The following is a 144,179-nucleotide window of genomic DNA, read 5'->3' as shown; positions in this document are numbered from 1 at the left end:
AATCTCAATATTAAATCATAATTATATTCTGGGGTTTTCTCTTTGTAAAACATGAGATGAATCTGTTTAAGAATGATATCTCTTTTTGGGCCTCTCCTTAATTGTTCCAGAATTTTGATATTTCATACTCAAAGTAAAGCAAGAATATTTAAATTTCTCTTTTGCTAAGTGTAACATTGGAACTTTCATGCTCTTAATTTAATTGGGTTCTGTGATGTCCGTTAGGTCAGATTAACACCACAGTTCTTCTTCTTCTTCTTCTTCTTCTTCTTCTTCTTCTTCTTCTTCTTCTTCTTCTTCTTCTTCTTCTTCTTCTTCTTTCCATGTCTCGCACACAGAAAGGCAACAAACTAACAATGCAACATAAGTCACCTGTCTGAAATTCACAAAATCAACGAGTGTATCGCCATGGCTCGTAATTTTACTGTAGCCTATACATAATTCTCTCTTTTAAATCTCTATTGTCTGTTGAAGTCACAGGAAATCAATGCAAAGCGCCATTGCCGCTCCAGAAAATATTAATGCAGACCCCCCCCCCATTCAATTGAAGACTGATTTATATCATAATTAGGCTACAGTGTGAGAATGTGTGTGTGTGTGTGTGTGTGTGTGTGTGTGTGTGTGTGTGTGTGTGTGTGTGTGTGTGTGTGTGTGGCACTGAGAAATAAAGGCAGAGCTAGAGGGAGAGAGAGAGAGAGAGAGAGAGAGAGAGAGAGAGAGAGAGAGAGAGAGAGAGAGAGAGAGAGAGAGAAGCTCATTATAATCAGGCAATTATGCTGGCAGAATTAGAAGCGTCCTTATTTTCTCTTGTGGCAGCCTGAGTGTGGAGACGGTTTTTAAAGTGACTGCAGACTAATCCATGGATATGAATGTCCTGTGCTAATATGGAGCATCTGTAGTCGTGTATGACAACAAGATTTGGAGGTGAAAGCCTGTGATTTTGGCATTTTGGAAAACCGGTGACTCAAGCAAGGCTCTCCAGGTTATGGGCTCTAATTTGCATTGATGAGGATTTCTTTCGGGTTTTTTTTTTTTTTTTTTTTTTGCGGTAGTGAGTGAGAAACGAGAGCAGTTATACACGCCTACAACTCAGGACCAGGGCTGTACACAATCAGTGCCTTCCAAACTGCGGTATATAATTATATTGCATGTTTTTTGGGAAAATTAATTCAATTTCTTGTGGCATACTGTAATATTTGCATTGCTGCTGTTGTAATGTTGTTAATGACAGTGACAAAGACTGTGTGTGTGTGTGTGTGTGTGTGTGTGTGTGTGTGTGTGTGTGTGTGTGTGTGAGACTGTGACTGTGACTGTGTATGCCTTATCCCCAAAACAAACAAATACATTTTCATTATTAATTAGAATGTCTTAAAGACATAAAAATTTTTTTTTTTAATAAATGGGGTATCAAAATGTTTTTGGGTTATGAAATATTGTGAAAATAATGTGATATGATTGATTTTTCTCATAAGATAAAAAGTGTGAAATAATTACAATAAAAGTCTCACCATATACATCTGTTTGTGGAAACTCTTAAATCCAAATAAATGCACTGTTGCAAGATTTAACACATATGTGATTGTGCACCAACGGCATGTTCAAGCTAAAGACTTTGACCTTAGGTCAAGGGTTTTTGACCCGCATTTGACTCTTGACTTCTACTACATGTCTTATCAATTGGCCTGTTAATGTGTATTGATCATCCCTCCCTGGAGACAGAAAGACTGAAATATATTATTTTCAGTCTTTTTGTAAAATGGGAGTAATTGTTTTTCTCAGTATAAATAGGCACTTGCAAAGACATAAAAAAAAGATTTCCCCCCATTCCTTTATGATTTAAAAAGTCCAGACATTGCAACAAAATAAACAATGCAACATTTTTCCATAAAGTAAGTTTGCTTGAATTGACAAAATATTACAGATATAAAGACATCGTTAATGTCCGTCTTAAGGACACAAACCAAACACCCCACACCTCCAACCCAATCTCCACTTGAATTGTGTTGAATTGTGCATGGAATTTGGCAATAGTGATTGTCTACATGTGTGTTGGAGAGAGGTGGGATGGGAGGTTAAGATGAAGTGGAATGACGACTCCCTGAAAGTTCTCAGGGAAGTGCTTGTGTCTGGCCATGGAGCAGGCAGCTGATTTGGGATAGGGTGTTAGCATAACAAAGGGCCTGAGCCTGTGAACTTGGGGCACCTTTCGACCCTGGCGCTGTGGGGATGAATAGTCTCTGGGCCTCCCCATAGAGCACCCCCATGGCTAGCCTGATCGTGGCTAAATTGCTAATCAGGGTAATTTAATGTAGTTTTCAATATGCCTCATCTCTCATTGGGAAAGCATTCACCGCCTTCTCGCCTTCCCGCCCAAAAAAAGTCCCCCCTATTCAACCAGGCGAGACAGGCAGCTGCAGGTCTTATAGCCTTCTCAATTGAAACGTTCAAACATCAACAACCGGGAGGCCTGAGCTCTGTGTTTGTGTTTACATGTGTGCATGAGCAAGTCTGGTTCTTCCAAACTTGAGCATAAAAGACGATTAATGCATAAATGTGTAAATCTGGACACACACACACACACACACACACACACACACACAAATTCACAGAATTAATGAATGACAGTGTGAGCGAAGGAGAAGACAAAGGGAGAGATAACAACTGTAATGCACAATTTTACAGTACAGATCCAAAACAACTGCGGCCTCACCCCCTTTGGTTTGACAAAATGCAATGCCACATATTTACTTTGACCTGTGCTCAGAAAATGATGAAATGAGGCAGTGTCTTTAAGCTCCAAGATGACAGACAATGTCCGCCACTCTCTAACCTGGATCAGAGTGCGGCCACTGCGTGCAGTAACTCTCGGTCTCAGGACAGGTGACGTCAGTTCTCCTGGTGCAAGCGTCCAGTAGCTGAGGTGAGTCATCGGACTCCGGTCCTAGTTTTAGGCAGTTTGAGTTAGAACACCCATCCAAACACACACACACATATACACAATCTCACACATGCACAAACACAGGGCCTGGGTCCTGACTCTACCGTCTATAAATACATACTGTAATCGAAAATGACTCAGACACTTCATGGCTCTCTGTGGGGAGGCAGAAGATGAAGTGGGGAGGACAAGGAGTCTGTAGGAATAATGGAAGAAAGCTAGCAAGACCCCGTGTTGCTGTTATCGTTGTGTACATTTTAGCTCCGATCCCTGCACTGGCATGGTGGCAGAAAATGGAGGACAAAGAACAGGAAGTAGGGTTTTCAGATGGCGTTTTAGTGGTACTCATTGATCAAGAATAAAACATCACCCACACAGATATATGATTTAAAATGCAGCCCTAAAGATGTTGCATAACATGAAGCCGGTTTTGCCCATTTATTGCAGCTTCGTGGTTATAAACTGCTATATTATGCTTCTTTGTTTTCTTTAATTCATTATCTGCTGATTATGCAGCATACTGTTCCGAGAGAGTCCCAGCCAACATGAGAAGGGTGCAAACTGCAGATAATACAACTATAGGGAATTCCATTAGATTTTGAATGATGACAGTGGCTGATTTATTTATGCACTGTTACCAAAATATCTCCCCTCTTTTCAAATTTTCTCACCTTTTCTGTTACTGATAATTCTTTTTGTCCACAACCCTGTCTTTTAAAACTCTTTGTTCCTGGTCAGATAATGAGTATTGAACAACGTATTGCTGGCAAAGTGCACACATGTATGTGCAAACACTAGCTAATTAGCATAGCACCTCGCCGTGAGCAGGCCGTGGTGAAAACAGACACTAGGAGTCTCAGGCCAGCAGACCGTGTTCCCATGTGGGCCATTGAATAGAAGTGGCCTGCTCTTATGTACTCTGTCTAAGGCTGTATGTTAATTTACACGGTGTGACTAGATGATAATTCATGTCTTAAATCACCAGACTGCACCCCCCACCCCTCACCCCCCCAAAAAAAATCCAGACATGAGTCTATGGGAACTGTGAGGACCCTAAGTCAACATAATACTAAACATATTCACATCACCCACACTAAGACAAATCCGTAAACCAAAGTAAAATAAACTGAAGCATTATATTAACCACAGATTGCTTTTTTCTTTAATATCACCACATATTGTCGTGAAATATCTCCAAATTGATTGCACACTAACTAAGCAGCATTTACTACGTGGTTTATTTAGTTGATTAATTGATTTTAATAAACTATAATTTTCTTAAACTACTGTTTATGTTTGGCATTGTCTCGGTAAAATACAGCCTCAATTTTGTTCTGCTCTAAAAGTCTAAGTCCCTTACTGCTATGTACATGGCTGTAGTCTAAGTTTCGAAGTTTGGATGTCACAGTGTTTGTTGTGTGGCTAGTACGACAGGAAATAGAATTTATCAACATGGAAACAAAGGTATTATAGGCCCCTGGGGGGACAGGGTCTAACTTGGGGTCAGGACTGTGGGGCCTTGTCTAGACGGCCTGCTATTGTGGTTGCATGGTTTCAGCCTCCATCTCACCCTTTCCAAAGGAGAACTTGACCCGTGTCTAGCTGCCGTGGGAGTCCGCAAAAAGGAGACAGGGAGAGAGGGACTTACGAGACAGCGGGATGGCAGTGAAAGAAGTTTTTGTCAATTGGGTAGTAGATAGGCTGACTTTTTAAATATTTTAAGGTAATTAAAGTATAAGAAATATATAGTATTTTGACTTTTGAACTCTCAAGTTACAATGTTTCACAGCCTGGGATTCACCACAAAATGGACCTGGTTGACTTACGCTCTTCCTTCAAGGCTTAACTTCTAAATGCATGCATGCATGTCTGGCTACGTCACTCCAAACAATAACTTATACAGAACAAATCTAGTCATAAGGAGTTACAACCAATGACAATACCAATATGCAGCAACACCAAACACCCATTAAACGCCAAATTCAAATCAATCCCTCCTACTCTCTTAGCTTGCGTCTCGGTGTGGAGGGTGCTGCTGCGGGGCATATTATAATTGAAAGGCTGAAGAAGAATACTGCTTGTTTAAACCAACCAGCAGGCAGCAAGGGCATGATGGGAAAACAAAGCCAGAGCCCCAGGAGTGAGTGACACGACATCACTAATCTCGGAGCAGAGAGGAACACTGCCACTGTTTTGTTAGTCCTTGTCCCAAGTAACAGCAGGTGGAAGATACTACACAGTACAATTTACAAATTATAATCTGAAGTTTGCAGATATATTGAGTTGGTTCACCAGGATCTAACATGGCTCTCATAGTGCTGGTTCCAGAGTTATTTTCTTTTGGTTGTGGAAAAATATTGTCAATCATCAGCGTAATTTAAAGAAATGAATATGTATTTTGTAGCTGTGATGTCTTTATAGATGTTGGTGTAAATTGCATTCCGTATTTTCACCTTTGACATAGTTTTTAGGCTGCCACAAATATATGATATAAGGGCAGAAGGAGCACTTATGGATTCATTTGCTACTGCGCGCAGAACAGAAACTTTTTATTTCCTCACTCTCTTCCATGTACAGTACATATATACTATAAATACACACAGCCGTGGAGAGTTAAGTGATAGGTGTGTGAAAAGATTGTGAGTGAGAGTGTGAATAAGCTATTCTATTTAAACAATATTGAAAATCTTCTCTGAGACCCTTCCATTTCACATCTGTTTTTTCTTTTCTTCCTATGGATGAGAGTTTGACACAGGCTATATCTCAGCAGTATAAGCTACAGCAGCTGTGAATTCCCTCAAAGCAAATCACCAGGCATGTCTGTCTCTTATTGACCCACATCAGGTATCCCCACCCACCACCTGCAAGACGGCGGCTCATTTTAGCCAGCAATAAATATCAATATTACATATCAATAAACCCATCAGAGAGGTTTGGAGATATAGAAGGGAGGAAAAAGAGTTAGATTGAAACAGGGATGGATGTATGTGGAGAATGAGAGAGGGCAAACATGGGAGAATGGGCTGAGAGAAGGAGAGATACTAAGAGACTGAGAGTAAGAAGAAAGAGAGAAAGAAGAAGAAAGTGATGCTTGTCTCTTTTGGCCCTGTGGTCCTGTGCCTCCTGGGATGGCGGAAACACTGTGTCAAGATTCTACACTTCAAAATCAATCACTCTCGACTGAGCACAAAGAGAAAGACACATTCAGACGCATGTGCACATTCACACACGCAAATAAATGTACATTCGCACAACATGTTACAGGCAATGTCCTTTGTCCTTGTCCAGCTTCAACAAGGCAGCCTCGGCATGTCACTGCAATGTGTGATGGTAGGCTGTTGTGAGGAGAGGAGAGGATGTCAGATCCCCAACTTTCTCATGCAGAGCTCAACTACGTGATTCCTAACCAGGGATACGGGTACCTCAGGGGGTATTTTTGCAGTTGCTACGTGGAAAGATTGTGGAGTAGCTCAACCTGAGGCAGATCTAAGGATGGGCCTGGATGTACGCATGTCCACCCAGATTAACAGCTGGGTCGGCACCGATCATATTCATTAAAAAGTAATAGTAGTTTTAAGTCATTGATAAGTAATTATCAATTATTGCTATAAATGTTTGATTGCTTTGTCTTGAGAAACTTTACAATTTAATATATGTAGCCTACTATAAAATAATAATATTAAGAACTTCTTCCCCTCTTACGTGACTGGTGTTAAGCACAATTAGAGCACTGCATGTGCGTAGTTCTGTAAATATGTGCCAGAAGGCACACACACATATATATATATATATATATATATATATATATATATATATAGATACAGTTTTGGGTAGCTAGCAGCTTGCAGCTTTTGCTAAATGTAACTATGGCTATCAACAGTTTTAGCTTACCTTATGTAGGCCTAGTAGCCAGAGGTAAGCAAGTGATGGGTTTTTATTCTGGCCCACCATGGCATGTTACGATTGAGGTTTCTGTGAAGAAGTTCTGAGTTGTAACACAATCGTAACAAGGGTTGTTATTATCATGTTATTATCTATTTTATGTATGTATAGGTAGCTACTCATTTGACTTGTTCATTGATAGGACTGTTGCATTTTGGTGACACATTGTAAGGTGATGTACATTCATAAATAATTTTTATTAGGCTGCCATAAGCCTATGCACAGAGCCTACTTGCTGTCCTGTACCTCTGGTTCTCTGTTAGTGAGTGTTTGAGCTAGTGGTGCACTGGATCAGTCGGGTATATAGGTGTTGACATGAGTACTAGGCATACTAATATTCACTACCGGTCCAACAGTTTTTCCCCATATAGTTTTTTTGTATATATCTTAGCTTTAAAAAATGTATGCCCATCCAGTTTCTTCTATGCCCAGCTATCGCATTTGGTATCTGCCACTCAGCTCAACTACCAATAATAAAACTAATGAATAAACAAGATACACATATTGAGTCAGCTGTAACATTTGAACACTGTGTTTTACAATTGAAGATGCCTGAAAAATGCAGTTACTGAGTGATTGTAGAAGTCTAAACGGTTAGCTAAAAGTAATGGAGAAAGGGGTAGTGGTACAACTGCAATTTGACCAAACTGTCCGACTGACCTTACTGACATCGACACTTCAATTGTATGAAAATTTTTTTGTTACGATATCCACTCCTATATAGGCTAGTTAATATGTGTTAAATGACATTCAGTTTAAAATCAATTCAAAAGACCACTCTTAGAACATGCTGGATGGTGTCAATGAAGGGCTGCTTGAGTTCATCTGACAGGGCCGTGGAGGTACATCAGGCAAAACAGGCGGGGAGCTGCTGATCAATAGTATCTATAATTTATTTTAGTTGATGTATCTGATGAGAACTGAAAAGTCAATCAAACACAATTAATTTGTGAGATTTACAGTAAAGCCCCTTTAACCCCCAACAACTTTCAATAATCCAATCAAACTCCAGTTTCCAGTACCAGATTTCAGTTGTGATTTTAAATAAGCTGCTTTTTAAAAATGTACACTCATCCTTGTATTGCATTTTATATCCCTGTAACACTATGCAGACGGCAGCCTCTTTGGTTTCCAGATCTTCTTAGGGAAAAACCAGAGAGTTAAACACACACCAAAGGTAGTTTCAGTAAGACCTCATTTTTCTCACTGTGAAGTTTCAGACTTGGAGTTCTGTATCTTGTCGTCTGTTGGGATCATGAGGTGGATAGTACTTGTGAATCTTCTCCCAAACAAAATAAGATAACACAAAGTCCTGCTATCTGTAGATAAAAGTGAAACACTGTGCCGTCTGGTGGAAAAAGGAGCAGGGAGACAAAGAAAGGAGCAAAAACTTCTATCACATAATGGAGTTAAGAAGTTTTATTCTTTACTTTTCCTTTGCTAGCATCTTCCAAGGTCATGTTTCTGGGCCAAAGAACACCTTAATGTAAAAAAGACATTATTTTCTTCAACGCTCTGCATCAATAGTAGAATTCATGCATTTATTTTTTACTGCCTTCAGGAGATCAATCCTGAGTAAGTGCCATCTGAGATCTTTGTGGTTCCCAAATGCTCTCGGCACAATTCAATTGTACTGAAAGATGTAGACAGCTGCATTATGATTCCAGGAAGACCAATTTAAACTGGGATACATGTCTTCCACGTGTTTAAATCTGTCTCTATTGGATTTCACTACACATTCATCTACCAGCCAGTGTGATACAATATGATATGTGGTGATTGGATAAAGCCAGGTTATTGACAAAGTATTCATCAAGATACAAAATCATGTTGTGTGTATGTACAGTATATTTAACACCCAATGATTGGTTTTGCATGTTTTCCAGCCCGGAAGCTAAATATGAAATGTATTTTTATGCTAGAATCCTGGCTCATTACGTAAAACATATTAATATTCTTGTCATGTCAGGAGAAAACAGAAAAAGGAAACAAAAGAATGAAAGAAAGCATGATCTTAACAATTTCTAGCTGCTTAGAAAACCTAAAAAATTACAGTAATTATAATAATTAATCATTATGTAAGCCTACATTTCGAAAACTTGACTAATAGCTTGTAATGTGTGGATTATTTGTTTGAAACGAAAAACCAAAAGAGAACAGGCCTGTAACATATATTGTGTCCTGATTCCTTGAGTCCTTGTGTTCACCAACAAATGTTGCACATGAAAATATTTTTTTGTATACTATTCCTGTTCTACAGTAAAATAAGCATTTAAGCAAAAAGCAGGGCTCCATTCAGCTTTGTTGTGGTGTAGATCACATTTAGATAGAAATAAAATTCAGACCACTGCATTCTGTTTACATTACAAAAAATAATTCCTATCTACATTGGCGCACACTGTGATCAGGATTTACTCATGACGTTTGATCTTTATTAAGACTTTAGACCCTCATAGTGACACAGTATTTGTAGTGTATACACAACATAGAACGTTGTTTCTCCATAAACATCTGTGTGCTTCAGGGACATCTCGTAAAACAAGATTCTGTAAACACCAACAATGGGATAAACCATCTAAAATTCTGAATCTACTCTAGACTTTAGGCTCCACTATATACACAAATGAGGATTTTTTTTCTTTACTTACAATAGTTTCTTTATTGGGAAAGGGATAGTTTAACCTCTTAAGTCTTCCAAAAAACTGCTCACAACTTACACACATAAAACAGTGTCAAAAAATGTTGGAAACCCACAGATGTGCTACAATAGATGAAGGCTTGATAAGCCATGTGATCACCTTCATCCTATGGTGAAGCATTTCTGCGGCTAAAAATAGTCCATTATCCACACCTAAACTGTGATACAAGAACCAATGTGAATGAACTTTTTCTGCATGTGCTCAAATAATTATTTCAATATCCAAATATGTAGTGCAAACATTTGCCTATTCATAACTCATTATAAGATGCATGATCATTATAAGACGTAATGCGCTGGAAATGACAACATGCTAATACAACTTATTTGCCAGAAATTACATTTGTTTGGAATTTGAGAAAAAGGGAAAAGTAAAATAAGATTGTGCAGCTGTGTGACACCAGTCAATTGGGGTTCCATTTTATGCTGCACTTTGTAGATAGGAACATGAACACAATATAAGCCAGAGAGCCATGGCAGTTTATTTCATTATATGGCCAATTGTCACGTTGTATTTTTTGAAGCATTTTCTGCCAGCAGCAGGAATGACTGGATATCTTTCAGAAGATTCCGTGTTGCATCCTTCAAGTTGATGCCAAGACATGTTGGAGCTATTTTAACACTCCTGGGACACTTTTTGTTGATGTTTCCTTTATTTAGCTAGTTACCTGTAGACACTGCTGGCTCCAGGGCATCCTTTGTCCCATCACAAAAGCCACTAGCAGTTGATACAAACATCAGTGGACACTCTTGGAATACACACCACCTCACCTGTCACACTGTACCAATCACATCGAAGACGATGCAAACATGGAGTCAAAGAAATGTACACATACACAGCTATCAGCTTGGATTGCTGTCCCATACGACCACTGATGTGTGTGTGTGTGTGTGTGTGTGTGTATGTGTTTGTGTGAGTCTGCAGTATATGTGAGTGTCTGTCTGTCTGTTAGGGGATAGGTGGAGGCCATCTTTCATCTCTTGCTGTGATCAGATATTCTGCATGATATGATATGATGATACAGGCCCAATTAAGGGATGGGTTTGTGTAAAAAATGTGATGACAGGGCAAGCGGAAGAGTAGACTGTGATCTGACATCTGAGAGGGAGAGAAAGACAAAGGAGGGAGAGAGAGAAAGAGAGGAAATGGTAGCAAGAGTATGGGTAAGGGTGGGGGAAGACGAGGGGCTACAGACGGGATCTGAAAGACGGTTGTAGGAAAGAAGGGAAGAGTGATGCTGGTAAAGGAAATGAAGATGGGGTAAGCGTGAGAAAAATAGTGAGGATGAATGTTAAGTAGGGAAGGACAGACAGAATTAATATGATTATGAAGAAGATGGGAAAATGGAGAGGCACATAAAGATAAATGAGAGGGATGAAATATAGAAAAGGGAGGAAAAATGAGGCTTCTTTCCCATAAGAAACAATTTTATGGATCCTACTTTTTTATCCATCTTGTTGTAGCGTGAATAGAATTGTAGGGAAACTGTAGCAGGGATACCAAAGTCAGATATTTTTCTTTCAAAAATATAAACCTGACGTGCAGCACGGAGAGGAAAAGGCAACAAAAGTAGGTGTAGATAAAACACATTGAATCATTATAATCTTTAATTGTTGCTTCATATTTTGCACATAGAGGTACATTTGATTTGACAGACATAGTCGTACGCAAAAAAACAGCACACAATGTGAAATGGAGCTGTTATTAAACAGGGAAGCTTCTTGGTACCGTCTGAACCTGTTTCCTCACATTTCGTTAGTCTGTCTGGATCATCTACAACTGTGTCAGGTGTATGATTTTGATCAGGACACGTGGTGCTTTGATCACCCTGCCAACTTTTATCAGCATGCATGCTCTTTTCATAACCAAATAGGACCCAATTATGTCAAGCACATTGTTCTTTACCTGGAGTGCCAAAGCACTACACAGAAAGAAGGAAATAACTCACACTAAAACATCACTTTAAGGGGGGAAAAATGCCTTTTATTTAGCTGTCAAAATGTAGACTTGTTAGAATCAATCAATTACATGAAATAAAGTTTCAATGTGAAGAATATTTTCATCATATTTTCTTATTAAGTATTCTTCCATATAAAAAATAATAAATCTATATAAATACCGTTGTATATTAGTGCAAGGTCACAGTCTTAGTCAACTTGGCCAATAATCGTATATAACCAGTTGACACAAATTCAGAAATAAAGGAGTACAGTGCAGGTCCTAGTGTTATAAAGAGTAATGTGAAGCTCATGGACATCTTGAAGCTCATCTTAATGAAATGCAGGCTCCGTGGTGGATCAGGACCTCATCAACCTAAAAAAAAGAGAAATGGGAATTTCAGATACATTCCAGAAATCTCAGTTGACCTTATATTACATGTTATTAAATCAAGGCACCAAGGCATGAACTTTTGGGGAATTTTCACCACATCCTGGGTAACACAACACAGCAAATACACAATTTGGGCAAAAAACACAAGCAAATTTCCTCTTAGCAACTATTAGCGAGACTAAATCATCATTCCCAGCCAGAGGGGATCTTACAGAAACCTATTAGTTACAGTTTATGTGCAACAAATGCGTAACCTCTGTGTGTACACTTTGCCATTGCTAATGCATGAGTGACAGCACTTGTTGGAGAGTTTCATCACATCCCAAAGCAAGATCCTTGAATGAAAGGAGTTCAGTGAGCTGTGAGTTCCCGGTGTACTTGACAATCACAAAGGCCTCAACAATAGCCGCTGACATTAGTCCCCCTCATATCACACTGCACTTTTCTCCCATTGTTCCCACTGCACTTCTCACATGTATTGTCTTACGTGATATCCTTAGAACCTGATAAGACGCCCGGTGAAAGTTTTTGTAGCTCAGGACACAGGCCTGGGAGTGTCTCAGGGTTACAGCTGCTTATTATTCTTTCATAGAGGAGACTGGGAGACTGTAGGGTCTGGGGAGCGCCTTATCTGATCCCCTTAACACCCAGCCTAACCTGGGTTACCTGCACCTCCAGCTCTTCCTCCATTTCTCTTGCCATACCTGACACTCCCTTCCTCCAGAAAGACGTATTACATTCCCCTGGAACTATAGAGCTTGATGACAAGCATGAAATGCATTCTGGGGCCTAATATGAATGTATAGGCTTCAGAACATGTCATTTTTGAGATACCAACAGAGGTGTCTTCTTAAGGATTACTCTAAATTTATTTGCTGATTTATCTTGTCAGACACTGTAAATCTCTTTAAAGTCAGCAACTCCTCTTGTGTTTTTTTCCAGGAATTCAGAAAGTACAAAAGTACTATTTTGGCCACACTGTCTCCCTCAACAAATTTCTCTGATGTTTGGCTGACAGTATAGAACAGTTTGGGGTTGGCAGAGGGTCCCTGGGCCATCAACAGACAAACTCAGCCCAACTGCAAAAGATGAAGGGAGGTGGATTCAGACAGCTCAAGCACACCACCCTGCCTGCACAGAGCACCTCAAGGGCACCCGCCGCCTTCCTGGCCTGCCTGTCTGTCTGTGGCAGCTGATCTTAGTTAAAGCTACATGTGCCTCTCTCTGCATCCTCCTCATCTTCTCTGCTGACACTGCAGTTTAATGCCTATATATAAAGATGATGTCCGCAGTGTGTGTGTGTGTGTGTGTGTGTGTGTGTGTGTGTGTGTGTGTGTGTGTGTGTGTGTGTGTGCGTGCGTGTGCGTGTGTGTGTGTCCAGGACTTTGCTGATGGTTGTCAGTATGTCTGATAATTTGGTTACACCAAACAAAACATTTGACAGGTTTAGAGCGTTGAAATAGCTGCACAAGAAAAATCTGTGCAAACAACGCTATACATGATAAACAACAGTTGCAAAGTGGGTACTTTCTCGAAATTCATTCAAATACAGAATCAATATATTCTGCTCTCAAACTGCTTTATATATACCAACAGAGCACTGCACTATGTCTGTTATAGGTTTGACTAAATCAAGCTTTTTGTTATCGGTGGTTCAAAATAGTCTAATCATCCATTTTTGCATTGCTCCATACACTCTGTGTCTAGCGATGTTATTGTCCTGGGGCCTTTTCAATTGGGAAGGATTTATGCTAATGTGTTAGCCAGTGTAGGAACAATAGCCAAAATATGGAAAGTGAAAATGAAGTGATATTTCTGAAAGTGTATTGGTTTTCAACACAATTTTTGTAGCTCACTAAGTAACATCTAGAATAAAAAAAAAAACTATATATTTTTTCATTCTAATTTTGGGGATTTTTCAATGACAGTACACCAAGATTTTACCAGACCACGTCCGCAAACATGGATGGTTGTCATGTTCTCCATCACAATGCGCATTTATGCGTAAAAATACAGGATTTTTTTTGGGAGTGGTCTCCCCTCATCCACAAAAAAGGATTTCATGTCAAAGTGTCCCCCGGGAAATTGACAAAGGCAGAAAGTAGTGCCTGGTGTTGTCCCAAGTCTGATAACAGCGTGGAGGAGTTGTATGCCTTGCTCTCCTGCTAACTACTCCCAGTAGACTGCAGTCAGATGCCTCCACTCTCCATGAGGAGGCAACTGATCCTGCTGCTGATCTGCAGAAAATGACTTGAGAAAGACTCGACTGAAGCCTATTAGAACTGGAAGAGACTACTGATACAGACTCAGTGCAGGAGAAACATGATGCATACACAAGGTACAATCATGTGCATGCACTATGTGTACAACAACTTTATTTACATTATATAATCTAGGACTGGGGTAGGTTTGGACACATACTGTTGTGCATACAGAAACCAACAAACTGGGGACACACATGTACACAAATGCACATACTGTACATTAAAACCAAACATGCATAAAGATATGACTTAGACACACACAAACACATTTCTCCACCATCCTATTCTATCCCTCTCCTTTCTGTATATATCTCTGTCCATGCTTCTGAACCTTAGGGAGACATATTCTTTTTCATCTGTCAGTATGGATGGAAACAGACATGTTCAAAACACACAACAATGGCCTCGTCTGCACCGAGGAGGTTCTATGTTTTGTATGCTTGAAGCACTGCATTATCTCCTAAGTGTCTAGCAACCCCAGTATAGTAAATAATGGATGCACCTCTTCCTTCTGAAAAAAACCTTTTTCACTTCAGGGACAAGTCATAGTTTACCTGTTCAAATGCCCTTTCTGTGTCTTTGGAGAAATGGATAGCACTAAAGGATGTGGGTCAGACAATTTCATTAGCACAGCATTTCTGTCTTTGTCTCCTTCAATCAACCGTTTGACAGAAGGAATGTCACTCAAAATGTCTTACAGACACTTTCATATAGAATTCACTGAGAAAAAGGATGCAGAGACTGCTGATCCATAGCAGGGAATTTGTAAAATATAGCCCATATAACAAGATGGCAGACACCATGATGCTTGAAAGGAGAGAGTGCAGTCACCTCTGAGATCAGCTGAATATCCTTGACATCTTTAGCCTGGAGACTCCAGTCATCTTGCCATTTGTTTCTGGGTCATGATCTACGAGGTCTCCATTCCAACCTAGAAACACAAGATAGGCGTAATTTTTAGTGCTGTGGATGTACATTTACACTTAAACTAGCACACATACAAGCAAAGTATCCATACCATTTTACAGATGCTGCATGGCAACAGACTTCCTTAGATGACGAGAGTTCTATATGACGTATTAGGTATTGCTTTTTGACCTAGTTCTTTCTTTTTAAACACGAAACAAAACACGAAGCAAGATTGGACAGGACTATTGTGTGCCACTACATAGCTAAGTCTCTTTGGTCTCCCTCCCCCATTCATTGTGAGGTTACATCGAAAGAGTTTTAGCTATTGTGAATTATTTACTTCACTCCCCATTTGGCCCCTTTAACCCCTCAGCAAATGCACAGGCAGTCGGGGTTAAAAGTACACTCCCACAGGATCAGAGTTTGACTCTACATGCATGTGCATGTGAGCATGTGTGTGGTTGTGCATGTGTGTGGGGGATTTAACAAAACACACACACACACACACACACACACACACACACACACACACAGGAACTCATCAGAGCATCATTATGTGGGTACTTTCTGAGTGAGAATCCAGGCTGTCCCAAATGGGATTATTATAACACAGCTTGATCTGTGCTAGAGCTACGAGTGTGCTTGTGTGAGAGAGTGTGTCAGTGTGTGTGCATGTTTGTTAGAGAGTAAGTCCTGACCTGTGCTTCATGACCTGAGTGAATGTAAGGGTGCACCTCTCTGTTTCTGTGAAAGTATAAAATATATAGTGCAAGCATAAAACTGTGCCATGCTGAATCATTAGGAAAGGAGGTGCTTTCCTTGACAACACTGTCTCAAAACTACAACAACTGGCTTTCATTCACTTACAAGAGAGTAGTTGTAGTAGTAGTGTCTGTGATACATGCCAGTCAAACAGCAAACTGATTGAGGCTGCAGCAGCTTCCCTGTCTGTCTGAGTGAATATTAATGTCACCGAGATATGTGGACCTTAATGGGTCTGCACACACACACACACACACACACACACACACACACACACACACACACACACACACACACACACACACACACACAACACAAACTCTACTCGGCCATGTTGCCGTGGTATGTCCCTGGCATGCAGCAGTGTTGTCATGGATACTCCCAGACACATCCGCCATCCCATAAGCGGGGGGGATGCTGAGCGCTTCAGAGGGGCTGGCGCCGAGGCTTCCCCCATTATCCCCCAAACCCTCAACCCCCCATTTTTTTTATCCCCTTCCCCCAAAACTGAATCCCTGTCCCTCATTCTCCCCAAAAACCGGCTCAGCCTCAAAAAGGCTCTCTGCTTGTTAGCTGAGTAGGCCTGGAAGCACACTGCTGATATCTTGTCCCAGTGTTGGGGCCTCCATTGCTCTTAACTGGAGTGGGTTGTAATGTAACTGGAACATGGAGGGAACAATGAGATATAGACAGAGAATACATAGTACGCTACCTAAATCTTGTCTGAGAAAACCTAAAAAAGATGTTGAACAGGGGAAAAAAATAGTGTTTTGCGTGTTTGTGTGTGTGTGTGTGTGTGTGTGTGTTAGCCCTCAGGGCTATGGTTAAGCCTGTACTTTATCCTGAACTGATCCTTTTCATTAGCCATTATCAATAATTCAACATTGCACTTGCTTTAATGGTTTAATGTGGGCAAACCCTCAGTCCGCACACATCCACACTGACGCACACAAACACTCGCACACTCTACTTAATAGCACTCACTCTCTTGGCCTCTTGCGCCAAATGCCACTGAGGTGAATACAGACGTGTAAACGTGCACATAACACAGTCAGCGCACCTAAAGCGTTCAAAAGTAAATACCTATCAATCACAAAAAAACATTTACACCACGAGGCAGTCATAGGATCCTTTCAGCTAAAGAAGGAATCAATTATTATATCCCTACAAATGTCTGTTTTATTGTATATCAAGTTATATTTGCAATAAAAAGGAACATTAAATCTTCTACTCTGAGATAAGGATATGAAAGGGTTAATCTTTTATGACACGTCCCCTCCCATCCGTGCTCTCTTTTGCCCTCCCTTTCATATTCTCCAGTATGGCAGTGCTCAATGCCTGCACATATGCTGGAGAAAAGAATCCTCTTTGATTGGAAGGCTAATTTGAAGTGTCAATTATTCTTATGCAAATTAAGGTACAGTTTCTCACGTCTGAAATGGGTTGGGGGCACAGATGGGTGTGTGTCTGTGTGTGGGTGCCCGCACAAATCTCCCTCCAAAAACATACAGCGCCATTCCATCCCCCCTCCAACTCTTCATCTATACCTCTAAGGGAAGAAAGCTGACGTACAAAGACAGCCGGTATAATGGCGCTAGGATATTTGCATGAACATTGTCCACACTGAACGCCAAATGGTTCAAAATTGGGAATACAATGACAAAACAGTAACAAAGACGCAGAAGTGCAAGTAAGCATCCAAAATTTGACAATAAAGGCGGCGTGGTTGCATGTTGTAATGTAAATAATGAGATGATGTCGGGTAAAAAGGAACACAACAACAGCTGGTATCATGGCAAGTATTGTGGGCAAACAAAACAATTTACTACTGCTTTTGTCATTTAAACACTTTCCAGTAACATTCTCTTTCACTGTTGCCATACTAGAGGTGCAAGCGAGAAATATAATCCCAGTGTCCGTACAGAGAGGTACAACAAGATCCTGTTTAAAGATAAAGGGAGAGAGAACGAGGGAGAAATCAAGAGCGTGCCTTAAAGCATACGTTCATGTCTAAGTGCAATATGTTAACGAGTGCACGCTCCTCTTTATGGTAATTAAAGCTTCAAACTCAGACCTCAATCTGGATGAGAGATTTAGACTGACAAAGAGAAGCAAAGTGAGGGGAAAAAAGGAGAAAGAAAAAAAAACACAGACAGACAGAGGACTCTACAAATAGCGTCTGTTGTCTGAACCTCTCAGCTGATGTGGTTGTTCATAAAAAAAGAAAAAAAAGCTTTTCAGGCCCAAAACAGGATCAAACAACCTGCTGTGGAGTCCGGTTACACCATAACAATGGCTTACATTCACTCTCAGCCTCAACACATAAGCTTTTACCTCAAAGGGAGTAAGTCTGGTTTGTAGGGTGGGTCCGGGTATGGAGGGGGGTATAGCGATATCTTAGACGATAATGGTGTTCAACAGATTAGATGGTATCAGCCTACCATGTTTGTTTTCAACTGTTGGCTTCTGCAGCTACACTGAGATCTACGGACAACCCCAGAGGCAATCTCAATCTCAAGGAAACTTTTAGATATTGCCGGAGAAAGTGAAGTACTCTGATATACATCATGGAAAACTCTTTGATAAAGACAACAGGTGAAGGCAGAGCAGCTGAGGAGAGATCTTTGCCTATAAAGTGAAATACAGAGACGCCATTGTCAAAATCAGTTATTGTCTGGCTGATCGCATTGAACATTTGATGGACTTTTAATTGACTGGTGAATGAATGAGTCGTTTTTTTTTTACACTTCCCTTGATTAGCTCAGGATTTTAAACTCAGGCGTATTGACGGATACCTAAAGCTATCATATAGCCTACTACAACAGCCGTCCCTGTAAGCTTCTCTGTCCACAGCAGACAATCTGATTAATTACAGACACACAATAGGCAGCTACTTTCTGCTAACCTCCTAAGACCCTGCCTCTCAAGCAATGAAGAGCAGCCCTGGCAATTTGTATTTGTTTTACATTGGTTCAGTAGTTCTGGGGAAATTAGTATGCAGTCAGGGATGGGAGAACTTGTCAAGATCAGGGGGAAATCTCTACCCACCCACCGGGTGGATCTACATTCATGAACAAGGTTGACAAGAAAGCTGACAAGTGTAAAGACAAGGAGCAAATAAAATGGCAGAGAACACCATAAATATTCTTTTTCATATGAGTGCACTGAGAACACCTTCATAGACAGGCCCTTTCTCTATCTGTCTGTCTCGTATGTCTCACTCACTTACTTACTCACTCACTCACTCTCTCTTTTTCTTCCTCACACCCTCTCTAGACGGTCTTCTCTTTTCCAAAACTATGTGTCATGCACGTCGAAATTAAAAAAGGCCCGTCCTTTTTGATGGTGTTCTGCTGGACCATAGAGCAGATAAACATCCATGTCAGGAGAAAGCGATCTGGGGCGCTTTTCTCACTGAGTCCGAGCTCTCCTGGGAAACACACAGCTCATACAATGGATAGAGGAGGCCTTTTGTTGAGTATGTGGGAGCTGCAGGGCTAGCTCTGGATCAAACAGGGGTGTGTGTACATTTCCGCATTTTGCACACACACACACACACACACACACACACACACACACACACACACACACACACACACACACACACACATACAAGAGCAAACCACACTGACACGCGAGAGTGAACACACTCACACCTTCACCCACACACACACACACACACACACAGAATCACAGACCTTCCTCATCTCCCTAAACTGAGTGTGACTAAGTAAACTTCTTCACCCTTTTGCAGTAGTTACTGAGGGCAGTAAGATGAATTTGAAATAGCCAGCAGAAGAAGAGAGAAGAGACAAAGGGTAGAATTGTGACGTAAATCAGTGTTGGACTGATTTAGACTGGTTTAGTGTCAGTCTAAAGCGGCTTTCTCTTGTACTATATACAAATCACAGTTCAAAGACTGTGACTCTGCTCCCTCCTGGGGTCCAAGGCAGGGAAATCCTGCAGGGAGGTGTCTAATACTTGTGGGTAGCCTGTGTGTGTGGCACAGTTATTTATTACATAGGCTTGAGACATTTCTCAAAAATATGATCTGATATTGGCATGGGATATTGGGGGAGCTGCTGCACAGAACGGCAACGCAGGAGGAGAACCAGTATTAAATTGAAAATGTTGTACTCTCTACAAAAAAATGTAACAAAAGAAACCTTAGGGCAGCAGATGAGTGAGTGCACACTAGATGCACATTAGTAACATTCTGTATGTAGCACTATCAGCTAGTTATGTCAACATCTAACGAACTGTGTTTATAATGGCTGAATAGTGTTATCAAATGTGGTGGCAATACAGACTAGAATACAAAACTGCTAAAATGTATGCACTCTTCCCAGAATGCATTTTAATAAATTTCCATTCAAGCCACTGCCTTGCTTCTGGCCGTCTGCCCCTTATGTAGGATCTGTGGGAATTCTCCTCACTGAAATGAACTCACACCGTCTGACCCTATTCATCCCTAAGACTGCACTTTCTCTAGGACTCCCCCTTTTCCAGTCCCCCGGTTTCCCACAGACCCCCTCTTTCCTCTCTCCCTCTCTCTCTTTGCATCCTCCCCTTCTTTCTCCCTACCTTCCCACTGCCCCCCTCCCCTTCCAAGTATCTGCCTTGCTTTCAACTCCAATTTTGGGCACAATGAAGTTGTTCTGGCTGACAGTTTGGCCAGTAGAATAAGTGTTGTTTGAGCCTGCTGTGTGGCCCTGTAGTGGGCCCATTCTCCCCCTCGCCGGCTCAGTTACCGAGAGCCTTGTTGGTGGGACACGGAAGCCATCCGTCCCCACGCTCCCACCCTGACCCAAACAATTAGCCTCAAACCGCACTCAGGCTCACCTGCTCCTCCTCTTTACATACTTTACATTTACTATGTAATCCTCCACTTCTCAGCAAGTAAATAGCACTTTTGCAACATGATATTTTAAAGTGTACAAAGGTCGTCAAACTTGTTTCTTCAGTTTCTTGTCTGTCATGAGTTCGTCAAAGTATCCTGTGGTTATCCTCCATATTGCATCTGTTATGGTGCAGTCCCTGCTAAACCACAACCAGGTTGGCCTGATTTACTCAGTTACTCCATGTCTTGTAGGACGTGTCAGAAAGGATTCTGTATTGGGGTCAGCTGGAAAGACAAAGCCTCCAGCCCTCTCTCCTCTGTCGCTTTCACTAAGCATCAACCAGCATCAACCAGTATACCTCCCCCCTCCCCCCCCATTACTCCCTTTTTTTTTTCCAGTTCTCTGTTTCTCTGTTCCAATGAGTTATCAAACAAGTATAAACATTCACATTATAAATATTCTTCTTGTGTGTAACCACTCTGACACATACTAACACAAAAGCGCACGCGCGCACACACACACACACACACACACACACACACACACACACACACACACACAGACAGACAGAAGCCAGGACATGAGAAAGTGTCTGGGAGAGGCCCTGATGAGGGGACCATATGTCCAGGCGTTGTATATCAGTCGGCTCGCCCTCAGCACTCTGCCAGACCACCATAACTTAGTTTGTCTTCAGCACAAAGTTTGGTCCAAGCTTGGCTGGGTTCATTAGGAACCTATTCTCTGGAGCCAACGAAGCTCAACAGACCTCCAACAAAGGAGCTAATCACACCCACTGCTCACTCTCCCCCTCACCTGTACTCTGTCTTTAAAAACTCTATCTCCACTATTTCCGCATATTGTCACTCCTTTACTAAATAGAAACCAAATATAAATGATCAGTTGTTAAAATAATGGTAACTGTCAACCAAAGATTTCAACAATACAGCACAATCTGTAGACTGTGGAGCATGAAGAATAAACAATCACAGCAGAATAGCTAAATGATGACAGAAAATAACAATTTTCCAATAGTCATACCTTCCATTGTTGTGTGTCTAGACAGTCTATGGTAGAGAAACAAAACCGGATAATTTTGTTTCCATTGAAGATTCACACCTGCGACTGTGTATGTGCATGTGAGTGGACTTACGAAGTGTCATGTTCTCACCTGACAGACACTTTGCTGTCTCGGATGCAGGCGTTAGTGAGATGCAGTGTGTAGAATGTACGCCTACCAACAATGTGTTTGTGCGTGTATTTGAGTGCATGTGTGTTGTGATGCACTGACAATGGAGAGCCCCAGGCTGCTGAATACTTGAAATGACCTTGAACCTCAGCATTCTCCATTCCCATGGCTGCAGGGACGGTGAGCATGTCTGTGTGTTTCAGCGTGTGTGTTTGAGAAGAAGAACAATGAGGCTTTGCATTGTGTCTGACTCTGGGCACATAATAGCTCTTCCCAAATTCTGTATCACAGTCAGGGTCAAAATATTTCTAAAGAATCTATAGTGAATGGTAAGTATAGGTGAGATTAAATGGCCGTTAAATTATGAAAAAATTAGTGTTGCTCTCTATAAAAGCGGACATTTTTGGAACATTTTATAAAAACAAAGACATGACAGATTTATCAGGTTTTTGTCCTGATTAGGATAGGCTATACCTCATGTGTTTGTACTATCTTATCACATCATGAATCTTAATCCTACATCCTTGACTATATACCTGTCCTCTACACATTCTATATATCCTGAAATTATGCATATCCATATAGCCTCTTTTTTTCTAGTTATATGTGTTATTTGTTTCTGTATTTATTGTTTGTTTATTTCATATTAATGTTTGATATGTTTATATGCACCAACAAGCAGGGCAAATTCCTCACAAGTGCTACTTACTTGGCAATAAATCCCTTTCTGAAATCCTTTTCTGATGAGCTAGCCACTTTCATGTGTGCTCCACCAACTCCCTGCCTGCAGTGACTGTATTTGCTCACCCTCCATCCAGCAGAGAAAGAGGCTTGCTCCATACCATGTCCCCTACTGTGCACACATGCTACAGGCAAGCATGAACGGGCTGATCTGGACATGGCTTAACCACACAGACACTGTACACACAGGATGGTCCCAAAGCACAAACAGACATACATTCATGTGTACGCGGATGAAGAGGACTTGGCGGGTTAAGAATGGCGGTAGGGGGTAAGGATGGCGAAGGGAGACCCAGCAAGGGGTGGTAAAGGCCATGTCACTGGGCCCTGCTTGGACACAAATGTCAGCAGCATGACTACCTGTACATGAAGACCCGGCGGTGAGAGAGCCCAGGAGACAATCAAGAAGAAACAGATGAAGAGGAGAGGAAAAGACATTGCTGCCCAAAACAAACAGGGGTAAATAAGGTAGAGAAATGTTTAACATTGTAAAGGACATCTTTTGAGACCAGGCTTTAAGAAAATTGTTTCACCTTAATCCCAAAATGATTCATTTAAAGAAAATTTAACACAAGCTGCCTTTTAATCTTTCATGTTTAGTGTGGTTTCAGAATGAAATGATTTCAATAAGGGAGAAAGAGTGGTCAAAACATGACATGGCAAACTCTTTCCATGAAACGGCTATATGACTTTACTAATTAAACATCAACACATGAGGTATTTTTCTAAGACCTCACCCTGCAGAGATGCATGACTCAAACCAGATGCATTACTGTGTGCTTCCCTCCATCTCATGCCCTGTTACCATTCCTGCTCCCCATCCATTAGATGTTGAACATTTCTACTTTAAAAGTGAAGAGAGAGAACACAATGCCCTCTGCAGCCTAGAATCACTGAATACATTATAAGCATTTTGCACGTGAATATTCAAACAGGTACAAACAAACCTGCATGCATACCGTATACACTGAGAAAAATTCAATGCTCCCCCGCCCCTCTCTTTTAAAGGTCAAAACACAACCCTGCACCATTCTGTGGCACTTTGAAGGCCAAGAAAACACTTCTCTGCATGCACTCAGTGTTAAAAGAGATAAAATCCACTCTACAGATCATCAGTAACAACAGAAGTACATTGTAATGCATTTTCTATTAATCTATGGATTAGTGAAGAAGTTCCTCAAGACAGTTCAAGTGGAATATATGCAGGAACCTTGTATTTCATGTACAATGTAATCATGTTTTTTTTTGTATATTTACAAATAGCATAGGTGTAGTGGGATTTACACCTAAAAATTGGACAACCAAATACACATGTGAACACAAAGACACACAAACACAAGGTTAAACACAGCCAAACAGACACAATGGTAGCAATGCAAGCTCAGATCCCAGTGGACAATAAATGGGCACAATCAATTCTTATACATGAAATAATTTATTTTAATTTTATTTTACTCTACAGAGGAGACATTTTGTTATGATGAGGCTGCTAATTGGAAATACAGGGTGTGTTCAATCTGATGGTTGTAGAAGTTTCATTGAGCCGTTTGCTTCTAAGTACCACGACAAAAGTAGTAAATGATAGATGTTTTATCCGAACAGCACAAGATACTTAAGTTACAGTCATGCTGCTTTTCTTGTTGCTAGCTTGCCTGGATTTCAAAATAAAATAGCATGTGTATTGTAGAACACATGTTCCTCATAAAAAGGCCATTCATTGGACAATAAATGGGCACAATCGATTCTTATTCATGAAATAATTTCTATTCAATTTCATTGTTTATAAGTTGGAAAAAAAAACAGAATTCTTTTTTCTTAAGATGGCACGATTGATTGTTCAACACTAGATAGCGCAACGCATGTTGCATTGCATGAAGGGAAATGTGACTGAAACGCATGCATGCACACACACACACACACACACACACACACACACACACACACACACACACACACACTCCAGATGGCCATAGAGTGTAAAAGCTCTGCGAAACACAGAAACAACAGATTCACTAAACCCAAACCCGAGGCCATCTTCAAAAAAAGGTCCTACATTCTGACTCCTCTCTCCCCTTTTCCTTTATTTCCTTTTGTTTCCTCCATTTCCAACCTCTGCCTGGAATCACAGCAAAGTTCCTCAGTGAAAGCAGTGTGTTCTACTCATCAACGACACTTTTACAGATCCCCAGCCAGACAGTGGTGATTTGTGCCTGTGTTAAGGCAGAACTACTCCTTGCCTCTTTCACAATATAGATTGCTGCCATTATCTGGAGCTATTCCTCTAGCTGACACAAAAAAAGAAGAAAACATGGGGGGGAAAAGGATGAAGGAATTTCACCCAACCGCTGTATGAAATGCTGATGGGACCTGAGTGACAATTTGGTATGCAATTGTCAGTGTCAGTCACAGAGACATTGTCATGCCTGATTCCCATCTTGTGGAGCCAAGCTTTAGTGGGAACAGTGTGTTGTCAGAGGACAGTTTTCCATTGAGGAAGTCCAATCAACATCACAACACTTTTATTGGTACAGCTGCGTCTAAATAGGGTTTGGGGATTTATTTTGGTTAAGATATATGCTATAACCTACACATTCAAACACATAGATTTTTCATTGAGCCAAGACCTTTGACTGTAGCGAAACCTGACTTATATTTCAACTAATGTGGAGTGAATGCGTCGGAAATGCAAATTCAATGCTGTCCCCTTTCACATTGGAGAATGAAATCAAATCTTTTGTGGCTGGTGGGCATTGAGGGTGGGAAAAACAGCGAGGCAAGGGGGTTCCTTGGACCATTCATTTGGGCAGTGAATGAGCCAGTTCCCAAGCGGGAAAGATGGTGTGCCAGTGGTGTGCTCTCTGCTAATTGATTGCCTCTACTAACAAGAGCATAATATATTCTATTGTGATCATCCTTTGCCCATGTTCATTAAGCACGGAAGCAGCGTGATCTTTTCTTTTTGTCTCGCTCCTGCCCCTTTTCTCTCGCCTGCTCCTCTCATCCCCCCTCCCAATACTTTTTTTCTCTCTCGCCTCTTCGTCTCTCTGCCCCTCTCTCTCTCTTTCTCTCCCGCGCCGGATGGTAAAGGTGATGCAAAGGTGGTATGACAGGCAAAGCATCCCTCGCCATTCCAAGTGCATAAAATGAAGAGGAACAAAGGACAGATGGAAGGAATAGAGTAGGCGGCTGGTAGGATGATGCTGGAAGGAAGTGTGGATGAAAGGATGAGAGAAAAAGACAAGGACAAGAGATGATGGCTGAGAAGATAGAAGGGTGCGAAAACAAGAGGAAGATGATGGGAAACGAAGACACAATGCAAGTGTGAAGAAAAAAAAATCAAGATCAGAGGAGCACCTCTTGCCATCTCCCTCCATCCATCTCTTTTTCTCCACATCCCCCTCCCACCACATCCTCTGTTCAGGTTCCCACTCGATCCTGCTGTGCCCCACACCTCTTCTTTTTACTCCCCTTTTCCGCTTTTGCCCCTTTTACACCCACCTCCCTTCCCTGCTTCTGCTCTTCACCCCATCTCTGCTTTGCCTCTTAATAAGAGCTGGCGGGACAATAGTACCATTGTTGCCCGTGTTTGGGAACCCTGGACTGAAACAATCGCTGTTTACCCAAGCAGTGACACAGCCTGGACCCTCTTCTTCATTACAGCGGGCCAAGTCTGATTAAGTCTTTTCTGCAAGTGCTACAATAAGCCACTGAGCCAGCCTCCACGACTAATCACTCTCCTCTGTCTTCTCGCTCTCCCCTCCATCTCTTTCTCCAACACTTCCTCCCCTGTCTTTCCTCTACAGTCAACTTTATTTGGATTTCCTCATTCTGTATGTGCTGGCCCCTGCTTCCAGTTGCTACGATTGTTGCCCCCTGATTTACATATTATTCATTACCAGTGACCAGGAAAATCACATTTACCAGAGGAGGAGTGAAGTAAACACACAGAGAAAAAAGAAATAGAGCAGAGATGGAGGATAAATGACAAAGTATTTCAAAAACCATTGGTTAAATCTGTACTATTTTCAAAATGACCTTCATAATCTAGGACAAAGCTAATTTCTTTATTAAAAATTCCCACAAGGTTTGAACATGCTGCAGGCAGTGGCAATATGACTGACTGCAAGAAATAAGAGAAAACTCTCTTTCCATAATGGTCTCAGATCATAAAAAAAAAAAATTGGCATGGAGGTAACGTTATCAAGCTGATGCTTGTGGCGGAGACACACTGAATCAGTGGATTGAAAGCCTTTTCACTCAACCACATCCCTCAGCTCTGTGGCTTGTAACAGAAGTATGCTACCAGCACTATGCAAAACAGCATCATGAATATGCGTAATTAGGTGGGACTGGTGTAATTTTTCTGGGTTATGGGATGTGACATTTGTGGGGCAGGAGCATACATCAGTGTAAGCACGACTGACAAATGCATAATCCCTTTCTCTCCAATAATGCATTTTACACTTTGCAATACAAAATATACATTTTGCCTTCATAAACTTAACAGCCGCCTGCAAAAATGTTCTCATTCAGATAAACATACACACACAGGCACGCATCCGTACAGTCACACATGCATATACAGTAAATGCACAGTTGGACATATATGCAGTAAACTGGAAAAAAGCTATGTGCACATGGCACTAAAGTAAATCTGTACATTTGAACACAAATATAAACTCTATCCCCATCACATTCCATTTTTTTTTTAAATTAACTAACACAACAACAGAGAGAAAGATAGCCAGAGTAAATTTGTCTTTACTGTAGTAAAAGTAAAAAATAAAGGTTGTGTTGTGTCTATCATCATGAGAGATGAGGATATCAGAGGGGCACAATTATTCAATGGTGATGGAGGTAAACTGAAATACATTATAAATCATATAAAATATGGCCTAGCCTTGGAAGGCAGGACACAAAGACTGCTATTGTCAAGCAACAAGGTTAAAAGAGGATTGACACTCATGGATGTTTAACATAATATGCTACTAGATATTATTTGATAATAAGCTTTAGACATTGTTGTTAGCAACCAGGAAATGCAGCACCGCTGATGAGAAAGTCCAAGCTAATTACTCTCCACACTTAACTATGTTGTTGAGAAATGCCGCAAAATCTAGGAAGATTTTCTGCTTTTTTTACTACAACGGTGAATTACAAAGCATCTTTAATACGGTATGTTTTGTTCTTCTTTTTTTCTGCGTTGGTAGTCGATTGTAGATGAACATTCAAAAGAACTGAACATGTGAATTCACAAATAAGGACAGGCACATGGGCATAGGTACACTGACAAAAGCATCTATTAATAATTGGATCATATTTTTACACAACCAGACACACACACACACACACACACACACACACATACATATGCATACACACTTTCAACACACCTCTCTGGCTCTTCAGAGAGAGCCAATTTATAGATACTGTACTGAACCCCCCTCACCACCTCTCGTCTCTCTCTTTGCCTTGCCAAGCTCCTTTCCCTTTCCCCATCCACCCATACAAACCCCCCCCACACACACACACACACACACACACACACAGACACACACCGGCATGCACAGCTCCCTGCCACAATCCACCGCCCTGCCACACATAGCGAAGGGGAGGACACATCCCTCATAGCACCCAGGAAATTAACTTGACATTTGATGCAGACAGAAAAAATATATTTCGGTGGGGGGAGGGAAAAAAAACAAAGTGTACTAAAGCAGAGATAGCATAAACCCATCCCAGGTTCACCCTTCCCCACCCCATCCTCCTTTAAGCCCAGGGACGCATGCGAAGGGGATTTCAGCGATCTGCAATGCAGACGCCACTGGGTGCCCATGGAAAAATGAGCTTCATCTTTTGCCTGTCCTTCTCAGTGTATGCTGTCTGTCCCTCTTTGTTTCCATCTTTTATGATGCCGGCGCTCCATTTTCATATCCACTCCCCCCCCCCTTCGAGTTTGTGTCTTTCTATTTGGGAGGAAGTTGTAAAACATTTGTATAACAGTATTGCAGGATCACTTGATAGTGCATGCATTTGAAATTAAGGCACACCCTTTAAGCCACTATTTGTGAATACAAATATTCATTAAGTTAGGATGAGGATGTTTTAATTTGTTGTTGCCATGCCATTCCTTTAAATTTAGCATGTATCTTCTCCTGCCCCTGCTTCACACTATATGTCTGTGCTGAGTTGTTATATTTAAACAGCTTTGTACATCTGGGTTAATCCCTCCAAAATTAACCATCATTTGGGGAAAAAAATAAACAGCATGAATATGTCCACTGTTCTCAATTTTGTACAAAGTGATAACAGCAGTCGCTGTCGTTACACAGATTAACGTGCACCTGATTTCATGAAAGCAGACTAGAAAATAAAGTGCAGCGTGATCTTGCATATGTTTGATAAGATTAACAATCAAAGTCTGCATAGTAACCTCGGCAAGGAGCCCGAACACCACGAGCAAGAGCAGGCCACAATTAATACGTCATTATGCACCGCTACCGTTTATAGCCGTGAACATGCACAATACACAGCAAGACTGCCGACCAGCTAGTGTCGGTCTCAATATCCCCTGTATTAGACATGCAGGAATGTTAACATCATTATGCACAATTGTGAATGTCTGTCTCTGCCCTCCCCCTTTTACTCTCCTACCATATTGTGTCTGCGGGTTAGTCAGTGTGTGTGTGTGTGTGTGTGTGTGTGTGTGTGTGTGTGTGTGTGTGTGTGTGTGTGTGTGTGTGTGTGTGTGTGTGTGTGTGTGTGTGTGTGTGTGTGCTGTCTGAAAGAGGGCAGCTTTATTTAAATATGTTTTGTGTATGCAAGTTGAAGCAAATTAGTGATTGTTGTACGGCTAAGAGAACCTCTGAATGCAATATTGTGAAACCATGTCAATATTAATATCAGCATTTTGTCGAGAAAAGTAGATGCTACAGGAATTAATTTCATAAAAAGATACATGCTTTGCAAAATAATTCACTTTTTGTATTTCATTACGCAATTCTGGGTTTTATAAATTAGGATTGGATCAGAACATGTCATTAATTTGTGATGAAACACACACTGGCATATTTTACACCACAAACAAACACTTTGAACACTCAGCAATGCTGTGTTTTATTACGAATTATAAAAATGATGATATATAATTTAGGATGAAAGCAAATAGATTTTTTTTGTTTTGTACGTTATATGTGCCGGATATATGTTATATTGTCCTGATGCGGTATATAGGAATCTACTAGTGTTTTAAATATTCTTGGTGAGAACCAAATCTAATATCCAGGGAAATAAATATGAACATATTTTTCTTTTCGTGGCTAAAGGAAAATGGAGACTAAGTCAGTTCATCATTACCTAATCCCCCCAGTTAGATAACGCACTAATTAAAATATGTCACATGTTTGATAAGGTTTAAGTATTTACTGGGAGGACGAGGAGGCAAGAAGGAGGACTTTCATTAGCGATGATGTTAGTAATATTTGTTCTGCATTTCTCTGAGGCGATACAGTCGAAATATTGCATCATTTCAACACACACACACACACACACACGTACTGCAAGGTTGTTTGCAGCCATTGCATTGTGTTTTAGAACAGCGTCTTGAGTGGACACTATGCATTTTGTTGCAGCATGAAGACAAACAAAACAATTTCGAGCAAAAAAGAAAAAAATACAAAGCTACATATTGTTTAGGCATTGCCAAAAACATCTATTTATTAAGAGAAGAGGAAACTCAAAGTCTCAAAGTCAAACTCTTGTTTTATTGTGCAGAAGAGATTTCGGAATTCAAACCAATATATTTTTAGTTATCTGCCATAACTTAAAGGAAGATTGTCTGGCAAGTAGTGTATACAAAGTCCTTGGCATCCCTCTGCTTATAAAAACTCCCCTCCTGCCACCTTGCTATTCCTTGCTGCCAGTGATTTGCATTAATTTGCATGATTTTACGATGTGCATATCCTTTGTTCTGACTGTACTGTATGATGATGCAGAATAAACCCTCCCTACGCAGCGCTATTACACAGCCCGCTGAAAGCTACTTGGATATTAAATGGAAGAAAAAAAACTGTAGTTTTATGTTTTAATTATAAATTGATAAAACAAGATTTCCTCAAATTCCAGACTCATCCCGCAGTACACCACTGATAATGTAGTGCATCGGAATGAGGGAAAAAAGATGAGTAGTTTGGTGGAATTTTTGAACAACCATGGAAAGGACATATTGTGCTATCGCTAAGAGGCATGAACATCTGCAATATATAGCACGGAGAGGGGATTGCATCCAAGCATGAAATATGGAATTACTTGACAAATAGGGAAAAAGAAAATTATAGATGGAAACTAATCCATTGAAAGAAAAATATCTTTCACATATTTTACAATATTTCCATAAATAATGTATTATTTTCTCCCTCTTTTGCCTTCCCGGTTTAAGTCATCATTTATAATTGTTTGCTACTGTATTACCTTATCATAAAGAATTAAGCCTTTGTATTTACTACGCTATCTTTACTGGGCAAAATTGTTCATTTTGATGTTTTTTAATGAACCTACTGCAAAGCCTTCCTGTATTCTGGCGTCTTTTGTTCTCTGTTGCTGTTGTTTTATCTAAGACAACATGCACACACTCACACACGCTGACGCTTTAGCACTCCTTAATCTTGCAGACAAATGCAGACGACTTCATTAATCTCGGTGGGCTTGCACTGATGATACAGAAGCCGGCCTACAAGACTGGAGGGTTTATATCCACGAATGTGGCGCCACATTATAAATACTTACCCCCGCTGGCACCGTAATAGTAAGCAGCTGTACTCCAAATATGCATGTCTGATAGATGATTATGAGTATAGCATAGGAAATGAGGTGATGCAATGTAAACAAACTATACTCTATAGTAAACATGCTGTGTTTTCATTAGGTGCTTATCTTATATAATAATTATAATATTCAGCAAATGGTACTAAGGTACATTTTACAGTGTGAATGAATGTTTTTTTTATTGTCTGAGTTTTGCGAAAATCATAGAGAGAGAGAGAGTAAAAAAGAGAAATGCAACTCTCCAAAAAAGTCTTTATCCTTATTTCAAGTGGTAACGTATCCTGATATTGTCAAAGTGCATCTGTATCTGCAACGATGAAAAGCTGTCCTTGTTTCTTGTTCTGGCTACTGGCTTTAACCCATGGCCCTGCTATATTCTGCACACAGGTAATAGCTGATGGGGGGGGGGGGGAGGGGTGTAACATGTTACTCATAGAAAAAGCCTACCTCTAACTAAATAATGCAAAGTCAGATATAGGGGTCCTGAATCACTTTTAGCTAGGCTTTCAGCAGAGGGAGTGAGGTCTATCTAAGATAAAATGTTGGCACAGTCAAAATGCTCCACAGATTGCGTTTACTGTATCTTATTGGATCATCTGCAGAAAGCCATTGAAACTGAATTCAAATATCAGCTGTTTAGTGCTGTTCAGCAAAGTGTTCGATATTTGAAGCTGTTGACCCAACTTTATTATGCAGTGACACAATTCTGAAGTCTCAGTTAACAACTTTAACCTCTCTCACAAAAAGCTAATGATTTGGTCAACCTGATTAACACCATCATCAATGATCGTGGCTACACTCAATGTGACCTATTACAAAAAAGCAGCATTCCTGAATGCTAAGATAAAGTTATGCTGGAATAACAATATGTATACAGTACATACAGAAATATACCAATTTTGAAGTCATAAGATATTTCCTTTGAAATGGTGCTATGGTGGCAAAAGTGTTAATTTTATACAAAAATGTAAATTGTGAAAATGTACTGAAGAGTTTGCTTTAAGACTCCATCTCTCTGTGGTATAGTCGAGATGACTTGAGCACTGACTTTTCCTACCCAGTGACTTGCCCTGCCCTTCTAATTGGCCCTTTTGAGCAGTCCACCAAATGTGTGTGAGTATTGGGAGTAATTAGGACGAGTAACACCACCGCACACTGGGCCCATGGGCGCTGACATACCACATCTTCTCTTCAGCCGCTTTTTTTTTTTAGCATCACCAAGAAATAAACTTTTGAACTCTGAGAACTCTCAACACAGAACATCTCTGAGTCACCGGGGTATTTTCATCTGGTTACAATTTTTCATACCAAAGTGCCACTGTGTGGTATTGTCCTACCATCAAGAGCATAAGCCTAGCATCGGTACCAAGTGCTATTGTATATTTTCTGCTGACAGTGACAGGTGTCAATCATTTCAGCTAGTGGCGCACAATGTGTACCACTAATATCCAAACACTTTGCACCACCTCAACCTCTGCAGATGTCACCTACTTGCAAGAAAAATGGGGTCAAAGTAGAAATAAAGACAGCATAGATGGTAATCAGCTGCTGCAGCCAGCTAATATGATAAATATTTCTTTGTCACGAGAGAGAGCTCAGCTCATTAAAATGTTTGTCTCTCTTCAATATATCCAAATGTCATGTGTTATAATGGCTGAGATCTAATTGATAGAGCAAGATGTCCTGCACGCAATGCAAACATGGCCAGGGACGGAGGGCAATTACTGTTACGGCATGGATTTCAATGTCCAGAGGAGATTTTTGAAATCACTTCCTTGTTGTAGCTACTGTTGGTGTGTTGTGTTGTGTAGTGTTGCGTTGTGATGATGAACAGTGAACAATAACCTATTTTTCCCCTGTGCTTTTTGTCTTTGGTATGGACCACAGGGCAAAGAATGGGTCATGGGATTTGATATTGCCCACATCGCCTGAGCTCCCTTCAAACCACTGTTATTCTGTTTGCTGTGTCCTCTGGACCACTACTAACATATATGCCTTCATCCAACACACACATGGGCTAACTTTGCTGCAGGCAAACAGACACACACGGACACAGACTCACACATCAGCAAAGATAGGCAGAGAGGGGAAAGACAAAACCCTTGCCAACAAAAAAATGTGGCTGTTTTTGTCAGTGTTCAACAATAACAATACATTTCTCAGATAAATATCAAAATCAAGTATCCCGTAAACAACAAGTGATTTGTGAATTTGAAAAAAAAATGAAATTCTTAGATGGATGTTTTTTTTCTTGAATTACCAGAGCTAACAGTAAAGCCACAAATATGGAACAATAGAGTTTAGGTGTAATTCCTGATGTTTCTGCCATATATAAAAATGCATAGCAGACAAATACGCAAAAATTAAATGTTGTCATGGTATTGCACATGTCTACACATTTATGCCATATTGGCTATTACGCAAACACACACACATTTTGGTTTAACACAAGCTCACCTCATGTGGTTCCAGTAGAGAGCAAAATCCCAGACATCTTGTTTTGACCTCTACTTCCTGTTGCCTGTAATTCTCCACAGCTCCCTTTCTCCATCACTGTAGCAATGAAAGACACACACACACACACACACACACACACACACACACACACACACAGGCAGGGAATGAATACGTATGCCAAGAGTTAACCTTTACATGTTGAATAACTCCTCTTGAGCAAATCGCAATTAACATATTCTCCACTAAAAAGAGAGGAGGGGAAAGCAAACGCAGAGTTATATGGTAGAAGAAGGAAACAGAGGTAGCATTTACCATCGCTACGTTGACTTGCAGGTATTCAGAATGGCAATAACTTTGTGCAAATGTCTGCTCAACCTTTACACTTTGCCACAAATAGCAAGTCAAACATGGTACCTTCATGGCAACTGAGCAGATGCTTTGCAGATCATTTGAAGGTTATTGGAGGTATGTTTTTTCATACTTGAAAATATTAATATGAAACTTTGTTTAAATGTTAAGGTCAAGGTCCAAAGTTCTATTACTGATGTATAGATACTTAAATATATCATGGAAAAAGACCATTTTGGTCTAAATTGCAAAGTTTTCCGGGCTAATTCTGGTGTATGCTAAAGCAGTTTCAGCAGCCATGTTGTTGATCCTGGGTTGTAAGCCCATGGTTAGTTTTTTTGACCTCACACAGCAACATGCTGATGAACTTGAATACATCCTTAAACAATGGGGGGAATGTAGATGTAGATGTAACTGCTGACATTCTCCTGAACCATGTAAAAAAAACAGGTCACATGTCAAATACACTGTAGTTGAACAAGAATGACAAAAAAGTGCACTTTTGACGTTACAAAGAATTAAAAAAAATTGCTTTGGTTTTTATCCAAAGCCTATACCAGCTAATTTTATTTCAATGTGGTGATTATGACACAGTAGGAGCATATATATATATATATATATACACACACAGTGTACATAGTTTCTGTCTTCTGGATTTCTTTCCTGCTGTGTTCCCAAGTGATTATGAGGCTCTTCTGGCATGTCACTATCAAACTGACATATGCCACATTTTATTAGAGCTCCATATCAAAGTGCACACACACACACAAACACACACACACACACACACACACACACACACACACACACATACATAACCTCACACTCGCACACTGTCAGGCTGCTGCATGGCACCAATCAATAATAAAACCACACAAGATTCTTATGATTTAGTTCTCAATTTTATTTGTTTTTGTTTCATCAAATACAAACTCCAAAAATAACTTAAAATCAAGGATCCTGGGGAAAAAAAACATTTACGTCAGATAACCATAACCTTTAAATTGAATTACTGTAACACTTCAGGAGTAATAGGAAAAACCAATAAGAACAATTAGGATATCTTTTATAGGGCATATCCTCATACTCCCCATTGCAATGTTCTACACTGTTCTGGGTGTGTTTTGCGGTTGTGTGTCAACTCAGTGTGTGTGTGTGTGTGTGTGTGTGTGTGTGTGTGTGTGTGTGTGTGTGTGTGTGTGTGTTTAGCCCTACAGCAGGGTGTAGGGTAACTATACAGCACTCCCCCCCATCACCTTCACCCTGTTCCCTTTGCGGCTTGTGTGGCTTGTCTCATCCCATCTCCCTCCTGCTCCTCTATCTCCCTCCTCTGCTCCGCTCCCCCCTCTCCCCACCACTACTCTGCTTACATGTGGGTGGGGGGTAGGTGGGCTACACTGGCTACGACAGTGCCAAGAATCATCTCCTGCTTTCTCTAAAGCAGCAGTGTGGTGATGCAGAAGATGCTAAATCTAGTGCAAATTGCATATGTATAACTATCACACACAGTCACACACAGGCAATATGAGGAACATACAGATCATAGACCTACAAGATTTCTTTTTATAGAGTGGAAAAATAAAATTATGTTTAAGTGAGCTGCACCAATTTGAAACAGTGTAAGAAATTTAAAATTTGAAAAACTGTATATATATATATATATATATATATATATATATATATATCTTGACTTAAGTGATGCAGAACGCCTTTCTCGCACTGTGACTCCTCACCAATTGCACCTTCCTATATGACAAAAAGAACAAAAGCATTTCCTTTATGAGAGGTGTGTCTACTCTCCACCCCGGTGGCTTTCAGTGTTTCATTATCCAAAGTCGAGGTCTGCTTTGCCACCCAGCTCCCCTGTGCTGCCTGTCTCATTTCCTCCCGGTAACAATCCATTAGCCAAGGCCAGGCTCAAACATGCAGCCGCTTAATTATTCTCACTTCTTTGGCAGCACGCCGCGGCTTACCACTCATCAGAGAAAACAGGGGAACAGCTGATATTATATACTTTATGCATGTAAAAAGGGACCACAGGCTGACTATGACAAGGACACACAGCACACATAGACGTAATATCCACGTACACACTTCTAGTATATAAACGTGATGACTTCCAGATGCACACACAGCAATATACACATATCTACAGAAGCAAATTGTAAAAACTCTAATTGTAACAATAGTCAAATACCTTGGATAAAATATTATCTGGTGAACGTGTGTGTATGTGTGGGTCTGTGTCTTTGTGTGAGTGTGTGTGTGTGTGTGTGTGTGTGTGTGTGTGTGTGTGTGTGTGTGTGTGTGTGTGTCTGTGTCGATGCCCGAAAAATGGGGATGATGTGTGGTCTAATTCATCTTGAATAATTTCCTGCACATTCTTCCTCATGCTATGCCTCAGGAGCACTTCAGGATGAAAGGGAATGCTAATGTTGTGTCTGTATCTTTCTGAACAATGTGTGTGTGTGTGTGTGTGTGTGTGTGTGTGTGTGTGTGTGTGTGTGTGTGTGTGTGTGTGTGTGTGTGTGTGTGTGTGTGTGTGTGTGTGTGTGTGCCCGTGTGTGTGCCCATGTGTGTATGCTGCCTCACTAAGCACATTTATGATAATTAACAGATAGCGGAGGTCAGCTACAGTGTGTGTATGTGACAGTGATAGTGAGTAAGAGAGAAGGAGACAGAAAATGATATAGCGCTGATTTATATAACTTGGCAATATTGTCACCTACTTCCTTTCTTTGCTCTAAAGCATTTGTATTGTCAGTTTTTATGTAACCGTTTGAATAAATATTCTCACAAAAAGAACACGTTTTATCAATAAATGTTCAAAAAATGTAAAATACTGCACCTTTATCCTTAAGACTGAGGTAAGTACACTGATAGATGTGTGACATATACAATATGTTTTTATATGTTATTTCTATGATGTGTGGCACTTTAAGGGGGCACGCTCTGGTTGAAGATTACGGCAATCAAATAATTGAATGAACTCTTTGCACTAAATAAACATTATTAGCCTATGTGTAACTTAAATTATTTTCAAATAGATTTGTGTGTCCCATTACAATGTTTTGTCAAACTGAAAGAAATAAATTTGTTTCTTGGGCTGAAAATACATAGAAATTGTTAAATTAAGATTCTTAAAATATTAGTAAATACCAGGTTAGTTCTGATGACGGTGCTGGTATTAGCGCTCGTACCCTATAAACGGCGTGCAATAGAAAGCTAAAAGCTAAACAATCTCGTAAGTGACAGTAATCGAGGGAATTAATACATGCAAATGAAACGCTCAGCATGCAGAGCTGCCGATGGCAGTAATTGAATAATCGACTTTCAGAGCTCCGTGTTCCTGTCCACATGCCACACAGAAATGTGTATTCGTTAATGTGTATGCGTGCGTGTCTATGCCAGCGGACATTTTAGGTCTACCCTCCTCACACTCTCACTACTGCCAAACGCCTTAAGATGGTGGCACCTTGAGGCAGAGAGAGACACTCATAGAGAAAGCCAACCTCCTCCTCCCTTTCCCCCTTCTTCCACCTCGGGTCCTCATGACAACACAGGACAGACCCCCCCCTTCTTAACCCTTAGCCCCCCTAATAAATATTTCACTCACCCCTCTTTAATAAGGATATTAGGCGAGTACACCCCAGCCCTAGCGTATATGCATGAGTCCTTTCTCATCAAATTTACATAAAAGGGCCAGATGCTAATGCGAGCGTAGCAGCTACTGCTCACTATTCTATATTCGCTTGTCCTGGCTCTCTAGTCCGAGAGCCCATATAATTTAATTGCCGAACTGCATTTTTTTTTTTTTAAATGGTTCCCTGTATTCAGATTGCATCTAGGGCTCAATACCATATGCTTTACAAAGAGCGCAAAGATGGGCATATTTTAATTGTAGTGGCAGCACGACTACAGTATTTATGCTTAGTTAATTTTTTCTGAAGCCCCTCCTCTTCTATGAAATGATAATGCAGACGTGCTTATGCATAATGTGAAAAAGAAAAATCGGGATGTGCAGACAATACATACGGGTATGTTGGGTTTTTACTGAGTCAGAGCTTAATTTATTAATTAATTACCATTTCAACAATAAAAGCCATTTAAGGTTTAGAAACTGCATTATGCTAATATTGATTACTAATGTGACATTGAGAGTGAATACAGTAAGAGACAATTATACTTATAATTTACAAACAAGTACCTTGAGACTGACAGATCGTGGACATACGTACGGTATACTGTGTATAAAAAACTACATGCAGTCCGCTTAAATGTAGAGTATAGCATATAGCACGGTGAGATTGAGGGCCCCGATGATTGTAATTAATAGAGGATGAATAATGCAGTAACACAAAATATATTATTTACACCCTTTCATCTTCGAGGAAGATTCAAAGCATATTTCAGATGCAATTATACTAATTTATTTATAGTGCATAGTATTTGCATAATAAAAAGCCAGCGAAGCACAGATATCCTAGGAGACAGGCTGACAGCCAGCTTTAGACCTGTAGTGCCAAAGTAACATTTGTGTATACAGCCTTATTGTGCATTACTGCTGCCACAGTACTAATATCTAATCATGCAGCTACATAACTAAGAGTATAATGTATTAGTTGTTAGCAGTATTATCATAGGGACAAAGTGTAAAATGTGGCATGTTGCATCCTATTCTCTCCTACAACTTTAGCAATATTACATTTTGATGTGATTGCAAAAAATCATTATCAGCTCACACAGTATTGCTTGCATTACACATTGTGATTCGACAAAATTATCTTGACAACAATGTTACGGGTGTTAGAGAAAAACTGAGACAAGATAACCACTATCCTATCTTAATAATGTCTACATATGATTGTAATTATGTATGTTGCAAAAGAATAAAAAGGACAGTTATTCTACTTAAATCAAAACAGTTACACAAATGTATGGTTTGACTTATCTCAAAATCTCCTTTTCTGTTTTCTTTTCTTGCCTCTAGATTGAGTCTTATTGCAGTGATCAGTTCTGTGGTCCTAAATATACTTATATAGGGAAATGTAGGGATTGGTGTGGCAGACTAGCAAGCATACTGATGGAGATTTTAGATTAATAAGGCAGGTTTGGGCAAAATATAGACTAAGATGTTGGAACAACATTTTGGTTTAACTTTGGTTGTAACTGTCAACTTGACAGACAATTAAGGGAATAAACACAAGCTCACAATTTAAAATAGGCTGACTATAATTATAGATAATCACAACATTTGCTTTAGAGCATCTGTGTCATGAAAGTGGTGTTTCACTGACACATTTTCTAGGACTCACTTTTAGTTCTCAAGTTTCACTTGTAGCGGAAACTGTAAAAAGTTTGTATAGATGCATATTATTCTGCGTCATAACTACCAAATAGATCGTTTGAATACCACAAGAGCTGAATAATCTCATCATGTCAGACAACAACAAACCCACACCATACAGACAACACAACTCTATCACTTTCAAACACAATCACATTATGTTACGTATGGAATACATCTTTGTCGGCCATGCACATCCATGCAGTTAGCTGATGGGAGGGCCATACAGCGTGGCAGAGCACAGCATGCCCGCTGCTCCCCACAAGACGCTCAAGTGGCCATGCATGATGTCATTAAAATGGACCTAACCATAACATTCCTCAGTGGATTATTGGCAAGTTATGGCTGGCTAGTTTGTTATGGAGAGAGGACCATCAGATCCCTGTAAATCGGCATTGACACCATTAATGAAGCCGATGGCGCCTTTTGAGCGTTTGTGTGTGTCAGTATGTGTGTAAAGACAAATTTACAATCTCAGACTTTGTTTTGCCTCACACACAAATCACAACCTCAGACTCTCCCAATTCATTCAGCAGTTTAATTAACATTATGACTTCAATTCATGGAGAAAACTAGAGAAACTTAATCTAAATCAATCAACCAATGCATGCGCGGTTACGTGACAGGAAACTCATTTGAACACTATAATGTGTCTACATTGAGCCATTGAGGGAGGGAGTGGGTGGCATTATGGTTTTTTACACAGAGCACTCTACACACACACACACACACACACACACACACACACACACACACACACACACACACACACACACACACACACACACACACACACACACACACACACACACACACACACACACACACAGAAACCAAGAATCTGTCCTGCATTGGCAGGGGCTGATGCTGCCATGCGCACGGTGATCTCACCTACCGTTGCCGTGGCGACACCAACCAGAGGGAAAAGCCTTATTGTGTGTGCGCATGCGTGTGTTCGCGTGCGCTTGTGATTGTGACAGAAGCTTGAGCTGGAGGAAGAGAAGGAGGAGGAGGTGGAGGAGAAGGAGGGCCTGCAGGAATTCACATTGTGCCTGGCTTGTTTAAGGTTTATGCCTCATTCACTTACTACCCTTTATCAGGGGGGATACTGAACCGGCCCTTTCAATTATCAAGGCAATAAATTCAGCATGGCTGTGTCGTTAAAATAGCAGGCCAGTGCTTTAATGGGGAAAGGGCCAGTATATGGGAAGGGAAAGAGTGTATGTCAATTAATTTGCAAGAGCTATATAGTGAGACAAAGATAAACAGGAGGGAAAACATGCAGGGCTTCATGCAGACATGTTTAACCACTGACAAGCATACAAACGCAGGCAAGCACGCACACTGACTGCACACATGCATGTAAACTCTGCTACTGCTGGCACACCACTACTCTTATTTCTCTTTAGGCAAACAGCCAAAATAAACTCCCCTACTACCAGCTGGTATTGTTGAATTCTATTAGTGATGAAGAGCTAACTCAGACTATAGGGGTCATCTGCTCATCAATAGGTGGCAGTGGCCTGGCTTGCTCTACAGCCATGAATGCACTGAATTCATTACCCCTGGTGCACAGATGGCGTCTGGCTGCCTGTCTCAAGTTCAAGTTCATGTCCAGGAGACACACACACACACACACACACAGAGAAAGAGAGAGACATGGCCAAAGCCAGACAGACAGACGTTGTTGACTGAGACACAGCTATTGTTCCCTTTCATCAACATGATGTAGTAGCCTGAATAGCTATCCGAGACGCCTGGGTCCGTTAATCACAGAGACAAACGCACAGGAAAACATACACACATGCAAACACAGACATACATACATAAATGCAAATGGAGCCTCTCTCAGCACGAATATAGTCATGCATTTCTGCTCAGTTAACCTGGACAAAATCATTTTGACTGTAGCTAATATGGCGCATGATGCTTCATGGTAGCTCGGAATATGACAACTTTTCCTATAGATAAATAACTAACCACTTTGTTATTGCAAAACATCTGGGAGTAGGCCGCAATTAGTAACAAAAAAATACAGCCATGCAACACATATACACAAATGGCACCCATATGACGACAATACAGTATTCATATCCTTTGTCTGGCACAGGAATTACCCTGGGCCGATACACATTATGAACCTAATACTGCACCTGCCATACACAGAGCTGATGCACAGAGGAAGCACATATAAACCCCGGGCACGCTCACATAAAATATGCTGATTGCCCATCCAATGAATATGAAAACACCTTCCATGGTCGCCATGGTTTTGTTACTTAACAAATCACGTGACAACAATGGCTGCGGTGCACTGTGTGTGTGAGCGTGGAAGGAGGGCACAGCCAAGCGCGTAGCCCCTATTTACTGAGGAGAAGGAAAGGGGACCGTCAACACCCATTTCAACACGCATAGTCAAATCACACGGCTATGTTTATATATATGAAAATATGGGGTGCTGTGAAATGAATGGCAGGGCCTTTCTTTCTCACCAGCATGCTTGAATGGCGGAAACACTTCTATAAATAATATAAAAGCATACCTCACACACTAGAAGACACAATTCAGCCTCATTTCTAAAGACACAGGGAACGGTGGAAGTGCACCTTTACACTATCAGGTACATTTGAAATTTAGATATGGAGTCCACCTCATCATCACTGATAGAGAATACTGTACAGTTCATTATTTCTAAGAACTCAAGGCAGCAGTGGCTGTCAGTGTTCATAAAAAGCACTAATGTGAACCATTGGTGAGATTTACTCAATCTCCAGAGACAGGCAGTAAAGACCTGCAAACTGCTGCCAAACCATACTGCATCTCTCCTCCATGCAGCCCAGGAGTACTTAAGGTGGAAGGGAGATGCATGCAAGTGTGTTTTGCAGCTGTTTGAGACATGTGATGCTGCTCTCTTCTGCTAACAGTACATGTCAGTATTGCATTGCATTTCCTGTGGACTGTGTATGGTCCTTTTTTTTTAAATTGATGCTTTGAAGGATGGACCTACAGGTCAGTGTTGGGGATGAATCCAGCCAGTTTATCTTGTGCATACTGACTTATGCCTCTTTAACCTCTATAAAAATACAGTGCATCTGATGAACATATGCTTAAATATAAATAAACAAGAGTGTATTTACTCAATGTCTTGTTTGAGTGAAGAACTATTGTAAGAAAAGAAAAATAGAAAAACTGTACAGGTTTTGTGAGAGAAGCACACGTGCTGTTGTAGAAAATGTAGTGAATGATATGAGATGGCTTAGTTACAGATACTATGTTTTTTTTTTTTTTTTTTTTTTCTACTGGGTTGACATTTAGTGTGGCCCCCAGACTTGAAAACAGCGTTCCCTTTCATACAGCTAGACGACTAATTCAATCGACTTAACCGAGGACAATAAGACTTGTTTTATTCAGTGCTGCTCAAACCAAATTGTGTTCTCAAATTTTCTTTCGGGTAAACGACCTGGTATTGTATGCCGTCTTTGACAGGGGTCGGAAACAAGAGACACTAGTTTTGTCTGACGGTGTGAGAAAGTCGGCAAGAGACCTTTTCAGCGAAGGCGGTATTGAATTCAGCCACTGTGGCTCTGTTTAACACTGCACTTGAATCCTCACTCTATTGCAAAAAAAACAACAAATAAAACAGCCTCCAAGATTTCTGAACATAGGCCTTCGCTGAACTTGAACTATGATTTAATCAGATATTTTCAAAAGACATAGGCTACACACTCTCTAGGGTCTAATGAATGAAGATACAAGTGCATTCTTAAATTGTCAAAACACGTCAATAAAACGATCAAGCCTGTTTTAAACACGTGGTCTATGCAGGAAACAGCCTACCATCTGACAGATGCAGCAATCGTCAAGAGCGTAACAGTCACATCAAGTGTGCATGAAACTACATCACTTATTTATAATAAAATAAGTGCAACCTCAGCAACAAGAGCCATATCTCGCGTTAATGAAAGTCTACATCCTTTATAGCCTACCATATAGCCTATTTTTTATTATTATTATTATTTTATTGAGAAGGGCCATGTGTTCTTTGACCTAATACAATATGTGTCATTATTGTAAGAGTTGAGTTTATCCTTAAACAACTCAACTACCAATATTGCACTTATATCCCCCATAAATATTATAAGTATGTTGTTAAATAATATGCTCCTAACTAATCCTATCCGTTCATTGTCAAGTTCAAATATACACAATTCCCATAAATGTCAACTATTCAACTGCCCCAGACTTCTTTATGCAACATTATCTGCACTGTTCCTAATTCTCAGGAGAAATCCAACACCTGGTTTCGCGCGCCGGAGTGGGGGCCATGCAGGATTACAGAGTAGCAGCACATCCCTTTTCAAATTCATAAACCCGCATAGTTTTAAGATAATGACCCAAAGTCCTCATTATCAGTACAATTGGCGAGACATTACGCATTCAAAACCGTTACTACTCCAAGTTTAGGAGCGCCGCGTCGGCTGGGGCTGGGAAACGTCGCCTCTTTCTTTGGGGATGCAGATGAGTCTGGTGCACTTGACGTCTTTTCATGACCCATGTCGGCCCCCATCCCCCATCCCAGCCCCTCCAGGCCCTCACGGCGCTGTCTGTCATATTGGGCCCGGGCATGGCATTGCCACTTGCCCCACCGAGCGTGGGAATGGGATCGTCCAGTCGTTCACATCTCCTGCACTGCGGTTAACGGAATCAATTAAGCAGGCCCGACCCCCCCACCCACATTTCCCCAATCCCCTTACTCCCTCCCTCCTGTCCTCTCTCTTCTGCCACCTCCCTCCTTCTCCTAACCCCACTCCCCACCTCTCTCTCTCTCTCTCTCTCTCTTTCTCTCTCTCTTTCTCTCTCTCCATTTTTGTCAGTTCAGTATCCATCCTAATTATTACTGTTTGGGATGCCAGCGCCGTTTCCTGGCCGGACTCGATCATGCTGAAATAAGAAGCACGGAGGCGCACACGTGGGTTTCTACATAAGCCCCAAATGTCACTCTTTCATTTCCATGAAATGCTCAAGATGAGGCAAGTTGAAATTTCATTCTAATTAAATAATATTCAAAACCATACCTCATGTTACGATAAAATATGCTATAAATATTAACATGCAATACCAGGCCTGAAGGGAAGTTTAGTGTGTTTAGTGTGTTTAGTGTGTGTGTGTGTGTGTGTGTGTGTGTGTGTGTGTGTGTGTGTGTGTGTGTGTGTGTGTGTGAGATTTAATATGGATGGGTGGACGTGTGTACAACAATAATGTACATTATGGTCTCTGAAAAAGTGAATCACAAAGATTAAAGAAAGCTGTCCCCTCCTGGTGACAATCTCAAACTTAGCCCATCAACTCGAATATGTACATTGTGGGGAAACAAGACAAAATCAATCATAATAATATAAAAGTAAAATCACTTATATGAATAGCATCTACAATCTCTGGTCCGTGGGAAAATTGAGTAATATGTCATGAGTCCTCCACAAGTCCTCGACGAGTCTGGAAGTAGTTTTTACTTTCGGTTATCTAGCTTTATGACGAGCAGAACACTCATACAGCTAGATAACCAAAGATAACAACCCACTTCCCAATCTTCAGCAATAATCCACGTGTACATTTCCTCTTCTGGTCTCCTTGCAAGTTGTCATCTCTCCGAATATAAATAGCCTATATTAAGCAAAAGTCATCAGTGTCCTTTTTCAAGTCACAATGTGCATTATATTCCTTATATTCCCTTTTTGCCATTGAGGGCCACTATTGCACAGCCCAAACTGTTATACACCCGGCGTAAAAAGGTGGCAATTCTTCGAAAAATGATATATAATCCCAATGTTAATGTCATATTCACTTGACATCACCCAATATTACAGACTTGAAGTAGGCCTTGAAAATCGCGGGTAAGGTGCAGTCATCCTTGCACAGGGGCCCTAATTTGCAATGCAAATAGCTCCAATCCCACAAAAGGCTCTTTCGCCTCTATTAAGTCGTTGTGGCAGTAGCAATAGATATCCTGTGAGGCCGGCGGAGAAGAAACACGGCAGAGAAGGGGAAAATCCGGTTTCCTGTGGAAAGTGCAATAACGGAACAGGGAATTACGACGCAAATGTTTCGGATTATGAAGACAGGAGCTTGTTTTTTGGCCAAAGAGAGTGTCAAGTTGTCCGTTCACATCCAGCATGTACGTAAGGAGAGATAAAGCCGATGACTCTGAGCCAAAGGGTCCGTTCTGCAGGCTGCATGGTCGGTCGGTCTGAAAAGAGTGGGGGAATAAGGGCCATCCCCAAACGATAGGGGGGCTGGGGGTGGCCAAAATATGGACCAACCCCGGTGAGGTCAAAGGCCTCGGACCACGACAATGTAACTGCGGTGATGTCATGAAAAAAAAATCGCAAATGCACCCTCCTATCCATGCACAATCTCCATCCATTACACTGAGACGCGCTGGAATAAGTCCGCCTTGCATCGACCAGTCTGCACACAGGGATGGGAATGGATGGCAGGGAATCCATGTGTTTTTTTTTACACAGAAAGAGAGCGATCTAACTGCTTTTAAGAGACGATGCGATCGCATTTAATTTAAACAATAAAAATGAAACAAGAGAGCATCCTGGAGCAGCCGGAGCGCCAGCGTCTGCTGTCTATCCAATGTAGGCTACATTTCCTATTCGCAGTAACACGCTACTCGCTCGCTCATTGCTCTCCTTCTCATATATGCGGTACCACCGTATGAGTTAAATTGCTCTCACGTACTTGATTTCGCGTCGAATTCCTTACTATTGTAGCCCCGCGTTTGTAATGCCATGGTCGCATTCGAAGGGTATAGACTACAAAGGTATTCATGTAGGCTCGCGGTGTCGCCTCATGCGAAATATAGCCCAAGCGCTTCGCCGTGTACGCGTGTCAACCCCACAGAACTGTAAGTAGTTAACCGATAGTTTAGCACAAATGGGTTACAATATAGCCTAGGCTCTTTGGAAGTGGGTCAACAATAACAAACAGTGGAACATGTGATGGATCATGGGCAGGCGCATGCAACTGCAGGCTACTGAGTCCGTTTATGGTACTACCTTGTGCACAACTTTGATTCTGTTCGGACCATAATACACTCGCAGTTGAGGAGAAAAAGTTAGCCTTTGACAGCAATCGACTCAATTCATGTGTGTCTGCATATGAGTGAGACCTTGTGAGTGTGTGTGTGTGTGTGTGTGTGTGCGCGCGTGTGCGTGTGACAGGAGACGTGAACTATCAGGGGATGACAAATTAACACCGTATTATTTGTAACTGGCATCATCAGCTTTTTTTTTTCTTCAGGTGTCCCATTTACTTGCTACAGTTTTAGATCTGGCTCTCAAGTTTACTCTCGTTTCGTCGGTGGGAGGGGCAAAGCAGAGGTGTTTTAATGAGCAATCATGAGTCACAAGGCCTGTGCATTTCAATAAGGGATTACTTACTGAACAGCACTTTGTCCCTCAAATGTTCAGCCAATCTACTGCATTCTTATTTCGATGTTTAAGTCGCCCCTTTTATACCATATTCCACCTGCAACATATGACACAAGAATGTGTCCAAATGGCACTTGTGTAAGAGGAAATACTCCAAATTCACTAATTTACGCATACATTGTTCATCTCTTATTTCTTGCATGCCAATTGTCACCCATCCACAATCATTCAATCCCCCTGATGTGGAGCTGATGAGTAGTAAACCGTAAGGCTAACCTGATATCATTAAGCTCAACATTATAAAGCACACCTCATTAGGGTAAAGGAGGCTTCAGAATAGGCCTCCCACACAGAGGCCATGATTTAATCACTGCACACCATTTTTCAAACTTACAACCTGCTGATCCTCTTGAAATAGGTAATAAGGTGTATTTCAGTGAGGGTTAATGACACAGTGCTCTATTCGTATTATTAGCTATATAATTTGAACAAACGAGGCTTTCGTGCGCAATAACACATGGATAAACATACATTGTGTGACGATTTTGGTCTTTGGACCTCATTCATTCAACGTAAACCGAAATGTCTACTTTTGTTTCATCACATTTCAACTCGTTTTCTGTAGAAAAAAAATTATCTCGCAATTTGTATGTGATTTGCTGATGTGTTTCTGCACGTAAATGAGTCTGTCCATTTTTTTTTAATCCTTTCTCTGAAATAGCCTTATCTCAAACACATCTCTCCCGAAATGACATTTCTAACACGGTATCGAGTCCACACTAATAATAACACAGACAGTGTCTTCACTTGTATATAGGCCTAATAATAATGATAATTTCTGGCAATACAGTTCTTATCAATATGTTCGGGGTTTTTTAAACTAGAGGAACAAAAGCAGATAACCAGAGACTGCTTTAGAAATACTGCCGAATAAAGTCTAAAGTGAACTTAATTGCAGAAGGCAGGATACAAGTAGAGAAGCCGGCCATAAAGTGCACAATATTAAAGTCGTCATTATATCACATACATGAGACAGACTTTACTAAGTTACCGGTCAGTTGGAGTATATACAGTTGCCTTTTAAAGGTTCCAAAAAGTCTAATCAGTGCGCCCTAATTCCAAACTGCGAGGAAACATTCACAAACTTCACATTTCATTCTAAGTACGTGGAATCTCACCACGAGTACTGATTCCTTGTCAACTCTTAATACAACAATCACTGTATATTTCATATCGATAGCCTTATATTTAACTTTTGCGCACATGAGAAACCTTTACGCACACGATTGCATCCACGCAGCCTATTAAAAGAGGCACAAAAGTTGCACTTACTTCCTAAAGGTGAGTCAAATCACTGCAAACAACCAGAAAGCGTCCCAAGCAGGAAAAGAACAGCGGTGTTCAGTTGGGTCCGTGTGTACCGTGATGTGGTATATGTTCCCCTCAAATATCCCAGCCGTATTATTTGGTGGGGGTGGTGGGGGGGCATCACTTTAAAATTGCCGCTAACACACAGTAGCCTGCATTTAGGCGTGCTTCGGCTGCTCTGTGCAAAGCATGAGCATATCCCAAGCACATGATAGACGAAGACAAGGGGAGGAGGAGGAGGAGGAGGAGGAGAAGGAGAAGGGAAGGAGGGAGGGAGGGATGGGGAGAGAGATCTAGAGAGAGAGACAACTTTCCCATAACGTCTACAAGCACCAAATAGAAAAGTGCATGCACAGTTGAGCTCTCGTGTGCAAGTCGTCCTTCCCCCCCACATTACCCCCACCCACACTCCCCGTTGGTGGTGCGGTGGGATGAGGAGGGAGGAGGTGATGATGAGGAGGTGGTGGGGGGTAGGAGGGGATATAAAGTCCATCCTTCTGTGTGAAGAGAGGACGTGCTCTGAAATTCAAACAAGTTCCCTCGGTTCTTTTGTTGCACGCCCGAACTGAGGCAGCATTGTCCGTGGTTTGGCGTGGACCTCTCCCTCCTTCTCCCTGACCAGGTTACGAAGTGAGCCCCGCAGTTGGGTGGTAATGAATTTGCTGCAGGCGCTTCGCTAAGACGCTTTGACAAACGGAACGAATTTACCGGTTTTCAGACAGAGGGGAAATGATTTGCTACATGCAATTCCCAAACTAAGTCTCGAATGAGGTCTATCATTCATAAAAAGAAAACGGGAAACACGGCTCTTTAAACTTCATTCAAAATGTTTGATTTGGGCTGTGTGTACAGTATAGGCCTGCTGGACCTATAAATGTAACCTTGCTCCCACTATCCTAATAAGAGGTAATCTTGTAAGACTCTCACACAAGCGCGCGTGCCCCCTCCCAAAGTGGACACACAGACACACACACACACACACACACACACACACCCCTAGAGAGAGAAGGGAAAAGAAAGATAAGAGAAATCTTTCACACAGAAAAGTTAGAATGAGGTGACCTACTTGTCAGTAGCCTATAGCCCGTGTCTTTTCTTGGTGATGACATACTTTTTTTTGGTTGTTTTTGTTAATATATTATAAAGCTCGACTTTTCAGCGAAATGTCTTGGAGCGCTTTTCACTCTGCAAGAATACCACTTCTCTCTGTCTCTGGCGCAAAAGCGTCAGGTCACAGTTTTCAGATATTAGAAAAATCCAATTTTTTTTCAAAATGTTATTTTTCTGAATGTCTTATAAGAAAATTGCAAATGTCAAAAAATCATAATGTGACTGAAAAGACAGCAAACTGGGAACGCAGAGCATCCTCTCTCCTATTACTCCCCCCACGCTCCCTCCCTCTTAATTGCAGGCGTATCCATTTGAATCAACTGAATTCACGTTTTAGTTTAACAGCGAGGGCACGTTCAATGACGTAGACAAGCATTTCAGCTACGTGCAGCCATATTTAAATACATCAAGGCAATTAGCGCATCAAAATATGCAAATCCCGCTTACTACATAGTCCGCCCGGCCGCAGTCGGAGTAATTCCCCCCCAGCCAGTTCTTGGGTCTTTGATTGCCGTTTTGAAAGCCAGCCTTGTTTGTTTTTCCAAGAGGCTTCGTTAATGTGAACGGGACAGAAGGGAGAGATGAAGAGAAGGGGAACCATGGCTCCTGCGTGGAAAACCGCCCATGCGTAATGAGACGACCCGCTCCGCCATTCTCAATTCTCCGACGCCGTTGGTTCTGGTGTGCGTATTATTTTTAATATTGATGCATATTCAGTGGACAGATTTGCATTGCATACCTATCGCTCAGTGTTTATTTTTACACGATTCTGCGTTTAGATCGATGTAAAGCCATTGTTTATAGCCTGTTATGGCGATTTCATTTTATACCTAAAATCTCAGACTTCGGTTAATGTGATGTTGACTACAATGGCACGATATCGGCGGCATTTTGGTTTTAATGGTTTAACGATTTTCTCTAATCTGAATTATGTAAATCGGCGAAAGCCTTTGAATATACAGCAGGCATGAACAAAGAGCTCTCTGGTGGGCGAACAATAGAGGAGATTCAGAGGTAATACTGAAGAGGTGATACTTTAAGATCGACACGGCTGGCTCATAACAAGAGAATGACTCGGGCTGTGCGAAAACTAATAACCAAAAAGTCTCCTGCGCAGTTTGTAAGAAATCCAGTGACGCAGCGCTGACATTTAGGCTTTACAATGGCTCAGGCTGTCTCTTCTGCGTCCGTGCGCGCGTGCATAGTGGTGCCAGGGACGAGCGTGCGCATGCAAGTGCAGTGCGTTTAGAAAACAATAATACCACATAATATAACATAGAATACAGACATTTCCATTCAACTATCTTTACTTCGATTTTTTTTTCTTCTCTTTTACAAAATTGCACTTACTCCACAGTGAAGTCCTAAATCAAACTTTTTTTTTTTTAATCTTACCTCCAATTAACCAAATCCAACGGTGCTGCTGCTGCTGTGATTCGGTGCTTGGTTTCGTGTGACGTTTCTATCAAGTTGTTGGGACGTTTTTTTTTTTTTTCCAGGAGGGCAAACTTTCTGGTATCGGCCAAAGCAGATGCAGTCCCTATGGGCTGCTCCTCTCGCCATTCAACCTGGCTCTTTAAACTGCTCGTGGCTCAACATCAGTGGTCAGGCTGGCTCACGTACAGATATTCGAAGCCACAGGGGACCGTTACCCCACTCACATTTTACTCATTACTGAAATATTAGAGTATTTCGTTACTCAAATCTGGCTACCTGGGAAGCTTAAATTGTCAACCCATCATCCTCTGTTGTATCGCCCACGTTTCCATCACCACCTTAGAAGAGCGCAAACACCTTCGTTACCTTCAAAAATGAAAATAACCAAGTTCACGACGACTTTCTAGTGTTTCACGCTTCGGCTATGGATACAATCAAACTATAGGCATATCTTTTCCCATTACAATGTAGATATATTTGTTCTTAATGACGCGAGAGGAGTTCTATAGGAAGGGATCGAGAAAGGGGATGCTTGATGATTTAACAAAACTAATATAGCCTAGGCTGCTTATTCTTTCGATTGGTGCGTCTCATCTTCTCACTAAAAATAATAATTTCGTTAACATTACTTCTTTCTGGGAGATGTGGACCTTCAAAATTTGCAAGGCTTATCACATGAGTTCTTTACTTACCTTTATACACTATATAGTCTACCATGGACTACAGGTCTGTGTCTAATGGGAGTTAGAGAGTGACTCATATTGTATGCCTATAGCAGAGACACAATTTATCGACACCGGGACACTCTCTGTTCCCGTTGATTAAACGACTTGGTTGCATTTAATACAACGCCGATTTATGCCAATAAAGCCACCAGGCCGCGTGAAGGGAGTCAAAGAAAACCAGCAGTCTTGCAGATTCCAAACAGACGAGTTGTTGTGGTTGAAAACAGGGACAAACTAAATAGGACAGTTTTTTGTATTTACAGTTCTATATTAAAATGCTCTTATATGGCGATGTAATGTCAACCAATAATTCGGCTAAATGTTTCATTTAAAGCAAGGCAAACGAAATAAGCGTGGGCGGCCATTTACTTTCCAGATATCACCAGTGAGGAGTATTAAAATACATTAAACAAAAACAAAATTGTCTTCCAGTTTGTGGCCAAACTTATAGCTTATGATGCCGTTTATAACAGGAACAGGCGAGCCTGGTGTGGCACAGGAAACTGTGTTTTCCAAATTAGAGTAATAAAACACCTCCAGGTTAAAGAATCAGCCATGCTTTTTATTTCAAAAGCATACATGCAGTTGTGAAGGAGGTGCCTCGTGCAATAATGAACCCTTTTCCCCTTTTAGTAATAGGCTATACAAACAGAAGTCCATAGCTGTTTAGCCTCTCTGTAGTAGTAGTAGTAATAATAATAATAATAATAATAATAATAATAATAATAATAATAATAATAATAATAATAATAATAATAACAGTTATAATTACGTCGCAGTTGTTTTTACTTCATATTGCATATTCTTCTTTTTAAAATCGGATGTGTAGATTGAAATGATCAGGCATGGATATTCTACATCTCTCACTAAACAGTGTTCGTGGAGCAGTTAGTGGAGAGGGCTTATTTATGTGTGGTCGATCTTCATGAAGTCTTTGGAGACTAAAGGACCGAAGGAAAGACTTAAGAGGATGAGGAGGGTTAAGGGGGCTTTGACTAGACGACTAAATGGTGACATCTAGCGGTGATTTGAGAGAATGTTGATGAAAATGTGGACCAGCCTTCACGGGCACAGAAGTAGACCACATGTAGGCTACACCTGCTGGCGCCAAATAAATGCGTGTGAAATAGTGCATGCACGTGCACAGTCTTAAAAAAGCAGAAGTAGCCTGTTTTTGTTGAAGGTATCAATTGGCACAGCTCAGTCAGATAAGATAATACACCTGATTGACGTCTAAATATCCTGCAAAATGCGGCACTTGTAGCATAAACTGGGACACATTGTCAACAGTTTAGGTTTCTGCAGTGTTAAAACATTATTTAGGCCTACTTTTTTTTTTAGTTAATTTGAATATGCTGAGTTTTTTATTTTTTTTTAATAAAATGTTATTTAGATTGAGACTTTAATGTGCTTGTTCTTTCATATTCTCTGACCTTACTCTTGGTTTTTATTTGCCTCGCATCTGCAGCGTTTTAACATCTGAGCATCCTGTTTGCCAGTTCAAACGGTGACGTGTTTTGCATCAGTCTGACCTTTTAGGAAACAGTGAGAACTGTTGTCACAATCGATTATTTCAGACAGATGATAAATTGTATTGTGCCTCCAGCGACTTTATCAGCCTTCTTCCTCTCAGGCTCCTGGAAGTAACCCTTCGAATTCACCAAAAGCTTAATGCAATAAAGCAGTGGAGGGACTTCATGGAGAGCGGCCTAATTAAAATCTGCGAAAACGCATTATAGTAACCTGCCAAGACAGTTTACAAGATTCCATATATACTGCAGGAATGTTGTCGAGATAAAAAAAAAAAAAAACTATAAACTCTAAAACCATAAAACTCGCTTTTCAGCATATACACACATATCCCTATCGGAAGATTGCAGTAATACAGCAAATACAATGAAAATATACCGTTACAGGCATGTCATATAAACTAACTCTTGAGTACCGTAAATCATAGTATTATAGCGCGTTTTTTAAGAGTATACTTTTTTTCGATTGCAGCATGCCTGTAGACTGTGGAGAGATTTTACTGCATCTATGATTTCGTTATCTTCGATTTTGTGCAAAATTGTTAGGATAAAGGTACGTGTTTGTGTCTTTAGTTACATTTTTTTTGTGAGATAAAAGAAAAATCCAAATTGTGTTGGATCTGTTTCTTTGAGGCAACGTTTTAACACAACGTTATACCGTTTTATAACGTTTTTATTTCTGTTCGTTTGCGTGTTTAAAACAAGAAAATAATCAGCTTCAATGTATATGATAGGATACTGAAAATATATCTTTTACTATTAACTTCTTTTTAGATGGAAAATCGAACTCCCTCATTAATACAATAATGGGAAGCGACGCAAACACACACACACACATTTTTAAAAATGTAATGGGCTTATTACGAAAAAAATGTGTTGATTTTACAATCAAAATGTTAAATGAATAATTGATGATGAAACAAAAAGGGTTTACATGTAGGCTTCACCTGCAGGTAGGCCTACAGTTACATGTACTGTCTGTAAACGCATCCTAACCCACTTTTAAAATCATTTAAAGTAGGCTAATTGATGGGACTGATTCAATTAAAGAATACACCCCGAGTTTCTACACACGTTTTCCGAAACGGAATAGATGTAAAAGATGAACGGAGCCTCATACTTCTTCATAAGTTTGTCTTCTGAGAAGTCAGCCTGACAGGATCAAGACTGGATTTGAATCGCATCTTTTAATGACGTGGGCCTGGTCTTTCAAAAACACTATTACGCATCCAAGACTAACGAAAAACGAAACCAAACAATAATCCCATAAAAAAATACTAATACTAGCCTATATAAAAAAAAGAGTAGTGCAATAGTGATGGGGAAACAGAAAAGGTCCGAAAAGCTCGCTTTCAAAATTCAAATACACTTGGTGGGAGGGGTTCTATATGAAAACATTTGATTTGATTTGATTGTTTTTATCTGTATCCACAACAGTCTAAGTGATAGGCTAAATAAAAAAAAAGAAACACTTGAAGATTTCTAGGTAAAGAGAAAATCTAAATATCAAAACGCGGGCCATGTAGCGGAGAGGAAAGCTGGGAGCAAATGGGTCTACATTTTATAACGAGTGTTTACGTGTTGACAGGGGATGCCTACTGCAAACACACCGTCGTCTCTTAATAAAGAACTGCTTCAGAAGCCAGCTATGCGTCATCCACTGGCGTTATTCGAAGCTCCATAGCGTCAGATACACACGCTGTAACACGATTGTTACAGGGTAACAAGAAAAAGAAAAAAAAATGGAAATCACTGGTTTTATTGAATTTATTTCTTCTTCTTCTTCTTCTTCTTCTTCTTCTTCTTCTTCTTCTTCTTCTTCTTCTTCTTTTATTCAGGAATGTAAGATAGTCCTGGAGTAGGCCCAGACCATTTCAATGTTGTGTTAAGGGAATTATTCCACATCTCTTTGATAGCAGATCACTGTGTTTGCATTGTTTATGAACATGTGTGTTTTTATTATTTTTTTTCCCCTGTGAATGTAATGTCCACTTGTAATTGTCTAAGCCTAAGGCCTAATGTATCACTGAGAGAGGGAGCAACTGTAATGTTACTGTAAGTAAGATAAACCTTGGCTTTAAATGTCAAATAAATGTCTTCAGCATGAATGTATGTCAGAATGCCTTCTTAAATGGAAATGGAAAGAAACGTGAAAATGATGCTGTTGTCATTATTTCAATGTCATGCAATGTATCTTAAAGTCAAGCTGCTATGTGGCACCGTGCACCAACTTCCATTCAGGGAAGGATTTCACATGTTTTGAGTCTGCACAGTGTGACATTAGCCACCGTTTGGAGATGCATGCAGAAACAAGTCAAACACAATGAAATCACACCAAGTCACATCAGGATAACTAAGAAAGCCAGTAACTTTACTGAAATCTCTGCAAAATACAAATAGCCATTACCTCCAGCAGAGGAGACTTTTATTTCATCCCTATACGTTTTCACTACATACAGCTGAATCAAGTCCCTTGAGTTACAGAGATGTGGATTTAATTTAATACCATTTTAGACTCAAGTGGCGACAAAGGCCAGCTTATGCCGCTGAAAGCCGCTCTTGCGTTCCAGAAAACATTAGTTCCAAACTTCCCTCATTTTCAGGTTTATACAAGCTACATTGGATACTACACACTGACTTTTTAAGCATTTTAACACATTACTCTTTAACAAAAACAAAAAAAAAGCTTTTGAGTACAACTTAAATAAACCACAAACACGGTGGAGCAACAAGGAATCCCATTTGAATGTAGGGACCTTTAGCAATGGTATTACATGGTTATTACACATGGCTGTACAGGTGTATGGTCTCCCCTTTACACTGCAAGTGACTTATCAAAACATCAGCTGAGGTAACTGCTTGGGTCAATTTTGAGGTACCAACATTTAGTCTATTATAATAATGACAGAACAACTGATCAACAGGTGATGAAAAAGAACGCCTTGAAATGTACTATCACATGAGAAGAAAAAAAACAAAGATATATGTATATATATATATATATATTCTCTCTGTGTCTTTGGTTCAAATTTTTGTCAAAACTACAGCACTTTAATCAGCCATCAGGACATGTTGGCATTATTTCAATCAGTTATTAAGAAGCCTGATAATTAATGTATGGTGTTTGATCAAGTGGACAATAAGCACACATTGCACATGATCAAGCCTGAATGATTCTGTCGATTCTGAGCAAACTGTAAATACAAAATACCTTTGTGAGTATAACCTTTTCAATGCACAGGGAAACAAATGAGCGACAAAACAGGTAGAGTACTGTGGTTGGTATTGTTACTGAAGCTACATTTGACTGACTCAGATTGAAATGTGAAACCAATTGTACATTTGAGCAAATTCTTTTATTCTCTTGTTTCAATGCTTGCAAAAAACCATAAATGAATGTGAAAATAAAAGTTGAGTTTACAACACAGAAATGCCACTGGCTTTGGTTTCTCCACACTTACGCTGCCTGAAACATCATGTTTATTTTTTTTCTCAACCTTTTTGTATTGAATAAAATAAAAAAAAGAGAAGAACACCATTATAGAGGCTCTGCCCCTGTTTGACTACACAGACTGTATACAGTAACAACATAGTGAACCTGCATGAAATATGCACATAAAAATATTATAACACTTAAGTGACAGCAGATACGGGAGTGGGAGGCAGAGAGATATGTGGCTAGTTTCATCGTTTAAAAAAGAGAAAATCAAAACAGCTATTTATTTAAAATAAACAATTGTGCTTCTTTCATACCAGCATGATCAATATGTCCTTGTGTATCTGACACTGAACCGTCATGATGTGACGTGTGTTAAATGACGCAGAACCCCGGTTTGAAGAGTGGAACATAAAGAGACACAGGACGACGTCGAGTCAAATTAGGTTTGCAAAATCATCAGGGATAATTAATCGTAACGCACTTGCAGAATGATATCACATAAATATGATTCAGAAGAAAAATAGTATGGATCGGGTCTGGGCTTGTGGTGAAGATTTGAAATGGAACAGAACACCGCTAATGTCAAAACAACATGTTTTATGAGATTAACTTTATTAAATTAGATAGTTAAGGTAAAGAATGAAATATCGGATGCATTTGAATGCACCTAGACATGAATTGAGGGTCAGCCACGTTTCCTCATCTGTATGACAATCATGTACATCATGTGTCAACATGTATTTCGGTGTCAGCCCGAGTTCCAGTCTCATGACATTTTCCACTAACAGGTTTGTGTTTCAGCAATGAGGCCTGTCTCTCCTCCGTCACACAAACCCTGGCAATGCTCTCCAGCTGGTTTTTAAGGTTAGACTAAATACACGCCTGAACAGCACTGTTCAGGGCTCAAATCAAACAAACCAGACAACATGTGCAACTGCACATAGAAACTCCACTAAGAAACCAAGAAAAAAAAAAAAAAAAAGAAATCATTAGTATATATATTCATATATTAGAAAGCTATACACAAGCATGTTAATTTCACAGATTGTTTTTTTTTTTTAAAGAATCTTAATATTACCATTATTATATATAATTAGAAATACACGTTTAAAAACAAACCTCTACAAAGATAAAACAGTTCAGCAAAGCATTGGATCTCGGGTCGGTTTTTTCATGGCTTAGGGCTGCAGAGCCCTGTCATTTCCCCTCTGGGTGAACTATCCATCTCTTATTAGCAAAGCTATCAAAAACACATTCTGGCTTATATAAACTACAAAAAGCCACAAAAATGCTTTGCATTGTATTCCTTTCATATGAAAATATAAGCAAGTGTATCGTACAATTGTTTTTTATTTTTTCCTTTTTTGTTTGTTTATTAATACTGAATATTAATACTAGATCCAGAGTTTTCTTGATTACACTAACGTAGCTCTCAGATCAAAGGGTGGTCCTCGCTCAGCTCCAGTTCTTTAAGGGGAGCGCTAAAAAATCAAAGGTTCCACATATCTAGCGTTGGGTCTGCCTGTTTACCTGTACAATCCTTCAAATGTTGCATAATAGCTTTTCATTTCGTGAGTAAATAAATCTTGTAATGTCTGGCAACTTTTTGACCCCTGCCCTTCCCCCCTTCACCCACTATTTACATAAATACGTTGAACCTGCAACATGACATCATCTAATGTTAACACACATTTTTGCAAGGGAGAACTGCAGAGAAGGTATATAGCAATGAAACCGACACTGTACACATGTATTGTTTGCCCAACTCAAGTGCTAAAGTGTTTTCCATTGGACACACTCACTCTCATGTTATTTTTATTTTTTTTTTCATTTATTTTTTTCTAGTCACTGATATATCGCTGAGGCAAAGTGTAAGTACGTTTTATGAAACAGAGTACCTGACTATTTTTTTTTGATTATTTGTTGATATGCATATATGTACACATACACACACGTGTAAAGATATATGCATACGTGATTCTTTTTATCCACACACAATACAATTTATGCATAGTTCCCCAACAAAAATACCCCCAGATCCTGTCCCAACCAACACCCACCCTCCCAAACCCCCATTACAACACCCCACTGGTTTATATAATGTCAATATGTATAGCACACACACTCAGCAAAAAGAAAAGAAAAAAGAAAAGAAATTACAAACATATTTTTGAAAAAGGGGCTGTCCCTTTTCTTTCCTTCAGCGTTACAGAGATAAAAGGAGAGAGGCCATGGGGTTGGGTGGTGAGTGACTCGTGATATCGAGTGAGAGGAGGAAGAGGAGGGAGCTGACTTTGGGGGCATCGTAACGCTGCGTTGTCGGGGGGGAGGGGGGGGTCTCAGGGCAACTCGGAGGGGGGCACTGCCGGGGAGTGGACAGAGCTATCATGTGGCCCATCCTTCTGACAGGCGCACCCGTTTGATGGAGGGGCTCTCGCGCTCGTCCATGGCGGGCCGGGCCAGTCCCAGAGGCGAGTGGAACTCATTCCTGTGCTCGTCGCGGTCGCTGCCCTCATGGGAGCTGCTACAACTGCTCAGGCTATCAACAGGGGAGCGTCCCGAGTCCTGGCGGGACGAGGGGTTCTGAGGAGGTGGTACCCCACCGTAGCCCCCCGTGCTGCTGGTGCGATCTCTAGGAGGAGAAACAGGTTCGGACTTGATGTGCAGGCTTTGAGCAGAGGGCAGGGAGAGATTTGAACCCTGACATAAGTGAGAGCTAGAGCAATTTCTGTAGGAAGGAAAGGAAACGCAAAGGGGTTACAGAGTTACAGAGCAAGAAACAAAGTGATTTTTTAAAAAGTGTGTGTAACACACAAACATGCATGCAAGCAGAAACACACAAAACACACACACACACATATTTATGAAAAAAGGGGGGGAGGGATATTTGTGTTGGACCTTGCAAGTGAAAGTTGAAAAAAGTGAAGGACTCTCGAGGTATCAAAAAATAATCACTAACGATTTATGTGTTACATCATGCATTTCATAACAACACTTCATATTAAGTTCAATGCGCTCACCCTAGCTGGCCGAGGGCTGAATGCTGCATGTTCTGAAGGTGTTGCTGTTGCCACCCGCTCATTGAGCCGAGGTGAAGGGAGCTGCCGCTGTTGAAGCCAGACAGGGAGGACAGGTCTGCGCTATTCAGGGAATACTCTGTGTACAAACACACGGGAGAAAGGAAGAGGCGGATTAAGATTATAGGTTGTCCAAAGAAGTTCAAGCTAAATTGCAAAGAGAACGCAGCTCAGGTGAAAATGCTGCCGTGATGTAACGTGAATGTGTTCTGTGTTAGTTGGTGGGGCAATAGCACCATCTGCTGTTGGATTCATGTATGACGCTTTACATTTGGGAAGGAGGTTTCAAAAGAAACGCACACTTGAAATGAGTCAAATTGTATATTTTTTACACATCTAAAACAAAACGTTGGGATATGTGGGTATAGTACAGGGTAACTGAAACTATATCACATTATCTAAAACATTTAAAAGGTTATTGCAGAGAATGTGTCAATGGACAAATGGCAATAGGAATTTTACAGTATAGATAAATGGGAATTTGATGTGTAAATATGACACAGTACATACCGGTACCATAAGAAGTAGAGATGGCAGATGGGTAACCGCCCATGCCTTGTCCTGGTAGAGTGGGAGTTGCTACTGATACCACTGGGGTTGCCAATGACTGAGCAGACTGGGAGTTGTTTATTCTCTGGTTCTGTGACAGAGGAAGGGAAGACAGAGACAGAGAGCAGGAGAGATGGGAGAGGCTTGAGAACATGAAACCAACTCCCAGACAAAACAAACAAAACACTGCAATAAACTAAGAAAGTTTTTTTTTTCTTCTTCCATTTCTTTCTTTCACTCAACAGATGCTGAGAGAATAAATGTGATGCCAACTTCTGGGGAAATTAATCACTTGACATGCGGCACGGCTGAACCCTGCCAACCCTATCATTTACCACCCTTTCCGAGGGCCCACTGTCGCTATAGTAACACCATCGGTCTCCAAGGCAACGCAGGGTAGCGACGGCGAGGGAGAGGCACACAGAGGGGAGGGTCTGGCAGAAAATAATGGAGGTTTGATGCAAAAATGAAAGAGTAATCTTTTGTTGCGTTTCATTTCTACATTCTGAGTAATAAAAGCTGTGAGCTGTACTTGTGCGGCGCGAGACTCTATACGCAGGCAAAAAGATAAAAGGAAGGAAGGGAGGAGTAGATATACGAAAGGGCTGAGGCAGAAAAGAGGCCAGGCTGCTTTTACTCTGACACACCACTGGATGGCACTATGTGCCCTCACAAAATGTCACAAGAGGTGACATTGGAGCCTTCAGCAGAGTCAGCAACAATAAAGGTGAAAGTTACTCTAGAGTCGGGACGGATTTTTTCAAAAACTTGCTGTATCTAGCTGTACTAATCTCAACGGTGATGGCGAAAATATAATGCAAATTAAGACGTAGGACATACATGTACATGTGAATATTTATCACTTTCTTTCAAAAGTCCAGGTCAGTGTTACAGGTGACTGCAACACTCTCAGCTCTACAAGGCACATTATGCTCTCGAGAACTATCTTAACCAGTCTCTCATTAGAAAACCTTTTAAGTTTCAGATTCTTAAGTTTTGTTTTGATTTCTAAATCTGAGTGGCAGTCTGACTTACCAATAGCAGATCAACATCCTCAGACTGACGGCATTAAAAGGGGAGGGTAATACATTCAAATTAGTGAATGCAAGTTAGAATATAGAAGTGGTGGCTAAGTGTGGATCTAGGCATGAAGCTGTTGTAAGGATTGAGACAACGGACACAAAATGAATGTGAAAAGAAGACGCTAAGAACTATCTATACTAACATAACACACCTTATTAGAAAGAGAGGAGAAAGAAACATCAGGGCCTAATGCATAAGTGCCCTCTAACGCACACAGACACAGCAGAGGAAATACATCTGACAGTATATCAGACTTGGGCCAAAAGTACATTTTTAAGAAGCTGCCAAGGCACATGGGAAAAAAAAGTCAAGTTTATCACAAACATAACCTCATCAACCCAAGTCTGATATGAAGAGATGAAAGCAGCAGCGGGGACATGAAAGGAAATCAATAATAGCAACAACAAAAAACCCTAAAGACCCACATAGAAATAAAGATAAGTAGGGAAATGAAAAGGGGGATAGAAAGATTACTCACGATGGAGGGCATGTTGTTTTTGGCGCCAGGGGGGATGAGCACACGTAGGTCAGGTTTGCGGTTGTTCATGCCTAAGTTCATGGGCGGGGGAGACTTAGCCTGCATGTTCTTGTTCATGCCGCCTGGAGAGACCAGCAGACCTGGCGAGTTGCGGTGGTTCCCATATCCATTTCCTGAGAGAGCAAATAAAAGGTTGGGGAGAAAGAGGCAATGCTGTATGTTATTAAAACTGTTGAAAAGTTTAATGAATCTTGTAAATCCTGATGTTGATGACAGTGTAGCCTAATGAAGAACTACAGGAATCCATTTTCACCTTGTGCCCGTTTTCAGTGTTTCTGTCTCATCTCCACTTCCCGGTGGTAGACATTTTATTAAATCACCAGTCTGTAGAGACTTGTAAATGGTGTTTCATAAAAGCGGTGCACACTGGCAGAGCAGATAATCAAACAAGCGTACTGTTTTTGCCTTGATGATCACCACTGTTTGCTTGGCAGTCATACAATAAAGGCACCCACTTGAGAGGACCTCACCCTCCACCTCTGTCACTGTCAGTTAAGGCTACATGTGCCCTGTGACAGCCAGTGAAAAAACATCTAATTACGGGTAGCAAGACCACAGAGGGATGGGACCCATCATTTGGCCATCAGAGCTAAACACATGTGTGGTTCTTCCAGACAAAGACCCTGCCTTGGAGTTGCCACCAGATCTGCATTCCCCTAAATACGGAGGGCCAAGTGCAGCACCCATTTCCTCCTCAAAAACCGGTGGGGCGAAATCCCAGCAACCTCATTAAAAAAACTGAGAGTGGAGCATTCTTGCAAGCAACATAGTCTTTGTTTCTAACCCAATCCCGCAGGCTGTTTTTCCCCTTACTTCTCCTTCCTTCTTCCAAGGGGTAGAACACAGGGCACTGTGTGGACGTTCCCACTTGAAAGACGGGGAGGAATTATACGTTAGACATAAATGAATTTCCTAATCATATACTCCAGGGGAAAATGAGTCGCAGATGTCTTCCTTGGCAATTTCCCTCGCTGATCTTTGTTTAATTTGAGAGCGAGGTTTTTGTTGTTTGCAAATGAAAAGTCTCAAAAGCTCAATTTGAACAATCTGAAGAGTAAACGACCGCTAGCGGTGAGAGAAAATGAGGCCATCTGACAGAAAACGAGAAAAACAGTGTGTGTGACTGCTGGTGTGTGTATGTGTCTGTGCCTCTGCTGGCATGTGTGATGTGTGAGCATGTACAAGTTGATGTTAACGACATAGACTTTGTGTGTTATTGTATGTTTTGCTGTATACAATGTTGCCTGTGCGTGATTCTACATAAGCACCATTTTTCTACCAGTGTACATAAGCACGACCTGTGAATATGAGAAATGCTGTAATGTGACTGCTTATGCACGAGCCATGCATATGGATGCACGTGTGTGTTTTGTATTGGACCCTCTTAGTTCCAGTGTCAATCTCACATTAGCAAAGAGGCAGCTGCCTCTTCAGTTTTCCCGTTCTCTCATTCTCATGGCTGGCCCTTTGTGAGATTGAGTGGGTGCATGTGGAGATAGATGAATGAGACCTCATACACATATAAAACAGACACACACACCACACATACACACACTTTAGTAAATAACCCAGCAGGAAGTACATCAGTGTTTTTGTACAGATGAATAAAAAAAAGAGACGGAGCTATAGAGAGACATTAATACACACTTTGGTCAAGATGACACGGACTTCATCTTGGTGACAGTTAATCAGACATCTGTGTATTGCCTCCCTGTGGAGATGGCTGCAGTCCAGTCAATTATCTGCTAGATGACTATGATCATGAGTGGCATAGGCCAGTCCTTAAGCATTTCAAAAGTAAAATCATTGGCTAATTAAGCTAATGAAGCAAGAACTGCGAGTCAAATCTTCCTATTCTGGAGCTTGATCACCCTGATTGTAGGACAAAGTTGCATTCAATAGGGACACATTGGCTTGACTATAATATCAGCTGAAGACACGATATCCAGAGTTCATTTCCACTCTCTTCTTCTAATGCTGCTTTGCACGAGCTGGGTCGCAGGCTGGCGTCAACCGTTTACAGGAAGTACCAAAATTAAACACAGCCCGTCCAGGAGTCGGTTTTACTGCTGTTTAAAGCTCACACATAGAAAACAACATCTGATCTGAGATTCAGATAAACAGCCTTTTGCTATTTTTGAGGTGTGAAGGGGACAGCTGGAACAAAGCTGAAGATTGCAATTTGTCTCTATAGGTGCTATGGTTACAACTTAGCGCACCCCTAGAGTGTTCTCTCTCTCTCTCTCTCTCTCTCTCTCTCTCTCTCTCTCTCTCTCTCTCTCTCTCTCTCTCTGTCACACACACACACACACACACACACACACACACACACACACACACACACACACACACACACACACACACACACACACACACACACACACACACACACACACACACAAAAAGGAGAGGTGTGGTTAAACTCATGTACGTTACTGTACAAATTTCTGATGTCCTGTTGTGGTCTAACAGGCGCGCTCCATTCTATTCCCCAAACACACACACTCTTCCGTTGCGGTTTGGCCAAATACTTTCAAACTCTGAATTCTCCAACTGAACTAAGGTCACGCTCACGCTTACAACTTGTACTGTTGGTGTGAGATGCTGCCAAGATTGAGACACACATTGTTTGATCGACTGAACCTGCCTTGTTGTCACTTCTTGGATGTAGGCTTTTTATCTTGTATTTCAGTGTGATTTTCTTCAGGCATGTCTTAAAGATGTACCTTGTACGCATCTCATTTGAGGGAGTAATTGGTGGGAGATCAAGGTGAGAGGTGACAAGAGTTAAATCCTCGCAGTGGTTTGGTGGGCAGAGTGCTGATCGGAGCAAAGATGACAGCTACATAATTGCACAAATGAAGGTGGGAGGTTTTACAAGCTGGGGCCTTGGTCCGGAGCTCCCTTCATCAGCTCTCTTTTTTTTCCTCCACTAACGTTCTGTCTCTTTCCTCACACTCTCTCCTAGCCAGCAAAGGAGTTGACAGATTGAACACATACTGTATATAAATGAGTGAACATACACATGCACGTACACACATCCCACAATATTTCCATAGAAGAGACATGATGACTCAGCCTTTCAATAACATGTCCTATTTGCACTGGACTAGAATTACCTAGGGGACCTCGTGTGATTTAGACTTTAACCCCCATGTATGGGTTTCATGCGTGTATCTGCACAGGATAAACAAAAAGTCTGTGTTTCAATTACATTTACATGCCAAATCACAAGGATTATCTCCAGATATGATTGAAACATAGAGCATCTTCATGCTAAGGCTGCAATGAAAAGGAACTCTCAAGTTTCTATTTTATACATGGGATGTCAAGTACACGATATGCTCGGACTTCAAGTAGTTTAAGTCATGACAACAGTGTTGCTAGGCAACTAACAACAAAAAATTACTTTGCCTTGTTCCTTAAAAAAATGTGCACAGTGCCACTTTATAATTATTATGAACAGTATTAAAAAAAAGTAACTCTCCCGGGCTATGACATTTAAAAAAAAAGTCACTTTGTGTCAGGTTGTGAAGCAGCCTGTTCAAATGGACTATTCTCACAAAGGTGGAAATCATGACTCCATGGCTACATGAGCCTACTGAATTTCCATTAAAAAGGCTATTAAATATCTAATTTTCACTGCTCTTCATCTTTTTTAGCCCGGAAAGTGAACATAAATAAAGTAATCTTTTGTGAAAAGACTGAGACATTCTACTGTGATGATAATTTACACTAAATTCATAATATCAGTATCTGTGATTGGTAAAATACTATAGTTAATCAGCGGTGGAATTATTCAGATTAGGGACATGGCATATTCTTACGGGATTAAGACAAAAACGACTTCTGCAATCCTTCCAAAATTCAGGAGGAGCCCAGGTAATGCTAGTACTATGTGAGTTGGCCCTTAAAAGCTGCCCTTTTCTCTCTTTACAGACAGTGGAACCATGACATCTGAGGCACAAAGGAAGTGTTGTGTTTATGTGCATGTCTGAACCACACACACACGCATACACACATGCACAGACATACACACAAAGCACCTCCTATGTCACTTAGGCCACACCACTTAAGACACTCATACACGGGCCAGACTGCCCAGACAGCTACTTGTACAATCAGCTTATCAAAACTCACCGTGAGGAGAATAGGAACATTAAAAGAGCCTTTGTGGTGCCACAGTGGCTGGGCCACCTCACACTGAGTCACTTAGAGGAACATCATTAAAATGGCTGACCAAGTTCACAGAACACTTCCATCTGTGTTCCCCCACTGTTTCTCCTTTGCACACATGCTTCCACCATCAGTGGATATTCATCACTGGGGTTCCCCCCCCCCCCCACCCTACATGCTCTTTCTCTCTTCCCTAGATGAGATTTAAGAGAGCTTTGAATGGAATCTTTTAGCTCCCACATGACTCTCTCTCCACGTCGTGTTTTTCGCTGCTGCTGCTGAGCGACGCACAGCTCTCACAGAGCGCCTCTGTTCCTCCGCCGCGGTGACACAAAGGCTACATTTGAAGCATGCTCTGCAGCACGCCGTCGACGGTACGCACGCCACAACAAATGGTCCTGTTGTGTGTGTGATGAGTGACCAGACAGAGAAACCAGGCATTGACCCCTTGTGATGGAGCCCTAGGGGCCAGACAAGGCTGCCCAGCTGTACCCCTCTGACCCCCCCCCCCCCCTCCATTTTTACATTCTGCACTGTATGGCTTGGCTGTAAAATGTAACCCTTTAAAATGGAGTCTCTTTGCCATAAACTTGGGCCTGACATGTCCTCAGGGACAAATCCATTGACACAGAAGCTAACACTTAAGATTTCGTACCCATGTTCCTCTAACGTCGGCTGCTCTACTCTCCACGGGATCATTATGGCATGGTGAGCCACTCCAAACATTGAATTAATTTGGTTGCACACATATGACAGCAGTTACTGTGTAAAGACTTTGAGTGGCTCTAAATGGGAGCTATGGGTGTTGTCATTCTGTAGTTATATTCAAATCCCAGAGGCAGTATAAATAAAGAGATGGCTCATCATACAGAGAAAACAAAGATGGTGGACAAAAGTCCACCATCTCTTCTGACTGCCCGTCAGTCAATCTGCTGTTTCAGTATTTAGTGTGGTTTTACTTCTGTTACCCCACACTTGTTCCACCGTTTTATAGCTGAACACAGGCAGGATGTGTCACAGCCCCAGCACTGGGCAAACATTCCCAGATGAACTCCACGACCACTAACATCAACACATCATGGACAAAATCTCCACTTGGGTTTGGGTTACTATTAGTCATGCATTTTATGGCCCAGAGTGGGTGAGTGGGTGCCATGTTTGTGCATGTGTGTGTTAGCAGACAACTGTGAGTGAGAAAAGGAGGCCATTCTTACCAGCACTGGTGCCTGCGCCAGTGGTGAGGTCAGCACCCATGAGGCCACCTGAAAGATGAAAGAGAGAGGAGAGCAAAAGAGAGAAAACCATTAGAGGATAGACACCCACGTAACATCCAGTCTCTTACCTTGCCGGCCTTTCCAGAAGCAAACACAATTTATTCACAATCCACTGTGTGTGTGTTGTGTGTCAGTACATCATTTGTGTACTGATACTAGAAGTAATACTGCATCCCACTCAAACTGTAACACTGAGCAACTGGACACTGTGAGTGGATACATTAAGCTGTCGTCCAAGAAAAATGACACATTATTATTTTTAAGCCATGTGAGGTGGAAGAGTGGGAGGGTCCAGAACGTGTGCGGTTGTGTGGATACTGCAAGTGCCAAAACTCATATTTAGTTTGTGCTAGCACTTCTAGCATCCAGTTGTAATGACAGGGTGAGGGTGTGGGCAGCAGCCTTCAGACTAGAGGGACAGAAAAAGGACTTTGGACAACAATAACAAACCAACAGACCTGATTTGCTTATGTCACCAGCAACTCAAAGCCTATACACAGGGCCAGACATCCCATGTGTAGAACCTCACACTAAATCAACGTGAATGTAAGGCTGAGGTTTGAGACAATATTCAATCTTCAACTTTGAACAAAATACTGAGCAGGCAATATGTGAATATATATGGGAGGGACTTTAAATTAATTCACTGCCTTTAGGTGGAATACCGTGGGTAGCTGTCATAAAATAAATTACGCATTTGATGTGTGTGTCTATTAGGATGACAAACGGGTACACACAGAGCTGAGAAGATAGACATATGGGATAACAGCGTGTACTTGGGTGCAAGAGTGCGATTGAGGCCCTAACTGTGTTACCTGCACTGGGGGGTCTGTGTGTAACTCCGGGAGACATGCTGTTTCTCTGTAGGCCATGGTGCGCCAGTGGCAACAGGTTGTGGTTGCCTAGAGAACCACCGGGATGGCTGTAAATGAGATTGTTCTGGTTGCTAACGGGAATGGACACAGACATGTCATAGTTCGATGGGGGCACGGCCTGCTGAGAGAGGGAGAGAGAGGGAAAAAGAGAGACACAGACACGAGCTTGATTAGACTAAAGATACGTTTTAGAACGATTGCAGTAAGTGAAGAAATGGAAGAAGGCCTTCGAGTAAAGGAATGGACAGAAAGAGAGAAAGAGAGAAAGAGACGTGACAATTCAACACTCCAGGAACACAAAGGAATTTAAAATGGTTTGACTATCTACAGTCAAAGCAGTCAAACACAAAAGAAAAAAAAGACAGACAGCCAAGTTCAAAAGGACAAATGGACGACTAACAATAGACAGCCATGCATAGATGAATGGTACAGGGAACAACTTCTTAGAACAAAACTAAAAATACAAGACAGTATGGACGGTGGAGAGGAGCACTGAAATTAAAGGGTGTGCGCTTACAAAACTCCTCTCTGTTAGTCAAATTGCCTCCAAGATGATATATGGGTTGGCAATAATTTGTCACTCAAATGTTTAGGTTACTTTCTGTAAAGGACTCTTGTTTTGCCCTTTACCTGTTGTGACATTTGTTACTATGGAGGCAAAAGGTTGACCTGAGAAAACATTATGTATTTGTCACTGCATTTATATTCCCTAAAATACATCCCTGGTTTATTACATTATAAGAAATAAGAAGGCTATGGTTTACTGGGAGGAAAGCCAATAGCATCCCACTGTTCGAAAAGAGCTATAGATAATTCAGTCTGTCTTCACCTCAGCAAAAAAGTCTGCAATATTTCTTGCAAAAGCAGCTTCAAGACTGGAGAACTGGATGCAAGTAGGAATAACGTAATTGTTTGTCACATGGAGCTAATGCAAAGTGTTAAGGGGGAGACTCAGATCAATCAGCAGTCTCATCAGGAACATGGGTAGAGGTAGTCTGTCGGCCCCAGGCGTCTAGTTTGTCATGTTTATTGCGTCACTTGGCAGAAGGGCTTAACCTTGGGAGTGCCCTGGAAGTGGTTGATCCTGCATGTTAGCTTTAGGAAGTAGAAAATAGGGCCCTAAATTACTGCCATGTGTCTCAGAGCCATTGAGGGAGAGCATCAGGGGGATGATCGGCCTGGCTTATGTGCCTTTGCGCCGCTTCGTCTTCTTCAATTTTCTCCCTTTTGCTAATGTTCTTTTTGCAGCCAAATATTATTTCATTGCAGGCCTCTGAACATTTTGCTTTTACTGCAACTTTACACAGGCAAAAGTTTTCTTTTATTACCAGTGAGGGGCTGTCTCTGGTTCGGTTTTATTTTTTGAAGACTTTTTCGTAATTTCTTCCATCTCGGATTCCTTGTTGGAGCTCTTATACCTCAAGACTTCCCTATGCAGTGTTTTCTAAGAGTGGGGGAGCTGTCTCTATGCGCACATTTGTGTGTACACGCACCTCTTCCCTGGGTGTAAGGGGCCCGTCTGTAAGCTGTCCTTTAACTGGTGCCATCCTTCCTGTTTTCACTCATCTGCCTCCTCCGCCTCTCCCCACAGTCCCCTCAACAGTCCCCTGCAATCCACAGGCCCAGTGCTTGGCAGCCACCCTGACCACACACTGAACTGCCACTTGTTGTGTGCAACCCCCCCAACACCACCACCTCTGCTGTTCCACCCCCATCCCCACCCAGCTCCGATCCCAAACCCACCCTACACCGCCACGGCATCCCAGCTCACCAACCCCTGCCTTGCTTCTAACCACATCTCCCCCTGCTCCACGCGGCTTAGACACCACTGTTCTTCTCTAAATGATCTACCATGGAATTATCTCTTTCTCTGTAAGACTAGAGCACTAACCATTCCAACATGCTGCTTTCTGAATGAAAGGCAGGCTCAGTTTACATAGAGAGCAGCATTTATTTTTGCGGTTTCTGGCAGCTGGCTATAGATTACATTTGTTTGTAAAATTAACACAATATAATACAAATCCAGCAGCTCACATGTCTTGACACATCCGTTAACAAATAATCAGTTAGGCTACTGAAGACTTTGCCTACAATTTATTTCAGTAAGGAGGAAAAATAATAAGAGATTTTGAATGTCTACTGCTATTTTATTGCCACAGTGCCTGTCCTTGTTGTTGCGGGTGACTGAGCGCAGTGTTTTGGTGCAGGAAAAGGAAAAGCACATGCAGACACCACACCTCCCCCGAGAGCCCGGCAAGGCATTATGGGTAACGGGTTCAAGGAGGGAACCCAGTAAGGTTAAAATTTGTCAGGAGAGAAAGTCTGCAATTACTATTGTAAAAATGCCTGCTAGTTATGGTTACAGTCATGTCAAATTAGAGGACCGTTCCTCAACTGTAATCAAGCATAATCAAGTCATTTTTTTCCTCTGTAAGTATACAATATCATTTCACTCTAGTCTTACTCTCACTCTCACTTTGTCTATTTAGTCTAGTGGCAAACAATGGTGGTTAGCTGGGTTAGCTCAACAGTTACTGGCCAGTCAGCATTTTGTTAGCCTGCTGAGGATGCTGCGTAGCGTCAACCCAGTACTTACAGGTATCTTATGAGTTTTAATCATGTGATCAAACTCCTCGTTAATCTGTTTGTATTTCTCCTCAGTGCGTGGGGTGAGGATGAGAGTCGACTCGAGTTCCGGACTTTCGCCGCCTTTATTCTCCTTCCTGCTTAATGCCTGCCAGGTCCCACACAACCACAGAGACGGACGGAGGGAGACACAGATGAAGGGACGGAGAGATGGGTGGTAGGGGACAGATGACGACAAAAATGAGGAGACGAGGACGAAGCGACAGAAAGCATAGGGGGAGAAGAAGGGAAAGAGAGGAAAGAAAGATGAGGGGAAGGTTCAGGGTTTAACAAGAGGTACTTACACACAGTCTCTGTCTGCTGATCATCAGATCAATGTCCTCGTTTATTTTCCTGTACTTGTCCTCGGACTCGGGGCTGTGGCCGACCGAGTCGTCTGCATCAGGGTCTGGGCTGTCACAGCCGTTTAGGCCCTTCTTTCTCAATGTCTGCAAACAGAGTAGTTGCACAACATAGTTGAAGGGCTTTGGGTTAGGGAACAGTGACCCACAGAGGGACAATGGTGATGACCTGTGAGGAGGCACCCTTTAGAATGAACTACCAATTAGAGGAAGTTTGGGAAACCATTGAAAGATTTCTTTAACAGAAGTATATCTTGATTTATTTCCAATGAATAGATTTTGCAAAGTACTGAGAAAAATGGGTCTCTTTCTGAGAAATTGTTCTAGAAAAGAAATGAATCATTTTTGGCAGGCTCCATTCTAACCTCCATCAACACGGGGTGACACGAGGATACGCTGGCCGCCTTGTGAACATAAAAAGAAAAACATGCAGCTAAACATTCAAGATGGCACAAAGGATTTAATCACATTCAATAACAAGACGTAACAAGTGATCAAACTCTTGACCGAGTGACAAATCATGGGACTCTGAAACCTCGTAATTACACAGGAAAGGGAAAAAGTCATAAAAGTAAAACACATTTCATAACCATAATCATCAGTGTGTCATGAAACCAAATTAAAATATAGTCGAGTTGCTCGAGTCCATCACTTTGGTATTTGTGCTATTAAATGTGGCAGTTTCTGTTTTGGCCACCTGATGGCCACCTGCCCCCATTAGAGTGGCCAGAAACCAGCAGACAAGCAGAGACGCACACCCTCCACTCGCTCACCACTCCCTCCGAGTGGATGAGAGACACGGACAAAGAGAGCGTAAGAGGGGGAGAGAGAGAGAGAGAGAGCTGCGTCTGTCCTTTTTTAGATATTGTTGACAACCATAACAACAGGGATACGTTTCAGAGCACATTACTGTGTGTGATAGCACGAGGGTATGTTTGCTTGAGCAAGCAGGCATGTACCGATAGGTGCTGTGTTCATTTGCCTCGTAAAAGTGAGAGACAAAGACAGAGCGGAAGAGAAGAAAAGTACAGTAGCTGACAGTTAGAGATCTCATCAAAGGCACCCCCCCGCCCCCTCCTCATTCCGCTTTCACTCTCCCCCCCCTTCCCACTCTCCTCCTGGCTTTAATAAAGGGAGATTAGTCTACAGGAGGAATATCACGGGCCTGCTCCTGTCTGTGCAGTCGTCGCTTCACACTGCACTATCCTACTTTCATCTGAAGCTCCATATCAGACAGACGTAATTAAATTTACTTTAGCACACCCTGTATTTGATGCTGATCAAGTGTGTGTGTGTCTCTCTCTCTCTCTGTGTATATGTTGGAGTGTGTGTATGTGTCTACTGGTGTGTGTGTGTGTGTGTGTGTGTGTGTGTGTGTGTGTTTGTGTGGGAGGGAAAAGAGGGGAACGAGTCTGTGTTTGTGTGTGCATGTGTGGGTGTGTGAGTGGGTGTTAGCGTCAAGAAAAAAGAAAGACTGAGCAGGAGCAAGGAGGAAGATAGATGCTAAGATAAGTTAATCTCAGTGAACTTCTTCCTCTCGTTTTTTTTGTCTCCGTCAGTACTCACTAACGGAAGAGATACGAGTGCTAGCTACTCCATCACAACCAGCAACAGAAGTGACAGGGAGCGATCTGCCTGCTTAGAAAACAAATAACAATCCAGTCATCTCTCATGTCAGCACAACAAAGGCCTGTTTTGAATGTGGTTTTAGTGAACTTAGAGGGCTTCTTTTGTTTGTGTGATAACTGTTTGATTCCCGAGGCGTCTCGTGGCGAGGCAGCTACTGTAAGCGTGTCAACATTTGCTGGCTCTCCTCTTCTCTCTCTGAATCCCCACTTGGCCCCCAGAGTGGAAATCTGGAATTCTGAATTTGAAAGCATCTCTCACATCTTTGACAGTCTTCAGGAAATCACACCAACAAGGCGGTACAGGAGATCTGACTTCTAACAGACCCACAGTGAATCAAGCACTCCTGCTCTATCTGAGGTGGATGAGTCAAAAGAACAAAGGGGTTGCAGAGGTTCAGCATGCTGTCTTTTTTGGCAAAGGCGTGAGATGTAAAACTTTGGCTATTTCTTTTGTGTAGTTTCATTCTGGCCTCGGCGATGCATCATATCGAACTGACAAGAGCTGAACCACTGGCCTTTTTCTGTTCACATGAGAATGCATGCAAGAAAAACAACTTTTCTTCCTACTTGCACAGAGTTCCACCACCTACCGGCGCCGGCACAGAGTGCATGAGAGATTCAATTCCATTCTAGGAAGAATAGCAGTGGTGCATTGCTGGAAGAGGAGAAAGAGTGCTGGGGTAAAGGTGACACCCATATGGGGCAACTGAGCTGGTGGTCTGGCGGGAAGGGGGGGGGTTGGGCAGTGGTTGCGTCGGGTGTTGATTGGGTGCAGGGTTCCAGGGTATGAGTGTTATATGACTTTAAAGCATGTGGCCCAGGCTTAGCTTTCCACCAGGGCTCAGCACATTGAGGGTGCTGTACAAGGGCGGTATGCCACTCATCCCAGTTATTCCCACCTGTTTAAAGACATCACACCTGTTGCCAAAGGCTGACACACAACCCAACAACCAATCAGATCCGTTGGGGTGCTCATATAGCCATAGAAGGGCATCTCACTCTTGCGCTCTCAACCTCACCACCCTAATGCCCTACTCTCATCATCCTATATATTTTCCCCTTCTCGAATAGCTCATTGCTTAATATGTGCCCTGGATTTGTTATGTGTTTCATGGCTCCGCGCCACAGAGTCATCAACTGGTCCAAACAAGGCTTTGAGTCTCTTATTCAGTGACATCGTCACTATATAAGACACTTCAAAGACATACATTTCAAAATAATGGAGAGAATAATGATCATTGGAAAAGGAGCCCCTACCCTTATATTGAAAGACACAGGAGTATGGGTATGAAGAGCTGGCATGGAAATAGAGTCTTTGGGGAATACGCTAATAGGATGAGGATTAAACAAAAACACTTTGATGCAGTTCACTTGTGCAAAGAATTCACAAAATATTCACCCAAATTATCATTCTCATTTTAAAATGATTCAATTTCACAAGTAACTTGGATTTGCAGTTTTTATAAAGAAAGGCTCATTATTTCATTCTTACAAAATGACTACTGGCATAAAAGGAAAACATTTCAAACAGCTATATTTAAGTTTATAGCAATTGTATTGCCTCTGTATACTAAAGTATTTTTTCCATTGTTAATGAATTAACCATTGTATTTCTTTTTGTAGTCAGTCAGTTTATTTTGAAATAAAAACACGAACCAAACACAATGTCCTGTATTCCTGCTACAGTTTAAAATGTGGGCATACTATGATGTGAGAAACCAATTCATAAGAGCTAAGCTACAAAACTACAAACTACTACAATATGTGTTGTCACCGGGCGTGTTACAAAGTGGGAGTAGAGAAAATGTAAGAAAAGAAGAGGAAGGAGAAAACATATTACGGAGAGGAAAACCGCAAAAAAGCTGTGTATGCTTGCTTGGCTCGGTGTCTTTCTCCGTGGCCCCTTTGGAGGCTTGCTCCTAATTAAACTCCTTCTTCATGATGCTCCCTCATGACTCGACTTGTCACAGGGCCTGTGTGAAGCAGGCACAGCAGCATAGACACAGTGTCCTACATATTTAAACATGCGTCTCATCTGGACCCTTTAGCTCTGCACCCTCAGCTAGGCTGGCCTAGACTGGGCTGTGCTAAAATGTAGCTAAGATGGGCTAGTGGGCTAGAGTGAGCAAGGCAAGTAAGGCAACCTGGGCTACATTGAAATAATCAGAGGCTGAGTGAAGCAGGCGTGAGATACAAGGGACCTGAATCTTATTGTATATTGCTTGGTGTTAGTACATCTGTCAAAGATTTGAGTTCTCTGATGTTTTAATTGCAGGAAAAGGTCCAGCTGTGTACTCATTTCATAGTTTAGGGTGTGGGTAATAACTTCATGTAGCTCTTGAGAAAAAAAAACTGTAGAGGGTATTTGGGTGTGAATTCTGGGTGGCCCCAGGGGGTCTGCTAGGGACAGCTGACGCCTGCCCAGAGCTCCTGCCATACCAGGATCCGTCTGCTCGGCATTCTGCCACCCTGCTCACCCTCTCTATCCCTCTATCCATCTTTCTGCCTCTATCTTTCTGTCTCAGTCTGCTGTTCGTCTTTGTCTCCCTACCTCTGTCCTCTTCCCCTCATTTTCTGCAATACTACTATGTCTCATCAGAAGCTGAGTCAAAACATTGTTGGCTTGATGGGTACATCTTTATTTGTAATATACTCAGGCTAGTTGTTGGGTTGTGTTTGGAAAGAGCCTCATTGCTGACCATTCCCTTCTGCAGTTATCTTGGCAGTGGCCGAAGGGTACGACACATTCAATATTGTGTTTATTGCTATTGGCGAGAGCCAGGCCAGTGAATGTTTCTCAATGTCTTCAACCCAATGGCTGACAGCATCAGTGAAAAACTCTCTACAAAAACAGCCAGTTTATAATAGGTCTTTTATATCTTTGCCAACACTGTATGGTCTTCAGAATACACATACTACTGTAAGCAAAACCAAGACTTATGAAAGAAGATAGTATTGTACCAGAGCACAAAGGGTTTTCTCCAATAAATTCAGCAGTTTATGGTTTTTCAGGATATTTCAGCAGTCGATGAAAAACAAGTCACTGACAGACGAGCACAATATAAAAGCATCATAACTGTGCCACTTATGGTTAATCATGTTTGCTGTGCTGCTAAAATATAATAACATTTTACTGGAATAAACAGCTTTGCCTGGCAAGGTCCCAGCCACTGTTGCCACAATGTTAACATTTGGTAGAGAATAGATTACTCAGACTATCAGAGACACTCCTTGAAGACATGACAGTATGCATTATAATTATACAGACCTGCCTTCAGAATGTGTGTAGGTTGAGTGTGACCACAGGGTGCACCTACAGTGTGCACTAAAGTCTTTTCAGTAACTGGTTTATGACCCAAAAGCAAACAGCAATGGAATTTAAAAGGGCTTCCAAATAATCTTTAAGAAAATGTCATCTAAAGCTAGGGGCTTCAACCTCTGGTGGTTGTATTTAGTTATCGCGAGAGCAAACGAGGAAAAGAGGTGACAAAGTATAAGAGCACCAAATTACATGTAAGGAGGCAGGATGGATCAAACAAACAGGACTTTCACTCAGGAGACTGGGTTTCAAACAAAAGTCAACTAAGTTTTACCCATTAGTTTTACGGACCTTAGTCTGTGAAGCCATGACTCATTTTAAGCCAATTCCTGAAAGTATTAACTAGTGTTTAAAACTGTGCCCCATATGTTAAATAGAATGGTCACATGATTACGCTCACATGACTAAACCGCCAATAATAAAACGGTCGAATGTGTTGTTTTGGGAGTCTTTAGAAAAAGTCCTTTAATGTCGTTTAGGTATGGGGATGTGTTGCAAGATGTAGCTCATGACTGTTTTAGGGGAAAAAGGTGACAAAAAGAGGAAACGTTTGGACAACACGGAGCTCCCTCGCTTTTAACATTTGACAAACTCAATTTCGTCAGAGCAGATTGGTAAAGGCCAATGTGGCTCAGTGTCAGTAGGAGTGAGGCAGTGGGGAAAAACGTTGTCCCTTCCCATCACAAATAACAAGATGCTGGTGGTCATGAAGTGGACCCGCGGTTGATTAAGAGCCCCCAGCACCACTGCACAATAAGCACACTCAGGGTGGCCTTGCTGCCGGAAGAGCTGGGGTAATAGTATGTTTGAGATGTGCTCTCATTCTCCTTATTTCTATTTCTTTTTCTGTCTGTCTAGCTCACTCTTACTTGCTCTCGTTTTGGTCTCTCCCCCTAACTCTCTCTGTCTCTCTCGCTCACTCTTTCTTTCTCTCTGCGTTTCAGAGTGGAGGGAACATCAGAGGGATCAGGCTGGCTTAGCTTATTGAAAGCAGATGGCACACCAAAGGCAAGAAGGCCACAGTTTCATGAAGCGTGGTTTGAACATGCCAGGACCATGTCGAGGGGCATGCCCATGGATGATGGCTACATGGTGTGTGTGAGTGTGTGTATTTGTGTGAGCATTGGGGAGGGGATGGTTGATTTTGTAGGTTACCAATCTGAGGAATGGGACCCCCAAATCACAGCCTGTCTCTGCCTGTTTTTTTTTCAGTCATCATCTGTGCATCCCAATGCACTGGTTGAGGCAACGTTTGAAAAAAATAATGCATCAATGATCATTTTCAGTGATTTTGGTGGCTTTGAAGCCCCTTACTCCTGGTGCCCTGCTGCACTATAATCAGGAATCAAAGGCTGGCGCCTGGGATCCATCATCTCTGGCAAAGTGGTCGTGTGTTCAGTAATAACACTGGCTAACTGTGTATGTAATTACTAGCTGTCTAGGGATTACTAGACTGACTAAACATTGAAAAAGAAAGTGAGAAGTAGAGCAAAAAATAGTGAAAAGTATTAAGAGTAAGTGAGAGAGACAGAATGGGAACTGTGCACAAAAAGGTTCCTCCACATTTCTCCAAACTGTGGAAATGTGATGGTGCATGAGCTAAAATCACCATTAAGAAAACCTGCTGCAGACGAGAGCCCACTCACAGACAGACAGTCTTAGCTAGCCAGTACACAGCACAATACCAGATGGTGCAGTGTTTCCCATATGGAATAGACAAACACTAAGCACATGTCAGAATCCAACACTGTTTGCTACAGCAGCATCCCGGCCCTGGGAACAAAGTGGTCATTCACACTAGTCACTACACTGTATAATTACCCAGATAGACATTATGAGACACAATGCCAGCTCAGTGAAACTGGATAAAGAGGGCACTTATGTCTGCACCCTCAACCTTCCCCTCTTTCATCCTGTCTATGCTCCAGTTGCATAATTTGTCGCTATTCAAATGAGAGAAATGAGAATGTGTCTATATGTTCTTCTGATTCAACATTAAAATCAATTTGCCATGGATAAATTGTATGTGGAAAACACTCTTGTACTTGCTTTATATACAGTAATGCCATTTTCCAGCTGTGACTGCACTGTGACATTATCAATAAAGCTTTCAATTACATACTTAAGTTATTATCAGATAATAATAGTGTAACAGCTTCAGCAAAATGACTCCAGTTTTCTTTGCGTGGCAAGGGGTAAAACTTCAAGTCACCCTACGACCACTCTCTATTCCTTCTTTGTCCCCCTACCAATCGTCACTTATCGTCTTTTGTCACTTTGTCTCTTATCGCGTGGTGCCACAGCAGGGAAAGGGAGCCTGAGGGAGGCCTTGAGTAACAATGACCAGCCGGTTGACCTCTATACTGGGACCTTGAGTTTCCACACCCTGTCCAAAGCAGCAATCGTGGCAGGGGAGGGGCCGAGGCCAGGGCCAGGAGGGAAGCTCCAGGCAGGGTAGGGAATGCCATCTATAAAAATAGATCTTCATTATTCTGAATTTTCCACAAATAGTTTCAAAGAACAAGGCATCATTTCATCTTAATGGCTGGCGTGAATTGTTTTGGGCTGTGTAGTGGAAAAAGCCTTGCCTTTTGGCAGCGTGGCCTCAGAAGTGGCCTGCCTGTTTCACCGCTCCACACCACAGGGACCACATATTGGCACATTTCAAACAGTCTATTTTTAAAACCTCTTCTTGTTGTTGTGTGAGTACCTCAGACTTCCGCTTCAGTATATTGACCTTAAAAAACACCTCTGACAGAGATCCAAGTGCTACTTAGTTTCTCGTCTGAGGTTCTGCTTTTCTGGGCAGCGGGCGTCTGATGTGGAACAAAATGCTGAGCCTGTAGATCATATACATTATCTGTCATCTTGCTCTTAGCCACTCTTAAGAAGTGGAAGAGGCATATAGTCTATAAAATAGGAACTCAGTAAACTTGCTCTCTTTATGTCTGAGGCTGGCGCCACAGACAGATGTGTTCTAGTGTGCCAGGCTAAACCTTAGAGCAGACAGTGTTCAGCTGTGTGAAGATAATTACTTGTTTGTGTGAGGGTGACACCTCTTAGGGTTTGTCGCTGGTATCGTAGTCTGATTAAAACTTAATTCTATTGACATGGATAATATAACTTTCCAGAAATGTATTTTCTCTGTAATAAAAAAGTTTCCGAAAACAACAAGACAGGAACCCTCTGTTTGTTAAAGTGTGTGTGTGTGTGTGTGTGTGTGTGTGGGGGGGGTTGAAAAACAAGTGAATTGAATAATAGACTTCTTTATCCAAGGGATCAGATGTTTATGGTTCCAGATCAATGGTCTTATGCATGTGGTCGCCGAGGGCAACTCTTCATGGTCGGTCCTCAGTAAGAGAGATGGAGCCTGAATGAATTCTCTGACACTTCGCTTACTCACTCCTCTGTTTCAAAAACAACCCCCACCCACCCTGTTTCAAACACAAGGAGGGGAGTGGGAGGGAGAGAGAGAGAGAGAGAGAGAGAGAGAGAGAGAGAGAGAGAGAGAGAGAGAAAGAGAGAGAGAGAGATTCCATGCCTATTCTTCTACCCTCTCCAAGCAAGGACCGCCAACTAGGCAACTATTTTTAGCTTCACCACACGCTATTTTTAGACCACTACCACTTTTTGAAGCAATTATTAGAAAAAAAAAGTACATCAAATAACAGAGACCGATAGTGGTAGTTGTTTTGGGGGTGGTGCTTTATTTTGACCATCAAACAAACTAGTTTTTATGTGGAAGTGTGAAGGAAATGGAGTGACTTATATGTGGATAAATTATTTTTTTTTGCCTCGTGCTTTTTGTCTCACCGCCCTTTTCTATGCATTAGAGCAAACAATTGTCAATCTGAAAGCCCAAACCGAAGAGGACAGAGACGGGTGTAGACGGGAAAAGGAGGAGGACAAAGGCACGCCTCTGTTTGTGGAATTCACCACACTATGAACACTGGAGACTTGTTTTTTTCACATATATAATATATGGTAACTTGTTTATTTCTTCACTAACCTTAGAGCTTGTTCGTAACTCTGTGAAAGCTTCCAGAGCCAACTTTACCATTGTTGTTAGCACTGAATATAAAGTATGAACTGAAGGTAGAGGTGTGAAAAGTTCTTGACTCTTCAACATGATATTCTCAACCCTATGTACCAGGGGTCTTCAATGTTTTTTAAGCAAAGGACCCCTTAACTGAAAGAGAGACGGAGCAGGGACCCCATTCTACATACATTTTATAAAATTAAGTTGCATATCAAACTGGGCCTACAATATTGTTTAGTGCGGCCTAAAGCCTTTATCCACACCTTTTTAAGGAATAGAATAATAAGCTATTAAAATAATAATTGGTGGCATGATTTTATAAATCATGTTTTAATGTTAATAATACATGTAGCACAGTAAATCTTTTGGATTACTATGTATCTGTGAATGGCTACCTTAGTGACTACCTTACCTATACGCCAGAAAGTCTAGCAATGTTTTTTTTTCTAAAAGAGGCTGATTTATATATGCTGATAATATGTTGGATTCATGTTAAGCATTTTAAAGTTTGACATTTTTTTTTCAAAATATTAATAGTTTGGTGGTCCCCCCTAACTCGGAGGATCCCGTGTTGAAGATCTCTGCTACATACCAACTAGCATCGTTTTTTTTTTTTTTTTTTTTTTTTTAAGATGTGCTTTGGCGTGTGACAAACTGTCTTCAGAGTCTTTGTTTTAACAAACTGTGATACTGTTAGCTTTCCAATGTCACAAACTTAATTTTCTTAGTCAGTCAAAGCAGCTTCAGACCTTAATCCTCAGCCCACCAGGAAAAACAAGCCGCGTTGCTGATCTCTCGTCACTCGCAAACACCAAGGCACTGTGATCTCTGTGACAACCAAACCCCTTGACTCCACCCTATGTTGCACCGAGTGTACCCTATCCTAACAACCTCAGAACGACTCCACACAAAATTACTGTGGACAAATGTAAGACAGGAGATATGATATGACTCCCTTATTTCTCTTGGATGCTGAGACATGTCAAAGTCGTACAGCATAAATTAGTGAAGGCATTCAAGCCAGAGTAATTATACAGTATTTGAGAGCCATGAGAAGAAGTCATTCAGTGGGCTGATCAACACAGAAAACTCCTTAAGGCTAATTTTCTCCATGCTGTTTAGAAACCAAACAAGCACATAGAATAGCACACATGCTGGAAAATATTTTCACAAGAGCGAGGCAGAACATGAGCACACTGGCACTTCAGAGAGGGAGATCACATGTCCTGTTGACCTGCGAGAATATTATGAGCAGAGAAAAAGATGTTTGAATTAATAAAAAGGAGATTTTTGAGGTAAATCACAGTGAAATCTGCCAAATTAGTACATAGAGTGTGTGGGAAATCATGTTTTGTTTGCCAATTGAAACAAGACATGCAGTGAACTGGTGTGGATAAGCTACATTACTCGTTTTCTTTTTGCCATCTCCAAGACATACCGGCTTAATTCGCTTTTATGTTTCTTCATTTCCATCCCCCACCCCCTCTAACTTTCCCCTCCCTCCATCGCTCCCTCCCTCCCTCCCTCCCTCCAGTGGACTGTCACTGGGCTGAAATCACACCTGTGCTTCTCACACATCTCGGTACACGGGTGAAACATGGTGAGGGAGCTTTGCTGAATCTCATTAGCCAAGCGGGTAGTCATTAACAGAATGACCTTTGGAAATAATTACCAGCCTTCCTCCCTCCATCCCTCTTTCCCTCCCTCCTTCTCTTCTCGCACTCATCTATCCCTCTGTCCCTCCCCTTCCCCCTCTCATTCAATACTTCCTAGGTGAAGACAGGGGGAGAGAAAAGGAGAAAAGAAGGGAGAGAAATGAGTTAAGGATAGGTGGTAAGGCAGGTCCCTGCTGCTGCTGTTTAGGATTACAGGGTGAGCTGAACTTTCAGATTAGGTTAATCTGATGGAAATGGGATTGGCCAACAGCCTTTCCTCTGGCAGGTAGGCAAGCAGGTCAGCTCAGTACTAAGAGGCATGTGCCATTCCATGTGATACTTGAGCCAACGGTGTGCTGTGCTGGCTGAGGTCATCGCAATACCGTCAGCTCTGCAGGGTTCGAGCCAATTGTCACCATGTATGTACGCACGCATACATGCATGCAGAGCAAGCACACACTTACAGGCCAAACACACTTTTTTGTGTGTGCATACAAGCACAATAGCTCATACTGTATATGCACATGCATACAGTGCACACAAATATGATAGCATCCCTGACTCCTTTCACTTAGGTATATCCAGGCATTAAAGGGATATAGCTCACTCGCTAACCCTTTAGTTGTTTCACAAACCTGTGTTCTTTGTTTCAACAGAGGGGAGAACAAACACATTGTGGAACAGGGATTTGGCACAGCCCAAGTGTGTTTTGGATTTGGGGCCGCTCAATCACAGCAAGAACCAGCCAGCGCCGCTTAGGTTTGGGCTAGATTTGCAAACATCGGGAGGGAAAAGAAAGGACTCTTTCATGGGCTTTTGCAATTAACAACCCCCATTCTGGCATAATATATCAGCAATAAGAACTGAAAGTGATTGTTCTTAAGCAAGAATAAAAAAGAGAGGAAAAAGGAGAGATGGATCTATTCTCTTGTCATTTCCCAACACGGCTTCCCATTTCTCCTCTAATGCCGTTCGCATGTCCAGGAAACCGGCCTGGCAGACAGCGAGTATAGGAAATCTATCTGCGTGTTTGACTGTTTTATCTGGAGCCAGACTCGGAGTGTACTGTAGACCTGCCAGGACGACACATTTGGATCTTTTGGACATCCAATGATGGGAGGATCTGCCTCTGTGTTTGCTTTCATCAGCTACGAGAGCCTAGAAGAGCTTACATGTCTCTTTGAACAATTAGTATTAATTAAGTGGACCTCCCCACTTGTTTATGTAACAGCTGACAACACTGTGTAGGACATATTTTATTACAGTCTCATGGGTGGAGTATCTGCGAGTTTAGATACCACTGTAACCTGCGTACCAATACCTGTGGTTTGGGATTAAATGAAGAATAAAAAAAAAAAAACATGCCCTTAGTTTTTTTCAGATTGCCATTGTTTTTATGTGATTATTATGGTTTTCTGGGTGTCATGCGTTGTGAATGTGACAATAATAAGCCATTTTGATTAGCACTGCCTGATTTGATTTACCACTTGTGCTCTGAAGAGGGTTAGCTTTGGTTACTTGGTCTTTTGCTTTCACAGATATTTGTGGAAGTATCATTCCCAGCTGAAACTGTTTTCAAGTGAGTCATCAAGACCTTCTTTTACCATCTCATCTCTTCTCCTCTCTCTCTCTCTCTCTTTCTCTCTCTCTCTATCTTTCAACCCCCCTATTTCAGTCTTTCACATACATACCCACCCATTGACCCATCCATTCAACCTAATGCAAAAAATCTTAGAGATTCTATATGTTCAATGAAAAACTGGATACAAAAGGAAAGAAAAAGAGTGAGGGAGAGACATAAAAAAGCCCTCCAGCCGCTTGTAAACATGCTGTAGCTAGAGAGGCTGTGCAACGCTCTCAGTGCCGCTCTCTCAACAACGCTAATTATCAACCAAAGACATGCTAATTACACAGAGCTTTATTGCTAATGTAGCAGGCCTCTATGCCAGCCGCCCACACTCTGAGCTCCGCTCCCCTACCTCTGCCTCTCCTCCCACTACACCTTCAGGCACAGCAGCAACAGAGGGAGAGAGATACATGCAGTTTGTATACTTCTAAAGACAAGAGCTTTCTGCACATTTTAAATTAAATACGCCACATATCAATGTCATGTTTAAGGCCTTATTGTTCCTCTGTGCAGGGGGAACCTAGATTTCATTTACACCCCTAAATCCAGCCCTTTATTTTGTTCCTGACCTCCTCCTCATCATCGTGCCATCTCAACAGGAAGTCTGCTTCGCTCCTGCCTCCCCCCAGACTCAACAACCCACCCACGTTCCTGCAACTGTGACGTAGCCTAGCAGCGGAACACAAGGCTCGGCGGGAGGGATCCAACCCCACCGTTCCCCTTGCTCCCCCTCCCTCACAGCACACCCTCCTACCGCCCGTGCTAAAACATGCTAGTGTCAGCCCTGTGGCCAATCCTGTTAGCACGCCACAGCTAAGGCTGAAGGCCTCTTCAGATCGATTTCTCCCGCTGTGAGTTGCTCAGAGTCCTCCAGGGATCACAGTGTAGGTAGTGCTCCACAGCACACTCCCCCACTAGGCTCTTTAGCGTCTTCCCGACACGGCTGTTTACACGTTAGCCATCCTCTGCTCTCTAATGGAGACACAGTTAAAGAGAGAGCTTCAAAGCAGGGAGCTCTTGTCACAGGCACTTGCTGAAACATGTGACAACTCTCTTCATGGGTTCAGCTGGAGCAGGCTAATACACTGACTATACAGTGGCTGAAGGGCTTGCTGCATCAAGGATATCAGTGCTTACGAGCACACTAGGGATATGAGTGGATGCTAAATGGGTTAATGTAAATGATATAATGCATAGAGGATTCTTTTTTTTTATCCCTTCTGATATACTTGGATACGATTAATTTAGCACAAACTGTGGCAACTCATTTGGATTTTTATCAAGACTCAAACTAAGCTTTGGGGACACCACATAGATTTAAACACTGTTACAGATGTTTAATGTTTCAGAGTTGCACATAGTATTATAACTATGACAAAACTGATTTCATGTTTAAAAAAAAAAGAATCTAAGCTTACAAAGTTATAGCCTCAGCCACATTAAGAATAAAAAAGGAAGGGAATAAAAGCACATACTGCAGTGCAAAAAAAAGAATAAGCTGTTATGCTGTGTCTAGTAGGTTTGTTTGTGCTTTTCAATACTGTCCATGATAATGCACCCAGTCCATTCTCTTTGTTTTCAACATTAAGGTTAGCCATATGTTGAGTGCTGTATCCCTTATGTATCAGCTACATTAAAACAATACATATTTGACTGCGACTGGAACAACAGCAATAATGACAGCAAACCACATCTATGTATGCTGTTTTTCTTATCTCCAAATATGATATGAAGGAAGAGGTAATTATATAAAGGTAGGGAATAATGTAAGGTGAAATCTCTTCCAAAGACAGAGACATTTGATATCAATGTGTAAATTCAAAAGGTTTGTAGTCAGGTGCAGAGTGCCATCTGGAATAGCAGGACTGTTCCCGGTGGGCATGTCCACCCGTGGGCGGGCGACAAACCCAGCAACACCCATATGAAAAGATAAACATGCCTCATGCTGTTTGATTCTGTGTTAGACTGGCCAACCAGCTCAGATAGATGCGTGCTAAGTGTATACATTCATTACATCTCACTGGGTCCCCACTTTTCCTTTCGGTCCTTCTTAAATCCAGGCTACAATGGCAGACTATAGTGTTGTGCATGAATTGTGAACTAGTCCATCTAACAAATTAACAGTATGCTACCATTAGGTGTCTTATTAATTACAAACTGAGTATGCATACACAATAAAAACAAGGACTACACATGGACACAGTCGAGGCTTTCTATGACCTCTAAGCTGCCAAAATTATGCTTGTTGGATTTATTATTATAATCATTATTTGTTATTTATTACCATATGAACTGTAAAAAAAAGATATACCATATATAAAGAAAATAACCTTCTATTTAATGTAATATTGCAGGAATTTCATTTAAAATAATATAAAAATTATATGGATTTTAAAGAATTTATGTAACACTGAGAGATATTTTTTCCATATTGTGGGACAGGTGCGGTATAATCAGCAAGCCCAATGTGAGTGTAAATGTGTGTGTGCAAGAGAAAGGGATAAACTCTGCATGAATGCATGCAAGTCTGTGTTCGTGGCCCACCGGGTTTGTCAGAGCTACAGTGTGAATGTTGCATAACAAGTTCATGTTGAGAGCTTAAGGATCCTGGAGGGTGCCAGTGTCATTTCCTGCTTTATCTACCTGCCTACTGGCTGGCCTGACGGCGCTGTTTAACATCGCCTCGAGCCACAATAGCGACATGTGTCCAAAGCAAGTCAGATCAACATCCTCGTCTATGAGGCACATCAATGGTGACAAGATGGCGAGGGCAGGGACTTGTGGCTGCACCCCACAGGGGACAGTCTGAAAGGTCCAGATCAATGATAGGCTACCATTTTTGGTTTATAAAGTACACACAAGACAAAGAGGCAATATCTATGAACATATTTTTATGAAATAAAGACATAATGTGAGTCCTCAACTACCTTTTTGTTTTTTTTAAAAGTGATTGATATTTGGACTAAGGCCTTCGGGAAGACCGGCCAACTATGGGAGCAATTATTTCTTACACTATGTTAGGTGTGAAGACCAAAAGAAAGAAGTAAGGGTTGCCAAATGAGTCACAAATGATGTAACCATCTGTCTGCTTCTATGTTTTTGTGTGTTTGCATGAGTGTGTGTGTGCCTGTGCACATGCGTGTGCTCCCGTGCATCTGTGTGCATGCATGCCGTCTGCGTGTTCTTGTAACTTACCTCCACAATATCAGAGTTGGTCCTGCTCTCATGGGGCTCATTGTACTCTGTGTATTTAAGCAGGACCTTGTCCATGTCTGTGCTGGCATACTGGAACAGCTTGTTGGTGCTATTGAAGATGATCAGGGCAATCTCACAGTCACACAGCACACTCAGCTCATACGCCTTCTTCATCAGGCCAAACTTTCGCTTTGTAAATGTCACCTAAAAGAAGGAGATAAAAACAATATTCACAGTGAGGCATTAAAGATGTATGTTTACACATACAGGGTCACTGAACGGAATCTGGCTCACCTATAATCAAATCAATATTCTTTTCTGACTGGTCATCATTTAATTATAGCAAAAAAAAGTCCCCCACCCTTGACGTATTTACTGTGTAATGAGGGAATAAATAGGAATCGGACATAACAACATTTTCTCTTTAAAATGAGTAATTCTCAGCAAAACCGAATTAAAGGAAAGTGAAGTCTGCTGATGGTTCAACACCCCCTGACTGTAACATCCACTATACCAGGAAAAAGAAGAAAAAAAGAAAGAAGCTGGGCTCGTATTTAAGGAACTGAAAATAATCTGTCTCAGACAGATAACAGTAAGATCAAAAGATCAGTTACTGCTTGTACATCAAAGCGCACAGAGGTTTATCATGGAACATATGTCACGTTAAATCGTCCCTTTCATATGGCCCGACCAGTCCCGCTTTTACACAAAAGAAATACACATACTTATAACCCTTTTAATCTGAAAAAGTAGCTGAGGCATACTATTTTCTCACTGTGAATTTAACACACATTGTTCAGTTGTTTTGTTGCCCAATTAACCGCCTCTCATAGCAAATAACAACCCATTGATATAAATAACGGATGGGTTCCCTGACAGTGCTTGAAGCTATGTGTGAGTGCTCAAATAATGACAATGCACTCAACTTAAACCACATAAATACTCTTCTCAAATGAGGCCTTTTTTCTCTCTCTGTCTCTTGGTACGTGTAAGTGCATGTATGTATGTGTGTGTGCGCGAGCGTGTGCGTGCGTGAGGCCCAAGTCTGGTACCTTTAATTACACACGGACACAAGTGCCCACACTGTCAAAATAGAACAGCCTCTATTCCTCTATTGTTTGGATCAAAACTAGAGCAGTGAAAGTGAGTTAATTCCAGTGAGCTGCACCTGGTTTCTTTTCCAAGCCATGTGTGCAAGCTTTTTGGCTGTTTGGGAAAACGAGAAAATGTGCAACTGCCAGCTCCCTTCTCTAAGCAACACTGCTTTTTTGTATTGAGTTTTCTTTGATTTCCTTCTGTGACTGTGTATTATTTACATTGGAGATCTGTATTGACAAAGCTTTTTTTACAGAGAGGAAATACTGCCAGGACTGTGCCCAGCTGGTAGCTAATGATCTCAGTTTGTTGATTAACTGCATGTTTGTCTATTCTCTTCTGACACTTAAGTGGGCCAAAAAACACAGAATAAATACCTCCCAACACTCAGTTAAACATGATCTGAATACGATTATAAAGGCTATAAAAACCTTTATAAAGAAAGCCTTTAAAGGAGGATCTCTGTGTGTGGTAAATCAGGATAATGCATGAATAGATTTGCGGCATAAATCTGTAATGCATTGCCCTTCACATTTTCTCTTTACAACTCCGAGGTCTGAAAGAGGAGATAGGGTTGAATGGATATTGATAGATGGTTTTGGATTTCTTGAAATCATATCGCCCAGGATGCACCAGGGAAACTGAATATCAAACTATCCCTCACCTTCACCCTGTCTTTCTCCCTGTCTCCCTCTCCACTATGAACTGCCTTGTCCTGGACCAGCTTCCCCCTGTTAAAGTTTTCCAGTGATGTCATCTTGTCACGCTGAGCTATGTGTCAGACAGCAGAGGCTGAAACCAGAGACACGGTCATTTTAACTCCTTTACAAACCGGTGTGTGCAATTTCAGGTTAGCTTGGCACAAACACGCATCTGATTCACTGGCAACATCAGAAGGAAAAGCTCCCCCGGGCTCTAAATACCATGCTGACATTTACACAGTCATACTGTAATGTGAAAAAAAAACAAGCCTCATTCTTAACGCCGTAAGATCAAAAGGCAATTTTGTGACAATAAGATTAATTGTCATTTCCAGCCTACTCTGAGCTGTACCATCCAATACAGAAACTAAAGGGGTCTGCCAGCCTCACAACCGCAGAGCTACAGTACAAATCGTACATGAGTGAGTGAATAAGATGACAGGACGGTAGGACATAAGGTCAAAGCATACTATTCAGGAGCAGGACATGTAGAGTGTTGTCTTCCCCTGGTGTTTTGATGCAAGGGGCACCGGGCCAAACGCAGGACACAGCTAGCTGCCGGCCCAGCTCCATTATCACCCACTCACTCAGTCACACACACTCTGCTGGGGGCAATAATGTTTCAAAAGGTGGCACGTGGCGTACACAGTGGGCTGGGTGGGAGTCCCAGAGGTCCAGAACTGCTAGTCTCAAAGGGGAGGTCCACATGCTGGCTCGGATCGCTCACATATTAGTGGACCACTTGCAAACATCAGCACAACCACGCACACAAACACAGCAGTGTTTGTTTTAAGTTTTACTTTGCTGCTTCTCATTTCGACATGTTAAAAAAATGAAAAGCAGAATCCAATCAAAATTTTCTTGAGCATCAACGTTTAAATGAGGAACTGAGCATTAATTTCCCCCATATAATAATTCACACGTAAGCTTACTTTAACACCACCATATGAAGAGAATGAGTGTGATTATGAAAAGCCTCAACTGACCAAACAATAACACCTCCATAAATATCGCACCACACCCCCACATCTCAATCTGACACGTACAACCTGCTACCTCCAAATCACATATTACTCACATATAACGCTATGCACAGACATCGATAAATACCATAGACTGAATAAAATAGATAAATACACAGGCATATATGCAGTGCAAGCTTGCTTGAACACGTTTGAAAAGACGCTTGCCTTGCACATACATCTTGATGCTAAACACTGCTGCAAAACATCATGTGGGATGTGCTACTTTGTGCTGTACCTGAGCTATGCAATTTTTTTTCATGAGGTAACTCTGTCATGACTTCATGGCCTCACATGATGCCGTCATGTGACCCTTTCAGCCCATCAACATTCAAGCTGGTGTTGTCACCACTGGCCTTTCCTGTGCCCACACAGCAGCTGTAAACTAGTGTGCTGGACAAGTATTTGAGGAGCGACTGCTCTTCGCTCCAAGTGGGTAAAAACAGATGCTATGAATGGCACACACCTGATCTACAAACCTTTACACATATCTGACAGTGAAAGACCCTGGATGCCTTTCTCAGCAGAAAAATGCTAATGACTGAAAAAGTGAGAACGTTGTCCATTCCTGATAAGGGTTATAGTCTATGTTCATGAAATAATGAAATATTATGATAATAAAGTTATTTTGTAAGATGCACAGTAAATGGATGACCATTAAAAGTTTTTCTATGTGCAGCATTGTGTTATTATGTTATTTCAATTTATACTTTTATAGATGAAATTATAAGCACCTATAATTCTGAGGTGTAAGCTGGGAAATACATTTTTCTTTTACTAAATTTATCTGCCCTTGTTGTAACAAAAATAACACTGTAAACTACCCGTATGTCAGTGTGGGTGTAATCTTTGTTTCCTTGGTCGGTAGATACACTATGTTAATAACAGAGAGCATGACGTTATTGCACATTTGCAACTGTGTACTGGTAAGAGGGACCAGTGTAAGTGTGTGAGTGTAAACCCAACTTCGTCTTTTCACAGTAAATTGGTAACCAGGGTGTGAAACCTTTCTTCACACGCAAACACACACACACACACACACACACACACACACACACACACACACACACACACACACATTTTGTAGACCATTTCTGGCATTCGTTGAGGTAAAGACTAAATCATGGCATGATGGACACTTAACTTGCAAACTGTCATTGTATAATGGATAGTCTGTGCGTTGTTGTCTATGCATTCTGGCTCTGCTTCTACAGTAGAAACATCATTAGGTAGGTTAGGTCTGAATATCTCAAAGTGTCCTTTAGTATTTGAGCTTGGAAACCTTTTAACTATCAACACTAACCAAATTTCAAAACAACAGCTGAACCTTTAAGAGATTACTCAGTTATGGAAAAGCTTAAGAGATAAGAGATAGCACAACCTTTTCCATTAAAATGTGGGATCCTTTCTTAAACTCTGTGAAAGAGACCAAACACAACACGCCCACACTCTCATCGTATCTACTAATAGTGTATACACAAATACCTACTTATACTTGCTGTTATATAGTATAACTCTCAATTACTTTGGTACATAATAAACACTCACTCACACGCATAAGCATTGTGTACATCCTCAGAGTGAGACACAAGCCTTATTTGTTTACCCCTATCCTCCACAACCCCATCCCAAGAGAGATTCAGACACATGCACACACAAATGCATTCAGACACACACCCTGTAAACACCTAAACGTGTTATTGTCACATCCCCTTTCAGATCCCTCTCTTTCATACATTTTCATTCAATCTGTTTATTTTTGCTTGTTTGTTTCTTCTTTTCTTTGTTCATATGTGTGCTTAAATGTAATTATAAATATGATATCACTGGAAAATGACCAATACAAATGTTTTCATAAAAATGGAATAATTACTTCTGCTTGGCACAATTGACCTGTCATATTTCCTCTAGCGAAAAAAGAAAAGAAAAAACGCCCAGGATAAACAGAGGAATGAAAAGAAAGGATGGATAGTGGCGGATTCTCTGCCACATGGGTGAGAGGGGAGAGAGTAAGAGGGGAGGGAGGAGGAGGGAGAAAAGAGGGGGCGGACGCACAGGAAGCACATTTGTATGCATTTCCTCTCATAACAGGAAGAGGCCAGTGGCTTCCCCTTCACAATGGCTTCGCTTCTGCTTCCCACCTCCTGCCTGCTTCCCTGGGGGAGGAGGAGGAGGAGGAGGAGGAAGAGGAGGAGTAGTGGGGAGACAGGCACCAAAAACTGCTGGTTAGCAAACCAAACATGGCCGGGCGGGGACACACGTCCCACACAAACACACACACAAACACACACACACACACACACACAATTTTGCACAAACAAGTCATCCTAAATTAAGCCCACTGAGTGTACTGGCTGGAGAGGTAACACTAATTAGAGCCAATTGCAGCAAATTAGTCGATCCCCAAGCCCGACTCCAGAGAGATAGATGCGTTTTAGATGTGTACATGTGTTTACAAGCATGCATTTGTCTATTCTGTATTAACAAGAAACCAAATACACTATCTAAGTATGTGCCTGAGTGTATAATCGGCTAACTCTCAAGTCTATGCCAGTGTGTGTGCACTCACACACCCTCAAAGTAATTTTTTAAAAAGCCAGAGACACTTGTATTTTTTTTTTGTAATATTCAAAATACACATATATAAACACACACACACACACACAAAGTAAATGAAACGAGGAGAAGCTAGACAAACCATCACCTGTGCATGCATCTTGTAGGTGCGTGTGTGCCTATCTGTGGGTGTATGTGTGTGCTAGCTGGGGCAAGAGAGTCTGCTCTCTGTGTGCAGCCCATGAGTTTATGGCACAGGGGGCTCTTTCATGTGCCCGAGGCTGGGAGAGGGTCTGAGTGGTCGGGGGGCTGGGAGCCAGGGCTAACACACTGCTGCCCACTGTCCAGAGCTCTGGGCAGCCAGTCAACGCCAGGGAGGCCTGGCCCTTCTGCCCCTGCTCTGGGGAAGTGTTTGTGCACTCACACACACAGACACACTCACACACACACACACACACTCACCTGTGCATGCCTGGGGGTGGCAGCCCAAAGTGGCCGCCCAGAGAGAGCCAGGCCCTGTGCCCACCATGATACTGCTGCTGCAGGGAGGGCAAGTGTGGGCCCTGTAGGTGGCAAGGTAGCGTTGACAGCCACACAGAGTGGTGCCTCTCCAAAGAGGACTGCATGTAGTGTGTATGTAGACATGTAACAATTCAGGGTTAATGTTATAATATTGCTATTTTGGAGTGAAACTGGAATTGTACCATATTCTATTTCATACAACTTTTTTTTTAAACAATCTATTTTATAAAATTTAAAATAACTATTACTATAGACTTTATATGTTTTACAAATCATGCAACAATATAAATCTGTTGAACACCAAAGGCCACAGAAGAGCTTTATAAAGGAGCTAAACTGTAAGAATAAAAAAAGTAAAAGTATGTGAAGAATGTCAGGTTGAAATCAACGCTATACAAATTCCTCTGGTGTTTATTTGGCATGGGCTCTGGGACATTTCCTCAAAAAGGAAGTGAAAATATGCAAAACCAAAGCTTCCGTTTTTTTTTTTTTTTTTTTTTTAAGAAGAAAATTTAAGTTTCTGGATCTGTCTCTGTCTTGTGATGTCCGCCTCTATAAAATGAAGTGATGTCATTCATTTAGGCCGCAGGTTGAATGACACTGAATGGCATGCTCAGCGTGCGTGTAGTGTTTTCCACATGACTGGATGACATCATATCAGCAGGAATTTCGATTCGACTAAAACAAACAACTAAAAAAGTAATCTATCATATCAGAGATCAAAACAACAAAATCCAGTGACATATTGATTTTCCTTTCCCTGAACCCTTTCTCTCTCCTCGACTGTTCTTTCCTCCCTCCTCCTTTCTCTGTAAGTAAAGCCCGGATATCTCAGGCATCGATTCCCCTCAGGTGTCCTTCCTGCCTCCCTTTTTCCCTCCTTATCCGCAGGAGCCGGAGTGCCTGGTGCAACTGGCGTGCCCAGTCTAAGGTGGGATGAGAGAGAAGGGCTGAGATAACAGTAAGGAGGAAGTGTGGGTGCTGCAGCAACATGATAGCTTTAGTCCTCATCTGAAACTCTGTGACCTCCTCCTTGCTCTTGTCTCTGTCTCTTTGACTGCCTGTCTCTCTTTCAATTACACATACATAAATCCGTATGCAGAGCACATTGGTGCGTACTGTCACACACTGTCGGTGTCCTGTTTGTTAAATTTTTCTTCTTATGGATCTTTCTTACTTCTCTTCTTTTTGTGCGGGACCCTGTTTTCGAGATGAGCACGCTGTGTATCACAGAAAGTGACATCATGATTACCGGAAGTTTCTTCTTTATCTCAGGTACGCTCACAGCCTCACTCCCCTCTCACAACTTGTCTTGTTACTTGCAATCACAGACATTGAGAACAGTCATGACAGGGGTCGCAATCTGCTTCAATTACTCCTGCATCAATTCCTTGAGCCTTTTTATGTCACTTTACTCTGGCTGCAAGTGAATGTGTTTGATAAAGCACACTGTGAGAAACTGTTGTGGGCTATTCTTGTGGATGCCAGGTGATAAAGACGAGGCAAAAGCGATGAACTGGGTCTGTGTTCAGACAAGGTGTGTGTGCCTGCGTGCGTGTTTGACCTGTGATCCAGGGGCCACGTTAGCAGCGTATGGATCCAATTGGGCTGCCAGGAAGCTGACAAAGTGTCAGTGGTCAGTCGTGCCACAGGAAGTGATCAATTGTGGGCCTGGAGGGCAGTGAGAGAGCTCTGTCTCTATCTATTTCCTGCCACAGACTGTAGTGTCTGCTTGAATCTTGCTGTCCTCAATTTATTATGTCTCTCTCTCTCAAGTAATGCCAGCTGTTGTTAAAAAAAGTGTCTTGCAAGAATTCCATTGTTGCAAACAAAGTTTGGTATATGACCAGTATTTCTTTTTTTTCAAATGACTCTGGTTTAAAAATATAGATATATATATATATATATAATATATATATATATATATATATATATATATATATATATATATTTATATATAATAAAATACATATTTCAGTGTTTATATCCCTTCCTACTGTTACCCAATAAAAATACAGTTTCACTTATAGACCATCCCCATCCATCTCTGTTTGGTTGTTTGTTTATGTTTTCTCCCACCCTGACTCTCCGGTGCTACCACCCTCTTCCTGGTAATATTCCACTGCCGGTGAGCTAAACTGGGTGGCATGGTGTGAGAGGTTGGGTGTGTGAAGGGTGCTACAGTTGTGTGTAGGCTGCATCCCTCAGACCATGCAGTGATATGCAGAATAGTTTTTGAGAATAGTTTTTACAAATGTTCCCATGCAAATCCCTTTTTGGAAAACACCTGGTGCTCTCACGCTGGTGTGTTAGATTGAGGGGGAAACAAACCGGCCATTATAAACCAATGGAACTCTTCCACCCAAAGCAATAACTGTGCTATACCCGCTTACACTTATCTGCCGCCCAGTTCACATATTGCCCAGACTCCCAGAAGACGTTCATTGTTAAGGGCTATGTGGGGTGTAGGGTGTTTCTCCTTCCTCCATCCTCCACCCTCCACCCCTCCTCTCCCCAACCCTCATACTCATCCATCCTCCCATCCCCCAGGGACTTACCTGTCTGTTGCGTTCATCCATAATCCGCGTGATCTGAATCTTTTTCCTCCCCATCGTCCCCGTCTCTTTCTTTCTCTCCTCTTTCTAAAGAACTTTATGCTTTCTTTTCTCTCCTCTTTCTTCTGCTCTCTCTTCACTCTTCTGCTCTTCCTTTATCTGTCTTTTTTTTCTGCTTTCTATTTGTTCCAATCAACTCAAAGACTCCAGCATCCGTACCTGCAAGAAATAAATGGGGAGGGGGAGGAGAGGAGAGGATAAGCATTAAATGAAATGAAATATGGCAAAATACTGAGAGAAAAAATAATAAAAGTGGCATCATGGCAGCCACAAGGGAGGGTGAAGAAAGACAAAGAATCTGTCAACAATGTTGTGAGAACCGCTGTGTTTTTCACTGTCGATATCATGCAAATCAGTTTTTGCATTTTTTTCCCAGGCACCGACTATGAGAGGAGACAGCGCTGTCAGGATCTCGCTTCGTTCACAGAGAGTTTGACAGTGTTTTGGAAGTGCCGCTAACTTAAACGCTCTAATCACCAACACTGTAACATTACCTCCAGACTGAGAAATACATTTTGTTTCTTCCCACGAACTGCACTGTATTGACAGTGGAACTGCCACACACAGCTTTTTCTACTCTATCTGCAGCTCTTCTCCAAAATGGCAGACATGAGGCGCAGGATAGAATACAGATGTAAAACCGAGCTCACTCTTGCCAGATTCTGGCAAAACAAAGCCCAAAAAACAAAAGAAGACGGAAAGAACAAAACGTGCCAAGAGTGATCTTTTGAAACACGGAGAAAGGACGTTTCTTAGAGACAGAAATCAAACAAAATTCCGACATGAACTTAATCCATCTGGAGACATTGCATGTCAATGAGAGCATCAGAATAAATGCACTTGTGTGTTTGCTACCCGTGTTCGAGGAGTGGAGGCCAGCAGCAGATGAGCTGGACAGCATGTGCGAAGAAAAGAGCTGCGCTCCAAAAAGTTTGCGTAAGTGAGTGACTGTGTGTCCGTGTGTGCCTGCATGGGTGTGTGTGTGTGTGTGTGTGTGTGTGTGAGTTCTTGTGTGAGCTTGGCTAAACCAGAGCTCCAGTGCATCTCTCCAGAGTGCTAAAGTAGGCCAACCCAATCTATCTCAGGGAGGAGCAGAAGAACTGTTGTTGTGTTTTCTTTTGACAGTAGAGGTGATAACGTCCCTCGTTATGCAAATGAGCATCCCATTATTTAAGCTCAGTGCAATGCAGGGGAGCTGTCAGCGCCGTCACATAAAAAAAATAAAAAAAATAATCCTCCATCTACCCTGCCTTTTTTCTCTACTTTCCCCTTCTTCTCTCTTCTCTCCTTTCTGAACCAGATTTCCGGCACCTGGCAGCACAAGCATGATACATTGATGTGGAAGACGACACCGCTTCACCAAAAGACATGTCAGTCTCAGTCTCTCTCTCGATCACTCTCTCTTCTCTCATACACCCTTGCTCTTTTCCTCACTCTCTCATATTCTCTCCTTTGCACACTCCCGCACACATACATGCACACTCCCGCACACATACATGCACATTGTAATGCACTTCCTTTCCCCTTCTTTCCTTTTTTGTTATCTTCCCCTAACCTGAATCCATGTATTTATTGAATAACATGCATGAGAAAGCACAAGAAAGCTCTAAACCCCTGAGATGAGCGCAGCACATTGCGATGCACTTGACCTCTTTGTGCTAGAGAGTAGGACATTGATAATGAAAGTGCGTAATAGGGACATCCAGGGATACTGTGTCTCTTGTAGTGACAGACGAAGGCCTGTAGCAGTACAGTACAAAACTGTAGATCTTTTTATGTGCAACAGAAAACAAAGGCTGTGTACTAACTCCTTGGTTCTTTCAAAATCTCGGGGACATTAGTGTTTAGTTTAGTTAGGGCTGACACTATTGTGATGATGTGTGCCTTCGGAGTCAATATGTATAACACAGATTTAGCAAATATATTAAATTTTTAAGGAATAACATCACATTGGTTATTGTGTATACTGTAAGATTATCTGCCAAAAACCTCCATCACACAAAAAAGGAAAACAAAATGAGACAATACAACATGAACAATGATGAAATACATGACAAAAAAAACTTCCTGAGTTGATGGTTTAGAATACGCCCACCTATGGAAGAAATGAGATACAAACAAAAAACGCATAATTTGGCAGTTGGGACAACAGCCGGACTGCACCATCATAATAATAACTAAATAATCTAAAATAACTCTGTGGCAGCTCTGAAGAGGCTACCCAAAACATTTTAGCATTGCTCTGCGCAAACACACCCATCCATAGACAGAAAAACAAAGAGCTGCCCTCTGGAAGAAAACAAAGAAGGATGTTGTCAGACAAACTAGGATTACAAGCCAACACTAATGCGCTTGGCACAAGACAGCCAGACAAGGATATCAATCAAGCCGGCGTACTTCAATCTCAGGCTGACAGCATCCTCCCCTCCCAGTCTTTGTGCTCAACACTACTCAGAGGCGTTACCTCTGTGATCCCTGCCTCCTGGCCTCCACCTCCTCCTCGATCCTTCCACAGCCCACTGAGCAGAGCTGAACCTCTCAATGTCAACAACCGCTGGGGCAGCACCTTAGGCCTTACATAACATTGACGCTAAGACTAAGCCCGTGTCCTGGACATTTAATCCCTGCTTTTGGCTCCCAGCACCAGCCAACGCTCCCTGAGGTGAGGCTCTGCTGTCGCTTAGCCCCGTGTCGGCGCCTCCCCGCCTCAGCCACCCCCTCCTTCTTCATCCTATCTTCACTCTTGCCTCCTCTACCTCCTCCTACACAACAAAGCAAGTTCCTTCCCCCCCCCACACCCGCCCCCGTCCCATATGAGTGCCAGGCAGCTTCTGGATAAGATGTGAATGCCCACCTCCTCATCGGGCTGCCTTCCCTCTCCTTCCCTTGTGGTGGATAGAGCATCAGTTAAATTAACAGATTACCACTGAATTATTCAATCCAATTTAGCATCATGATGCCAAGAAGGCGAAATGTAGGGAAATGCAAGAAACAAGCACTGCTTAGTGAACATGGTCAAGTGGCACAGGGCAGTAATCCCCAGGAGAAATCTTTCGCAGGGGACTGACACTGACACCTCACCTCGAGAGGGCAGATAGGGTGAGAGAGAAACAAGACACACAGAGCGAGACAGAAGAAAGAACTAACAAGCTTGTGCACATTAAGCCAATTTGCTAATCCCAAAGTAAGGCGTAGGGGAAGAGGGAATGAGCTGTGGAAAAAAGAAGAATACACAAGAGTTTCTTTATCTCCTCTGTGGAGTCTGACTAATGGCACGCTTGCATTCACACTAGACCGGTAACTATAAGGAGGCTGGAGCGAGCGACTGCTAGGGTCAGAGGGCATGCTGGCACCAAGCAGACAGAATGACAACGGTTGCTCCTCCGCTGGTTTTATACACTGGGTCCAAACTCTCTGTGCTTTGAGTTTGAGAGGTGACAGTGAAAGAGAAGGAGAGTAGAGAGAGGAAAACAGAGAAATTGGGAGAAGAGAGGGAAATGGAGTAAAACATAACAAATAATCTTTTGAACAGGCACCAGGCCTCTCCAGGGGGAGGGGAAGCTGTACCCACGACCCTCCCATCTGTTAAGCAGACGGACGGAGAGAGAGAGAGAGAGAGAGAGAGAGAGAAAGCGAGAGAGAGAGAGGGGGATGAAGGTTGGGGGAGGATGGGAGAGATGGAGAGGGAGCAGCGATTCAGCACATAGATCTAATGAGCATTCTCTCTCTCTCTCTGAGTCTCACAAGTGGAGCTGAGAGGACGATGAGAACATATACACTCAGTGCACCACAAGGCTTGATTCTAGGTCGCCTCTCTCCCAAGTGTTTAGTCACTAAAAACTAATATACAGCACATGGCGCTTTTTCACATTCTAATAGACGGTCTGTAGGGTGCTTGTTAATGTGCCTTTGTTATTGAGGACAGACACTGAAGTCGACTTCTTTGAATCAAGAGGGGGAGGGAGGGGCGGGGGGGGGAGCGACAAAAAGAGGAACTTTACCTTGACTCATGATCGGGACCAATTTGTCACTTTGAAAGACAGCTGCAGAGTTTTTCTTGTGAATTAAGAGAATGTAGAAGCAATGAACATGAACTCTAGTTCTAAGAACACAAGTTTTGAGAATTGAATTGTGAGGAAATGTTCAAGTGAAACTGGCACTCCTGTAAATGCAGCATGTGAAGAATTTTGCTGATGCCGATTTTCTCAAATCCTAATTCTACATGTTGTAGCAAATTGGGGAAGGTGATTTATCATGACAGGATTGGCGATGTTTTTCCAAAAAAAAACACCTCTGCAGTACAGCCTCGGCTCATGGTACATCTGCTACACATTTGGTAATAGCATGTGTCCTGAAAAAAAATAAAAATATATATATATATACGCCAGTATCCCCTATCCTCCTAGGAAATGTGGTTGTGAGGATTTGAAATAACATATTACACTGCAGTAAGTAAACCTTTTAGGAGGTGTATGGTACATTAAATAAACGCTCTCTCTTTTTTAAATAAACTCCCATTTCCTTGAAGAGGAGGAGGAAAAAAAGCGCTTTAATATGGTTTCCCAAATACAATCTGAATGTCAGTACACACTCACAGTGCTCCATTTTTACATGAGCATTTCTGTCATTTTTTTCCTCGAGAACATTCAAATTTTTTTTTTTCTTCAGATGTGTAGATTGTTGGAGGTTTCTCTTTTGTGTTTTTGATATAGCAATATATGTGCGTGCCGGTATAAATGTGGATGTGTTTGTGAGCGCATTTATGTGTGTTTGTGCCATATTTGGAAATAGTGGTACACAGCACTTTATCTCCTGTCAGGATGGATGGAGATGTACCAGCAGAAATGAGAGGAGGGGAAGGATCAAGCAAAGGAGCGAGTCGATGGCCAGGCAGGATGGGAACAGAAAAAATGTGTATCAGGTCTCATTGTGCCTCTAATGTCATTACAGGCAGTGACTCCTCTATGTGGCACGCTGCACTCCCCATCTGTCAGAGCAAGATAGGCAGGGTGACGAATGGCTATCACTGCTACTTCCCTCAGCCCCCACCACCCCCACCCTAATGTCTGTATCTTTTTTGAGTGCTGAGGGAGAAGACTGACCTAAACCTGGGCGGTAGCCCACGCGTAGGTGGGCTTCTATGGCTCCGAATCTCAGCAGATATTAGGGCTAATTTAACATGTTAGCGGCTAAGGAGATTAGCAACATGTACATCTGGGGATTAGAGTGATAGTGGTGGATCATCTTATAATGTGTGCTTTTTATTTTTTCAGTGAGCGCTCTAGCTAAACTTGAATTTGAGAGGCTGTAGTGTGTGTGTGTGTGTGTGTGTGTGTGTGTGTGTGTGTGTGTGTGTGTGTGTGTGTTCCTATATGTGTGTTGGAGGATATGTCTTCACCTGTCTCTCTCTATTAGCTCATGATTTAGCTGGATCATTAGAGAGACAGAGTCGATTTTACATGTATTCTATTTTAAATTTCTATGTGCCTTAGAACTGAGACACCTGTCTATTGATGAGGAGGAAAGTGAGCCAACAGTCTGTGGTTGGCACAAGTTTTATGCACTCTGTCAAGAACTCATAAGTGTGATTGACATTATGGAACAAATTATATTGTTATAAGATGAGCTCTAAATTTATGGCCAACAACAGTTCAACCAATTTCTCAACTTAAAACTTTATACTTCAACTTTAAACTTAATTGATTTTCATACTAATGATACTCTGACAGCTTCCTTTCTTATCCTTCAATCCAACAAGCTCTGCCCTGGGGTCTTGGAGGACAGAGACAGGAAACACACACACACACACACACACACACACACACACACACACACACACACACAAAACAAAAACACACACACACACAAACCCACACACACATATAGACAGCTCAGCGGAAGGATGTGACTTCAGCAAGCAAAGACAATCAAAGGTGCCAAAGGTGCTTCCTTCCCTGAATCATTCTGTTCAGAAAGCAGAAATTGGGAGTAAAAATGTACATATATAAATATATATTTATATATGTAAATATATATTTACATATATATATATATATATATATATATATATATATATATATATATATATATATATACATGGCCACATTAAGCAGAAATTACATTTAGGTATCTCTAAGTAAGGCCTAAAGTATTTCATATTCAGAAAGCATATTGCTTCTCTTTATAAATTACGCCTATGTAGAATTAAATTACACTTAACATAGAAACCTAAACTTTTTCAATAAGGCAAAAGAATATATTGTTTAAAACTGACTGGGAAACTGGGTTGAAAAATGAAAAGTATAAAACGTAAATAAATATTCTGCCTAATTATAAATATATTAACCTTTGAGTAAATGTAAGATATTGAACTTTATGAGATTAAAATTATTTGTTAACAAAAGTATTTTCATACTTTTTACTACCAATTAATTTAGCGCCATCGCTGCATCTTTCCAAAAACTAATTTAAAATGCATAAGAAATAAATACACTGATATAAGAAAGATTATGCAACTCCATTTACTTCCCATGTAAAGGTATACTGTATGTAGATAAAGTATATATGATATTTGATTGTGAATTCAAACAATTCAACAGCTTTATTAAATTTCGTTGTTCAACATTTGAGTTTTTGTATATTCCCTCACTTAGCATCTGTGGTACCTTGTTGTGTGCCCAAACATTTTTTTTCTTTTCTACCAAAGGTTCTGTCTGAATGCAGCTTTATTTTCACAGAAAAAAAGCATTGCCTATTTCATGTCCTGTTGCTAATGTAAAACCCGTTCCGTTAAATTTTATATGATTAATTTAGCTATGCATTTTTAGATTTAGACATTTTATTGTTAATAAAGAGTTTTGACAACTGTAGGGTGATAGTATAAGGTAGTGATTAGCGGGTAGAAACAGAAGTAGAGGAGTACACAGCCCTGCCCTTCGTGTGGGCAGCTGCATGTCTCACTCAGCACCAGCAAACAGGGGCCTTGGGCCATCAGAGCCCCAATGGAGGCAGGTAGCCATCCTTCAGAGCCACTATGGAGACAGGTGAGAGCTGTCTTTCCATAGCCCATTGCTGACATCCCCAAGGACAAAATAACTTGACACAATGTGTCAACCCCTCTCTTTGAAAGGAGGCCAAGGGCTGTAAAGCTGCAGCTGCTGGGCCAAAGGCAGACGAGCAAGAGGGCACACATGAAAGCCAGGGTGAAGCTACACGGGCGGGGATATGGAGGAAGAGTAGCCGCTGTGGTTAAAAAGGCATTCCCTGTCAATTGTCAGCTGCTTTGTGTTGTGACAGTGGCAGCCATGAGTGATAAACAAATAAACTTAGAGGACCGCAATGACAAACTTGCCACACACATGCCCTTGTGCCAAGCTGGAAAAAAATGGTATCCGAAAAAAAAGGAGAAGAGAAGAAAAAGCAGAAGCATAGGCGAGCCACAATTTGAAGAGGCCCCGGAAAGGCTGGAATGAATCACCATTTAGCGCATTCAGTCTTTCCATGGCACGAGCATAAGGAGGGGCAGTGGATGCATTCAAGTATAAAGTAGAGATAGAAAAGATGATAGAGAAAAAAAAATAATAAAGAATCCACTTAATAGAGGTTACACAGTACAAGGAGGAAACGGAGGGTAAAAAAGTATGAGGTATTGATTATGGAAGTGGTGCAGATTGTGGTGATGCGCAGATCTGATGTTTAAACGCAAATAACTTCGCTTAAGTTTCACTTTGTCAACACCGCCACAATGTTTCACTTCTTCCCCTCTCTCTCGCTCTCTCTCCCTCTCTTTCTCTCTCTCTCTCTCTCTTTCTCTCTCTCTCTCTCTCTCTCTTTCCAGTCATTGTAATGTCGTTTACAAAGCTCTGCCACAGGTCATGTTTTCCAGCGAGTGGAAAACCACCGTCTCAATTCACATGTTGCCCCGTGTGCCGCAGGCCCCAGGTATAACCAACTGCTGACCCTGAAGGGACGGGAACAGAAAATGAACACACGCGCGTACGTCAATGATCACACAAGTGCCCATCAAGGTGCACATTCCCTGCTTCTCTAAGATGTTCATACAACAAGGGCAAAAAAAAAAAAAAAAAAAAAACACTGTAATGAACAATGAACCAATGCAGTGAAATTGCAGTATAAACCCTTCAATGAGTGTACCAAGCCCCCACAGGAACAGCCGGCAGTCATGTCACTAAGAACACAAAAGCACTGACATATTCACCCAATTATGTTCCCTGCCGAGTATGACAATGTCTCAGGATGTTAGCAATGTTCTCCAGTGGTGGGGTGGGGAGAAGGGCAGAGTGTGTGTGTGTGTGTGTGTGTGTGTGTGTGTGTGTGTGTGTGTGTGTGTGTGTGTGTGTGTGTGTCAGAGGTCTGAAAGCGAGGCTAAGAGCTCGTGGCTGCACGGGCCATGCTTACGTATGTTCAAGTACAGCGAGCTTGCCAGTAGTCGTGGCCCCCGCTCCTCCCCCAGCCCACACTGTATCAACACCAGACATCATGGTTAAGACGATGTGCTGATGATTTCATCACACCCCCATCCCTTACTCTTTCTCTTTGCCACAGCATTCTAATCACCCTAATTAAAAGCTTTGTTCATTTAGAAATCTCTGATGACAATTTGTTTCACTCTACCCTACAGCAGTGGTGGCTGTGAAGAGAAGAGAATTAAATTTGATCTTCTGACAGCAATTATTAAATGCTCCCTCCTGGCCTCAATTAAGGGCCGCAGGCTAATGCTAACATGGCTAACCCTCATGCAACCACGAGGTACCGGTGCACTTCTTTTTTCTTCACCAGCTTGGAACCTTTTCAGCATGTAGGTGTGTGTACATCTATCTGTGTGTGTCTATCAATTTGGTGGTTATGGAAATGCACGCTTGATTATGGGTCATTATCTGTTTGTGCATACTTGCTGATGGAAAGAGGTAAATAAAATGATTTCCCTTTTTTGGCCGTTTGTTGTAACTGTTGTCAGCATGTATGGACGATCTACAGGGAAGTTGTGTAATTTAATACTTTTCCTTGTCTCGCTTCATCAGCAAATGTGGATGCCATAATGAAACTATTATTCGATGTGATTATTTTTGAAGTTTCGGCCGTAACAAGCAAATACCGAAGCTGCTGGTGATCTCTACTTGTCTACTGTGAAGTTCAGTGTGCTGAGGGCCTCGACTTGTATACATTAAATCATTAAAAAAGACACTTCACTTGGCATTGCACTGGGCACACGTAAAGAAATAACCTTTAAAAAGCAAGGGAACTAAAAATTACAGTTAACACTCTAAAGAACTCTGCCTATCCCTGTAGTTGTGACACTCCAACAGCATTATGTGTCATGGTCGCAGCCTTGCTGAGCTGAAGTGAGAGCCACAGCACTGCTTGGAGTCCATGCACAGCGTGTGGATAATTTGCAGAGAAGTAGAAGGTTGCACACTTCAACAAGGATGTCCTTCATAGATTCGACCTTCTGTTTTTTTTTTTTTTTCTTCCTCCGGTCCCTGTGCTCTGCTAGGAAACTGAGTAACCTAGATCGTAGCGTAGGGAGAGAGAGGGATTGTGACAGAGAAAGAGAGAGACAGAAAGGAGAGACAGAGGTAGAGAGAGAGAGAGAGAGAGAGAGAGCAAAAGAAGCAGTAGAACAGATTATAGGGAGACAGAGTCAGCATATGACACCCCACCACCCCACCCAACACTTATAAAGATTTAAAAAAAAACTCTACTAGGATGATGTCAGGTTCACTCCTTTTTTTTTTTTCTGGTTACCACAAGGTGATTGTGCTGATTATTGGTGAGCATTGTTTTCCTGTTGACGCTGTGCATCATTAAACAGAGATTGTTCCACTGTTAGTGTTTGTTTAAACAAGGCTGGTATACTGTTTCCAGGCACTGTCTCTTCACCACAAACACACACACACACACACACAATGTAAACACACACACACACACACACACACAATGTAAACTTAAGACTCAAGTTGTATGGGTTGCATATATAATTTATGTTACTCCTGTGCTTTGTTTCAAGTCAAACATACAAAGAAAGCAAATTAAATAAAAAAGCAATATATATATATCACGATTAAAAACATCTCCAATCTTTAAAATGACATAACATATACAAGGGTCTTAAAAAGATGAATCTTTTTCAATATGTACTGTAAGCTGAACTGCTTCCACAGTGCTTAACAGTTCCCAGAGGAGAGCTGGTGGTGGTGGGGGGGGGTGCATGAGGATAAAGGTTGTATGGAGTGTGGAGGGTGTGTGGCGGCATACGGTACCTACAGATCAGCCTCTGTTTAGGGGAGTGGCCCCACCAAGGCCAGAGCTGGGCCAGACCCAGTCCAAGCCTCTCATTAGTCATCGGCTGGGTGCCACGCTCCTTTTTGGAGTGGTTAAGGGGGAACCGGCGAGGGTCTGGCAGTTCCACTATACTCCACTCCCAGCACCATCACAACCCGACCTCATCAAAGCGAGCGCTCGTAATTTGTCACAGAAAGCAGCCAATTAACATATGTTAAGGGAGGAGGGACGACGTGAAAAAGGGAGGAGAGGAGAGGAGGGGAGGGCGAGTGAAAAAAGATAGCGTATGATTAAAGAGTCTGCACAGCTGCACAAAATCAAGATGGCAAAGAGAGGTTTGAAGGAGACCTCAGACCTAGTAATCTGATAAAGCTTACTGTTACTTAACCCCCATAAGCAAGGGAGAGAGAGAGAAGGAGAGAGGGGGAGAATGAAATAATAGAGACAAACAAATATTGAATTACTGCTGTGAAGCTACATGCTTTGGCAGGGTGCCTCTTCTCTCAATATGTGGCTATACAGTGAAGGCCACTGTATCACACGGAGATGACCCGCTTGCCAAAGCACTACTGCTGTTTGACCACGCTCTATTTTTAGCCCATTGCTCAAAATTGGGCTTAACATAGTTCACAGCTATGCTAAAATCTACTTTTTTCACTCGAAAATTTGAATGCCTGGTGCACCACAGCAATTTAGCTCCTTTCTCATGAAACAAAAAGGTTTTTTTTTTTTTTTTCATTTATTTTTTGGTGTTTTTCTCAGACAAGTTGCTTACATTCTGACTTGTTTGTTTGCTTTCAAATTCTTGTTCCTCATGGTTGGTTTTTAACATGCTGTGTGGTTATTTATGCATGTGTGCACGCCTGTGTGCGACCGTGTGTCTGCGCGTGTGTGTGCATTTATATGTCTGTTATTGTCGTTGATGTTGTTGTTGTAGGAACATCTTGTGAAGTGAGTTGTGTGATATTTTGCCTTGTTGTTGGATATGGTGGCAGGCTGAATGCATTAGCAGTGCACGCCGATGCCATTCTGTGTTCTATCGTCTCTCAGCCACCTCTGCCTTGTCTCTCTACTGCGACTGATCACACGGGCTGACAAGCAAGTTTGGGTCTTCGTCTGCCGCACCAGCCTTCGCTACGTGGGCTCTGTCTCTTTCAGCGAGAAAAAAATAAGAGAGGCGGGGAGGAAGCTTTAAACAAATTTCAGTGATTTTGGATTTGTACATCAAGTCGTGGGGAAATCCCCCCAAACGAAAAGGCACCAAACTTGAACAATTCTGTATTCCTAATACAGTTATGATGAAAAATAAACATTATTATTATTAAATGAATTAAACGTTATTTTGACTGAAATCAGAGATGAAAATAGACAGTAAATCCACAAATGGCCGGCAGAAAAGCATACCCTACACACTATATATAAATCATGACCGTTTCATTTTTCCTCCTCTTCCTCTCCATTGCACTCTTATCCTTGCCATCAAGCATCAATCGTTATTTATTTATTTTTCCTATTTGGGAAGTAAAGGGCCAGAGTGGAGGAGCGGAGGAGTGAAGGAGTGGGGGATGGAGGGATGGAGGGATGGCGGACAGAGGGGGTGAGTTGTGTTTGGTTCACAAGGCTCGCCGCTTGGTCGAATTTTTCTCTTCTCCTCCGTGTTGCGAGCTGGTGGTTCAGTGAAGGACCTGGCTGCCTGGAGTTCCCCCCTCCACTCAAATCCCTCTGCTGCGAGCACAGCTGCACCGTTCACATAACCTCGCCTGCCCCCTCCTACTCCCCTCCCCCCTCCCCCCCAGCTAATGATAGCAGAGCACGTACCCTCCACAAGGCAACAGCTTTTTCCACTTCATGTGCATACACACAAACTTGCCGCGCGCGCACAAGATCATCGGACACGCGCAGACTAGCGGGCACAACATATCCCTTTTCCTTCTCTTGGTTCCTTCCCTTCATTTTTTCTCATATCATTCAATTTCTTCCCCTTCTCTTCACCCTGAGAAAAAAATCCCCTGGCCCTATGACCCAAGGAAGGCCTGAGAACGTCACCCCCCCCCCCCCACTCCCTTCCACCCCTTCAACTCCAAACTCCCTGTTTTTCTCCCTTTATACAACCCTGCACAGCAAGTGACCTGCATCACAGCTGTGTGTGGGAATTTACATGGGTGGGTGTGTTTGTGAGAGGGTTGAGTGTGTGAATGTATGTATTTGCACATACCTGCACATGTCAATGTTCACACCGCTTATGCGCCTTGTACATTGCTGTGTTACTGCATGTGTTATACTTGATGTGCATATTTCTGGTGTGTGTGTGTGTGTGTGTGTGTGTGTGTCTATGTAAGCAGAGGAGGGAGGTGAGGGCAGCTCTGGGCTTCTGCTGCACCTACTGTGCATTATCCCAAATAAACAACTCATTACACATGTACTTAACCAAGGGGGAGCTGGCGAGCAGTGGAAGCTAATCCCCGTTATCGTTTCCTAGCGTTTCTCTTCCGATTAGGGTACAGGGAAGAGGAGCGCAAGAAGGTAGGCTGCTCAGTGCAGGAGGCGGAAGAGTGAGGAGGAGGCGAGAGGGAGAGAGAAGAAAGAAAAGCATTTGAGTCAACTTCCCACAAGTGCCTTTCTTACTTATAGTATCCCTTCTCACTATATCTTTCTCTCTCCCTCTCCCGCTACCCTCTTGCCTTCTCTCTTTTCTTTTCCCTGTGGATTTTGCACTGCTCTTCCTTGTTTTCGACCATCTCTCAGAACTGGGTCATCAACAGACTGTGCGGCAGCATTTTGAAGAACATGGGAGGGAAAAAAAAAGCGTGTTCTTTCTATGAGAACAATCCAAGGCTTCTTTAACAAGTAGCCCGCTTATCAAATTAAGCTGTCAAAAGCACATTAATAACAGGCAGCACAATTCCCTTCAAAGGGAAAGAGGGAAAAAAGCACGTTAAAAAAAAGGAATAATTTATCTTTCGCCATGTAAAGAGACAGTCCACCAAGGGCAGTAAAGCTTTTCGAAGATTTCTCCCTCTCTCTTGTCTCTTTTTTTTCTGTCTCATTCTTAATATGATTATTGGGCCCCCTGTTATGAGGGGCCAAGATGTAGAGTGCCACTCCATTAGAGGGTGAACAATATTGTAGGCTAGGATGCAGCAGGGATGATGCTCATGTTTAATGGAATTACAGGCTTAACATGTCCTGTTTTTACACTTTCTACTAGACAGACTCCACTTGTGCTGGATGACAGTTAAACAGATAAAAGAGCATCTCGGGGTGATAATGTAGATTCAAGACCAAATAATTAGATGGTTCAATGAAGGAATATGATGCCCAGTAAAGGATAAGAAGAATAAACAACAGGACTGTTATCCGCCCACATAATTGAGCCATTAAATATGAGTTTGACCCTGGATGATCTGAACCTTTTCATAAATAAATAAGATGGTGTAGCATAAACTATAGGCTATTATAAGCCAATTCGACCCTTTAACATCATTGTCAGTAAAGCAATAGTTTATTCGCATTTCTTTTTTTCTTTTTTTTTTTATTGAGCGCTCCATCATTCCTAAACACTGATTATACCCTCAAAAATGTGGAGCTGGATCATTCCGTAAGAAAGTGAGAGCAGATTGGGAGGAAAACAGTGTACATTGACGCAAAGAGTGAAAGCTAACACTCACAGTGCTGTTCACATGGCATATGTCTGAGACGCAGAAAGGAAATTAACAAGATAGCTTGGCATACAGATGGCAGAGAAAACCACCCTATGACCTTACTCTCGTACAGAGTGTAAAAAAAAAAACCACACTTCTCATTTTGAAGACATTCTATTGTGTTGCCATATTGACACTCCTCTTAAAGCCTGATACTGTATTAAGTATTTAAGTAAGAGAAATTAACTTTAGTTGGTTTTTTTATCCGCACTTTACAAAATCCAACAGTGTCAGCTAGGCTGCTCATGCTGAACTGCCAGCCCTTTTGTGTCTTTCTCCAGAGACTGATTTTTCTCACACCCTCAATTTGAGTCCCTTCCTGTTTGCTGGGCCCCTAGGGGGCTGTTCTGCTGTAGTCCGGAGTGGGCCGGCGGTGGATGGATGTGACGTGGAGGCACTGGGACTCTGCCGGAGGGAGGCTGGAGCCACGACAGGTATCCCCCGCACTTCCTCAGCTATTTATAAAACCATGAGTCCAGCACAGGGCCAAAAATAAGACGGAGGGCCATTTTTATCCCAAATAATAAAGGTGACTCGCTCCTTTACTCGCACACTTAAATGCTCGCACACAAACACACGCACAAGGCGAGTAAAAATATCCGACAACACTGTACAAGCATTAACAACAGATACTAACAAAGTGAAAAACTCCTCACTAGACAATGAAACCATCTCTGTCCTCCTGTGCTCAAATGTGAACACACACACACACACACACACACACACACACACACACAACACAAGACAAAAGTCAATATCAAGGCTGAGCTATTTCTGTAGAGAGCACTATTTAGGAAGTGTGGGCCGGGTGCCAGTATTCTCCTCAGTATCGTCTGGGCGTCATTGCACTGCTGCTGTTATACAAACTCACCTCTTTCCTCTCTCAGCCGCTCCTCAACCTTTCCACCCAACCCCTTGCTCCATTGTCAGTGCTCTCTCTCTCTCTCTCTCTCTCTCTCTCTCTCTCTCTCTCTGTCTCTTTCTCTCTCCCCTTCTGTGTGTGTTTCACTTATACACACACAAGGTTATTTGTTTTTCCACTGGGTCGAACCACAGTGCCAGGTGAAAGCATCTATTGGCGGGATAAAGAGAGTGGCTGGTGTGAGATCACAAGGCCCCACTCTGCCCAGCAAACCTTGAAGTGAAGCGCTGGGCTGGAGTTTCAAACAAAGTGCCCCCTCATTCATTATACATGCAACTGCACTGAAAATCTCCTTCCGCAACACCATCTCATCTCTCCTCTCTCTCTCTCTCTCTCTCTCTCTCTCTCTCTCTCTCTCTCTCTCTCTCTCTCACCGCCTCTCTCTTTTCCCTCTATCTTCCTCCCTCTCTCCTCACATCGTCCCTCTCCTTTTTTTTCAGACAGCGCATCCATAAAGTATGAATAAAATTAATGACATCACGAGCTGCACTTTGGAAGAGCCACTGTAGGAAAAAGCCATACATCACGGGGCAGAAGGAGCTGGGACGGAGAAAAAAAAAGTAGAAAAAAAGAATTGACAGAGAGAGAAAAGGGGTGTGTGTGTGTGTGTGTGTGTGGGGGGGGGGCTTGCTTCACCCTTCTCCACCCTCAGGGCACTTTGTATTGCTGTATGCCATTGTGTGTTATTAACTTTCATTTCAGATAAACTTCAGCTGAAAGTTTGAGCACAATTCATTTTTTTCCTTCTTTTTCAAATGTCTACATGTTGCAGCACCGCCGCTTTTCTTTCACTACATTTCTTTGTCCTGCTTTCTCCTGACTTTTTTTTGGTCAGCAGAGTAATGTAAGTGCTTGAAACAGTGTGCTGCGCATTCTTGTACAGGCTGGCCTTTGGTGTGGGAATGGCACAGATGACAGTGGAAAGGAACACTGGTGTGGACTTTGGCAGGACACCGCCTGGTTAAGCTGCGTGCTGTGCAGAGGAGAGAGAGCACTGAGCGTGGATTCTTATAGAGCTGTTTCTCGACTTAGACGGTGTTAACAGCATTTTCAACAGCACGGTCCCCTTGGAGTTGAACCTCCTGATGTTACAGACTTTGCCCAGATATCTGAGACTCTAAAGTGAAAAATAAGCATCGCATTTAGGACTGTAATATTCTTTCTTAGCGCAGAAAAAAAGAGATAGATTTATCAATCGCGCTGCCTATTAGTGTCAATTTAGTGTGACACCGTTTCATTACAAGAGCGATATCAAACAACAGCCTGACTGGGTAAAATTTGACTCCTTCTTCTTCTGAATCTAGTGTGAACACAAAATCTGCTAAAAATATGCAACAGCAATGTGAAGCTCTGCAGTAGCGTGGATGGGGAGCAGCGGCAGTGGCGGCAGCGGCACAGATTGTGGCAGCCGAGTGAGCAGGGGTTTCAGATGGATGTGAGCTTGTGTGAGACCAAGGCACAGAGCTACCTCTGTGCCTTGGTCTCACTGGACTATGTTGCGGAATGACTCGGCTATGTTGTAATTTTGACAAAGATAAATTACAGCCACTGGAAAACATTTCTAGATATATTTTTTTTCTCACTCCCTCCCCCCTTCACCACACCTCTTTTTTTTTTTTTTTTTTTGCCATTGGGTGTAGTCCAAATGCCACACCAAAGGGAGATGGTGAAGGGGTCTCTCTCTGAAAATATATTAGGGGGTAAGAAGTTGCCCCTCACCGTTCACAGGTCAGGTACTGTGTTTTATGATGGAACATGGTTTCTGTCGCCAGATGTATGCACATGGACAGCAAACACTTCTCCCTCAAACTAACACCTAAAACTCACTAAAAAAAGATTTAGGCTACCACATGGGTTTCGAGCAGGTATTACAGATATACACTGTATGTGGTATTACAGACTAGGCTGCCTGGATTCTGTCTGTTACACTGATACTGAATAAAGATTAAAAATCGCACAGGAAGGCAACTAAAGTAAGTGTCTGGTGGGGAAGGTAATGAACTCATTTATAAACGAGATCATTTAACTCGCATTTTCAGATTGAAGTCTTGAGGCTGAGGCATTCGGCCTGATCTGAACCATCCAATGTTTAGACAAAGAAATCCAACCTCTGCTCTACTCTAAATGTTTCTCTTTGTCTTATCATTCAAAGTCCTCTGCTCCCTGCACTCCTTCTGCCTTCTCGCCTCCCAGGACTCTCTCCCTGTCCAAATATTTCAGGGAGCAGGCCTCAAGTATGGCGAGGTGTTTCGGGTGTCTCTTTAGGTGGGCTGCAGCTGACGGTATGATTGTGTGGTCAGCACTACTAAAAGACCACCCAGCAGGCAGCTGCTGCCATAATGACCAACAGGCCGTGCAGGAAACAGGAAACAGGAAGAAGAAGGCAGGACATCCTGTTCATCTAGATCAGCGTGTTTGGCATGACATCACGAAAGCATCATTCTTTAATGAAGGATACCTGATCAGAGGCCGTATATTCTGTCGCTCTGCTCTTTAGTCAGCTCTTAAGCTCAAATAGCCTGCATTTCTATCTGTTTTCTCTCTCCGTGTGTGTCTTTCGCTGTCTTTCTGTGCATCTGTCTTCTCAGTTTGCCTTTTCAGCCCTCACACTGACACTGTTTTCCAGACTGCTCCATCATCCCAGACATCAAACCCTACCCTCTTCAGTGTGAGAATAAAGGAGGAAAAGAAATACACGCATTTTCATTTGAATATACAGCAGCGACAACCTCACAAAACTCAGACGAAAAAAAAACAAAAAAAGCACAAACATTTCAACGCGCAAACAGACCGAGACAAGACACAAACTTGTGCGCGCACGCACACACACACTCACTCGCACACACACACCTCCCAGACACACAGCACATACTGACAGACAAACACACAAAGAAACAGCAAACACAAAGCACAGCACAGCCAGAAGTCTCCTTTTTGCAGAAATATTCTAAAGTGTGTTTTACAATACAATTAAACATCAAAGGCTGATATATTCCTCTGTGATCTTTAACACCCCAGTGAACAAACCCCATACACCCCTATCCACTTACAGCATACAGAGAAAGTTGCTGAACGTCACCGCTAATTACTAGATAGAGACAGAAGACTTAGCATCATTATGCAAAAACCAGGACATATTCAAATATATGCATTCAATCCACCATAAACCATTCAAGGACTGTGTTATTTACTTTAGATTATTATTTTTTTTTTTTTTAAGTTTTATAAGTAATTGCAGCTCTTATTAAGATATACTGACAGTGCTCATAAGGCAAAGAAACATTTGACTAAATAAACACATGGTAAGATCGAGCCCTATACGCAGTTCATTACTGCTATAAAAATGTAAGAAAACCAAGGAGAGACTTTTCCTCCCGTGTAGCAAAAGAAGGGAACACCTGCCTTGTACAACAAACAAGAATACAACAAGCCCTTGAGTCATTATAAAACTTAAGTATTTTCATCTGCCTTTAAACAGGCAAGAAAAAAAGGTTATTCTAAGCAAACAGCTTAACATTTCTGCACTATTTGTGTAAGATAGATTGACTAAAAAGAGAGGTTAGAGGAGAACCAAAATAGGCTGCGTTATTTACAGGATATACAGGGATGTCTCTTGACAGATTAAGATATGATATGCTCCTTCTATATGAAGTAAATATGATTCTCTACAATTGACTCTTATATTACCTTCTTATTTGAGCCAAAGGGCATGAAGTCCAATTACAGTCCTTCAATATCTACCTGCAGATCTTGCCAACCTGCAATCTGCAAATGAGGGTTTTACTGACGTTTAACTGAGCAAACTCTCCAAACCCTTTCCAAAATATTTGAAACCATTAGTGAAGAAAAAAAACATTAAAGCATAGCAATAGGAGCCATTAAATTATTTGCTTAAACATAAATGCTTCTGATGTTTTCATTAGGAATTATGTTTTTGTAGAAGGAGGGTATCTTGTGTGTGCCTTCTGTACAGTATTAAATGTGTACTTTACTCCTTAAAAAAAATGGTGCAGGCTTGATGGCACTGATTTTACATAACTTATTAATGGGTATTATATTAGACATTTATGATTAAAGATATAAGCATCAGCCCATCCTGTGCTGACTTTGTCTGAGCACTTTTTAAACACATGGCAAAACCCTGACCAAGGCACACACAGTGTCCCTTCACTTCACTTAACTAAAGCTCTACTGAGCCCCTGGTGTACAGCAAAGTGCCCTGACAATCGGCTCAATGCTCTGGCCAATCACAGGGACACGTGATCTTCTAATCCCTCTCTGTGTGAAGGGGTAAGAGTTTGTTGTCAATGTTGGTTTTGTGAATCAGCGCCCAAAATCCCAAATGATTTGTCAAGAGGGAGAGGTCTTAAGAGAATAAGAGAAACAAAAGCAGCACAGGCCAGATAATGTGGGTGTCGCTGTGTGTGTGTGTGTGTGTGTGTGTGTGTGTGTGTGTGTGTGTGTGTGTGTGTGTGTGTGTGTGTGTAACAGAAAGAGAGAGAGAGAGAAAGGAGACAGACCATGCTTTTGCATTGGCATTTGTGAGAGTTTGCGTGCAACTGCATACGTGTGTGTGTGTGTGTGTGTGTGTGTGTGTGTGTGTGTGTGTGTGTGTGTGTACAGGGTCTCTGAGATTACAGAGCTTGGCTGACATAGTCCTCTGTGTGTAATCGTGGGTCCACATGCGAGCGCTCACCTTCCTCTGAGCGGATTAACCTAACGTTAAATCCCAAGAGAGCAACAGGCCAGACAGGCCACACAGAACAACTTCATTGACGATGAGCAGAAGAGGGAAAGCCATGTTTAAAATCTTTTTAAAGACTAATACACTTGTATATATCTTTTCATGAGTAAACAACTTATACATCAGCATACAGGATTATTTAAAAAAAAAAATAGTAATGGGACAATGCTCAGGACACCACATCTGAAAATGTAAAAATGTACCTCAAATGTTGCTTTATACAGGCTGCATCCTTTTTCCAAATTGAACTAACTGTGAAATGCAATCAAGCAGTAAGTAACTGAGTTTATGCAGTACGCTTTTAACAGAGTCACAAATTATGTTGATATGCTGTACAGCAACACTTTATCACTCTAAAAATGTACCTTGCCTTCAAAATATCCCACTAATTGACAATTTAAAATGTAATAGTTCCTATACATCTCAAAATGTGCTGTGCATATTATATCACTTTTATTCATTTTAAAAACTGCAGCTATCTCTACATTAATAGCATTTTTTTTTTACTTTTAAAATTGACTGTATTTATTTCAGTAATAAAATTGCTGTTTAACCTTATAACAAATCCACAAGCATATGATATGGATATAGATATTAATGAATGTGAGTTAAATGCACACAGTCAGTTTCAAAATCTGTCTAAATTAAAATGAAGTGTGCTGTAGTCATTTTAAATTTCATAACCATCACTAGTTCATCTTCACATTTCATCAGTGGGCGTGTATCTACACATTAATTACAAAACAAATAAATCCAATTGGATTTCTAAAGCTGCAACCTGTGAAAGTTGCCACAGGTTAATGATGGTAGCATTATTAATCCTCTCACTGCAACAGGTTCAATTGAGCCACAGAAGACTTAACTAAACTCACTGTATAAATATATCATTCTGGCTGCAATAAGTCTAAACAATGTCAGTCACAAAGTCCCGGAGAAGAAATTACAGTTCAGCCTGAACACGCCAAACCTTCTCTAAAACACTGATTTACAGAGCTGTTATCACTGTGTCTCTGGTCTGCATGAATTAACGTTCAAATAAGTGTAGCAAACGGTGTTCTTCTTTATTGTAGTTTGGAGATGATTCATGTTTACATCATTTAGTATTTTCTAATATATTTATGAAAGTTGCCAATGTACTGGTTATTCTGATTTAATATGTAATAACAGGATAATTGTGATCATTAGTGCACCTCAATGTAGTGCGTTAAACCACTGGTAAATAATTACATATTCACAAAGTAAGGCCATCTTATGTGTAGTGAGCTTCCTTGCTTTCTGCACTAATTACCTAAATTTAAAAACTTCTAAACTTGCATGTATTTTTATTTTTTTTTCCATTGTCTTCAAGTTTCTTATCCTATCATTTTGTTAAAGTATGCAACACTAGCCTACATTTTAAACTAGCAATGTAACTTTTCATGTGTCATCCCATAACGCAGAACAGAAGCACATACTGTATTATGTTATATTAAGGAGGGCAGCGTATTCAGTGGCAGTGGCTTTGGGGCTGTGCGCCTGCATGTGGACACGAGAAAGGTTGACACAACGGTGACACTACCTAAAACACGAGACAGACATTGACTCTCCTAATAGACCATAATGCCAGCCTGTAATTATACGACATAGTTGTCACCGGCATAAGTCGATCAGGGTCACAACAAATCAATAGATGCAGTTACTGTACTTCACTTCGTTGAGGAGGAAGCGCGCATCTAAATAGACCCTCAAGTTTCCCTCTGGAAGAGTAAAAATACAGATGCAACGTGTCTGGTGGATGTTTTGCGAGTGAGTGTGAGCGCGGCACTTACTTTATATCGCATGAAATCTTGTCCGGGTGAAGTGAAAGATACAACAAGCGGTCCGCCGGTTGTTGGGTCCGGCCGATTGACAGTCTGAAGGTTGGAGCTGCTGCTTGATGGGGACGGACTTGGCCAAGACGCACTTAAAATCCAGGAGCGCAACTAAGCTGAGGACGTCGCCGGGAGGGGGGGAAAAAGTAACCTACAGTACGTGGTAGGAGTCTCTATAATGTCAGAGACAACTACTCTCTCTCTCTCTCTCTCTCTCTCTCTCTCTCTCTCTCTCTCTCTCTCTCTCTCTCTCTCTCTCTGATCGGACAGTGTCGGCTCAGGAGGCGCCAAGGACGCTTCGCCTGGTCTGTGTGCGAGGTGCCGGTGAGCGGAGAGGGACCCGGTGGAGCGGCGATGTTGGAGGTGGTGCTGTTCGTCTGTACTGCTGGACTGTGGAGCGTGATGGTGATGTTGAGAGCCTCTTTCTGTTCCTCCCCTCAATCCTGACCGAGTCTTTCCCCAAACCCTCTCCTCTCCCAGTGCGAGGAGAAATAATCGATTTTTTTTTTCTTTTTTTTTTTTTTGACTCCTGAAAGGGGGCGGGCTCACATTTCCCAACTCTACTTTAATGAAAGAGGCACGGCTCTTAATGCTTTATTATCGCGCCAGCCCCGATAGAGTGGACGCACAATTAACTGCTCAGAGAGGACCACTAGAGGAAGATGATGGGGAATGTGTGTTTAACTAATGAACCAACGGAGAGCACGTTAAGCATCTTTAGCCGACATTAGACAGCTAAATCCAGCGGCTAAAGTTTATGTTTTTGTTGTGCCCTGTTGTTTTCTGCATGCCACATCAGAAAAAGACAGAAAAAGGCAAATCTGTCCACTCAGGAAATTGAAGAAAGAACATGAAACAGTATGACTCTTATTTTAAGCAAAATTAGACTTTTGAATGATATGCTTCTTGCAATAAAACGTAGATTCGACTCCTATAGCTTGTTCAGTAACCCCCAAATAATAATAATATCTATCATTCAGTGCTCAACAGAGTTCTTCCATGTCTGTGCAACATGAACGCTGCTTCCTATTTGAATCACTACAAACTTTCCACCTCCTGCACGCTGCCGATCATTCTCCAGAACCCAGCTATCTCCTTCAGATAAGCCCCGACACAGACAGTAAGCATGGGGGAATTACCAAGCCTTTATCCACCCAACCAAATGATTTCAAAACATCCACTCTATTAGTGTGAAGATAACAATTAGAACCGCAAGTTTGTCACTTCAGATAAGACACAGACAGCCAGTCTGTACAGAGATGTATCCCAGATAGGCCTTGTAATACGGTGGTTCTATTATACTCGCATTATATGGGTGCTGTATCAGTTTAAAGAATGGTTGTCTTGAATGGAGCCTGCTATACTCTAGTACACCATCAGGTCTCTCTCTTCCGTTTTCATTAATCCAGCCTCAGAAAATATAGATCATGGGTTTTGATTAACATGGATGTTTGAATGGTCAAAGACTGTCTTACAGAGAGTTGATCATCTTTACAATTTCCACACTAAAAACATTAAAGGACGATGTTGCCCCTTAAATTCTTCATGTCAAGTTGAAAACAGCTTGCCACTTTCGTTGAGTTTTAACCTTATCGTGACCTTTATTGTATTGGCACTGAAGCATCATCCATTTTTTACTGAAAATGTTAGTCTAACCGCACTTCATGAACGCTTTTTTGTTTTAAATGCAGACAGACAGCAAAGCATTTCCCTTATGAGCTTATAGCTTTGCAGTACATGCCTGTCACTACAGACTGCGTGAAGTGTAAGTGGACACCAAGCAGCATCCTAATCTTTCCCTTCCTTTGAAGTTCACCTGTGAAGCATAAGCCATGTATGCAGCCAGTCAGCCAGCCAGTCAGTCAGTGTAGGAAATGGCAGGACATGAAATCAGTTAATAAATAAATCAAGCTGGCTAATCTGCTTGACGGGCGGACATTACAGCCTGTAACTGAAGCCGCTGGTGTCTGATGACTCGAAATACCACCTTCACATCACCTGACCCTTTAATCTTTAATAGCGTTTCCTCTGGCCCCCAGACCTCCACAATAATCAATATGGTGCAGTTTGTTACACAGTGGGTTCATAAATGCAACATGGCACATATCAATGGCATCACATATCAGCATGTATGAAACATACAGATTTGACACCCTTAATAGACAATTTCCTCCATTCAGACATCTTACATGCTACAGTTGCATTAAATATGTCACTGACATGTGGACACCTATTGGTGCCTGGATGATCGTACATACCACCTTCAATGTTCCTTCGTCAGCCGTCTTGCGCGCCGTCAGTCTTGTAGCTTTCTCCGTGCAGCTTGTCAGCGATTCATCGGAGAAGTCCTTTCAGTGTTCACAATGCTTGAGGTTGTTTTTGGTTGGCACCTGGGAGGAGAAGTAACATAGGGAAGCGTGAGGAGAAGAAGAGAGAGTGAACCTGCAAGTGAAATGGTAATTGTTTGCATGCACCTTTCACATAGTAAGCATGATTCATGTTAAGATCTTTGTGCATGTGTGTGTGTGTGTGTGTGTGTGTGTGTTTAATGTCCGTATGAAGTGCAGAGAAATAAATGAGGGTAGGTGGATTGAATATATTTGAATGGTTAAAAATCATTAAACGAGGCAAACACTGGCTCATGCATATTCATAAATGACTTGTCTGACTTGTCTACAGGGATAAAGTTGTAGTGAAGGCATACTTACAGCCTTATTCTATGCTCACACATTTAATGCAAAGTAGGGAAGACCTACTGTATATTTTTCTCTTGAGACTACCAAGTGGGGGTCTATGGCTAAATCTGAATATGATAGAAAAAACACAATGCATTACAGCCAGATTACTGTTACATTGCCGTTCAGTGTCACAATTTATGCCTTTCACAGCTGATACATTTAGTACGGTACACAATAAGTATCAGCAATACTTATTGTGTACCTAACTTGTGGCATTTTTGTTATCTTGAGCCAAATTATGTGTTTGTCTGTGTGTGTGTGTGTGTGTGTGTGTGTGTGTGTGTGTGTGTGTGTGTGTGTGTCTGTGTTCAAGTGGGGGGTGATAGTCTCATCAAAGCCTGATGTAGAAAATCAACAGTTTGCCAAAACAATTATGTAATTTCAAATATGTCACAGTGTATACACACACTTTAGGCTTTAGGGTAAATGCAATTTGGTGAGGTTTGGCATCAGCTGTGCATGAAAATAGAAGAGGGGAAACTGCGACTTCATGTTAAGTCAAACACATAAGTGTGGTTTTCAGATATTGATCTTGCTTGGATTGTTTCTTAAGCCTCTCCTGGCAGTCACTTCACAGCGTGTGTCTCACACACACACACACACACACACACACACACACACACACACACACACACACACACACACACACACACATGCAAAACAGCTCGCCTGCAAATGTATGTTTTTTGTAATGGAGGGAGAAAGAAAGGAATGCCTCTCTCAAGCAAAAGATAAACACTAACACATTTCCAGGGCAAACAGCAACAGCCCGGGCTCAGTGCAATCTGTTGTCGATCACGCTCACGTGAAAACACAATCTGCCTGTCACAGTAGATGATGTTGTCAAGCACTCTGCCTCACTGCTCCTGAGAATTAGCCAGCGATTACAGAAGCACTACGAGACACATGGAGTACTTGTTGTATGTCAGATATGTCTGAGGGTGCTTCAAGCTTTATTTGGTATTTACTGCTTTCAGTCATTCTTCCTGTGTTCGCTCCCTAATGATTTTGAGAGACATTTCCTGTTTTGACACTAGATTGATAGAATATGATATGACGACCAAGCTTCACAAGGGTTACAGAAAGACCTGCAGGCCAATTTAACTCACAGGCTCAGCTGGGGATCCATAGATCTTGCACATGTGCGTGTGTGTGTGTGTGTGTGTGTGTGTGTGTGTGTGTGTGTGTGTGTGTGTGTGTGTACTGATATGGTTGTTTGAAGGGCAGTCCCAATAGCAATATTTTTAGACTGAAATCTTAATACATCATGCTGATATTCAATTGGGATCTTAAGAAAAAAAATACATTCATTAGGTTGTTATTATTGTTATTATTTTTAACAGGATGGAATAGCTTCTGAAAAGGCATTTGCACCATCATGTATCATTAAATGCTGCTACACATATTTTGAAAACTGGGAAATTGACGTAAGCCTGAAGAAATCATTTAGAAAGAGGTACAAATAACAATAAATTCATTTATAAAATGTCATATCAGCACTATATTGAGACCTACTGGTCTATATCCATATGTTTAAAGGCCAGTATCAGCCTGATAAATCATGTTATTGTGTCATGTGTGTTTGAGTGCATAATGTAGTGTATGTAATACTCTCCATGAATGTTTCAGTGTTTATAGTACATATAATTTATAGAACACATTTAAACCGCACTATCTTACATTCATTCTTTGTTCACAGATGATATCCAGGACTTGATCAGCCTGAACATCTGGATTCTATTCTCAGGGAAAACATACCTACTTTAAAAGTAAGAGAGATGTGAGACATTTCCCTGCCGATCTGCGTTTTGTCTTTGTGTAAGTCATCCAAAGCGCTATATTACACATGATTCGGAGCTCCTTATTAATAAGGTTTATAATGAAACTCAGAGGGCAATATCATCAGTAATTACAGTTGCAGGAAGTGCACCACTGTACAGTATAATTAGGGGAGCAAAGATGAGAAAAGAACTTTTAATTAACTGAAATCATATGTTCTCATATTACAAAATATATAAAACAAAGAAATTCAGAATTGTGGGAAGTAGTTATTTGTACACTCAAATGAGCTTTTGTAATATAAAGGTGATATTCCCGTTCCTAAATTTGAATTGCAGCCAATATTACCTTGATAAAAGAAAGCAGCTAAACAGTATGTTCAACTGTTTTTGACTCAAGACCATGTATATTAGCGACTTGTGGTACTAACCTTGCAAAACTATTTTTTTATATGTTACATGTAAGTACTTGAATAACAGCATATTAACTACGTCATTTCTTTTCATCTATTTCACTGTAAAATACTGAGGAAATCACTCTACAATAAACAGATTCTTGACTTGGACATTAAATGATCCCACATATCTCATAAACCTAAAGCCACCTCAGTAATTGTAACTGTTACAGCTTTGGTCAGCTCTAATTCTCGTAGTTTCCTAAGTAAGAAAAAAAGCAAAGAAAAAAAAAGTTATGTGTACTTGTCATTAGCTGCTGTGTTCTATAATGGTATGTTTCATTATTCAGTGAAACCATGCAGAGCCTTATTTTCAATAACATGTTTTTTTCTGTGTGGTTTAGCTATTAACTGTCTGTCCAGCAGTAAATTCACTGTACCATTTCATATATTTCCTTGTCCTTACAGTTCAGTATCCCAACAGCACGCTGTTGGATCAAACCACGCAGAACAGATTTGAATGCAATAATAATAAAGTCAGAAGGCCTCTGAAACTGTAATGGCCACCCCTTACCGAGCAGTGCCAAATGAGAGACAGCGCTGGTGATTTGCATGTGTCGTGTTTAACCAACAGTATTCTGTCTGTACACCTTTTATGCATTATGGATGAGGCACAAGCTGAACAACAAGCTCTCCTTTTGTTCTGCCTGATGCTCCAGTTACATCATAAGAAAAGCCCCATGGTCCTGTGACTGCGCTGACTGGCTGAGACACAGTGCCGAGCTGTTGATCAGACCTGTTGCTTCTTCACTTTTTTATACTATCATATATATGTACATGTAGAAAAGGACACACGCACAAACACACATAGATACACAGACTTTTGCTAACAGTAGTTCCTGCTGAGAAAATTCACACGATCTTTGTGCTGGATTTATAAAACTTTAAAATTTAACAACCAGACTATGCCGTCTCTTGAACTGAATGAAGGATAATGATTTGTTTCCAGTAAGACAAACATCCGAATAACATGTTGATATTTAATAGAAAAAGCAGCTGTTGGCTATATTATTTGATTATTCAGGCGCGATATCTGCAGACTAATTAACTTGATTAAACTGGCAAAATGGCTTAATGATTTTACAATCATAATGCTTTAATATCATGTATGTCATAATAATGTATACGTGACAGGTGCTATCATTGTGCCACCTGCTACATATGAAAAGCACATTTTGCCTGTAGAGGTGCATTCAGGCACTGCTGTGTAATTGAATGTGCCGCCTGCAGGGGAGCTCTGCATCCTTCTCAGCACAGAATAGACTGGTTTACCGCATGGGTTAACTGGAGGTATCCCCATGCAAAGTTTAACCAGTAACCAGTTTTTTTAACCCTGCATTATTTTTTATTGGTGGATATGGTAATAACATTTTCATTTAGAGGAATCATCTTAACATTTAAGCAGTCATTTTGTTTTAATAAAAATAAATGAAATATCAGTAACCATTATCGCACGTACAAACATTTTAATTATTCCCTTTTTCAATTTACTTCCTTTTTTATTCTAATCCCTGACACTGACACTCTTCTCTTCCCTCCCCCTCTTCCTGTGTCATCTCTATGCTCCAGCAAGTGTAATTGCTGGACCTTCTGTCTGTATATCAGGGGCTCAAAGTTCTCTTTGTCTGCACTAGATTGCTTCATGCGAGGAAAAAAAAGAAAGAAAAAAAACTCACTTTCTGCTAATGATTTTTCCTCCTTTTCAATGGTTGGAAAGTAATTCCCTATGAACTGCTCCAACAGTTATTTCATTGTTCTCGGTGCCCTTTCTCTAATTGTGCCTATAAAGGGGTGATGCCAATGTTAGATTTTTTTTTCGTCTATATCCAAGGGGTGCCCACTGGTGTTTCCTGAAGTGGGGCAAAAGCTTTGTCTGAAAAATGATTAGTGTTAAATATGCATGAATGCAATAGATCCCAATTTCCATGATCAACATGTGACAGTTTAAATGATGTGAGTTAAGAACTGTTATACCATGATGTAAACTTAAAAAAGTTTGGTTCACTTATTCCTCAGCAGAAAAAATTTTGTTTAATGTTTCCCTTTACCTGACCTGTTGGTTTGGAAGCAAAGGCAGATTTAGCGTGGCGTTATGTTGCAAGTAACTTTGACACAAGAGACCGCTGTTTGTTTCCCATTTCCTATAACTGTCAACGCTGGTTTCCTTTAACCATGACCGCGATAGTTCCTATAAACTTTGTTCTTTTTATATTTCAAGCCACCGTGCTTTCCTAACCTTAACCAAGTATGTTTCGTGACTAAACCCAACCAAATCGTAACTGTGGTGGCTGATCAGAAAACAGTCATATGAATATATTTCATAATGTGCGTTTAGAAAGGCACTCACAAATTGTTACCTGATCAGAAAACGCTATTATGGGTTGTTTTGGAAGGGAATTACAATATATTTGGTAGTTTAGTTGAGAGTTTATAGAGTGTATTATCCGTCATTTTACTTGTAAATGATTTTCAATAGCTGTAGTAAACATTGCTTGTTTTTAAATAGATGTTTTGAAAAAAACTCATCAACCAAATTAATCATATCAATAGTACTCTAACTGCCACTCGTTTTATGCACTGCCAGGAAGCTCCATTCTCTGCGTAGGTATTGGTGGAAAATGGGATTTTAGACTAATAGATTTAAGCTGTGTATGGGTAGAGAGTAAAGATCTGTGTAGGTGATCTTTTGATCACTATTTTACTGATAATGTGTTACACTGACAGGGGCCAAACCCGTATGCTGTGTATAGTATAGTAACCACTATACAGCAGAAGTCCCTCCTACAGCTGGTGCCCTCAAGCAATTCCCCTGACAATTAAAGATCACTCAGCATGGCTATGCAACTTCTCCCACACTCTCAACAAGCAGCTGATTGCATCTCACTGTGAAGAAAAGCAAGTGGAGCGGAATATAATGTGTGTCTAAATGAGGGCTTCCCAGCTCTGATGTGTGATAGCGAGGCCTAGCGACCATCGGTGCAGGCCCGTGTTACAGGGTGGAGCTCGGCAGACGAGCGGCAGCGTCTAAAGCTTTTTGTGCCTCCAGGATCACCCCAGACTCATTCTTATTCAGACATGATCAGAGGGGAGGCAGGCAACTGAGATTAGCTGCAGATCAAAGGAGCTGCCTCGCGCCAGCACTCGTGTTTTGTAGATTTAGGCAGCCCCGGCGCACAGGCGTTGTATAGTGGCGGCAGAGCGTCATACTGTTTTCTGGCCTCGACAGTTCTCAGGGGGGGTAGATGGAAAGAGAGTTTTCATACAGCAGGCTGGACTGCTGCTGGAAATCCTCCAAACTTAAATAACACAGACAATAGAAGAGAATGAAAAGGAAAAATCAGAGCAAAATTACTATGCCATTACTGTAAGTCATTACAGTGGAACAAACTTGTACTTTCATGCCATCGCAATTGAAGCCATATGTGTAATAGGTCTTGGTTCAGTGATAATTTGTTTTAAAAATGAAATGCACTTTCTAGAGTAACATACTTAGGTAATTTAAGAGCATATGGATTAGTAGTGCCCACCAAATAACCATGGAAACAAACTACTACCCTAACTACTGCTATGCTTTCTGTCAGCATCTGTTACAGTAAAAACAAACAGCAAATTACTTCTATGTTGTATCGTAACCGTCCTATTCATTTACACAAAAACACCAGTTGAAATATTTGCACTGAAAAACTAAAAACTAAACAAGCAGAAACATGCATTAACCACAAACCTCGTTATTTTTGACACATTTCTGCAAGTTACACCTTTTGTTATAGATAACATTGAAACGCCGACTATTCCTAACTGAAAAATTTAATTTGAAAATTAGATTCTATTCATATTCACATTTCATTACCAGTGAAGATGAACAAACATAACCCTACTGTACATACTGCACAAAGAACAGCAACAATGGAACTAATAGCAGAGTGTGAAGGTGTAGTGACAGGATGAGGAGAGTTCCAAAGGCAGAGAGGCAACTGCATAAGAGCGCTCGCCACCCTACAGAGAAAGAAAACAACGCGTTTCCTCAACGCCGCTGACCATCAAAGCTGTGGAATTCAGGGGCAGAAAAACTAATAAGGTAGGACTGAGCGGTTCCTGTAAACTGGGTCAAAGTTTCTCAGGTCCTGCCTCTTTGGGTTAATAGCAAGAGGACTCTCTCCCCAGGTATGAAATAAGGGACATAAGTACATGTCTACATGTCTACTTATATATCTATATTTCTTTCAAATTTGTTCATTTCCTTTTTAACTTGTTACAGTTTTTGCTTGGAAAGGGTGGAAATAAACTGTTTTCATTTTCATTAGTGTTAATTGCAAATGTGATAGCAGATTGTACAATAACGATATGGGATGCAAAACTAAAATCAGAACTAAAATATATTCGAAATACAAGGATATCGAATTCAGGAATGATATTACTTCCCTTCTTATTTTATCCAAAAGCTAGAGTTGAATCAAATGTTGAAGGGAAATGTCCAACAGAGTCATTCACCACTCATTAAAATCAAACAAAGCCTTTGCTTTAGTTTGAAATTCCATTTGGTTGTTTTGGGACAAGTGCCCTACAGTAGACATTTTCTAATGTCTCCATTTGGACAGGAATAAATCCCTCTCTGTTCATTTAATAGGACAAAAGTTTCCTCCTTTGTTTCAAAAGTTTGCCCAACATGTCTTACTTAAACAAAGAACTGTGTGACACATATTGCTACTGAAGTGTGTGTTTGCCACTTAGGTAGCTACCTTGAGGGAACGAGTCATTTCTAAAGCAAACAGCATGTTAAGGCCATGCGCTTTTCTCTCGCTGATAATTCCAGATTGTGCAATGAGATGTTCTAAGCAATTACCCTTTAAAGTACCAGTAACCTAAACTGACTGTGAAGAATTAGAAGCAGAGAAAGAACACAATATACTGCTCCACTTTAGTGACTTAAAACCATTTGGCTGGCCTTAGAGAAATAAAAATGTAGACTTTTTAAAAGTTAAACACACGGTTCCAGGAGCCTCGATAAGCTTTTCCCCAAGTGCTCCACAGAGGTGATTGGCAACAGCTGGGACCTGACTCCTCCTATAGCAGTGTTACGGCTTCTCTGGTGTCTACTTTGTCAAGAGCAGGAAAAACACCAATTAAGTGTATCTTTTGGCCTTGTTCATATTTATATAGTCTTTTCTGTATTGAGCTATACATGACAAAGACAGCATTCACTAAATCCAGCAAGGCTATAATGAAACAATTAGGCAACAGCACTTCAAAATAAATGTCGGAACGGTTCAAATTGAGCAGCTTAAATATCAAAATCATGGCCTAATCTGTTAAACATGTCATGACCCACTGTACAGAGTACGGTTTAAAATCCTGACAGGTTTTCCACCGACAGAATGAGATGCAGAGGAGAGGGGAAAAAGGAAGGGAATAGGTGTACTGTGAAAACTCACCCGTGCCGTTTCTCTGCTTCCCCAGGAAGTTACACCCCTCAGTACCAGCTAGGGACCAGCTCAATCGAACAGTTCAAAAGTTTAAAAAAAAGAAAGGAAAACAATGGAGATAGTTGAAAAAAAACTAAAAATACAAACAAATTGCCTAAAACAAATGTCCCGCATGTGATAAAGCCAGACCAGCTGGCTTTGAATAGAAACCCCCGATTTGGGTTGCGTTTGCCCCCGATCTCTGTCTAAACTGAAACTGGGTCTGGTTCTTTCCAACCACCCCCCCACCACCCCTACCCCACTGTCCCAGCTGAATCCACCTGCTCCCATCACTCCTGGGTAAATTTAGCCTTCTGAGGGATCAGTGACACCCCCCACTCCCCTTTCAAGTGCGCACACACACACGCACACGCACACACACACACACACACACACACACACACACACCAGACCTTTGTCAGCACTGGCATATATGCCCAGGATTAGTGCCCCCCGAAGAATGCCGCCATATTCACAGTGGCAAAAAAAGACCCCCCTCCCCTTTTTCCCTCTTTCCCCCCTTCTCACATCCACAACTCAAAACTGTACTGATGACTTTCTTCTTTTGAAACAGAGCAGTTACACGTAAAGCTAAGCATCCATACTTTGCACAAACTTCACCTTTCTGTAAACATTTGACAGACAGGATCTCTAAGACTTGTATTATGGAAGACCGCAGATTAACAGCTCATTTAAAATGTTATTATTTCTTTAATTTGATGACCCATGGTATCACAGCTGCAAAGCGTCTTAAATAAACGTTGCTGAACAAATACCGTTACCCCTTTCATAACCAGCATCAGTGTAATCTATGTGAATCATAAATAAAATAAGATTAGCCGGCATTGATAGCATCTTGTCAAATGTCAAAATACCAGGTGCAATGGTATACACCTATAATTTGGTAATTATAAGCTCCTTTAACTGGGTATATCTATGACTAAAATCCGCCTACAGTCTTGGTTTTTCAAAGAACCACAATGCCCAGGAAATGTCAGTTTATAATGTTCCTGATAAAAATCATACATCTCCATCCAAAAGAAAAGTTTTGAGTTTCCCTAAGCTGCTGGCATCCTGACTGTGAGCCATTTCTCATTCTAAATGATACATTCAGTAGAATGCAAGTATCAACAAGCTTAAATCGTAATATCCTCTGTGACTGTTTTCACATTAGAGTTTTGTGGGGGTGGCACAGGGGTAATTGTATTTTTATCAAGTATTTTCCAGTCAGGGTCTTATACCTGATGCCAAAATCTAATGTAGATAATGACATTGAATCCTACACCCAAATTACTGTTTTATGATTCCCTCTTAATTTAACCAATTTGCGAATGTAAAGAATGAGGATTTAAAGGAAAGATGAGTAGAATATAGATTGATATTTTCCCAGAATACATCCAAAAGAGGAAATCCACCGTGAGAGGAGATAAAACAGTGGTGTTCCCTTGATAATAGGTATTCACACTCTTCTGACAGTGAAATATATTTTGTATTGATCCTGTTGTATTGTTTACATGTTTCTGGGCACAGGTAATCAACTAATCTGTTTATTTTGGGGAATTTCTGTCGCCATGACTACCTGCACCCCTTTATATTGATGGATCCGTGTCTGTCTGGTATTTGGGATGACCTCATGGACAGGAATTCAGTGTTCTTTTTGGGTGGGGATGGGGTGTGGTTAATGGATGTTGGTGGGAGTTCATGTAATTATGACATCCCTAGGTGAGGGAGGATTCAGTGGCTTGATGAAAGCTTTAAAGGTGCAGTAAGCGATGCTGCGCAAAGATTGTTGATATTTGAACTCAATGGCCAAACAAATACAACCTCGCCTTCAGAGGCTCCGCCCCCCAGATCCACAGACAGATAACTACCGGCCAGCCGGCACATTATACATGCTGCCCCCAACATCAACTGTCGCCGCCTGTGCTGATTGCCTGGAAAAGTGTTTTGTGGCTCTTGCACTCCTTTCTGTCTGTTTCCATGTACACAACCAGGGCTGTGTATTAACACCAGATTTTTTTTCAGCGCACAAAGAAAATAGAGAGCTAGGTGACCGTGAGGAGATATCAGCTGAATTTCAACGTCAACTTATTGCTTTTAATACAACATAGTCTGAATAATACACAGTAATTTGCATATACACACACACACACAGATCCACATTGTGCTGCATCCCTTTTTTTGTTTATTGGCTTGTGTATTTTGACTAAACACTTCCTCTGAGTACACTGCCTTGCCAGTAGGGGCCTGGTGAGAAGGCCTTTTTAGCTCCGTCTCCCTTTTAATGGGGCTTGTAGAGGGACTTCATAAAAGGAACAGAGGACTAAAGCTTGGCTGTCTTTTTATGAGTGTGGCAGGGTCAAGAATGGAAAAAAACAGCAAGCAGAATGGCAGTCTGTGGCACACTTTCGACCACAAGAACCAGCGAGGCTGCAGGACAGTCAGTAAACTTTAAGAGTACATCCTGTCCTCATCAAAGGACAGTCCACAGACACTCTGTTTGATTTGGGTGTAGGATTTGTGTAGCCTAAATGTATTTATGTGTGTTTATGCATGTGAAATGTAAGTCTGGAATTCCCTTATTAGTGTACATATGTGTGTTCTTGTGCATATTAGTGCGTGTCCCTAAGGGGTGAGGTTGTGTGTCCGTGCTGTGTCTCACAACACCGTGGGCTACGCCAACGATGAAACACAAAGTGTTCTGTCAGCTGAGAGGGGACAGCCACTCAACAGGAAACGTGGCATGGCGTCTCCTCTGAAAAGTCCTTTCACTGTGTTTTATTTTCCCTCTTTTTTCTGCTGCTTTATCATTAAATCATCAACAGAAAATTAGAGTAATTATTGTAATGAACCCACTGACAGGTTTATGTAACTCTGGGTGGATTTATGAGTGCTTCTATAACAACTCTACAGTAGTCCGGGGCAGCCCTACAGTCTGGCTTGGAGCTGATAATTATGAGAATCACTTGTAGAATATGTGCATGTGTATTGTTTTCTTTTTAAATGATAATAATGCAGAATTCCATGGCAGAAGTAATGTGTGTGTGTGTGTGTGTGTGTGTGTGTGTGTGTGTGTGTGTGTAATCCAGAAGGATAATTTCTTCTTTTGCCTACAGTGCACTGCATGGCGTGAGCTGACTTCAGCGTGTCTGCCCAGCCCTCTGCTCCACACAAGGTCGCTCTGTGTGTGTTCGTCCTCGGAGAATGAGGGGAGGCCACGGCGCACAATCCCCACTAAGCACATACCTTTCTGCCCCACAGCCCCACCAGCCCAGACACAAACCCAGGGGCTGTATGTTTATCAAGCGTCTCAGGGTAAGACGGCTGATTTAGGACCACTGCTCCGTTCCCTTTAACCAACGTTTTCATCGCGAATCACTCTCAAAGAAATGGATTTGAAGCGCTGACTTTAAATCGGCACTCAAAATCTGATATGCTTGGTAAATACCAGCCGAGGCCCTAACCCAACCCGGACCACAGTAGATTAACGAGGGTTGACCAAACCGGTCCTCTGGAGCTCTATCCTGATGAGCTCTGTTGGTTTTATAAGAGGCCCCCTGTGACAGGATCTGATAAAACACAGCAGGAGGAGGGTTTGAAAGAGAGCTGGAGAGTACAAGAGAGAAAGATTGAGAGAGACAAGGACATAGAGAGATTGAGAGAGTGCGAGAGTAAGAGCGAGAGTGCACACCTCAATCCAAAAACAATATTTTGACTGAAACCTTACCCTCTCCATCTGGCTCTTTTGAAGGGTGGATTATGACTGGTGCCATGGCTAACTCTTTATCCCACACTGTTCCTTCTGTAAGTCCACTCTGACATTTTTCCTAAAGGACAGTTGTACAGGAAATCAATGTGAGTCCTGTGACTACTATCACACACACTGTGCATCATTTTAATTGAATGTGAAATAAATACAGGCACTATACTACATATTTGCTGTATGTTAATATAATATATAAACATAGAAACATTTTTATTATGGTGCTTTCTCAACTCATAAGAGGAATGTGAGGTGCAGCAGAAGCTCTCCTCCTTTCTTCCCATACTGTGATTCAAACTATGGCCTAAGGCACCATCTTTCAAATGACAGCCGGTCCAATTGAAACAGCCCCATATCTGCAACTTGGTTGAAACGTTAAAGATATAAGCAAAAGAGTAAGAAAGGGCAAGAATAGGATGACTTCTTGATTAGCCACATCTCATAAGCTTTCACAAGTAGATTGGACCAAACTCACAATATCCAAAATGAGCACTCGATTAATATTCACGCTTTAAGTTTAAATAACTGACGTTGGATACAGTGCAACTACATCATTCAATTAAATCTCAATGCTTGCTAACATTCATTTTCTCCTCATATTGCTCTTGTTTTCACCCCTGAGTAAACCTCCATGGCAGATGCTTTGACTTGACAGCCAATGGGAACTGAAACAGTGATGGAGTTGTGATGCCATTTGAACCCAACTAAACTACATAAGGTACTATTATTATATATTAAATAATGCCATATTAACTCAGTATATTATACTGACTTCCTTTGAACGTATGCCAAGCGAGACATTGCCTCTTAGTGTATTTTTTCAAAGTAAGGCTATATTTAGCATCAGCGCATTTGATCCTTAGCTTGTTGAATCAGAGCATTGCATACTATACTATTAACCAGATATGTTTGTAATGTCAATGCATTTAACTATGTAGAGCATCATTGTATAATATATAATTTCATTTTCATGTAAACACCTGCTAGGTAGGCTATTGAAATGAAAGAAAGATAACACAGCACTGACTGAGAAATTCTTTAGCAGTATATTTACTTAATGGACTGTGCATTAGTGCACGTGTACTATCAACATCATATTGATATTATCATGGTCTGCCTAGTACATTTGTGTCTCATGGTTTATTTTTGGTCCATATGATGAACCTCATTGTTATAACATATTGCTTAACTACATGGAAAATCTCATTCTCTCTCTCTAAATTAATCTATAGTTGCTGCATTTGAAGCAGGAGAGGGCGTCACGTTCTTTTTACAATTACAGTTATTTTCACACTGACACTGCTTCTATGAGGACAGCATACCATGTCTACATTTGTTGACATTTTAGTCTGAATTTTTTGGGGAAAGTGGAGTATAATTATTTTGGAAATATTTTTGAGAGGTTGCAAAAGAAATGAATATAATGTAAAGAATTCACTTTTTTGTGTGCTAGAGTGAGGAGAAACTAAACCATTGGTGATGAATACGTATCGTGTCATCCTACTTCATGGGTTATTACTGTTACATCCTCTAAGGGAGGGAAATCATTTGCTCTTTTCATTTCTCCTGATTACACACCTTGCAGGAAATTCACACTTTCATGTTTTCCAACCTTTCATTTCCGTTGTTTTTTTTTTTTTGTGATATATCACTTTGATGTCTCATTTTCAATGATTCTTAAATATGGATTCAGATTCATTTATCACTTTCAGCAGCTAAGGTACTGTTTGTTTTCTCTGTCCATTTATTTGGATATCTGAAATCTCACAGCTCAAAATTCAGAAGTCTTTGTGGTTTTGCTTCAAATTAGGTTTTATGTAGTTTGGTGTGGATGACAAAGTTTCAGTTGACTCTAGGTCCCTTGGAGATAATTTAAACTTAGGAGAAACATGTTAAAAACAAACTGCACCTCAGTCTAAATAGAATTTCTGAAATTTGGACTTTGTAAATATAGTCTATACGTAATGATGTGAGTTGACAGAACAATGTATTACCGCGGTTACAGCATGGCTCTAGGGGCCAGTGAGTTACCCGCTCATACAAATAAAGGCAAGGTAAGGTCTTAAGTAAGACATGCCCATTTACTCCCATACAAAAGTTTGACATTTTTTGTGGTGATGTGAAAAATTAAAAATGTTAGTAGTAATTTTCAGATGTAATTTACAATCGTCCCATTTGAACATTTGAATGTTAATAAGTCAATATGAGATATGATAAAATGTCTATTCATATCTTGCACACACCTTGCAATATTCCCAGTAATGTAAATTTCAAGAAGCTATTGTCAGTTGTGCGTGCAGTGATATCTGAGTAAAATTGTATGACGGCTGAGGTAAATCCATCCTTGGCTACACCCTTTGAGATTATGATGACAGAGGAATGTAACACTCGCTCATGTTAAATGTATGACATGAGAGAGTACAGTGAAACAGCCGCATCCTGCAGCTCACAGCAGACCAAAGCCTGAGGGAGTACAGTACTTTGGTGCCCAGGGAAAACAAAGTCTCAGGCCAGAGGTTTAGGGTGTTGCCTGACTCTTCTGTCAACTGCATTTAACATGACAGAACACAACTCAGACCACATAGATAGAAAACGTCTGACTAGGTCAGGGGAAAAAAGTGATATGTCAGTCGTTTCGTTGCGGCACATTCTGTATGACTGCCACGCATGCAATAGAGTGGAAGTCATTACTTGGTTAAAAAAATACAGAAAGGATTTTTTAAAAAGCCATTGTTGATACTTTACTGGTATTGTTAGCACAGTATCAACTCATTGTCATGAACGGGTTGTATATCGTATGAAAACTTTTACAACAACTCGTATGATGGCATGCAAATTGACAGCGACTGGCGACCAGTCACGTGACGAAGTTTAGCCAACAGGTCACATGACAGTTAACTTTAGCGGTCTTTAGAGTTAAAGGCAGGGTTGGTAGATATTTCCAATATACCCTTTTTATATATTTTTTGAAATGGTCGTTACACCCCAACAGCAATAAATAACTTATGGGCTCTGAAAATGAAGCGAAAAAGATCCGTCATCTGTAGCTGCTGTAATCCTGTAAAAATGCCCAGCAATCACTGCCTCGCGGTCCGCTTGGGAAGAACCAATGAAATGCCTCGTTGCCCTGCTGCGCGTTTTCTACCCCTCCCGTGTAAATGTGCGTCGTCACCCCATTGCTAACAGTAGTCATGTTTGTTTTAAACATTCGGTATGATTGCATACAGATGATTGAGACATGAAGTAAAATTGCAGTCCACTCTCCGCTCTGCTCTGAAGCAGCGGTGCTTGTGCTCATCTGTGTGTGGGTTGGTAGGGGGAGGGGTTAGACGGAGCCTAGTCTATAACCACCACGGTCCACTTCCGGGATTACTCCATTACCGCCGGAAATTCCCCTGGATTTCACTCTTTTCGGCCGGATGTCTGGTACCTTCCACTTTCTTTGTGTTGGAATTTTAAACTCAGGTGGATTTATGAGGACTATGGTTAACTGCGCCCCAGATCTCTGCAGGATAAATCAACACAGCTAGGCTATCTGTCCAATCTGAGTTTTCTGTTGCACGACTAAAACAACTTTTGAACGTACACGTTCCACCAAAACAAGTTCTTTCCCGAGGTGATTTTGCAGAGGCACCGTGGCTCTGCCCTGTGCTTAGCACCGCCCATGATGATCGTGATTGGTTTAAAGGCATGCCAATAAACCAGAGCACATTTTTCTCCCATCCCGGAATGCTGTGTGGACTAGACAGACCCTCCTCTGCAGCGCTGCGGAGGAAGGTCTGGCAAAGTGAGACTAGACGGAGCCCCGAGGAGATGCTACTTTCAAATCAAGCTTTTAAACATTACCAACCCTGCCTTTAAGTTTAGCTGAGAAAAGGTGACTGTGAGCCCGGTAGCGGCCACTGTGAGGTGTCGCTCCTTTCAGCGGCCATTGCAGCTAAATTTATCCGACAAAATCTGACCGTCATGCAGCGACGACAGCTTCATCACCAAAACTTTAGTAAAGATTGGAAAAAAGATTGTGGTTTGGATTAAAACAACGGTCCCCTTAAGTAGTACTCCCAGGACAGGAACACATGTTTCCTGGGTGAACGATTTGTGTTTTCTCCTTTGCTTCTTCCGGGACATGAATTCCGCTTCCCCACTTGAAAGCCCTGTGTTTCTTCACGGTTACAATACATGAGAATTACAGTGCATTACTTATCGTATATTTACGAATGGTTCTTCACTATACAAATCATATCTGAAAAACTTGCTAGATTTGTTTTAAGGAAAAGCAATAATTGAAAAGAAAAAGAAAACTGAATTTGCAGGGCAAAACCAGATACAATCTAGTACTGAATATAACTAAATAGGGCGGGACATCTCTGTGTCAGGCCATGTCTTCCCTCCGCTGTTGAATCTTTGTCTGATTCATATTTATGATCTATATTTCAGAAGACAATGTGATATTTCTTAAATTAGCGTCTTCATTAAAGGTGTCTTGTTTCTTCCATTAGATGCTGTCATGGTGGCAGTGCTGTAATCTGTCTGATGTAAATCCTCTCTGCTTTGTGGTGGCTCTGAGTAAGGAACTCCACAGGGTTTATACACATGCCCGCCAGCCATATCACACGCACATTCACACATCCTGCAAAAACACACAGACGTGTACATAGGACACACAAATATACACAGTGAGTACAAGTGCGCGCACACACAGACACACACACATACACACACAGACACATACGTTGACACTGTATGCATAGATTCACAGAAAGAAAGAGACTTGTCATCCACCTGTCAGGAGCAGTAATCATTTCAAAGTATTTTTCTCTGTGGCCTATGCTACACGCCCTCCATGTTGAACACTGGAGAGTAAGCATTTAAATGTCTCCCAATCAGCCCTTTTGCCATCTTCAATTACACCTTTCCACCCTTACGTTTGTATAATTTTCTAATCTAGCCGAGGCGTGGGGTTGTCAAATGTGCCAGAGAAAGCAGCAAGCACGGCCAAAGACTGACAGATGGATCCACCAAGATGGCGAGGCCTGTCTCTGGATCTTCCATATGCCCTGGCACTGCTGGATTATGGTCACATCCGGCTGGATTTCTGCTAGCATTACTGGAAGTACTATAGTGGTCGCTTTCTGTCTGTTGACAATCATGTATTTCTTTATACAATAAAAGCAAAGAAGAAATACAAGCTTTCTGGAGGAACAGGGCTCAGGATGAAAACTAGCATGTTATCAATTTGCACAAAAAGTGACCGAATAGAAAATGGTAATTAATTACAAAGTACTATAGCACTGTTTTAGTTGACTAGTTATTCCGACCTATAAGTACTGCAGAGTGATTACTTGTACTTGCAGTAGCTCTGATTCCACTCAGTATTGATTTTCTGCCATTTCACAAGTCCAAACTTACTTCCTATGTGTAGAGCTACTGAGGGGTAAAAGCATTTTGAAAGGGCAGCTCTTGGTTGAACTAAGTTTCTGGTAGTGCTGTCCTGAGTAGATTGATGTGGAGTGCCAGTATAACCCATTAAAGTCTTTTAGGTTAAAGTGCCCAACTGCCCACCACTCTCCGAACCGAAAAAAAACCTAAAAAGGACAGTGAGCGGTGAAGGGCAACCCCTGCTTTCTTGATTTTTCTTCTTTTATAACAAAATCCTGTTTGAGTAATTATGAGATATTCACAGCAAATAGGTGGAAACAAAAGTCTCTCATGACTACTTTATAGGTTAAACTTTCAGAAGCATCATTTGGATGAATGAAAATGTAATCAGCATGATTGCCTGGTAATGACAATGTAAATTGTATTTTTTTCAAATGCTGCTCAGGACAGAAATAAGAGATCAGTGGCAATCACTGCCACAGTCATTTCCAAAGACTGGTCAAACACACACACACACACACACACACATACACAGAGTGATTAGTTAATGCAGCTTCATTATGAACAAATGTGATGCTTCAGTTCTGCTGGCAAATTACACAGCTTTGGCTTGTGTTTTCTGACTCATTAGAATAGATTTAAGAGATCTGTTTAAATGGAACATGTGTCCTTGGTTTTGACTCAAATACCTGATCCAATCCATCAGCTCTCAGAGTGAGCTGGAGCCAAGGCCGGCACATCAAATCGCATTCATCTGCTCTAAAAGTGTGAATGGAGAAATACACAAAAGGTTTCAATCCAAAGAAAAATTGGAACACTTTCTATAAAACACATATCTATAATATATTAAATACTGTATATCCACATATTGCATATTGCAATAGGCTACATGCGAGATTTGATAAGCCTCAAAAAAGCTTTTTGAACGCCATGAGGCATTGTAACTATGTCCTGCTTCCCACTGACTGAGAAACAAAGCTCAACACAACACAGGTAAGGTTTTCTTCAAGCAGTCACAGCTTCAATGTGAATGTCTAGCGTGGTCCTAAAGTTATGATCACAGGCTATTGTATCAGGAATTAACAAATGGTATGACGGCCATGGCTGGTCCGGTCCTTGTGACTCAAATAATTACATCACTTCTACTCACTACTTACATTTCACACACATGCGAGAGAAAGAAGAAGGAAAGCATGGAAACATATAGTGGTGTATCCATATATGTCAAAACAGACAGACAAATGAATCATACAACACCTTGATTAAAAGCTGTGACTGTTAATGGAGCTGAGTTAAACACCTTATATGTAAACATGTACAACTATCAATATGTCAAATATGTCAAAATTAATTAATTGTGCTTTTAATTGCATATTTGCAATAATCAGCGTAAGACAGTTTAAGACAGTGTGTCATTGTTTAGGATTTGGCTGATTTGCCCTCACATCAAGGAGCTACTGTAACTACAGCAACTGGCAACTTAAAATGAATACCTGCCTCTTGTAACGTGTGTTTTTTTTCTTCTCTTTTATTCAGGGGTCTGTGTATCCCTCTGAAAGTGGAGGACATCCACTGATATTCTTTCTTCTTTCATTTTCTCCCTCTGAACTCCATTTCCTTCAGAGTTTGATTAGATTCCAAGGAGCAGGTTTGGCTTCAGCTTTACGACACAGATGTGACAATTTAATAAAGCAAACATGTGGTCCCCCCCCATCAGAAAACAGTCCTTCTTTTGTAACCATCTGTTTAGAATAGTGTAAAACAACGCTCCATGTTAGATTTAGTGCCATTCCTCATTTCTCACAGGCGGTTTCATATTGACGAGTGACAAATAGAATTTGGCCAAGGTCTGTGTTTTGGCTGAAAAGTAAAAAAAACAACAACTGGGGATATCTTTACCTTTGGCTTACAATAAATGGTAGAATAGGAATGAATAGCTCATCCTCATCAACACTTCAATTTTTTTCCCAGAGTACTCCTGTCCTCAGATCCCATACACACTGGGGCTTGAGTTATCTGATAAATAATACTTCCTGTCATAAGCCTTCCGTGTTGAACAGATTTTCTGTTTGAAATGTAGCTGTTCAGATTTTCCCAACTGGACTTCTAACAGACACTTAGACAAACAGAAATGCAACACCTCTGCATCAGATTCCTCACCACTGCTGAAGAAAGGAGTGAGAGAGAGAGAGAGAGGGGGGGGGATGTAGTGTGGACACCAATTAATATATACTGAGTATATATATTTATATAAGATGATTTTGTTACCTGTCTACACACCGAATCAGCGCAGTGATGAACATGTTCTCTCACCATCCTCTGACTTAGAGTCATCTGTCAACACTATTTTCAGACTCACTCTGCAAGTATCAAAACTAAACCGGGCTTTCCTCTAAGAAACCTGGAGAGAAAGTCGACACAAATCACACAAAATAATCTTTATGGTTAAAGACAGCTGTTCCAAATCCTTAATTGAAAGTAGGAACCAAATGAACCATGAACATGAGCACACAGAAATGTGAGGTAATCCAATGGAGCTGTTTTATGTGTTAAGGCATAGCGAGGTACTTTTATGCTTTTCCAATAATGTAAAATGACACTAACACAGCAAAACCAATGTGTAACACTGACATGTGGAGGCAGAATATTGTTCTTATATGAATTTTACATTGCAGGGTAGTCATAGTGACTCATCGAGCAACTCGGTCTCATGCTGTTTCGCACAAAACCTGTCAGGAGTTTTTTTTCTTTTTTCTTTAAATATTCTTAAGCTTTACTTGCAATTCAACTCAGTCGCAAAATCATTTTCTATTTCCCATTCAATCAAAACGTTTAATGTGTTCAATTATGTGTCCAGATTTTTTAAACATAGCTTTTGGCTTGTAGCAGACAGTTGCTCTGCCTGTTCCCCTCCTCCCCTTCCTAAAGAACATCTTTGAGTAGTTTGTTCATTGATGCCATCCATGATGAGTGCACCAGAAAGGAAAATTATGTCACTTTTTTAAAAGTGATATTTAGTTTAGTGTGGGTAAAGAGGTTTGCTACTATAGGGAAGTGCTGTCTCACATTTGGTCATCGATGCCATGTAACTGTATTTTGTTTTTTTGCTTTTATAGAGTTTTGGTTTTGAGTTAAATTGTTGTTTTCTTTTAAGGAACGCTTGAGACGGCTCCATGCCTTGCTACTTCTTCCATGCATGTACCCCTGCAGAATGGGGTAAAGGTGGAGGGACACCCCAACTGTCCTGCAGTTTGTTGCAGGCTTAACTTCTGTTCCACTAACTATCTCTGCTCAGCTTTTTCTTTATTTCGATAGTTTGCATCTACAATTCTGCTGTACTGATGTACTTAAAAATAGCATTTAGCAAATAATAATTCTATGATGTTTTGACAGTGCATCCGTGGCCAAGACTCATGGGATATACTGCTGTTTAATGCTTAAAATATTCTTTGATCATGATTAAAAATGCATTGTATCTACTATGGATTGTAGCTTATAAAGTTGCTGTTGATCTACTCGTCCTTAACTCACACATTAAAAGAGAGAAGAGAGGACAAAAGCAGCTAGACTGTGCTACAGTGTACAGCATTTCTCTATATGATGGCTGTTGGAGCACAGACACACATTATTAGAGCACAGTGTGACTTCTTTTTTTATTTTATGTCTTGGAAGTTTTGGTAATTTTTAGAAGATGATTATTTACATCTAAAATACATGTGGGGATGCATTTCTTTGTACAGTTATAAATAGAATCGTAAATGTCCAGTTTTAAAGAATATCAATACTAAAAGTGCATACTAAATGTTCACCATGAAGTAAATACAAAGAGCTCTGCATGTACATGTACTGACTTCATATTGTTTGTACAAAAGAAATATCACAAAACAAATGATGCTGCAAAAAAAAAACACACAAGTAAATTAATATTCGGCACACATTCTAAATGCCAGAAAGAGCAAAAAGCGGGGCGGAAATCATCCGCTGGTAATTGTCTCAGCAAAACTTCCTTCTTGAGCTGAAAAGCAAGGGTTTGGACCTTGGACGCTGCAGCTGATAAGGCTTTGTGTGGAGTTATTTATTTTTTGGGGGACTAGCACAACCCAACTTAAAGACTTTATTGATTCAAATTAATTAATCCACTTATAGAGGAAGGGGATTCTGTAGCTCTGGAGCGACTTAAATAGTCCACACAAATTAAACTGTAAATTTGTTGCCTTTAATGATATTCCCAAATAATTGAATTGCAGAAATGCTTCAAAATATGTGGCATTAGCATGCAAAAACCATGTGTTTTAGCAATGGATAACCAAAATAAATTTGATATTAATTAATTTTTGACACGGTTCAAGCCTATTTAGTGTGATTGTAATTATCATCTCTGCAGTAAAGTAAAAGCATGTGGGTTTAGTGAGAGAGAGCAGATAAAGCTAATACAAATTTGTGTTTCAGATGTTAGCAAATAATATACAGGAACATGTGTGTAGAGAGGGTTACTTGTGCATTTATCATAAAGTACATCATTTTAATTTATAAAAGAATTATCAATGCAACATCCCAAGATGGGTTTTGTTTAATAATTCAACTGCTGTGCACTGAAACTGCAAACCAGTATTTGAGGTTGTGTTACGTATTTATATATTATATTTTTTATATATATATAGTGAATTTGGTCTGGCAGGAAAGTAGTAGTGTCCCATATTGCTCCTGTTCCTCTTTTTACCTCCCTAATACTTTGTGACAGCCGTACCACAACATCCTTGGCTAATCCCAACAGGAAACGCATAGATTACACATGTTGTACCTGCACAGATGATTTTACATGCACTACATGACAACTGCCACTACCCATGCCAAAAAAAAAAAAAAAAAAAAAGTGAGAAAGATAGACACAGTAGAAAAATAAGTACGACATAATTATCCCTTTCTAATTTACTGAGTGAACTTGGTGGGATAATTGATGCAGCGTTGTTCCTTGCACATCTGTTTTCCGTGACACATGCCACAATGTGTATCTGTGTATACGAGTAGGTTTGGGATGCTTCTGGCTGGAGACAGGTGAGAGTTCCTTCACACCTTTGCTGTGAATGTTTTTGACACACACACACACACACACACACACACACACACACACACACACACAAACAACGAGCACACACACGCTTTTGTTAAAAACATCATCTCACTATTGTGTTTATGAATACAGTGCGCAATGTATATCTTGTGGAACTAACACTATACTGTTCAGTATGAATTAAAGTTTAAACTCTGCAATCTGAATGCAAATATGTAATCATATTTAACCCTTAAATATGTTTTTCAAACATTCCTACAGTACATACCTCACTTATATAACGCAGATTAAGTCATATATTAAAATCGTATTGCTCGCACTTTTGTATGCATTATTAACAATAAATAACTCACACAAACATATATTTTTGGTCATTTACGAAATTTATAATTGTCAGAATTTTTTTCATTATATATTTTCAATGTTTGCCACAGCAGCTGAAGGCCAAGGTTTCCCCAGGAAGTGGGATTCTGGCTCCCCAAATTGGAAATTTGGCCTGGAAAACTACTTGTGTGTTTATAGCAGCAAGGTTGAAGTAGCAGAGGTAACTCTATGAGGTTCCCTCATCAGTCCTAACTTCTCTTGGGACGGGTACTTGGAAGGGATCACAACTGTTGTCACATTCAGAGCTCATCTCTTCTGAGCTAGGTTCGTCATTTTCACCCTGCAACATCAAAGTAACTACTGGTCTGCACTAAACCTGACACCCAGAGGCTGTACCATTATGCTACTGTGAAAGTGGGCTAATATAAACAAACTTTGGATGCATCGCTTGCATCCAGCATTGTGAATACAAAATACACTCTTATATACCTTATGTCTCTGGACCCTATAAACGTTTCAGAGAAAAGTCATTTTTGACATTTTGACAACAGGACATTGTTAAAGGCAAATAGTTTGAGGAATACTAGGGAGATGAGTGCTTAATTGAATGACTTGAAGGAATAAGACAGGGTCTTTGCATTTGAGGGTTAATTCACCACTGAAATATTTCTATGCTTTACAGTTCTCACTCAATCTCTGCAGCAAGTTTCCAGCAGCACACCCTGCAACAACAAGCACACAAGGGATTGAAGAAAATATCCTGCCATTTTATAAAATGTCAGCATCCAACTGATGGCAACTCTGCCCTCATGTTTAAATTGTGTGCAACAGATCTCGTCTGATTTTGACAAAGTGTAAAATTCCACATCATCTTGTCAACAAACTTCAAACCTTTTCAAGGCTGCAACAAGCAGCAGCTCTGTGAAAGATGGATCCCCTCCATATCTACATATTGACTCTACATCTCAAGCCACTTACTGAACATTCATTCAAAAGAGCATCGCTAGCATGCCATAAAATGGTAATATTCACATTTGAAACATAATTTTTTACCAAATAGAGAGTACTCCTAGAATGAATTCATAGAAAATCATTCCGGCGTTACTTCCATGCCACCAAAATCCATTCACAAAGTTTCCTTTTGCTAACTCGGCAGTCATTAATTTCTGGACAGGCAGAAAAGCTGACACTTTAATGCAGGTTACACTTTTAGTCCTCAGCACTCAGGTTGGATTGGTGAGAATAAAGTGTTTATTTGTGAAGTAAAAAGTGTGTTGCATATCTATTTCGATTATGGGTATTGGAACAATTTTATAGAATCCTTATTGAGATGCAGTTTTCCCTGGAGGTGGTGTGTCTAGCCTATTTTCGCCAACAATGCTGATTCACAGATGACGGTATGCCATAATAACAGATGCAACAGGATGACCTCCCCCATTCAAAGCTTAATACCCCCTTCTTTAAAAGGACCCTATGGTGAGGGCTAATGAAATGCAACTCCTCTTCAGCTCCCCAGTGGGTTGAAGAGGATTTTTCTGATTGAAAACTTCCTGGAGGTGTCTTGCTTGGTTTGTGAAACGTTGTAATTACTGCTGGGGGTCTCCTCCCGCTCTGTTTGCAGGGGGGCTGAGCAGCGTTTGCTCGCACTCCAGGGTTCTCCCTCAGTTCAGCACACTTAGGCCCGTCTAATTAGAGTCCCTGCCACATCTCTGTACTGCTGTCTCCATGCGCAGCTGGGGACAACCCCCAAATCAAGCTGTGGCACAAAAACGCTTGCCGACCCATGTTCTGCAAGCAACAACAGGCGACACTCCTAAAGCGATGGGAACATTAGCTCCTTTGCTCTCTCTCTCTCTCTTTCATTCCCTCCCTTTTCCTCTTCAACCACCACCACCCCAGTCCTCTTTTCTCCATCCTTCTTTTTTTTTTTTTTTTTTTTTTCTTTATTCTCCCTGTTCTCCTCACCAAGCTCAGGCACAGCAGCTACAAAGAGCCCCACATAGGAAGATGAGAGGGAGCAGAGAGTGAAGAGGGTTCAGATGCTGCACAGCGCTAGTGTGCTCGTACGTGTGTTTGTGTTTCCGTGTGTGAAAGTCTGAGAGTGTGAGGCGGCAGGAGATCGCCAGGGTAGTGAGAGTCGGTAGTACACCCAGAGGCACTGAGAAAGAACAGAGAGAACACTTGCCCCCACCCCCCTTTCAAGAGCAGTTGTTCAACCCCCCGAGGCGAGGTGATTCAGGGATGGGGGGAGCAACGAAGGGCGGAGAGGTGGCAGGCAAAGCTACACTCGTCTGCTTTTCTCTTTCACCTGTTCAACTTTACAATCTCTTCAAACTCTCCCCCACCCGTTCCTTATACCCAATGGGTTCATGGAAACTGGTGGTGTAGGTTTTTTTTTTTTTTTTTTTAAACTTCTCCTTGTATCAGATAAAGTTGAGAAAACACTAGCTGACTGTGTACTTGCAAATCTTTAAGATACAAGCAGATGCACTAATATCTGCGTGAAATTCCCATGGATGTGTGTG

General features: G+C 41.4%; 1 protein-coding gene across 7 annotated transcripts; it reads right to left on the bottom strand.

The window, feature by feature from the left end:
- Positions 1-55,543: 55,543 nt before the first annotated feature.
- Positions 55,544-127,337, bottom strand: mef2cb (myocyte enhancer factor 2cb). Of its 7 annotated transcripts, XM_028578836.1 has the most exons (12): positions 127,088-127,337; positions 118,943-119,074; positions 95,109-95,324; positions 86,655-86,858; positions 71,219-71,278; positions 70,801-70,938; positions 68,145-68,322; positions 67,270-67,317; positions 61,820-61,992; positions 60,220-60,349; positions 59,653-59,788; positions 55,544-59,360 (listed from the first exon to the last, which is right to left on the bottom strand). In XM_028578836.1, exons 3-12 carry the CDS (start codon positions 95,160-95,162, stop codon positions 59,018-59,020), a joined length of 1,464 nt encoding a protein of 487 aa, XP_028434637.1. In that variant the 5' UTR covers positions 95,163-95,324; positions 118,943-119,074; positions 127,088-127,337; the 3' UTR covers positions 55,544-59,017. The 7 variants fall into 7 exon arrangements, with proteins under 7 accessions (XP_028434637.1, XP_028434631.1, XP_028434633.1 ...); XM_028578830.1 differs by lacking the exon at positions 70,801-70,938 and having other exon boundaries at positions 68,145-68,325; positions 71,135-71,278; XM_028578832.1 differs by lacking the exon at positions 70,801-70,938 and having other exon boundaries at positions 71,135-71,278.
- Positions 127,338-144,179: the final 16,842 nt, after the last annotated feature.

This window comes from Perca flavescens, chromosome 5 (genome assembly GCF_004354835.1).
Source record: "Perca flavescens isolate YP-PL-M2 chromosome 5, PFLA_1.0, whole genome shotgun sequence".
Lineage (NCBI taxonomy): Eukaryota > Metazoa > Chordata > Actinopteri > Perciformes > Percidae > Perca > Perca flavescens.
Note: the sequence above shows the minus strand (reverse complement) of the source record. Positions and strands in the feature narration are given on the sequence as shown.

Bases quoted from the DNA above. Each gene is read 5' to 3' on its own strand.
- mef2cb (XM_028578836.1), bottom strand. From the start codon at position 95,162: ATGGGGAGGAAAAAGATTCAGATCACGCGGATTATGGATGAACGCAAC. The intron at 71,279-86,654 runs GTAAGTTACAAG...CTCTGTTTGCAG, and splicing joins CCAACTCTGATATTGTGGAG to ACATTGAGAAAGAAGGGCCT. The intron at 70,939-71,218 runs GTCGGCCACAGC...GGGACCTGGCAG, and splicing joins ACCCTGATGCAGACGACTCG to GCATTAAGCAGGAAGGAGAA.